The sequence below is a fragment of the Anticarsia gemmatalis genome, chromosome 28 (assembly GCF_050436995.1).
Source record: "Anticarsia gemmatalis isolate Benzon Research Colony breed Stoneville strain chromosome 28, ilAntGemm2 primary, whole genome shotgun sequence".
Classification (NCBI taxonomy): domain Eukaryota; kingdom Metazoa; phylum Arthropoda; class Insecta; order Lepidoptera; family Erebidae; genus Anticarsia; species Anticarsia gemmatalis.
The window spans coordinates 5,074,504-5,194,370 of record NC_134772.1 but is presented as its reverse complement, the minus strand read 5'-3'; the positions used below and the strand labels follow the sequence as shown (position 1 = coordinate 5,194,370).

The 119,867-nt window shown below is 37.0% G+C and overlaps 2 protein-coding genes across 6 annotated transcripts; one reads left to right on the top strand and one right to left on the bottom strand.

Moving 5' to 3' along the window:
- Positions 1–28,382: 28,382 nt before the first annotated feature.
- On the top strand, positions 28,383–103,242 carry LOC142984745 (putative fatty acyl-CoA reductase CG5065). Of its 2 annotated transcripts, none has more exons than XM_076132503.1 (13): positions 28,383–28,570; positions 76,216–76,453; positions 76,991–77,107; positions 80,229–80,351; positions 81,025–81,150; positions 82,788–82,941; positions 83,616–83,717; positions 88,602–88,794; positions 89,366–89,472; positions 90,065–90,197; positions 97,039–97,167; positions 97,889–98,017; positions 98,405–103,242. In XM_076132503.1, exons 2-13 carry the CDS (start codon positions 76,334–76,336, stop codon positions 98,550–98,552), a joined length of 1,581 nt encoding a protein of 526 aa, XP_075988618.1. In that variant the 5' UTR covers positions 28,383–28,570; positions 76,216–76,333; the 3' UTR covers positions 98,553–103,242. The 2 variants fall into 2 exon arrangements, with proteins under 2 accessions (XP_075988618.1, XP_075988619.1); XM_076132504.1 differs by lacking the exon at positions 28,383–28,570 and adding an exon at positions 45,748–45,981.
- A 1,123-nt stretch (positions 103,243–104,365) lies between these two features.
- LOC142984809 (uncharacterized) lies at positions 104,366–119,226 on the bottom strand. Of its 4 annotated transcripts, XM_076132639.1 has the most exons (16): positions 119,135–119,226; positions 118,435–118,547; positions 117,995–118,158; positions 115,816–115,986; positions 114,851–115,007; positions 114,404–114,480; positions 113,661–113,856; positions 113,145–113,173; positions 112,500–112,569; positions 110,458–110,559; positions 109,480–109,607; positions 108,559–108,658; positions 107,718–107,848; positions 107,156–107,275; positions 106,189–106,343; positions 104,366–105,354 (listed from the first exon to the last, which is right to left on the bottom strand). In XM_076132639.1, exons 2-16 carry the CDS (start codon positions 118,520–118,522, stop codon positions 105,243–105,245), a joined length of 1,800 nt encoding a protein of 599 aa, XP_075988754.1. In that variant the 5' UTR covers positions 118,523–118,547; positions 119,135–119,226; the 3' UTR covers positions 104,366–105,242. The 4 variants fall into 4 exon arrangements, with proteins under 4 accessions (XP_075988754.1, XP_075988756.1, XP_075988755.1 ...); XM_076132641.1 differs by lacking the exons at positions 108,559–108,658; positions 109,480–109,607; XM_076132640.1 differs by lacking the exons at positions 113,145–113,173; positions 113,661–113,856.
- Between the last annotated feature and the right edge of the window lie 641 nt (positions 119,227–119,867).

Here is a 119,867-nt window from a genome sequence, read left to right as displayed (position 1 = left end):
GAACTACTGGTCCGATTTGAAAAAATATTTCAGTGTTAGATAACGCATTTATTGAGGAAGGCTATAGGCTATATATCATCACGCTACGACCAATAGGAGCAGAGTACCAGTAAAAATGTTACAAAAACGAGGAAAATTTTGACCCATTCTCTCTTATCTGATGCAAGCGAAGTAGCACGAGCAACCCTCGGTTTCTGAGGTACATTTAACGGGAGTTTATCTATTCGATAGCTTTTTTATATGAGTTCAATCGCTATTGAATAGAGAAACTACCGTTAAATGTACCTCAGAAACCGAGGGTCAGCTAGTTAGTTATACAGTGTTTTGTCACTTATAATTAATTTTGAAACTGTATATGAGTGAAAAATACTAAGCATTGTATTACCATAGTGTAACTACTTAGTAAAGAGCCTTAACGAGCACAATTTATCTAGATTACAATTAATTATTCTGTATATATTAGCCTTTTTTCCAAACTATGTTGGATTCGGCTTCCAGTCTCACCGGATGCAGCTGAATATCAGTATTTTATACGACGCGACTGTCTATCTGACCTCCACAATCCAGTTACCTGGGTTATAACACGATGTCCTTCGGTAAGACTGGTTGTCAGACTTTCAAGCTTCTGACTACTGTTAACGACCGTCAAAGATCTCGAAATTGACAGCCGGGACCCACAGTTTAACGTGCCTTCCGAAACACGGAAGAACTTGAATTGTGTAAGATGGTCACTCATCCCTAGTACAACCTCGGCAAGCGTGGTTTAACCTCAGAGACCGATCCACGCGGCTGTTGTTAACTAAGCCACGAGCTCCTCATCATTCTTATTTGATGAAGAAAATGGTCGTTTTTAAATTAATTAGGTACTTTTTCTTCATGTCACGTGTTTGTAAAATCACGTGGAATAATAAATAATGTTTGTCAGCAATAATTATGCCATCAATAATATAATTGATATGTCTTCTTCGTACTAATAGTAAAAAAAATTGTAATAAATTTAACCCATTAATGTCCCATTGCTGGGCAAGGATCTCCCGTAATGAGGGAGGGGTAAGGCCTTGAGTTCACCACGCTGGCCAAGTGCGGGTTGGGGACTTTGTATACCTTCAAGAACCGTTCTAAAGAACTCTCAGGCATGCAAGGTTGCATCACGATGTTTTCTTTTACCGTTGGAACAATTTAATTCACGTCTTCTACCTATAGGGATAGGCAGAGACCAAAGAAGTCCACTTGGTCTGATACTTACAAGCTCCCTTCCCTCATTCAAATACAAACATCTTGTCATACAGGACCGCCGAATATTTATAATAACTATTGGTCGCCCAGTAGTCGAAATTCGACTATAAGTTATTCAATACAAAAATGTATGACATTCAGTAAGACCTGAGTAAACATATAAGACGGTAGACTATGTCAGTGCCCTATGTATATAGACAAATGTCAAATGCATGTTAGTGTGTGTAATGTTTTATTTATTGATTTTAATGTACTTTATTAACATAATTATTATAAAAAGAAATTGCGTCCTGTACCTACTCCTCCTACACATAAACTGAAAGTGTGCCAACTTTCATACTTCTGCGTCCGCACGTTTTTTGTAAAAAGGGGTCCAAAGTTTTTGCTACACGTATTAATATATAAATATTGATAAATATTGTGTGCTAAGGCACTCTACTAAGTTGTCAAACTATTGGGTAAAGTGTGATTTTAAGTGTAACCTTGAGAATCGCGTGTTAAGTTTAATAAAGAAGTATTTATAATTTTGAGTGCACACTCATTAATGTTATGAGGTAATAGTCTTATACGTGGAGTGAAATAAACATACATACATAATATCACGCCTGTTATACCCGAAGATGTATGTAGAAGTGAAATACACCCACGTTTCGCCATTAACAATGTTAACAGTCCCATGTAATAGAGCGAGCACGTTACCTAACTCCGGGCTACTATTGAGAAATATTCATAAATAAATTACAAAAGACCACTAATACTTTGGCCAACCCGGGAATCAATCCTGAAACCTCATGACCAGCAGTCGTGTATTACTACTGACTGCGCTATGGGCGTCTCAAGACCTCCGGCTACAGTTTACGCGAATATCCATCTATTAAAAGTTTGCGTTAATGTTACTTATCCCACTGACCGTTTACCGACCGGTGAGCACCTTAAATAGTCTCTGCGGCTACCCAACTAACAAAAATCCGCCCTAAGATTGCTTAACCCTCTGATCGTTTACTAACCAGTTTGCACCTAAAATCCTCTATGTGGCTACCCATCTATTAAAATTCCTCGTTGATATTGCTTTACCCACTGATCGTTTACCAACCGATTTGCACCTCAAATCCTATCTGCATCAACCCATCCATTAAAAAACCGTGCTTAGATTGCTTAACCCACTATTCTACAGGCAGACAATCCTGCCTACCCTTCTATTGTACCACCGTGAAGCCGTGTAACACGCGATGAGATAATTCAGCAAAAATACCAACATGTCTGCTTGTCGCGTGTGTTATGTCATCCAATTAAAGGTATAATACAGTACACTGCCGGCCGTGGAGTTATACCACACTTATTGAGGCCGATATTCGGTTACAGTGGCCAGTTTTTATCAAACCAGCCAACTGTGCAAGAGATTTACACACAATAACTGCCCGGTATATGGCAATAGGCTCGCCCCCTATTACATGGGAGTTGGGACTAACTTTGTCCATGGCTAAACGTGAGTGGGTGGAGTGTGTGAGCCCATACCCAGTTGCGCTCACCAGTCGGTAATCGAACCGTTGGTTAAGCAACCCTTGGCGCGGTCATTCAATTGATAGATAACCGCATAGTGGTATTTGAGCTGGGCGTCTCCGCGCTTCGGAGGGCACGCCTCAAGTCGGTCCCGGTTGTTGTCTACTAAGATAAGTCGTTAAGCCACGTCAAAGGACTCTCCGGGCGGCTTGAACTACTTTGACACTAGGTTGACCACTAACCATACGACAAACAAACAAGAAATACACCTCTTTCTACACTTTTGGGTATAAAAGACGTGATATGCTGTATGTATGTAGAAATATTGTTTAGACTGTTTGTTCAAAGGAATTGAAAAGGATGACTGTCTACAACATTAGGTCATCCACTTAAAAAATGATCCAAAATTATGTCCACTTTGACCTCTACTAATAAGACGTGATTACCATTTAGAACTTTTCATTTGTTAATTTGTAGTTTTAATTTGAAACTTTGCATCCTTTGATACAGTACGAGCTATATATTTTTGTGTGTCTGAATATAGCAACAAGCCGCTGCATAAGGCGAAACATAGGCACAGCGTACCCTTCTACTAAACTTCCTACTACCTACTACCCAGAAAGTAGAAAACAACTCTGTCTGTCAATCTCTGTCCATTGCAACGATTTGGATGTTTTTTTTACACAAAAATAGATCAAGATCCAAGAAATGTAGGACGGTTTTTATCTCCAAAATTCTGCGGAAACGGGAACTATGCGAGCCATTCATCTATACTAATATTATAAAGCTGAAGAGTTTGTTTGTTTGTTTGTTTGTTTGAACGCGCTAATCTCGGGAACTACTGGTCCGATTTGAAAAATTCTTTCAGTGTTAGATAGTCCATTTATCGAGGAAGGCTATAGGCTATATATCATTACGCTACAACCAATAGGAGCAGAGTACCAGTGAAAAATGTACGGGGAAAATTATGATTCTCTTATGTGATGCAAGCGAAGTTGCACGGGTCAGCTAGTATATAATAACCTTTAAAGACATTATTGTACACCAATAATAATTTGACTTGTTTTGAATGCTCATGTATAATAATTAACTACAAGTTAAAACCGCAGGCTCAAACCAATGACTATTTAAACTAAATAAAAATAACCAGCTCGCCGAATAATAACGCACTACACTGTACATATAAATATAGAACGGCACATTAGCGTGGTTAGTAACGTTAAATTATACGTTAACACTTCACGACTATTGTCATATAGGGTATAAGCAGAGCAACTGACACTTTATACATGGTCAGTGACCATAGCGCTGTGGTTGTAGCGTGATGATATATAGCCTTTAGCCTTCCTCAATAAATAGGCTATCTAACACTGAAAGAATTTTTCAAATCGGATCAGTACTTCCTGAGATTAGTGCCTTCAAACAAACAAACAAACAAACAAACATACAAACAAACAAACAAACTCTTCAGCTTTATAATATTAAGTATAGATTAATTAATTAGTATAGATAAGCAGTGCAACTGGTACTTCATACATGGTCAGTGACCATAGCGCAGTGGTTTAGATGGTCACTGCTTCTGTGCGTGAATGTCGTGGGTTTGGTTCCCACAGGGAATAATTATTTGTGCGACCCATAAATAGTTAATTCGGGTCTAGTTGTACTTTGTGTTCGTTGTTTGTATGTTTGTAAAAGTCCCCGCGACACAAGAGCAAGTCTTAGAGCGGGGGTTGTCTTAAAATCTGGCACCTTATACAGGCCAGTGATCATAGCGCAGTGGTTTAGATATGGTCACTGCTTCTGTGCGTGAGTGTTGTTAGTTTGGTTTCCATTTTGTTAGTGTGTATATGGTATATGAATGTTGGCAAGGTCATTCTATAGATGGGTGACCGCATATTGGTTTTCTGAGGAATTTCTACGCCTGACCTCCCACAGGTTGTATCGGTTATCCGTCTCACCAGACTATGAGAGTGATGGAACAGAGAGTGTACCTGTGTATTGTGCACACACTTGGACACTATAAACAAAGTCCTGAACAGTTGGCTGGTATCCTTTTATTTAAAACCCATTACATATTATCTGTACAAGTCACAAGAGTTTAAAATCGTCAGTTGGCTGGTTTAATTGAAACTGGCCGCTGGCGAATATTGGCCAGAAGGACATTGCGTGTATGTATATATGTAAGTATGTATTTAGTAGGCCTACAAAGCACAGCGTCAAAGGGTTCATTTAACCTAAAATAGCTGTGGTCAATTTAGGTTCAATATCATTAAGATTGGTTACAAGCAATTGGTCAATAAAAGAACTATCATAATAGTGCAACGACCCAATGACATGAATATTTGGGGGACCGATAGCATAAACACGTCTTATATACTCTTTATGATATAAGTATGTATGAATCTATATAAGTACTAGCTGACCCGGCAAATGTTGTATTGCTATACAACCTGTAAAATAATTAACGCACATCCTGAAATTAGTTAGTTCAGAATCGGTAGCTGAATCCATCCCACTTCGTTCCAAAAAAAATTTTTTTTTGTTTAGAAATACTTGAAAGTTAGTTAATTGTAGACATTGTCTTCATAAATCACGTTTAAGTCATGTTTAGGTAGATACCTAGGTAGGTACGCCAGCGCTACTCGTGTGCGCCTGTGCGTGAGTGCGTAGGTTTATTGTGACCATAGAATTTGCGGGATATTTTAAAAACAATATGTTCCATAAACAAAATCTTCAATAATCAAATTATTATACGAGTACTGATGCATTAATTGTGAATGAAAAAGGATTTTCTTGTTGGGGTGTCTGAGGATGTGCGTTGTTTCCGTTACACGTTGTATATATAAAAAAAAAGTTTCACTGAGGTGTATGAAAAATATATGTTGGCCGATTCTCAGAACTATTCAATATGCTCGCAAAATTTCATGAAAATCGGTCAAGCCGTTTCGGAGGAGTATGGCAACGAAAGCTGACTCGCGCAACTTCGCTTGCGTCACATAAGAGAGAATGGGTCAAAATTTTCCCCGTTTTTGTAACATTTTTTACTGGTACTCTGCTCCTATTGGTCGTAGCGTGATGATATATAGCCTATAGCCTTTCTCGATAAATGGGCTACCTAACACTGAAAGAATTTTTAAAATCGGTAGTTCCTGAGATTAGCGCGTTCAAACAAACAAACTCTTCAGCTTTATAATATTAGTGTAGATGATGTCAAAAATGACACGTCTTTTGTTTTCATCAAATAGGAACATTAAATTCCAGTAATTTAAGGAATTTCACAGTTATTTAAATATAAGAGTAATGTCATTATTAAAACAAATAAACGTAATAACTATTGTGCATTGATTCATTGATTTGATAATGTAAATATATTTCAAATATTTTATATAAGATACTGGAATTTATATCCCACATGCGTAAACAACATCACGCTTGTTAATCCTTTAGGTGTAGTCAGAATTACATCCACATACTTACATGTATCCATAATATCACGCTTTTTTCCCATAAAGGTAGGCAAAGACCAAAGAACGCCACTTGGTACGATCCTTACAAACTTCCCTTGCTTCATTCACATACATACATGTTGTCATACAGGACCGCCGGTTACGAGTACTACGCACCTGACTTTTTTTAAGACATCGCCGATAGGATCTGTGTATTTCATTCTTTTTAAATACACCCACGTTTCGCCATTAACAATGTTAGTTCCATGTAATAGGGGGCGAGGCTATTGCTATATACCGGGCACGTAACTCCAGGCTACTATTGGGAATATAATAATCCGCGTGGTTTGTGACTTTCATCCTCTATTTTATCCCCTTGGGGGTAGAATTGATCAAAATCCTTTCTTAGCGGATGCCAACGTTATAACATCTACCTGCATGCCAAATTTCAGCCCGATCCGTCCAGTGGTTTGGGCTGTGCGTTGATAGATCACTAACCTCCGGTTTCTGAGTACATTTAGCGGTAGTTTATCTATTCAATAGAGTAAAAACTCATACAAAAAAAACGTTATTGAATAGATAAACTACCGCTAAATGTACTCAGAAACCGGTGGTAAGTCAGTCAGTCGCCTTTGAGTTGTATATAATATATTTAGATAGATTTACTAGCTGTTATTTCTTTTTGTCAACCATACACAATAGTCCCTATATATTATGATATAAATTGAGGATATCCTGCGCTAGGGCATAAGTACGTAATCGTTCAGGCCCTTATTTATTCTATTATAGGTCAGCTATTGATAATAGAGTATACTCACCTTAGTATTTGACGTATGAACGAAACTATATTCCGACCATTTCAAACGTGCGAACTAAGTCATGTCATTATATCGGAGACTCTCGCTCCCACTTACACATTGTCACATTACTATGATTCTTTTGATTATGACGTAGTGAGCATGTTTGTAACGACCGGAGTATAGTCACGTGAACCGTTAAATATGCGTTTTATTTCACCAAAGCGGCTCCTTTATTATTTACACTAGCTGACCAGCGCAACTTCGCTTGCGTCACATAAAAGAAAATAGGTCATAATTTTCCCCGTTTTTGTAACATTTTTACTGGTACTCTGCTCCTATTGGTCGTAGCGTGATGATATATAGCCTATAACCTTCCTCGATAAATGGACTATCTAACACTGAAAGAATTTTTCAAATCGGACCAGTAGTTCCTGAGATTAGCGCGTTCAAACAAACAAACAAACAAACAATCAAACAAACAAACAAACTCTTCAGCTTTATAATATTAGTATAGATTAGTATAGATAGCCATATTCTCCACTTCTGAATGACTATAAGCCATTGTGGCACAGTGGTTAAGTAGTCACACCTTTACAAGCAAGTCGAAAGGTCTCATCAGGGGTCTCTTTTCGAATTGAGCGAATGGCCTAGCTAGCTCTAATATGAGCATATTATTATTTCTAATATACACATAGCTTTGAAAAATCATTGGTGTGTTACCTCGGGTTTAAACCGTTGACTTCGAAATGAAATAGAATCCACAACCCCAGCACGATGAAGAATGGCAGCCCGGCTTTTGACGTGGCTTTACGACCGTTACCTTATTGACGAGATCCTGGGCGAACTTTCTACGTGCCATCCGAAGCACGGCGACGCTCGGTTCAAATGGCACTATGCTGTCACCCATCTATAGAATGTCCGCACCAAGGTTGCTTAACCCACTGATCGATTACTGGCCGATGAGCGCATCTAGCAAGTCGATCACCTCAACCACTGTGACAAAATATCACTTTTTGTCATACTGTCATTACATATAAAGAATTCAATAATAATGTGTTGTAAAATAAAAATGAAGGCTTTTAAAAAAATATATGTGACAATAAAATTGTTGGGAATTTACAATTACAACTTTATTTTATGACTAACTTCTGCCCGCGACTTCGTCTACGTGAAAAGATTTTTCAGTTTACCAATTTTATTAAAATCCCATTCAGTAGTTTTTGCATGAAATTAGGCCATCTCCTATTTTCCAAAATGGCGGGAGCCGATTTCCAAAATCCTCTCTTTATGCTCCTCTACACTTTCTAAGGAATGTTCATAGCAAATTTCAAGTTTCTACGCTTAGTAGTTTTGGCTGTGCGTTGTCCATCAGCCAGTCAGTAATGGAAGAGTTTTAATGCACGTTTGGCGCAGTGGTTAAAGTAAGTTAAAGTGGCGTTTGGTGTAGAGAGTTCGAATCCCACGTGTGACAAATCTTTAGAAGTATGTTAGTATGTTTATCAGTTATTTGGTTACCATAGTACAAGCTCTGCTTAGTTTGGAGTCAAATGACCGTGTGTGAGTTGTCCAATGATATTAAAAAAAGTTCTATATGTATATATTTTGATAGTGAAGATGGTATGATAATAATCGTTAATTATTATGTTCGTATTAAAGATGTAATTATACCGCGGTTTGGTTTAAAAGCATCAATGTCAACTTGTAATAAAATTTACAACGTTTTTTTGTGAAGAACATGTAATTATCAACTTCTCGTATTGAGTAGTGATGTATGACTGTCCATTAAAAGGTCGGGAGTTTGATTTCGGGGTCAAATGGTTGGGATGTTTTTATAAACGGTACTTTGTGTGTATATGTATATTATTGTATATAGATTATCAAGCTTGTTATACCCGAAGACTTAGGTAGAGGTGTACGAAATACACACACGTTTCGCCATTAACAATGTTAGTCCCATGTAATAGGGGGCGAGCCTATTGCCATAGACTGAGCACGATTTTTTTTCTTAAAAAGGACAACTCCCGCACTAAGAATTGCTCTTGTGTCGCGGGGACTTTTACAAACATACAAACAACGGACACAAAGTACAACCAGACCTGAAACTACTATTTCTGGATCGCACATATAAATAATTGCACCGCGTGTGAATCGAACCCACGTATTGAGAATAATCTATACTTCTATACTATCTATACTATACTAATATTATAAAGCTGAAGAGTTTGTTTGTTTGTTTGAACGCGCTAATCTAAGAAACTATTGGTCCGATTTAAAAAAAATTCAGTGTTAGATAGACCATTTATCGAGGAAGGCTATAGGCTATATATCATCACGCTACGACCAATAGGAGCAGAGTACCAGTAAAAAATGTTACAAAAACGGGGATTTTTTTTTCACTCTTTTGTTACGCTAACGAAGTTGCGCGGGTCTGCTAGTTTACCCATAAAAGTCTTTTCACGCGCTAGAAGATTTATAGAAGGCCTAGATTTTAGTGTTTAATAAATATCGTCTCGTGACCGATCATACAATCAACGAGAGGGGTCAACGGGGACCCCTGTTTACAAACTGTACCCATTCAAAACATACTCGTATAAAACTAGGCCGATTTTTTATGACTTCATTTTTTTAAAGTCATCCTGACCGTTTTCGTATGCGGCAGCCAGTTTTATTGAAACCAGTCAACTGTGCAGGACTTTGTTTATAGTGTCCAAGTGTGTGCACAATACACAGGTACACTCTCTGTTCTTTTACTCTCATAGTCTGCTGGAAAGACTAAACCGACACTACGACGACCGACTAGTGAGAGTTCTAGTGCAGGACTGACAGCTTTACGTGCTCTCCGAGGCACGGTCTACCACCTTAGCGTCCTAACTCCGGGCAATCTCTGATCTTTGAACAGAAATATCGGAGAACACCCTTTTGCCCGACCCGGGATTCAAACCCGAGATCTCTTGCGTCGCATACACTACCGAAAGCGCCGAACCGAATATGAGCGTAGCAAGCTTTGCCATACTCAGTAATACTATCACTAAGTACATAGTATAGAACAAAGTCGCTTTCCGCGGTTTGTCCCTTATGCTTAGCTCTTAAAAACTACGCAACGGATTTAGGCACGACTTTTTAATTTATAAAGTAATTCAAGAGAAAAGTTGATTTGCAGAAATTTTAAAGAACTTTTGTAAAATTACTTTGCGTTAAGCATAATTATATATAATACGGGATTCAAATCTGATACCTCAAAGGATATGTAAGTGGGGTTTTCCAAGTTATGTACATAATATAACTTGCCGTGAAGGAAAACATCTCAATCAGTCTTGCATATCTGAGAGTTCTTTAAACAATTGTTGAAGGGGTAAATAATAATAATGTCCTCTTAGCCGGTATCCGGCTACAGCGGCTAAGTTCATTAAAACCTACCGACATTGTTTATTTTGTCCAAGTGGGTGTAGAATACACAGGTACTCTTTATTTCTTCACTCTCATAGTCCGATGGAATGGACACGACCAATAAGCCCAGTAGCTCTCTAAAGAATGGAGGTCTATTTTCTCCGGGCGATTAGAAAATACTTTTTCCTTGTAGTTACTCCGTGTTTCGGAAGGCACACAAAATTGTGTTATGCTGGGGCTACATTAGCGGGCTATGGCGAATATTCGTGTTAACGCGATGAATGTGGCCGGGTTCATCGTGTCATCGCGTAGTATTCGGGCGAAGACGATGTAGTATCGAGGAGCTGTCGGTAAACTGGCGCGAATCAAAGGGATTTGTCGCGCCAATATTCGCTTAGGTGGCTACATCTACGTCAATTCAGTGTCGTCCAGACTTTGAAGCGAGACGGACGTGCATTTAATTTTTAAATATAATGCAAAGCCACTATTTCCTCCATTTTTAATTTACCGCTCACGTCTCCGCACAACAAACTGAACAGCACAAGGCACGATGCATCGCGTCAACTCGACACGAATCTTCGCCCGCCTTAATGTAGACAAGAACATCGCCCATACCCGAACACGATGTTTTTGTCGCGCCAACACCATACGAATCTTCGCTCGCTAATGTAGCCCCAGCATTACGGAGGGCTATCGTGTTATAACCCAGGTACCTATTTGGGTTGGTTTAAACTGCCTCTGTGGCGCGGTTGGTAGTATATGCGACTGCGGTGCGAGAGGTCTCGGGTTCGAATCCTGGGTCGGGCCAAAAAGTCTTTTCTGAGATTTTCTGTTAAGAATTTCTTAGAGATTGCCCGGAGTTAGGAAGTTGAGGTCGAAGACCTCCGTGCCTCGGAGAGCACGTAAAGCCGTCGGTCCTGCGCCTGACCTCTCACTGGTCGTGTCGGTTATCCGTACCACCAAACTATGAGAGTGATGGAATAGAGAGTGTACCTGTGTATTGTGCACACACTTGGACACTATAAACAAAGTCCTGCACAGATGGCCAGTTTCAATGAAACTGACCGCCGTAGCCGTATATCGGCTAGGTTGACATTATTATTATTTTGGTTATGAAGGTCCGATAGACAGTTGCTTCTTGTAAAATACTGGTATTCAGCTGCATCCAGTGAGACTAGAGGCCGACTCTAATATAGTTGGAAAAAGGCTAGGCTGATGATGTGATTAAAACCTGAGATACGTGGATATAATAGTTCCAAGTCCATTATCTTAACTTACATACATACCTACATAGAAACAAACAAACAAACATACATACATAAAATCACGTCTTCTGTCCATAGCGCTAGCCACTTGGTACGATTAACATAAGATAATGATATTATTTTGCAAATATGGGTACAAAATATTTTACAGGCTCTTTACAAACTTCCCTCGCCTCATTCACATCCATACATCTTGTCTTACTACAATAAATATTAACATAATTAAGTGTTGTTTTAACTATAAATACACATAAGTATTTCCTTCCATGTAAAGTGCAAGCAATGCCAACGGCGACGTCCTTTCATTGTCGACATATTGTCATTTTAATAACTAGTATTGTTTTAGTATTACTTTGTGTGTACAACAAATGGATTTATGTAGGTCTAGCTAGCTTAAACACGCGGCTTGCTACGTGTTGTTTCGACTTTATATACATACTAGCGGACCGACAGACGTTGTCCTGTCTACACGTTACAAATAAATTAAAAATTAATTAAAAGACATTGTCCAGCGGACAAAATTGTGAATCTAAACCATTCTCAGATCCCCTTGAACATACACAAAAAATTTCGTGAAAATCGGTCCAGTCGTTTAAGAGAAGTTCAGTGACATACACACTTACAGAAGAATTATATATATAAAGATGAATAATATCATAAGTAACTATTTTAGAATGTTTACCTATCAGTTAATTGGTTACCGTTGCACAAGCTCTGCTTAGTTTGGAATCAGATGAATACGAGACACATGTACAATAAACTTTTTTTTCCAAACCGGGATTCGAACCCGGCCTTTTCTAAAACACCCTGGTTTTCGCGTACAAACAGACATACATATTTTTAGTAAAATTTATGTAAAGATACAAAATGACCTCATTTCAAGTGTGTAACGACCTCTATGGTATTGTATTACTAGTGAAGACATTTACATGAAAAGCGAGAACTAAGGTCTCAGGTTCGAATCCCAGGCGAAGACATTAGGCCTTACATCTGTGGTACTACTGAACTCGCTGGTTTAAATCCTGAGTCATGAAATTGTCAGGTGTCTCAATAGCTCCATTAAAATTACCGATGTCAATTTACTATCGGAATAGACTAGCCCTATTTCTTAATTAATTTTGAGCAATTCTTAGTGCGAGAGTTGTCTTTTAAAAGGAAATTATGTATGTATGTATGTATGTATAAAAATGTCATCCACACAAAACTCGGAAGTAGAATGCCTATCTATACACTGGGTCAATGTCAGCTATAAAACAGATTACAAGGTTACTATGCAAAATATTAAATAATATTCTAACTGTATAATAAATAGTTAAAATTTAAACAATATATTTACGCTATTAAACGGTGCCAGTGTTAATTTATTCAGTGCAATCATATAACCTTTATGTGTTGAGTTTGTGAACAATATCATCCGTTTTTCATGATATATCGTTTAGTATTCTAACAAATGAATAGGTCTAAGTGTTATAAATCATACAACGGTCTTCGCTGCACACGTAAGTAGATTATAGAACATTTTTTAGTCCAGTTAGGTTTAGTTTGTGTGACCTAAAATCTGTCTAATGCAGTTAGTAACAGTACTGGTGGGTAATAGCCTAACAGGCGCACCACCTATGTGTTATAGAATAAAAAAGAAAATTATACGTTAAAAATGACAGTTTAAAATTTTAATTTTGAAATGATTTTGACAATTTTTTTTTTCATAAATGTTAAAATTGTTTCCAAATTAAAATTTTATGTGTGTGTTCTAAATTTTGAATTTAAAAATGGAATAGCAAGAATGACATAACGTTAATGAGTAATATGTAATGTTCGGCAGCCGAAGCGGTTTCCCCTGAATTTTGGGAATCCTATACCCGTCTCTGTCTTTCTTATATGTCCGTCCTTTTCGCACGTCGTTCCTGAATGGGTTTTAAGCATGCGCGCTTTGAACGTCTGGACGAAAATTTGCGAGATTTTTTTTAACATATTTCGCTGGTTTTTCGGCAATGACACGATTGACATACTTTTAGTGATAATGTAAGTAAGAATTATGCTAAGGTTAATCCTATTACTGGGTGTTGGAACTTATAATCTTATTACATGTAATTTTATGAACACAAAAATTTTTCGATCGATTTTTTTAGGTTAGGTTAAGTTTTTACAGAATGTGACCTTGTGACAACCCTTATGTCTAAATTGACCCTAGTGGGGGTTTAAAATTGACCCCACTGAGGTCCATTCTTGACTGTTTAGTACATAATGCCAATTTTGTAGCAATTTTAAACATGTATGTCTGTCAAAAAGATTCGAAAGCTTTTGACAGTTTATGCGTATGTATATGGGTCATCTCGAAAACTGCTGAAAGAGTTTGAAAAATAATTTCAGTTTGAAAGATACGTTGTATAATATGTATGTTGAAATTACTAAATATGTTTTCGTTTAATGTAACAGAAAAAAAAATATTTGTAATATTTTCTATTAAGTAAATCTTTTTATTTATGACTATTGTCTACAATAATAATGCCACTTTTATTTTGCACATAACATCACACTTTAAACTCAAAGGTATAGGTAAAAGTGTATGAAAATGCTAGTACGAAAAAAATCGGTAATCAAATATTCATGTGAGAATCAAACCCACGATTCGCGCGCATACATTGCGTCATGATGACTAACTTAACCACTGCGCCACGGTAACCATGTAAGTAAAAAAGTTAGTAAGATAGACTGCTACCGCCAAGTCTACGACTGCTGATCACGAGGACTCGGGTACGATCCCCAGGTCGGACAAAACGCTATTAGTCTTTAATTTTGTATTAGAATACTAGCTGACTCGCGCAACTTCGCTTGCGTCACACAATGGGTCAAAATTTTCCCCGTTTTTGTAACATTTTTTTTGGTACTCTGCTCTTATTGGTCGTAGCGTGATGATGTATAGCCTATAGCCTTCCTCGACAAATGGGCTATCTAATACTGAAAGAATTTTTCAAATCGGACCAGTAGTTTCTGAGATTAACGCGTTCAAACAAACAAACAAACTCTTCAGCTTTATAATATTAGCATAGATTAGTATATAATGGATTTTTCAATAGTACCCAGGTACCTATATGGCAATAGTCTCGCCTCCTATTACATGGGACTAACATTGTTAATAGCGAAACGTGGGTGTACTTTATACCTCTGCGTTTCCATACTCCATGTTAGTTTCTTGTTCTTCTTCATATGGAAACGGCTGCACCGAATATGATAAACTTTGGTATAAAGATAGCTCATGTTTTAGGAAATAATTTTAGATACTTATTATATCCACTGAACTATTCTATGGGTTAAATGTATTTCCTGAATCATGGTGACCTCGCCGTTGCACCGCATGTGGCGGGTTCGAATACCATTCGTAACAAATATTTGAGTGATGAGTACGAGTATATGATCTGAGTCTATTTGTTAATGTATCTATTATCATCATCAGTATTTGCGTGAAAGAGTAACAAACATCCATACATACATACATACATTCTCACAAACTTTTGCATTTATAATATTAGTAGGATATAGTAGTATGTTTATCAGTTAATTGGTTACAGTACAAGCTCTGCTTAGTTTGCAATCAAATGACCGTGTGTGAGTTGTCCAATGATATTTATATTCCGTACATACAATTAAAAGTACAAAGTACATATTTCATATTTTAATCACTCACTAACGATTGTAAGGAATAATAATTATTGTTCATCTTACTAATAAACATCTTTTAAGTTCTGATCTATACTAATATTATAAAGCTGAAGAGTTTGTTTGTTTGACCACGCTAATGTCAGGAACTACTGGTCCGATTTGAAAAAATATTTCAGTGTTAGATAACGCATTTATTGAGGAAGGCTATAGGCTATATATCATCACGCTACGACCAATAGGAGCAGAGTACCAGTAAAAATGTTACAAAAACGAGGAAAATTTTGACCCATTCTCTCTTATCTGATGCAAGCGAAGTAGCACGAGCAACCCTCGGTTTCTGAGGTACATTTAACGGGAGTTTATCTATTCGATAGCTTTTTTATATGAGTTCAATCGCTATTGAATAGAGAAACTACCGTTAAATGTACCTCAGAAACCGAGGGTCAGCTAGTTAGTTATACAGTGTTTTGTCACTTATAATTAATTTTGAAACTGTATATGAGTGAAAAATACTAAGCATTGTATTACCATAGTGTAACTACTTAGTAAAGAGCCTTAACGAGCACAATTTATCTAGATTACAATTAATTATTCTGTATATATTAGCCTTTTTTCCAAACTATGTTGGATTCGGCTTCCAGTCTCACCGGATGCAGCTGAATATCAGTATTTTATACGACGCGACTGTCTATCTGACCTCCACAATCCAGTTACCTGGGTTATAACACGATGTCCTTCGGTAAGACTGGTTGTCAGACTTTCAAGCTTCTGACTACTGTTAACGACCGTCAAAGATCTCGAAATTGACAGCCGGGACCCACAGTTTAACGTGCCTTCCGAAACACGGAAGAACTTGAATTGTGTAAGATGGTCACTCATCCCTAGTACAACCTCGGCAAGCGTGGTTTAACCTCAGAGACCGATCCACGCGGCTGTTGTTAACTAAGCCACGAGCTCCTCATCATTCTTATTTGATGAAGAAAATGGTCGTTTTTAAATTAATTAGGTACTTTTTCTTCATGTCACGTGTTTGTAAAATCACGTGGAATAATAAATAATGTTTGTCAGCAATAATTATGCCATCAATAATATAATTGATATGTCTTCTTCGTACTAATAGTAAAAAAAATTGTAATAAATTTAACCCATTAATGTCCCATTGCTGGGCAAGGATCTCCCGTAATGAGGGAGGGGTAAGGCCTTGAGTTCACCACGCTGGCCAAGTGCGGGTTGGGGACTTTGTATACCTTCAAGAACCGTTCTAAAGAACTCTCAGGCATGCAAGGTTGCATCACGATGTTTTCTTTTACCGTTGGAACAATTTAATTCACGTCTTCTACCTATAGGGATAGGCAGAGACCAAAGAAGTCCACTTGGTCTGATACTTACAAGCTCCCTTCCCTCATTCAAATACAAACATCTTGTCATACAGGACCGCCGAATATTTATAATAACTATTGGTCGCCCAGTAGTCGAAATTCGACTATAAGTTATTCAATACAAAAATGTATGACATTCAGTAAGACCTGAGTAAACATATAAGACGGTAGACTATGTCAGTGCCCTATGTATATAGACAAATGTCAAATGCATGTTAGTGTGTGTAATGTTTTATTTATTGATTTTAATGTACTTTATTAACATAATTATTATAAAAAGAAATTGCGTCCTGTACCTACTCCTCCTACACATAAACTGAAAGTGTGCCAACTTTCATACTTCTGCGTCCGCACGTTTTTTGTAAAAAGGGGTCCAAAGTTTTTGCTACACGTATTAATATATAAATATTGATAAATATTGTGTGCTAAGGCACTCTACTAAGTTGTCAAACTATTGGGTAAAGTGTGATTTTAAGTGTAACCTTGAGAATCGCGTGTTAAGTTTAATAAAGAAGTATTTATAATTTTGAGTGCACACTCATTAATGTTATGAGGTAATAGTCTTATACGTGGAGTGAAATAAACATACATACATAATATCACGCCTGTTATACCCGAAGATGTATGTAGAAGTGAAATACACCCACGTTTCGCCATTAACAATGTTAACAGTCCCATGTAATAGAGCGAGCACGTTACCTAACTCCGGGCTACTATTGAGAAATATTCATAAATAAATTACAAAAGACCACTAATACTTTGGCCAACCCGGGAATCAATCCTGAAACCTCATGACCAGCAGTCGTGTATTACTACTGACTGCGCTATGGGCGTCTCAAGACCTCCGGCTACAGTTTACGCGAATATCCATCTATTAAAAGTTTGCGTTAATGTTACTTATCCCACTGACCGTTTACCGACCGGTGAGCACCTTAAATAGTCTCTGCGGCTACCCAACTAACAAAAATCCGCCCTAAGATTGCTTAACCCTCTGATCGTTTACTAACCAGTTTGCACCTAAAATCCTCTATGTGGCTACCCATCTATTAAAATTCCTCGTTGATATTGCTTTACCCACTGATCGTTTACCAACCGATTTGCACCTCAAATCCTATCTGCATCAACCCATCCATTAAAAAACCGTGCTTAGATTGCTTAACCCACTATTCTACAGGCAGACAATCCTGCCTACCCTTCTATTGTACCACCGTGAAGCCGTGTAACACGCGATGAGATAATTCAGCAAAAATACCAACATGTCTGCTTGTCGCGTGTGTTATGTCATCCAATTAAAGGTATAATACAGTACACTGCCGGCCGTGGAGTTATACCACACTTATTGAGGCCGATATTCGGTTACAGTGGCCAGTTTTTATCAAACCAGCCAACTGTGCAAGAGATTTACACACAATAACTGCCCGGTATATGGCAATAGGCTCGCCCCCTATTACATGGGAGTTGGGACTAACTTTGTCCATGGCTAAACGTGAGTGGGTGGAGTGTGTGAGCCCATACCCAGTTGCGCTCACCAGTCGGTAATCGAACCGTTGGTTAAGCAACCCTTGGCGCGGTCATTCAATTGATAGATAACCGCATAGTGGTATTTGAGCTGGGCGTCTCCGCGCTTCGGAGGGCACGCCTCAAGTCGGTCCCGGTTGTTGTCTACTAAGATAAGTCGTTAAGCCACGTCAAAGGACTCTCCGGGCGGCTTGAACTACTTTGACACTAGGTTGACCACTAACCATACGACAAACAAACAAGAAATACACCTCTTTCTACACTTTTGGGTATAAAAGACGTGATATGCTGTATGTATGTAGAAATATTGTTTAGACTGTTTGTTCAAAGGAATTGAAAAGGATGACTGTCTACAACATTAGGTCATCCACTTAAAAAATGATCCAAAATTATGTCCACTTTGACCTCTACTAATAAGACGTGATTACCATTTAGAACTTTTCATTTGTTAATTTGTAGTTTTAATTTGAAACTTTGCATCCTTTGATACAGTACGAGCTATATATTTTTGTGTGTCTGAATATAGCAACAAGCCGCTGCATAAGGCGAAACATAGGCACAGCGTACCCTTCTACTAAACTTCCTACTACCTACTACCCAGAAAGTAGAAAACAACTCTGTCTGTCAATCTCTGTCCATTGCAACGATTTGGATGTTTTTTTTACACAAAAATAGATCAAGATCCAAGAAATGTAGGACGGTTTTTATCTCCAAAATTCTGCGGAAACGGGAACTATGCGAGCCATTCATCTATACTAATATTATAAAGCTGAAGAGTTTGTTTGTTTGTTTGTTTGTTTGAACGCGCTAATCTCGGGAACTACTGGTCCGATTTGAAAAATTCTTTCAGTGTTAGATAGTCCATTTATCGAGGAAGGCTATAGGCTATATATCATTACGCTACAACCAATAGGAGCAGAGTACCAGTGAAAAATGTACGGGGAAAATTATGATTCTCTTATGTGATGCAAGCGAAGTTGCACGGGTCAGCTAGTATATAATAACCTTTAAAGACATTATTGTACACCAATAATAATTTGACTTGTTTTGAATGCTCATGTATAATAATTAACTACAAGTTAAAACCGCAGGCTCAAACCAATGACTATTTAAACTAAATAAAAATAACCAGCTCGCCGAATAATAACGCACTACACTGTACATATAAATATAGAACGGCACATTAGCGTGGTTAGTAACGTTAAATTATACGTTAACACTTCACGACTATTGTCATATAGGGTATAAGCAGAGCAACTGACACTTTATACATGGTCAGTGACCATAGCGCTGTGGTTGTAGCGTGATGATATATAGCCTTTAGCCTTCCTCAATAAATAGGCTATCTAACACTGAAAGAATTTTTCAAATCGGATCAGTACTTCCTGAGATTAGTGCCTTCAAACAAACAAACAAACAAACAAACATACAAACAAACAAACAAACTCTTCAGCTTTATAATATTAAGTATAGATTAATTAATTAGTATAGATAAGCAGTGCAACTGGTACTTCATACATGGTCAGTGACCATAGCGCAGTGGTTTAGATGGTCACTGCTTCTGTGCGTGAATGTCGTGGGTTTGGTTCCCACAGGGAATAATTATTTGTGCGACCCATAAATAGTTAATTCGGGTCTAGTTGTACTTTGTGTTCGTTGTTTGTATGTTTGTAAAAGTCCCCGCGACACAAGAGCAAGTCTTAGAGCGGGGGTTGTCTTAAAATCTGGCACCTTATACAGGCCAGTGATCATAGCGCAGTGGTTTAGATATGGTCACTGCTTCTGTGCGTGAGTGTTGTTAGTTTGGTTTCCATTTTGTTAGTGTGTATATGGTATATGAATGTTGGCAAGGTCATTCTATAGATGGGTGACCGCATATTGGTTTTCTGAGGAATTTCTACGCCTGACCTCCCACAGGTTGTATCGGTTATCCGTCTCACCAGACTATGAGAGTGATGGAACAGAGAGTGTACCTGTGTATTGTGCACACACTTGGACACTATAAACAAAGTCCTGAACAGTTGGCTGGTATCCTTTTATTTAAAACCCATTACATATTATCTGTACAAGTCACAAGAGTTTAAAATCGTCAGTTGGCTGGTTTAATTGAAACTGGCCGCTGGCGAATATTGGCCAGAAGGACATTGCGTGTATGTATATATGTAAGTATGTATTTAGTAGGCCTACAAAGCACAGCGTCAAAGGGTTCATTTAACCTAAAATAGCTGTGGTCAATTTAGGTTCAATATCATTAAGATTGGTTACAAGCAATTGGTCAATAAAAGAACTATCATAATAGTGCAACGACCCAATGACATGAATATTTGGGGGACCGATAGCATAAACACGTCTTATATACTCTTTATGATATAAGTATGTATGAATCTATATAAGTACTAGCTGACCCGGCAAATGTTGTATTGCTATACAACCTGTAAAATAATTAACGCACATCCTGAAATTAGTTAGTTCAGAATCGGTAGCTGAATCCATCCCACTTCGTTCCAAAAAAAATTTTTTTTTGTTTAGAAATACTTGAAAGTTAGTTAATTGTAGACATTGTCTTCATAAATCACGTTTAAGTCATGTTTAGGTAGATACCTAGGTAGGTACGCCAGCGCTACTCGTGTGCGCCTGTGCGTGAGTGCGTAGGTTTATTGTGACCATAGAATTTGCGGGATATTTTAAAAACAATATGTTCCATAAACAAAATCTTCAATAATCAAATTATTATACGAGTACTGATGCATTAATTGTGAATGAAAAAGGATTTTCTTGTTGGGGTGTCTGAGGATGTGCGTTGTTTCCGTTACACGTTGTATATATAAAAAAAAAGTTTCACTGAGGTGTATGAAAAATATATGTTGGCCGATTCTCAGAACTATTCAATATGCTCGCAAAATTTCATGAAAATCGGTCAAGCCGTTTCGGAGGAGTATGGCAACGAAAGCTGACTCGCGCAACTTCGCTTGCGTCACATAAGAGAGAATGGGTCAAAATTTTCCCCGTTTTTGTAACATTTTTTACTGGTACTCTGCTCCTATTGGTCGTAGCGTGATGATATATAGCCTATAGCCTTTCTCGATAAATGGGCTACCTAACACTGAAAGAATTTTTAAAATCGGTAGTTCCTGAGATTAGCGCGTTCAAACAAACAAACTCTTCAGCTTTATAATATTAGTGTAGATGATGTCAAAAATGACACGTCTTTTGTTTTCATCAAATAGGAACATTAAATTCCAGTAATTTAAGGAATTTCACAGTTATTTAAATATAAGAGTAATGTCATTATTAAAACAAATAAACGTAATAACTATTGTGCATTGATTCATTGATTTGATAATGTAAATATATTTCAAATATTTTATATAAGATACTGGAATTTATATCCCACATGCGTAAACAACATCACGCTTGTTAATCCTTTAGGTGTAGTCAGAATTACATCCACATACTTACATGTATCCATAATATCACGCTTTTTTCCCATAAAGGTAGGCAAAGACCAAAGAACGCCACTTGGTACGATCCTTACAAACTTCCCTTGCTTCATTCACATACATACATGTTGTCATACAGGACCGCCGGTTACGAGTACTACGCACCTGACTTTTTTTAAGACATCGCCGATAGGATCTGTGTATTTCATTCTTTTTAAATACACCCACGTTTCGCCATTAACAATGTTAGTTCCATGTAATAGGGGGCGAGGCTATTGCTATATACCGGGCACGTAACTCCAGGCTACTATTGGGAATATAATAATCCGCGTGGTTTGTGACTTTCATCCTCTATTTTATCCCCTTGGGGGTAGAATTGATCAAAATCCTTTCTTAGCGGATGCCAACGTTATAACATCTACCTGCATGCCAAATTTCAGCCCGATCCGTCCAGTGGTTTGGGCTGTGCGTTGATAGATCACTAACCTCCGGTTTCTGAGTACATTTAGCGGTAGTTTATCTATTCAATAGAGTAAAAACTCATACAAAAAAAACGTTATTGAATAGATAAACTACCGCTAAATGTACTCAGAAACCGGTGGTAAGTCAGTCAGTCGCCTTTGAGTTGTATATAATATATTTAGATAGATTTACTAGCTGTTATTTCTTTTTGTCAACCATACACAATAGTCCCTATATATTATGATATAAATTGAGGATATCCTGCGCTAGGGCATAAGTACGTAATCGTTCAGGCCCTTATTTATTCTATTATAGGTCAGCTATTGATAATAGAGTATACTCACCTTAGTATTTGACGTATGAACGAAACTATATTCCGACCATTTCAAACGTGCGAACTAAGTCATGTCATTATATCGGAGACTCTCGCTCCCACTTACACATTGTCACATTACTATGATTCTTTTGATTATGACGTAGTGAGCATGTTTGTAACGACCGGAGTATAGTCACGTGAACCGTTAAATATGCGTTTTATTTCACCAAAGCGGCTCCTTTATTATTTACACTAGCTGACCAGCGCAACTTCGCTTGCGTCACATAAAAGAAAATAGGTCATAATTTTCCCCGTTTTTGTAACATTTTTACTGGTACTCTGCTCCTATTGGTCGTAGCGTGATGATATATAGCCTATAACCTTCCTCGATAAATGGACTATCTAACACTGAAAGAATTTTTCAAATCGGACCAGTAGTTCCTGAGATTAGCGCGTTCAAACAAACAAACAAACAAACAATCAAACAAACAAACAAACTCTTCAGCTTTATAATATTAGTATAGATTAGTATAGATAGCCATATTCTCCACTTCTGAATGACTATAAGCCATTGTGGCACAGTGGTTAAGTAGTCACACCTTTACAAGCAAGTCGAAAGGTCTCATCAGGGGTCTCTTTTCGAATTGAGCGAATGGCCTAGCTAGCTCTAATATGAGCATATTATTATTTCTAATATACACATAGCTTTGAAAAATCATTGGTGTGTTACCTCGGGTTTAAACCGTTGACTTCGAAATGAAATAGAATCCACAACCCCAGCACGATGAAGAATGGCAGCCCGGCTTTTGACGTGGCTTTACGACCGTTACCTTATTGACGAGATCCTGGGCGAACTTTCTACGTGCCATCCGAAGCACGGCGACGCTCGGTTCAAATGGCACTATGCTGTCACCCATCTATAGAATGTCCGCACCAAGGTTGCTTAACCCACTGATCGATTACTGGCCGATGAGCGCATCTAGCAAGTCGATCACCTCAACCACTGTGACAAAATATCACTTTTTGTCATACTGTCATTACATATAAAGAATTCAATAATAATGTGTTGTAAAATAAAAATGAAGGCTTTTAAAAAAATATATGTGACAATAAAATTGTTGGGAATTTACAATTACAACTTTATTTTATGACTAACTTCTGCCCGCGACTTCGTCTACGTGAAAAGATTTTTCAGTTTACCAATTTTATTAAAATCCCATTCAGTAGTTTTTGCATGAAATTAGGCCATCTCCTATTTTCCAAAATGGCGGGAGCCGATTTCCAAAATCCTCTCTTTATGCTCCTCTACACTTTCTAAGGAATGTTCATAGCAAATTTCAAGTTTCTACGCTTAGTAGTTTTGGCTGTGCGTTGTCCATCAGCCAGTCAGTAATGGAAGAGTTTTAATGCACGTTTGGCGCAGTGGTTAAAGTAAGTTAAAGTGGCGTTTGGTGTAGAGAGTTCGAATCCCACGTGTGACAAATCTTTAGAAGTATGTTAGTATGTTTATCAGTTATTTGGTTACCATAGTACAAGCTCTGCTTAGTTTGGAGTCAAATGACCGTGTGTGAGTTGTCCAATGATATTAAAAAAAGTTCTATATGTATATATTTTGATAGTGAAGATGGTATGATAATAATCGTTAATTATTATGTTCGTATTAAAGATGTAATTATACCGCGGTTTGGTTTAAAAGCATCAATGTCAACTTGTAATAAAATTTACAACGTTTTTTTGTGAAGAACATGTAATTATCAACTTCTCGTATTGAGTAGTGATGTATGACTGTCCATTAAAAGGTCGGGAGTTTGATTTCGGGGTCAAATGGTTGGGATGTTTTTATAAACGGTACTTTGTGTGTATATGTATATTATTGTATATAGATTATCAAGCTTGTTATACCCGAAGACTTAGGTAGAGGTGTACGAAATACACACACGTTTCGCCATTAACAATGTTAGTCCCATGTAATAGGGGGCGAGCCTATTGCCATAGACTGAGCACGATTTTTTTTCTTAAAAAGGACAACTCCCGCACTAAGAATTGCTCTTGTGTCGCGGGGACTTTTACAAACATACAAACAACGGACACAAAGTACAACCAGACCTGAAACTACTATTTCTGGATCGCACATATAAATAATTGCACCGCGTGTGAATCGAACCCACGTATTGAGAATAATCTATACTTCTATACTATCTATACTATACTAATATTATAAAGCTGAAGAGTTTGTTTGTTTGTTTGAACGCGCTAATCTAAGAAACTATTGGTCCGATTTAAAAAAAATTCAGTGTTAGATAGACCATTTATCGAGGAAGGCTATAGGCTATATATCATCACGCTACGACCAATAGGAGCAGAGTACCAGTAAAAAATGTTACAAAAACGGGGATTTTTTTTTCACTCTTTTGTTACGCTAACGAAGTTGCGCGGGTCTGCTAGTTTACCCATAAAAGTCTTTTCACGCGCTAGAAGATTTATAGAAGGCCTAGATTTTAGTGTTTAATAAATATCGTCTCGTGACCGATCATACAATCAACGAGAGGGGTCAACGGGGACCCCTGTTTACAAACTGTACCCATTCAAAACATACTCGTATAAAACTAGGCCGATTTTTTATGACTTCATTTTTTTAAAGTCATCCTGACCGTTTTCGTATGCGGCAGCCAGTTTTATTGAAACCAGTCAACTGTGCAGGACTTTGTTTATAGTGTCCAAGTGTGTGCACAATACACAGGTACACTCTCTGTTCTTTTACTCTCATAGTCTGCTGGAAAGACTAAACCGACACTACGACGACCGACTAGTGAGAGTTCTAGTGCAGGACTGACAGCTTTACGTGCTCTCCGAGGCACGGTCTACCACCTTAGCGTCCTAACTCCGGGCAATCTCTGATCTTTGAACAGAAATATCGGAGAACACCCTTTTGCCCGACCCGGGATTCAAACCCGAGATCTCTTGCGTCGCATACACTACCGAAAGCGCCGAACCGAATATGAGCGTAGCAAGCTTTGCCATACTCAGTAATACTATCACTAAGTACATAGTATAGAACAAAGTCGCTTTCCGCGGTTTGTCCCTTATGCTTAGCTCTTAAAAACTACGCAACGGATTTAGGCACGACTTTTTAATTTATAAAGTAATTCAAGAGAAAAGTTGATTTGCAGAAATTTTAAAGAACTTTTGTAAAATTACTTTGCGTTAAGCATAATTATATATAATACGGGATTCAAATCTGATACCTCAAAGGATATGTAAGTGGGGTTTTCCAAGTTATGTACATAATATAACTTGCCGTGAAGGAAAACATCTCAATCAGTCTTGCATATCTGAGAGTTCTTTAAACAATTGTTGAAGGGGTAAATAATAATAATGTCCTCTTAGCCGGTATCCGGCTACAGCGGCTAAGTTCATTAAAACCTACCGACATTGTTTATTTTGTCCAAGTGGGTGTAGAATACACAGGTACTCTTTATTTCTTCACTCTCATAGTCCGATGGAATGGACACGACCAATAAGCCCAGTAGCTCTCTAAAGAATGGAGGTCTATTTTCTCCGGGCGATTAGAAAATACTTTTTCCTTGTAGTTACTCCGTGTTTCGGAAGGCACACAAAATTGTGTTATGCTGGGGCTACATTAGCGGGCTATGGCGAATATTCGTGTTAACGCGATGAATGTGGCCGGGTTCATCGTGTCATCGCGTAGTATTCGGGCGAAGACGATGTAGTATCGAGGAGCTGTCGGTAAACTGGCGCGAATCAAAGGGATTTGTCGCGCCAATATTCGCTTAGGTGGCTACATCTACGTCAATTCAGTGTCGTCCAGACTTTGAAGCGAGACGGACGTGCATTTAATTTTTAAATATAATGCAAAGCCACTATTTCCTCCATTTTTAATTTACCGCTCACGTCTCCGCACAACAAACTGAACAGCACAAGGCACGATGCATCGCGTCAACTCGACACGAATCTTCGCCCGCCTTAATGTAGACAAGAACATCGCCCATACCCGAACACGATGTTTTTGTCGCGCCAACACCATACGAATCTTCGCTCGCTAATGTAGCCCCAGCATTACGGAGGGCTATCGTGTTATAACCCAGGTACCTATTTGGGTTGGTTTAAACTGCCTCTGTGGCGCGGTTGGTAGTATATGCGACTGCGGTGCGAGAGGTCTCGGGTTCGAATCCTGGGTCGGGCCAAAAAGTCTTTTCTGAGATTTTCTGTTAAGAATTTCTTAGAGATTGCCCGGAGTTAGGAAGTTGAGGTCGAAGACCTCCGTGCCTCGGAGAGCACGTAAAGCCGTCGGTCCTGCGCCTGACCTCTCACTGGTCGTGTCGGTTATCCGTACCACCAAACTATGAGAGTGATGGAATAGAGAGTGTACCTGTGTATTGTGCACACACTTGGACACTATAAACAAAGTCCTGCACAGATGGCCAGTTTCAATGAAACTGACCGCCGTAGCCGTATATCGGCTAGGTTGACATTATTATTATTTTGGTTATGAAGGTCCGATAGACAGTTGCTTCTTGTAAAATACTGGTATTCAGCTGCATCCAGTGAGACTAGAGGCCGACTCTAATATAGTTGGAAAAAGGCTAGGCTGATGATGTGATTAAAACCTGAGATACGTGGATATAATAGTTCCAAGTCCATTATCTTAACTTACATACATACCTACATAGAAACAAACAAACAAACATACATACATAAAATCACGTCTTCTGTCCATAGCGCTAGCCACTTGGTACGATTAACATAAGATAATGATATTATTTTGCAAATATGGGTACAAAATATTTTACAGGCTCTTTACAAACTTCCCTCGCCTCATTCACATCCATACATCTTGTCTTACTACAATAAATATTAACATAATTAAGTGTTGTTTTAACTATAAATACACATAAGTATTTCCTTCCATGTAAAGTGCAAGCAATGCCAACGGCGACGTCCTTTCATTGTCGACATATTGTCATTTTAATAACTAGTATTGTTTTAGTATTACTTTGTGTGTACAACAAATGGATTTATGTAGGTCTAGCTAGCTTAAACACGCGGCTTGCTACGTGTTGTTTCGACTTTATATACATACTAGCGGACCGACAGACGTTGTCCTGTCTACACGTTACAAATAAATTAAAAATTAATTAAAAGACATTGTCCAGCGGACAAAATTGTGAATCTAAACCATTCTCAGATCCCCTTGAACATACACAAAAAATTTCGTGAAAATCGGTCCAGTCGTTTAAGAGAAGTTCAGTGACATACACACTTACAGAAGAATTATATATATAAAGATGAATAATATCATAAGTAACTATTTTAGAATGTTTACCTATCAGTTAATTGGTTACCGTTGCACAAGCTCTGCTTAGTTTGGAATCAGATGAATACGAGACACATGTACAATAAACTTTTTTTTCCAAACCGGGATTCGAACCCGGCCTTTTCTAAAACACCCTGGTTTTCGCGTACAAACAGACATACATATTTTTAGTAAAATTTATGTAAAGATACAAAATGACCTCATTTCAAGTGTGTAACGACCTCTATGGTATTGTATTACTAGTGAAGACATTTACATGAAAAGCGAGAACTAAGGTCTCAGGTTCGAATCCCAGGCGAAGACATTAGGCCTTACATCTGTGGTACTACTGAACTCGCTGGTTTAAATCCTGAGTCATGAAATTGTCAGGTGTCTCAATAGCTCCATTAAAATTACCGATGTCAATTTACTATCGGAATAGACTAGCCCTATTTCTTAATTAATTTTGAGCAATTCTTAGTGCGAGAGTTGTCTTTTAAAAGGAAATTATGTATGTATGTATGTATGTATAAAAATGTCATCCACACAAAACTCGGAAGTAGAATGCCTATCTATACACTGGGTCAATGTCAGCTATAAAACAGATTACAAGGTTACTATGCAAAATATTAAATAATATTCTAACTGTATAATAAATAGTTAAAATTTAAACAATATATTTACGCTATTAAACGGTGCCAGTGTTAATTTATTCAGTGCAATCATATAACCTTTATGTGTTGAGTTTGTGAACAATATCATCCGTTTTTCATGATATATCGTTTAGTATTCTAACAAATGAATAGGTCTAAGTGTTATAAATCATACAACGGTCTTCGCTGCACACGTAAGTAGATTATAGAACATTTTTTAGTCCAGTTAGGTTTAGTTTGTGTGACCTAAAATCTGTCTAATGCAGTTAGTAACAGTACTGGTGGGTAATAGCCTAACAGGCGCACCACCTATGTGTTATAGAATAAAAAAGAAAATTATACGTTAAAAATGACAGTTTAAAATTTTAATTTTGAAATGATTTTGACAATTTTTTTTTTCATAAATGTTAAAATTGTTTCCAAATTAAAATTTTATGTGTGTGTTCTAAATTTTGAATTTAAAAATGGAATAGCAAGAATGACATAACGTTAATGAGTAATATGTAATGTTCGGCAGCCGAAGCGGTTTCCCCTGAATTTTGGGAATCCTATACCCGTCTCTGTCTTTCTTATATGTCCGTCCTTTTCGCACGTCGTTCCTGAATGGGTTTTAAGCATGCGCGCTTTGAACGTCTGGACGAAAATTTGCGAGATTTTTTTTAACATATTTCGCTGGTTTTTCGGCAATGACACGATTGACATACTTTTAGTGATAATGTAAGTAAGAATTATGCTAAGGTTAATCCTATTACTGGGTGTTGGAACTTATAATCTTATTACATGTAATTTTATGAACACAAAAATTTTTCGATCGATTTTTTTAGGTTAGGTTAAGTTTTTACAGAATGTGACCTTGTGACAACCCTTATGTCTAAATTGACCCTAGTGGGGGTTTAAAATTGACCCCACTGAGGTCCATTCTTGACTGTTTAGTACATAATGCCAATTTTGTAGCAATTTTAAACATGTATGTCTGTCAAAAAGATTCGAAAGCTTTTGACAGTTTATGCGTATGTATATGGGTCATCTCGAAAACTGCTGAAAGAGTTTGAAAAATAATTTCAGTTTGAAAGATACGTTGTATAATATGTATGTTGAAATTACTAAATATGTTTTCGTTTAATGTAACAGAAAAAAAAATATTTGTAATATTTTCTATTAAGTAAATCTTTTTATTTATGACTATTGTCTACAATAATAATGCCACTTTTATTTTGCACATAACATCACACTTTAAACTCAAAGGTATAGGTAAAAGTGTATGAAAATGCTAGTACGAAAAAAATCGGTAATCAAATATTCATGTGAGAATCAAACCCACGATTCGCGCGCATACATTGCGTCATGATGACTAACTTAACCACTGCGCCACGGTAACCATGTAAGTAAAAAAGTTAGTAAGATAGACTGCTACCGCCAAGTCTACGACTGCTGATCACGAGGACTCGGGTACGATCCCCAGGTCGGACAAAACGCTATTAGTCTTTAATTTTGTATTAGAATACTAGCTGACTCGCGCAACTTCGCTTGCGTCACACAATGGGTCAAAATTTTCCCCGTTTTTGTAACATTTTTTTTGGTACTCTGCTCTTATTGGTCGTAGCGTGATGATGTATAGCCTATAGCCTTCCTCGACAAATGGGCTATCTAATACTGAAAGAATTTTTCAAATCGGACCAGTAGTTTCTGAGATTAACGCGTTCAAACAAACAAACAAACTCTTCAGCTTTATAATATTAGCATAGATTAGTATATAATGGATTTTTCAATAGTACCCAGGTACCTATATGGCAATAGTCTCGCCTCCTATTACATGGGACTAACATTGTTAATAGCGAAACGTGGGTGTACTTTATACCTCTGCGTTTCCATACTCCATGTTAGTTTCTTGTTCTTCTTCATATGGAAACGGCTGCACCGAATATGATAAACTTTGGTATAAAGATAGCTCATGTTTTAGGAAATAATTTTAGATACTTATTATATCCACTGAACTATTCTATGGGTTAAATGTATTTCCTGAATCATGGTGACCTCGCCGTTGCACCGCATGTGGCGGGTTCGAATACCATTCGTAACAAATATTTGAGTGATGAGTACGAGTATATGATCTGAGTCTATTTGTTAATGTATCTATTATCATCATCAGTATTTGCGTGAAAGAGTAACAAACATCCATACATACATACATACATTCTCACAAACTTTTGCATTTATAATATTAGTAGGATATAGTAGTATGTTTATCAGTTAATTGGTTACAGTACAAGCTCTGCTTAGTTTGCAATCAAATGACCGTGTGTGAGTTGTCCAATGATATTTATATTCCGTACATACAATTAAAAGTACAAAGTACATATTTCATATTTTAATCACTCACTAACGATTGTAAGGAATAATAATTATTGTTCATCTTACTAATAAACATCTTTTAAGTTCTGATCTATACTAATATTATAAAGCTGAAGAGTTTGTTTGTTTGACCACGCTAATGTCAGGAACTACTGGTCCGATTTGAAAAAATATTTCAGTGTTAGATAACGCATTTATTGAGGAAGGCTATAGGCTATATATCATCACGCTACGACCAATAGGAGCAGAGTACCAGTAAAAATGTTACAAAAACGAGGAAAATTTTGACCCATTCTCTCTTATCTGATGCAAGCGAAGTAGCACGAGCAACCCTCGGTTTCTGAGGTACATTTAACGGGAGTTTATCTATTCGATAGCTTTTTTATATGAGTTCAATCGCTATTGAATAGAGAAACTACCGTTAAATGTACCTCAGAAACCGAGGGTCAGCTAGTTAGTTATACAGTGTTTTGTCACTTATAATTAATTTTGAAACTGTATATGAGTGAAAAATACTAAGCATTGTATTACCATAGTGTAACTACTTAGTAAAGAGCCTTAACGAGCACAATTTATCTAGATTACAATTAATTATTCTGTATATATTAGCCTTTTTTCCAAACTATGTTGGATTCGGCTTCCAGTCTCACCGGATGCAGCTGAATATCAGTATTTTATACGACGCGACTGTCTATCTGACCTCCACAATCCAGTTACCTGGGTTATAACACGATGTCCTTCGGTAAGACTGGTTGTCAGACTTTCAAGCTTCTGACTACTGTTAACGACCGTCAAAGATCTCGAAATTGACAGCCGGGACCCACAGTTTAACGTGCCTTCCGAAACACGGAAGAACTTGAATTGTGTAAGATGGTCACTCATCCCTAGTACAACCTCGGCAAGCGTGGTTTAACCTCAGAGACCGATCCACGCGGCTGTTGTTAACTAAGCCACGAGCTCCTCATCATTCTTATTTGATGAAGAAAATGGTCGTTTTTAAATTAATTAGGTACTTTTTCTTCATGTCACGTGTTTGTAAAATCACGTGGAATAATAAATAATGTTTGTCAGCAATAATTATGCCATCAATAATATAATTGATATGTCTTCTTCGTACTAATAGTAAAAAAAATTGTAATAAATTTAACCCATTAATGTCCCATTGCTGGGCAAGGATCTCCCGTAATGAGGGAGGGGTAAGGCCTTGAGTTCACCACGCTGGCCAAGTGCGGGTTGGGGACTTTGTATACCTTCAAGAACCGTTCTAAAGAACTCTCAGGCATGCAAGGTTGCATCACGATGTTTTCTTTTACCGTTGGAACAATTTAATTCACGTCTTCTACCTATAGGGATAGGCAGAGACCAAAGAAGTCCACTTGGTCTGATACTTACAAGCTCCCTTCCCTCATTCAAATACAAACATCTTGTCATACAGGACCGCCGAATATTTATAATAACTATTGGTCGCCCAGTAGTCGAAATTCGACTATAAGTTATTCAATACAAAAATGTATGACATTCAGTAAGACCTGAGTAAACATATAAGACGGTAGACTATGTCAGTGCCCTATGTATATAGACAAATGTCAAATGCATGTTAGTGTGTGTAATGTTTTATTTATTGATTTTAATGTACTTTATTAACATAATTATTATAAAAAGAAATTGCGTCCTGTACCTACTCCTCCTACACATAAACTGAAAGTGTGCCAACTTTCATACTTCTGCGTCCGCACGTTTTTTGTAAAAAGGGGTCCAAAGTTTTTGCTACACGTATTAATATATAAATATTGATAAATATTGTGTGCTAAGGCACTCTACTAAGTTGTCAAACTATTGGGTAAAGTGTGATTTTAAGTGTAACCTTGAGAATCGCGTGTTAAGTTTAATAAAGAAGTATTTATAATTTTGAGTGCACACTCATTAATGTTATGAGGTAATAGTCTTATACGTGGAGTGAAATAAACATACATACATAATATCACGCCTGTTATACCCGAAGATGTATGTAGAAGTGAAATACACCCACGTTTCGCCATTAACAATGTTAACAGTCCCATGTAATAGAGCGAGCACGTTACCTAACTCCGGGCTACTATTGAGAAATATTCATAAATAAATTACAAAAGACCACTAATACTTTGGCCAACCCGGGAATCAATCCTGAAACCTCATGACCAGCAGTCGTGTATTACTACTGACTGCGCTATGGGCGTCTCAAGACCTCCGGCTACAGTTTACGCGAATATCCATCTATTAAAAGTTTGCGTTAATGTTACTTATCCCACTGACCGTTTACCGACCGGTGAGCACCTTAAATAGTCTCTGCGGCTACCCAACTAACAAAAATCCGCCCTAAGATTGCTTAACCCTCTGATCGTTTACTAACCAGTTTGCACCTAAAATCCTCTATGTGGCTACCCATCTATTAAAATTCCTCGTTGATATTGCTTTACCCACTGATCGTTTACCAACCGATTTGCACCTCAAATCCTATCTGCATCAACCCATCCATTAAAAAACCGTGCTTAGATTGCTTAACCCACTATTCTACAGGCAGACAATCCTGCCTACCCTTCTATTGTACCACCGTGAAGCCGTGTAACACGCGATGAGATAATTCAGCAAAAATACCAACATGTCTGCTTGTCGCGTGTGTTATGTCATCCAATTAAAGGTATAATACAGTACACTGCCGGCCGTGGAGTTATACCACACTTATTGAGGCCGATATTCGGTTACAGTGGCCAGTTTTTATCAAACCAGCCAACTGTGCAAGAGATTTACACACAATAACTGCCCGGTATATGGCAATAGGCTCGCCCCCTATTACATGGGAGTTGGGACTAACTTTGTCCATGGCTAAACGTGAGTGGGTGGAGTGTGTGAGCCCATACCCAGTTGCGCTCACCAGTCGGTAATCGAACCGTTGGTTAAGCAACCCTTGGCGCGGTCATTCAATTGATAGATAACCGCATAGTGGTATTTGAGCTGGGCGTCTCCGCGCTTCGGAGGGCACGCCTCAAGTCGGTCCCGGTTGTTGTCTACTAAGATAAGTCGTTAAGCCACGTCAAAGGACTCTCCGGGCGGCTTGAACTACTTTGACACTAGGTTGACCACTAACCATACGACAAACAAACAAGAAATACACCTCTTTCTACACTTTTGGGTATAAAAGACGTGATATGCTGTATGTATGTAGAAATATTGTTTAGACTGTTTGTTCAAAGGAATTGAAAAGGATGACTGTCTACAACATTAGGTCATCCACTTAAAAAATGATCCAAAATTATGTCCACTTTGACCTCTACTAATAAGACGTGATTACCATTTAGAACTTTTCATTTGTTAATTTGTAGTTTTAATTTGAAACTTTGCATCCTTTGATACAGTACGAGCTATATATTTTTGTGTGTCTGAATATAGCAACAAGCCGCTGCATAAGGCGAAACATAGGCACAGCGTACCCTTCTACTAAACTTCCTACTACCTACTACCCAGAAAGTAGAAAACAACTCTGTCTGTCAATCTCTGTCCATTGCAACGATTTGGATGTTTTTTTTACACAAAAATAGATCAAGATCCAAGAAATGTAGGACGGTTTTTATCTCCAAAATTCTGCGGAAACGGGAACTATGCGAGCCATTCATCTATACTAATATTATAAAGCTGAAGAGTTTGTTTGTTTGTTTGTTTGTTTGAACGCGCTAATCTCGGGAACTACTGGTCCGATTTGAAAAATTCTTTCAGTGTTAGATAGTCCATTTATCGAGGAAGGCTATAGGCTATATATCATTACGCTACAACCAATAGGAGCAGAGTACCAGTGAAAAATGTACGGGGAAAATTATGATTCTCTTATGTGATGCAAGCGAAGTTGCACGGGTCAGCTAGTATATAATAACCTTTAAAGACATTATTGTACACCAATAATAATTTGACTTGTTTTGAATGCTCATGTATAATAATTAACTACAAGTTAAAACCGCAGGCTCAAACCAATGACTATTTAAACTAAATAAAAATAACCAGCTCGCCGAATAATAACGCACTACACTGTACATATAAATATAGAACGGCACATTAGCGTGGTTAGTAACGTTAAATTATACGTTAACACTTCACGACTATTGTCATATAGGGTATAAGCAGAGCAACTGACACTTTATACATGGTCAGTGACCATAGCGCTGTGGTTGTAGCGTGATGATATATAGCCTTTAGCCTTCCTCAATAAATAGGCTATCTAACACTGAAAGAATTTTTCAAATCGGATCAGTACTTCCTGAGATTAGTGCCTTCAAACAAACAAACAAACAAACAAACATACAAACAAACAAACAAACTCTTCAGCTTTATAATATTAAGTATAGATTAATTAATTAGTATAGATAAGCAGTGCAACTGGTACTTCATACATGGTCAGTGACCATAGCGCAGTGGTTTAGATGGTCACTGCTTCTGTGCGTGAATGTCGTGGGTTTGGTTCCCACAGGGAATAATTATTTGTGCGACCCATAAATAGTTAATTCGGGTCTAGTTGTACTTTGTGTTCGTTGTTTGTATGTTTGTAAAAGTCCCCGCGACACAAGAGCAAGTCTTAGAGCGGGGGTTGTCTTAAAATCTGGCACCTTATACAGGCCAGTGATCATAGCGCAGTGGTTTAGATATGGTCACTGCTTCTGTGCGTGAGTGTTGTTAGTTTGGTTTCCATTTTGTTAGTGTGTATATGGTATATGAATGTTGGCAAGGTCATTCTATAGATGGGTGACCGCATATTGGTTTTCTGAGGAATTTCTACGCCTGACCTCCCACAGGTTGTATCGGTTATCCGTCTCACCAGACTATGAGAGTGATGGAACAGAGAGTGTACCTGTGTATTGTGCACACACTTGGACACTATAAACAAAGTCCTGAACAGTTGGCTGGTATCCTTTTATTTAAAACCCATTACATATTATCTGTACAAGTCACAAGAGTTTAAAATCGTCAGTTGGCTGGTTTAATTGAAACTGGCCGCTGGCGAATATTGGCCAGAAGGACATTGCGTGTATGTATATATGTAAGTATGTATTTAGTAGGCCTACAAAGCACAGCGTCAAAGGGTTCATTTAACCTAAAATAGCTGTGGTCAATTTAGGTTCAATATCATTAAGATTGGTTACAAGCAATTGGTCAATAAAAGAACTATCATAATAGTGCAACGACCCAATGACATGAATATTTGGGGGACCGATAGCATAAACACGTCTTATATACTCTTTATGATATAAGTATGTATGAATCTATATAAGTACTAGCTGACCCGGCAAATGTTGTATTGCTATACAACCTGTAAAATAATTAACGCACATCCTGAAATTAGTTAGTTCAGAATCGGTAGCTGAATCCATCCCACTTCGTTCCAAAAAAAATTTTTTTTTGTTTAGAAATACTTGAAAGTTAGTTAATTGTAGACATTGTCTTCATAAATCACGTTTAAGTCATGTTTAGGTAGATACCTAGGTAGGTACGCCAGCGCTACTCGTGTGCGCCTGTGCGTGAGTGCGTAGGTTTATTGTGACCATAGAATTTGCGGGATATTTTAAAAACAATATGTTCCATAAACAAAATCTTCAATAATCAAATTATTATACGAGTACTGATGCATTAATTGTGAATGAAAAAGGATTTTCTTGTTGGGGTGTCTGAGGATGTGCGTTGTTTCCGTTACACGTTGTATATATAAAAAAAAAGTTTCACTGAGGTGTATGAAAAATATATGTTGGCCGATTCTCAGAACTATTCAATATGCTCGCAAAATTTCATGAAAATCGGTCAAGCCGTTTCGGAGGAGTATGGCAACGAAAGCTGACTCGCGCAACTTCGCTTGCGTCACATAAGAGAGAATGGGTCAAAATTTTCCCCGTTTTTGTAACATTTTTTACTGGTACTCTGCTCCTATTGGTCGTAGCGTGATGATATATAGCCTATAGCCTTTCTCGATAAATGGGCTACCTAACACTGAAAGAATTTTTAAAATCGGTAGTTCCTGAGATTAGCGCGTTCAAACAAACAAACTCTTCAGCTTTATAATATTAGTGTAGATGATGTCAAAAATGACACGTCTTTTGTTTTCATCAAATAGGAACATTAAATTCCAGTAATTTAAGGAATTTCACAGTTATTTAAATATAAGAGTAATGTCATTATTAAAACAAATAAACGTAATAACTATTGTGCATTGATTCATTGATTTGATAATGTAAATATATTTCAAATATTTTATATAAGATACTGGAATTTATATCCCACATGCGTAAACAACATCACGCTTGTTAATCCTTTAGGTGTAGTCAGAATTACATCCACATACTTACATGTATCCATAATATCACGCTTTTTTCCCATAAAGGTAGGCAAAGACCAAAGAACGCCACTTGGTACGATCCTTACAAACTTCCCTTGCTTCATTCACATACATACATGTTGTCATACAGGACCGCCGGTTACGAGTACTACGCACCTGACTTTTTTTAAGACATCGCCGATAGGATCTGTGTATTTCATTCTTTTTAAATACACCCACGTTTCGCCATTAACAATGTTAGTTCCATGTAATAGGGGGCGAGGCTATTGCTATATACCGGGCACGTAACTCCAGGCTACTATTGGGAATATAATAATCCGCGTGGTTTGTGACTTTCATCCTCTATTTTATCCCCTTGGGGGTAGAATTGATCAAAATCCTTTCTTAGCGGATGCCAACGTTATAACATCTACCTGCATGCCAAATTTCAGCCCGATCCGTCCAGTGGTTTGGGCTGTGCGTTGATAGATCACTAACCTCCGGTTTCTGAGTACATTTAGCGGTAGTTTATCTATTCAATAGAGTAAAAACTCATACAAAAAAAACGTTATTGAATAGATAAACTACCGCTAAATGTACTCAGAAACCGGTGGTAAGTCAGTCAGTCGCCTTTGAGTTGTATATAATATATTTAGATAGATTTACTAGCTGTTATTTCTTTTTGTCAACCATACACAATAGTCCCTATATATTATGATATAAATTGAGGATATCCTGCGCTAGGGCATAAGTACGTAATCGTTCAGGCCCTTATTTATTCTATTATAGGTCAGCTATTGATAATAGAGTATACTCACCTTAGTATTTGACGTATGAACGAAACTATATTCCGACCATTTCAAACGTGCGAACTAAGTCATGTCATTATATCGGAGACTCTCGCTCCCACTTACACATTGTCACATTACTATGATTCTTTTGATTATGACGTAGTGAGCATGTTTGTAACGACCGGAGTATAGTCACGTGAACCGTTAAATATGCGTTTTATTTCACCAAAGCGGCTCCTTTATTATTTACACTAGCTGACCAGCGCAACTTCGCTTGCGTCACATAAAAGAAAATAGGTCATAATTTTCCCCGTTTTTGTAACATTTTTACTGGTACTCTGCTCCTATTGGTCGTAGCGTGATGATATATAGCCTATAACCTTCCTCGATAAATGGACTATCTAACACTGAAAGAATTTTTCAAATCGGACCAGTAGTTCCTGAGATTAGCGCGTTCAAACAAACAAACAAACAAACAATCAAACAAACAAACAAACTCTTCAGCTTTATAATATTAGTATAGATTAGTATAGATAGCCATATTCTCCACTTCTGAATGACTATAAGCCATTGTGGCACAGTGGTTAAGTAGTCACACCTTTACAAGCAAGTCGAAAGGTCTCATCAGGGGTCTCTTTTCGAATTGAGCGAATGGCCTAGCTAGCTCTAATATGAGCATATTATTATTTCTAATATACACATAGCTTTGAAAAATCATTGGTGTGTTACCTCGGGTTTAAACCGTTGACTTCGAAATGAAATAGAATCCACAACCCCAGCACGATGAAGAATGGCAGCCCGGCTTTTGACGTGGCTTTACGACCGTTACCTTATTGACGAGATCCTGGGCGAACTTTCTACGTGCCATCCGAAGCACGGCGACGCTCGGTTCAAATGGCACTATGCTGTCACCCATCTATAGAATGTCCGCACCAAGGTTGCTTAACCCACTGATCGATTACTGGCCGATGAGCGCATCTAGCAAGTCGATCACCTCAACCACTGTGACAAAATATCACTTTTTGTCATACTGTCATTACATATAAAGAATTCAATAATAATGTGTTGTAAAATAAAAATGAAGGCTTTTAAAAAAATATATGTGACAATAAAATTGTTGGGAATTTACAATTACAACTTTATTTTATGACTAACTTCTGCCCGCGACTTCGTCTACGTGAAAAGATTTTTCAGTTTACCAATTTTATTAAAATCCCATTCAGTAGTTTTTGCATGAAATTAGGCCATCTCCTATTTTCCAAAATGGCGGGAGCCGATTTCCAAAATCCTCTCTTTATGCTCCTCTACACTTTCTAAGGAATGTTCATAGCAAATTTCAAGTTTCTACGCTTAGTAGTTTTGGCTGTGCGTTGTCCATCAGCCAGTCAGTAATGGAAGAGTTTTAATGCACGTTTGGCGCAGTGGTTAAAGTAAGTTAAAGTGGCGTTTGGTGTAGAGAGTTCGAATCCCACGTGTGACAAATCTTTAGAAGTATGTTAGTATGTTTATCAGTTATTTGGTTACCATAGTACAAGCTCTGCTTAGTTTGGAGTCAAATGACCGTGTGTGAGTTGTCCAATGATATTAAAAAAAGTTCTATATGTATATATTTTGATAGTGAAGATGGTATGATAATAATCGTTAATTATTATGTTCGTATTAAAGATGTAATTATACCGCGGTTTGGTTTAAAAGCATCAATGTCAACTTGTAATAAAATTTACAACGTTTTTTTGTGAAGAACATGTAATTATCAACTTCTCGTATTGAGTAGTGATGTATGACTGTCCATTAAAAGGTCGGGAGTTTGATTTCGGGGTCAAATGGTTGGGATGTTTTTATAAACGGTACTTTGTGTGTATATGTATATTATTGTATATAGATTATCAAGCTTGTTATACCCGAAGACTTAGGTAGAGGTGTACGAAATACACACACGTTTCGCCATTAACAATGTTAGTCCCATGTAATAGGGGGCGAGCCTATTGCCATAGACTGAGCACGATTTTTTTTCTTAAAAAGGACAACTCCCGCACTAAGAATTGCTCTTGTGTCGCGGGGACTTTTACAAACATACAAACAACGGACACAAAGTACAACCAGACCTGAAACTACTATTTCTGGATCGCACATATAAATAATTGCACCGCGTGTGAATCGAACCCACGTATTGAGAATAATCTATACTTCTATACTATCTATACTATACTAATATTATAAAGCTGAAGAGTTTGTTTGTTTGTTTGAACGCGCTAATCTAAGAAACTATTGGTCCGATTTAAAAAAAATTCAGTGTTAGATAGACCATTTATCGAGGAAGGCTATAGGCTATATATCATCACGCTACGACCAATAGGAGCAGAGTACCAGTAAAAAATGTTACAAAAACGGGGATTTTTTTTTCACTCTTTTGTTACGCTAACGAAGTTGCGCGGGTCTGCTAGTTTACCCATAAAAGTCTTTTCACGCGCTAGAAGATTTATAGAAGGCCTAGATTTTAGTGTTTAATAAATATCGTCTCGTGACCGATCATACAATCAACGAGAGGGGTCAACGGGGACCCCTGTTTACAAACTGTACCCATTCAAAACATACTCGTATAAAACTAGGCCGATTTTTTATGACTTCATTTTTTTAAAGTCATCCTGACCGTTTTCGTATGCGGCAGCCAGTTTTATTGAAACCAGTCAACTGTGCAGGACTTTGTTTATAGTGTCCAAGTGTGTGCACAATACACAGGTACACTCTCTGTTCTTTTACTCTCATAGTCTGCTGGAAAGACTAAACCGACACTACGACGACCGACTAGTGAGAGTTCTAGTGCAGGACTGACAGCTTTACGTGCTCTCCGAGGCACGGTCTACCACCTTAGCGTCCTAACTCCGGGCAATCTCTGATCTTTGAACAGAAATATCGGAGAACACCCTTTTGCCCGACCCGGGATTCAAACCCGAGATCTCTTGCGTCGCATACACTACCGAAAGCGCCGAACCGAATATGAGCGTAGCAAGCTTTGCCATACTCAGTAATACTATCACTAAGTACATAGTATAGAACAAAGTCGCTTTCCGCGGTTTGTCCCTTATGCTTAGCTCTTAAAAACTACGCAACGGATTTAGGCACGACTTTTTAATTTATAAAGTAATTCAAGAGAAAAGTTGATTTGCAGAAATTTTAAAGAACTTTTGTAAAATTACTTTGCGTTAAGCATAATTATATATAATACGGGATTCAAATCTGATACCTCAAAGGATATGTAAGTGGGGTTTTCCAAGTTATGTACATAATATAACTTGCCGTGAAGGAAAACATCTCAATCAGTCTTGCATATCTGAGAGTTCTTTAAACAATTGTTGAAGGGGTAAATAATAATAATGTCCTCTTAGCCGGTATCCGGCTACAGCGGCTAAGTTCATTAAAACCTACCGACATTGTTTATTTTGTCCAAGTGGGTGTAGAATACACAGGTACTCTTTATTTCTTCACTCTCATAGTCCGATGGAATGGACACGACCAATAAGCCCAGTAGCTCTCTAAAGAATGGAGGTCTATTTTCTCCGGGCGATTAGAAAATACTTTTTCCTTGTAGTTACTCCGTGTTTCGGAAGGCACACAAAATTGTGTTATGCTGGGGCTACATTAGCGGGCTATGGCGAATATTCGTGTTAACGCGATGAATGTGGCCGGGTTCATCGTGTCATCGCGTAGTATTCGGGCGAAGACGATGTAGTATCGAGGAGCTGTCGGTAAACTGGCGCGAATCAAAGGGATTTGTCGCGCCAATATTCGCTTAGGTGGCTACATCTACGTCAATTCAGTGTCGTCCAGACTTTGAAGCGAGACGGACGTGCATTTAATTTTTAAATATAATGCAAAGCCACTATTTCCTCCATTTTTAATTTACCGCTCACGTCTCCGCACAACAAACTGAACAGCACAAGGCACGATGCATCGCGTCAACTCGACACGAATCTTCGCCCGCCTTAATGTAGACAAGAACATCGCCCATACCCGAACACGATGTTTTTGTCGCGCCAACACCATACGAATCTTCGCTCGCTAATGTAGCCCCAGCATTACGGAGGGCTATCGTGTTATAACCCAGGTACCTATTTGGGTTGGTTTAAACTGCCTCTGTGGCGCGGTTGGTAGTATATGCGACTGCGGTGCGAGAGGTCTCGGGTTCGAATCCTGGGTCGGGCCAAAAAGTCTTTTCTGAGATTTTCTGTTAAGAATTTCTTAGAGATTGCCCGGAGTTAGGAAGTTGAGGTCGAAGACCTCCGTGCCTCGGAGAGCACGTAAAGCCGTCGGTCCTGCGCCTGACCTCTCACTGGTCGTGTCGGTTATCCGTACCACCAAACTATGAGAGTGATGGAATAGAGAGTGTACCTGTGTATTGTGCACACACTTGGACACTATAAACAAAGTCCTGCACAGATGGCCAGTTTCAATGAAACTGACCGCCGTAGCCGTATATCGGCTAGGTTGACATTATTATTATTTTGGTTATGAAGGTCCGATAGACAGTTGCTTCTTGTAAAATACTGGTATTCAGCTGCATCCAGTGAGACTAGAGGCCGACTCTAATATAGTTGGAAAAAGGCTAGGCTGATGATGTGATTAAAACCTGAGATACGTGGATATAATAGTTCCAAGTCCATTATCTTAACTTACATACATACCTACATAGAAACAAACAAACAAACATACATACATAAAATCACGTCTTCTGTCCATAGCGCTAGCCACTTGGTACGATTAACATAAGATAATGATATTATTTTGCAAATATGGGTACAAAATATTTTACAGGCTCTTTACAAACTTCCCTCGCCTCATTCACATCCATACATCTTGTCTTACTACAATAAATATTAACATAATTAAGTGTTGTTTTAACTATAAATACACATAAGTATTTCCTTCCATGTAAAGTGCAAGCAATGCCAACGGCGACGTCCTTTCATTGTCGACATATTGTCATTTTAATAACTAGTATTGTTTTAGTATTACTTTGTGTGTACAACAAATGGATTTATGTAGGTCTAGCTAGCTTAAACACGCGGCTTGCTACGTGTTGTTTCGACTTTATATACATACTAGCGGACCGACAGACGTTGTCCTGTCTACACGTTACAAATAAATTAAAAATTAATTAAAAGACATTGTCCAGCGGACAAAATTGTGAATCTAAACCATTCTCAGATCCCCTTGAACATACACAAAAAATTTCGTGAAAATCGGTCCAGTCGTTTAAGAGAAGTTCAGTGACATACACACTTACAGAAGAATTATATATATAAAGATGAATAATATCATAAGTAACTATTTTAGAATGTTTACCTATCAGTTAATTGGTTACCGTTGCACAAGCTCTGCTTAGTTTGGAATCAGATGAATACGAGACACATGTACAATAAACTTTTTTTTCCAAACCGGGATTCGAACCCGGCCTTTTCTAAAACACCCTGGTTTTCGCGTACAAACAGACATACATATTTTTAGTAAAATTTATGTAAAGATACAAAATGACCTCATTTCAAGTGTGTAACGACCTCTATGGTATTGTATTACTAGTGAAGACATTTACATGAAAAGCGAGAACTAAGGTCTCAGGTTCGAATCCCAGGCGAAGACATTAGGCCTTACATCTGTGGTACTACTGAACTCGCTGGTTTAAATCCTGAGTCATGAAATTGTCAGGTGTCTCAATAGCTCCATTAAAATTACCGATGTCAATTTACTATCGGAATAGACTAGCCCTATTTCTTAATTAATTTTGAGCAATTCTTAGTGCGAGAGTTGTCTTTTAAAAGGAAATTATGTATGTATGTATGTATGTATAAAAATGTCATCCACACAAAACTCGGAAGTAGAATGCCTATCTATACACTGGGTCAATGTCAGCTATAAAACAGATTACAAGGTTACTATGCAAAATATTAAATAATATTCTAACTGTATATTAATTGTGAATTAATCTATACTAATATTATAAAGCTGAAGAGTTTGTTTGTTTGTTTGTTTGAACGCGGTAATCTTAGGAACTAGTAGTCCGATTTAAAAAAAGTGTTCAGTGTTACATAGTCCATTTATCGAGGAAGGCTATAGGCTATATAACATCACGCTACGACTATAAGGAGCGAAGCAGCAACGAAAAATGTTACAAAAACGGAGAAAATTATGACCCATTCTCTCTTAAGTGATACAAGCTAAGTTACGCGGCTCAGCTAGGATTAAATAATATTCGAACTGTATATTATTAAATTTACTACGAATAGTGAATTAATTATAACATATAAGCGGACTTAGAATAACAGATTCTATCTATTTAATCTATCTATCGTATGGTTAGTGGTCAATCTAGTGTCAAAGTTCTTCAAGCCGCCAAGCCTCTGACATGACTAATGACTGTTATCTTAATTGACAACCACCGGGACCGAGTTTTTACGTGCCCTCCGAAGCACGAAAACGCTCAGTTCAAATACCACTATGCGGTCACCCATCTATGGAATAATGCCAACGGTTGCTTAATCCACATGAATAAAAGATCCACAAATAATTGTTTCGGGAAAAAAGCAGAAAGCTTTTTCGCCAGACCCAGGATTCGAACCTCAGACTTCTTCGCAGCATTCGTATACACTACCGGATGCGCGACAGAGGCAGTCAATACTTCATATTATTCCATTTATAACACACAACTATCATAATTTTTAAAATAACAAAAACTATATTAAGATCTTTAAAAACCAAAAAAATAAAAACAATTGAACAAAATGTGAGAAAACGCGAATTCAGTAAAATAAAAATTAAATTATTTTTGTAAAAAAGGACATAATTTAAAATAATTACTGAAATAATAAAGATAATTTTCGCATTAATTATTTCAGTTTAAAATTGAAGATGATTTTTGAAAAATTATATCCTACTCATATTGTAAATGCGAAAGTTTGTGAGAATGGATGTATGCATATTTGTTACTCTCTCACGAAAAAACTACTAAACGGATTGGAAAGAAATGTTGTACACAGATAGTTTATAACCTAGACAACACATAGGATACTTTTTACTCTAGGAAATGCATTCACGCGGACGAAGTCGCGAGTCGAAACTAGTTATTCATAATTACATTTTGAGATTAAGATATATTCGTATTTAAAATAAATGTAAAATTCCTGCCTCACTGTTAGTCACATGTCATCTTGTACGAGTACAATGAGAGAGCCTTAAGTATTCTTGCGTTGCGATCCTTTAATAACTGTTTAAAGAACTCTCATGCAAGGTTTCATCTCGATGTTTTCTTCACCGTTAAAACAAGTGATTAGTTATTTATATATCTAACAAGAGGCCGCCCACCACTTCGTCTGCGTGGAATCCCCTCTTGTGTGAATCCCAATCCCTCGGGAACTCCAGGATAAAAAGTAGCCTATGTGTTATTCTGGGTCTTCAGCTACCTACATACCAAATTTCGTTGTAATCGATTTAGTAGTATTTGCGTGAAAGAGTAAACTATACATACTTACAAACTTTCGCATTCATAATATTAGTAGGATACATAATAAATATTTCTGATATTTCTAATTTTAACTACCATACCATACATACGTACATAAATAAATAAATATATAAATATCATTGGACAACTCACACACGGTCATTTGATTCCAAACTAAGCAGAGCTTGTACTACGGTAACCAAATAACTGATAAACATACTTATATACTTCTAAATACATACTTATATAGATAAATTGACATAAATAGAAACACACGAAATCAAGCCCATTTTCTCATAAGTTTACCCAAAGACTAAAGAAATAATACAAACCACACAACAGCTCAAATATGCTAAAGTTTGTGATTCCATTTGATAATGCTTAAAAGAGGACAAATCGTTTCAACGCTTTCAGTCGTGTGACGGACACGCCAGCGCATGGACGTCCATTCGTTCTTAAAATACCGTGGTTATAGTGTACGTGTTGTATAGTGTTTCAAAATATAAAATAATTAAAATAAGTTTTTCAAAAAACAAAAATATTTTTTCTGAAATATAATTTTTTTTTTTGGTGATTTTTGGGATTACATTTTTGAAATTGGATTATTTTTGTGTGTTCGGTGGTTTTTTTTAATTTAAGGTTGGTATTTTTTTTTGTTTTTGGTGTATTAGTGTCTGAAATATAAATATTAAGTCTAAAAATAATTATGTTGGTTCTGGTTATAATTAGTTTAAAAAATACGCTTAAATAAATATTATAGGGATTTAAAATATAGTATATATAGTATAATAATATATTATATCAATGATAATATACTTGAATTATCTTTGAATGACATAACATAGTTACCTAATGCATAAGCTGATAAGGACTTTCAATTGAAAATTGAAGTAATTCCCTTAAATAATATATATCATATTTATAGTAAAAAAGTAAATTATATTTTCAAATCAATAGTTCATCTAGTAGATGACATAATAATATAAATATTTCTGCCAAAAAAATGTATTCTTTTCTTTACCGATGAGTGATAGAACAAATTGCATTAAAAAAATATGTATATTTAACATTTTTTGTAAATGGTCAATAATATTTTGAAATTAATAATAATTCATCTAGTAGATGACATAAAAATAATTTTGCCAAAAAATAAAAATTTAATATTTTTATTTATTTTTCCCTTCGGTTTCCCCACTGCTGGGCGTCCCAAACGATTAATAAAAGAAAAAAACTACTAGTATTAAAGAACAATATTTTATAATATTTCTTTATAATTTTCTTCTTATCGTATGGTCAGTGGTCAACCTAGTGTCAAAGTTGTTATAGTATGTAGGTAATAAAAATTAGACCAAAATTGTATTTGAAGTTAATTACTTATTTACAATAATAATTATGATATCGTAAACTGGTAAAGTACCCGTAATTAGAGGTTATCGTTACTTAAGCGAAAGTTCCAATCATTCTAATAATATAAACTAGCGGCCCACTCCAGCATCGCTCGGTTTGAAAAGTTATTTTTCTCATATTATAAACTTTCCTCTAAATCACTCTATGTATTTTTATATCGTATGGCTAGTGGTAACATGATTTTTAACCGACTTCAAAAAAGGAGGCGGTTCGCAATTCGTCGCGATGTTTTTTTATGCTGAACACGTCCTGTGCTAATGTGCTAGCGAACTTATCGCTCCAACAACGAAAAATTCTTCTTCTTATCGTATGGTTAGTGGTCAACTTAGTGTCAAAGTTGTTCAAGCCGCCCGAAGGCCTTTGACATGGCTTAACGACTGTTATCTTAATTGACAACAAAGACCGATTTTTAACGTGCCTTCCAAAGCACGGAGACGCTTAGTGGATGCCTACGTTATAACATCTAAACTAGTCCCAAAAATTAAGGGATATAAAAAAAGAATCCAAATTTTTGGGTGATTTTCAACAAGCTGTAACTCCGAGGAAAATGGTCGTACAGAAAAAATAAAATAAACAAATTGTAGCTTCAAGTGTCTAATTTTTAGATATGACCATGAAAATTTTTTGTCACGGCCAGGTCTGGAGAAATCCAACGAAAACTACCAAAAAAAATTTTTTCAAAATTTTTTCCCTCCTAAAAAAAGGTCCACGGGCTTCAAAAATTTTTTTTTGATTCTTTCGTTCTAAATTTCTTTTAGAAAATTTAATCCTCTTTAATTTGCCGTATTCAAAAAGCCTGTACGACGATTTGCCACGGAGTTATCGTCAATCAAAGCAAAAAAGTTATTTTTGACTTTGATATTCAATAACTCCGGAAATAATGATCGTACAGGAAATCAAAGGAGGGTTTTGAAAACTGCACAATATTCTCTATAAGAAAATGTAAACATCTTCTAAGAAAAAAAAAATTTTTGAATTGAAACCTCGGACTGAAAAAAAGACAAAAATTCGCGAAATTAAGGATATTTGGATAACTTGGTATAACTTTGGATAAAATCGATGAACGAAGAATATAATCGGTAATTTTTCAACCTCAAAGTGTCCCCTAATATCCCTCAAAAATTCAAAGCGCTGCGATTTTTTTTTCATTGTGCCCCGAAGCTTCAAATTCTTTGTTGTTGCAAAAATCACCATTGTGAGCAATTTTGTGATTTTTATTCATTTTTTTAATAAACATTTTTTTTCTCTCTAAAATCTTTATTTTTTCGATTAAAAATCAAATCGCGTGCCTATGCTCACTCCACGACATCGTCGAGCCCGATTGGCTTATGCGCATGACCATCACGATTGGGGTCGTAGACAGTGGACCAGTGTCTTATGGACTGACGAATCTCGATTTTGACTTCATGGCAGCGATAGACGATCTCTCGTTTTGCGATTTGCTTTTTAATCGAAAAAATAAAGATTTTAGAGAGAAAAAAAAATGTTCATTAAAAAAATGAATAAAAATCACAAAATTGCTCACAAAGGTGATTTTTGCAACAACAAAGAATTTGAAGCTTCGGGGCACAATGAAAAAAAAATCGCAGCGCTTTGAATTTTTGAGGGATATTAGGGGACACTTTGAGGTTGAAAAATTACCGATTATATTCTTCGTTCATCGATTTTATCCAAAGTTATACCAAGTTATCCAAATATCCTTAATTTCGCGAATTTTTGTCTTTTTTTCAGTCCGAGGTTTCAATTCAAAATTTTTTTTTTCTTAGAAGATGTTTACATTTTCTTATAGAGAATATTGTGCAGTTTTCAAAACCCTCCTTTGATTTCCTGTACGATCATTATTTCCGGAGTTATTGAATATCAAAGTCAAAAATAACTTTTTTGCTTTGATTGACGATAACTCCGTGGCAAATCGTCGTACAGGCTTTTTGAATACGGCAAATTAAAGAGGATTAAATTTTCTAAAAGAAATTTAGAACGAAAGAATCAAAAAAAAATTTTTGAAGCCCGTGGACCTTTTTTTAGGAGGGAAAAAATTTTGAAAAAATTTTTTTTGGTAGTTTTCGTTGGATTTCTCCAGACCTGGCCGTGACAAAAAATTTTCATGGTCATATCTAAAAATTAGACACTTGAAGCTACAATTTGTTTATTTTATTTTTTCTGTACGACCATTTTCCTCGGAGTTACAGCTTGTTGAAAATCACCCAAAAATTTGGATTCTTTTTTTATATCCCTTAATTTTTGGGACTAGTGTACCTGCATGCCAAATTTCATTCCGATCTGTCCAGTGGTTTGTGCTGTGCGTTGACAAATCACTATGTCAGTCAGTCAGCTTTGAGTTATATATATTTAGATATTGATTATTGATGTAGTAGATAGTATATAGGTGAATAAATGAGTACATACTCTTGAAAGTTACATAAAAATTATAAAAATCTGTGTGTAGTATTTTCGTAAGTGCTTCAACTTTATTTATCAATGTATGTTACGCTTATCAGGCTTATCTATGGTATTTTGATGATAACTGCGGTATTACCCGGTGATACTGGACTTTGTGTTGCATACTGGAGGTCTAGGTTTTACACCCGGGTGAAAAAAATAACGAAATTATTTTAACCGACTTTAAAAAAGTAATTAATTCGTTGCATTAAATCAATTTAGAAGTTTCTTTTTTAATGTTTTTTCACGGATTTGAGTGCTATAATAGTTCGGATTCCAGGTAAATAATCCAGAAATTAGTTCTATAGAAATTATCAGTGGTTGTATTTAAAATCCTTTTATAAGTATTAATATGAAAGTTTGTTATTACAGACAGATGTATAGTATATTACAATTGTATCCCGTGGGAATTTTGATCCCATCGATGCCATACAAACTTTGTCCCAGCAATTACAAACATACTAGAAAAATAATTATCCAATTTAATTTATTTAAAAAAATGGTTTATATTTTTTTTATTTATAGTAGTAATAAATACGTAAATCTCCACACAGTCTTTACCTGACTCAGGAATAAAAACAATAGTCATCATACATCATTTTCCGCACTGAATCATAAAACAATGAGATCTTATCATAATTTTTTTGTAGTTTATGATGCATATTTATTAGAATATCGGCATACAATCATGATTATTACAAAAATCATGATTTTTGTCATACATTTTATGACTAACTTTATATTTATTTAATCATATCTTCGAAATAACCCAGGTAACTGTGTAGTGGAGGTCAGATAGACAGTCGCTCCATGTAAAACATTGGTATTCAGCTGCATCCGGTGATACTGGAAGCCGACTCCAACTTAGTTGGAAGAAAGGCAAAGCTGATGATGATAATTTTTGATAAGAAAGTAATGTTTCATAAACTTATCATCAGTGTCTTGATAGTGCATACGACTGCTAATTACAAGTTCCTGGATTTGATTCTCTCCGGATTTTCCTAATTTCTCTTGAAATGTTCTCAATAGTCGCTCGGAATTTGATAGTAATATAATACTATAGACTCGCTTTCTTTTACATGGGAGTAATACTGAAAATAGCAAAACGTTGATGTATTTCATATACACCTCTGCTTACACCTTCGGGTAACACACGTATGTTGTTACAGAATAAAATATTTTCATAAATTTTAATTCTTTATTTTTATAAGAATTCGCGGCCCTAAGCGCTGTATAAGCAATATAGTGATTACCTTAACTACTATGCCAAGGATCTTCTTTTATAAACCGAGTTAATAAGGTTAATCAATAAAACTAACAACAAGCGGTTGAAAACTGGTTGCGAACTAGTTTCAAACCAGTTGCTAACCAGTTTCAAAGGATGTAAACTATTATTACTTGCAATTATTATAATTTCCCGACTGACGCATTGTCGGAGATTCTTTTATAAAGTACTCTAGTTCACTCGTGCGGTTTACCTCACACACTTTACCCCTGGTTTCTGAGTACATTTAGCGGTAGTTTATCTATTCAATAGCGTTTTTTTAACTTTATTTTTAACAATGTTAGTCCCATGTAATAGGAGGCGAGACTATTGTCATATACCGGGCACGTTACCAAACTCCGGGTTACTATTGAAAATGTTCTACTAATAATAATATGTAGCATTTTGCTCAGCGCGAAAATCGAACCCACGACTTAATATTACTATAGAAAATGCAGTCTAGTGGTGAGAATACTGGCATTCACTGGGCTTAAATCGACAATGTTCAGTGGTTTAACTATTACAATTAATATCGCAATTAACTCTTCCATTAATGACGACTATTTAAGTATATGCATCCGTGGATGGGTGACCATCCTATACATATCGAGTACCTCCGTGTTTCGGAAGTGAAATTGTGGGACCCGGCTGCCATTTTCGAAGATTTTTGACACTCGTTAACGTCGTCAGAAGCTCGATTAAAAATACTATGCCAGTTTAAAATAATTGAAATCTATATAGGTATATAAAAATGAATTGCTGTTCGTTAGTCTCGCTAAAACGCGTGAACGGCTGGACCGATTAGGCTAATTTTGAAAATGCGCGGTATTAAATAAAAACAAGAAAGCGTGAGCGGAGCTGCAGGACAGTAGTATAGGATAATATTTTGACTTAATTTCACGTGACTTATGTGACGTAAATAGGTAAATATATTGTCAATTTTATCTATACTTATAATAAATCTGTAGAGAGGTAAATTCTGTACATTGAATATATTTAAAAAAAAACCAATGGGGGATGTTTAGTAACGGATACTGATACCGAATCTGCAATTTATAATTTTCTTTTCTGTCTGTCTGTCTGTCTGTCTGTCCTCCGTCTGTATGTGTCGCTATCACGTAAAAACTACCGGATAGAATGCACTGAAATTTGGTATATGCATAGAATAAGTAGTGGAGCAATTTTATTACTTTTTATCGCATAAAATTGTTTAATTTTCTAGAAAATTGCAAATATGTAGTAAAAATCGTAAACAGGTAACATAAAAATATAGGCGATAATTTTGACATGTTTATTAAGTGTTGCTGTGGCGCATTGGTTTATTGTTCCGCTAGCAATCATTTTGGTGTGGGATCGAACCTCATCGGAGACAATACTTTTTGTGACTGTTTTACGTTTCAAAGTACTTTTTAAACATTTTCTATGGATTTTGTTTAGATTTTTGTGGAAATTGATATAAATTTTATTTCATAGTGCATTATTTTATTTGGGATCAAACCTCATCGGATACAATGACTTTTTGTGACTGTTTTACGATTCAAAATACTTTTTTAGTATTTTTTAAACATTTTGGGTAGATTTTTGTATAAGTTAATATTAATTTTATTTCATAGTGCATTATTTCATATGAACCTGAGTTTACATATAGGTACACATAATAGATGGCGTTGCAATCCATTTTATTTCAAAGTGCATTATTTCATATGAACCTGAGTTTACACATACACGTCATAGATGGCGTTGCAATCCATTTTACAACATGCACCAAACTTATTTGTTTTTGTTTTATTTATTTTTTTAAATTATGTCAATCATAAATTTTATGCATTATGTATTATATGACGACAGGTAAAATTAAATTACTTACAATGTCTTATGAATATAAAATTATGGTTAACGCGGCGCTCGCGCCGGCCGCATCTTCGTAGATACCTACATGATTTTTCGCGGGTGAAGAACTTTAGCGCGGTTCCATACGCGTACGCTACATAGCAGGTAGGTACGCGGGCGCCGACAGGAACATGAGAGAAGACGGGTACGGACAGAAGGATAGGTCAAAGCGAAAAAGTTGTTAAAGCATTTTCATGTAGGTAGGTATATTATTTTGAAAGTATCTAGGTCTAAGTGAGCTGCAACGAATGCAACAGCACGGCATTCACGCGCGCGGAGCCGCACGGGTCAGCTAGTTTTAAATAATATTAAGAAATGTTAATAAGTAGGCAATGTAAATATTTAATTCCATTGTTTTGGTCATTGATATATTGTTTAACATGTTATTTAAACGACATACGGTAAATAGACGTGTATATTTAAATTTATCTAATATTATAAATGCGGAAATTTGTTTTTCGGCCTGTGCTATTTTTGCGGCTTAATGCTTAACCGATTTTCATAAATATTGCATGAATATGTATTGAAAACCTAAAGGCAAGTACTAGTATTGATATTGAGTTTTTAGTTTTCGTTTAATCACGCAAAAAATAGCAAGAATCACATAGTTTGGTAATCAAAACTCAGTATGGGATGGACGGTATGTTTAATATGGTCACCCATCCACAAATCAACCTCGGTAAACCTAGCTTAACCTCAGAGATTGTTTCGCGCGGCTCTTATTAATTAAGCCACAAGCTATTATATGTACAAGACAGACTGAAAGTGATTATTTCCGCTTTTATTTTCTTATCGCCTAACTTGTGACCCCGACCCCGCTCGCATGATAGTGTAAAGTAAAAAATATAATCAATCGGTATTTCCCAAAATATGATTTATCTATCTGGGAAAATCCATTTAAAATAACTTACTTAGTCATTTCAGAACGTTCGTTAGTTAGCTTTCGTGTTTATAAAAAAATACTTATTGACTGCCTCCTTGGCGCCGTGGTTAAGGTCACCACGCCGCTACTTTTGCGTCGGGAGTCGTAGGTTCGATTTCCATACGGAGCAAATAATTACTCCAATAAGTGCAAGACAAAAAAAGTTGTTTTGTGACCGTTGTTTGTATGTTTGTAAAAGTCCCCGCGACACCAGAGCCATTCTTAGTGCGGGAGTTGTCTTTTAACAGAGAAAAAAAATATTTTCATTACGATATGCGATACTATAAATTTCAAATTGTGTTGTTTACCCAAGAATCGAATCCACTATTCAAGACCATGACAAGACCATCTCAGTCCAATTATAATATAATCCGAATAGTCATTGAACTTATTAATTTATGAATAGCTCACGTGAAGGTCTCAGTTCGATTCTAGATTTGTGCAAATGTTAAGAATCAAGGCGGACTACTAAATTTGCATTTTGTTATGAATAATATTATTTATTTGTTGATGAATTCTGTATTACATAATAATATTAGATAACTGTAATATATAAATTTAGACTATGGCCCACTGCTGGGCAAAGACGAAGGCGTAAATTATGTATGTATGTACGTATGTATGTATGTATGTATGTATGCGGAATATAACGTATATTTCACTACTATAAGTATGTATTTAGAAGTATATAAGCATGTTTATCAGTTATTTGGTTACAGTACAAGCTCTGCTTAGTTTGGAATCAAATGACCGTGTGTGAATTCTATACTAATATTATAAAGCTGAAAAGTTTTTTTGTTTGAACACGCTAATCTCAGGAACTACTGGTCCGATTTGAAAAAATCTTTCAGTGTTAGATATTCGATTTATTGAGGAAGGCAATATATCATCACGCTGCGACTAAAAGGAGCAGAGTACCAGTAAAAAATGTAACAAAAACGGGGAAAATTATGACCCATTCTCTCTTATGTGACGCAAGCGAAGTTGCGCGAGTCAGCTAGTGAATGATAATCAATACTAATATTATAAAGCTGAAGAGTTTGTTTGTTTGTTTGTTTGTTTGAACGCGCTAATCTCAGGAACTACTGGTCCGATTTGAAAAAATCTTTCAGTGTTAGATAGTCCATTTATCGAGGAAGGCTATAGGCTATATATCATCACGCTACTACCAATAAGAGCAGAGTACGGGTGAAAAATGTTACAAAAACGGGGACAATTTTGACCCTTTCTCTCTTATGTGACGCAAGCGAAGTTGCGCGGGTCAGCTAGTATATGATAAATCGTTGGACTAATAGCACTACACGACTCGGTAATCGAACCGCTAAGATCTCTATCGCCCAGACAACAGCGGCAGTTAAAATTAAACAGTTTTCTAAATAAAATAATAGTTAGCAAATACAAAGTTTATTTTAGTAAACCAATCGGTATTGAGTATTGATGAAAAACATATGTGTTCTTAAAATAGCGTATTTGTAGATTTTAAACTACTAAGAATTAATGTTGAATATAAAGTTTTTAGTAAAAGAAACTACTGTTTTTTTTACTTATACATATACTTTTGCGTTTTGACTCCATCAATGAAATTTTTTAATTTTATTTTAATTGGGCTATCACGCATCTCAGTTGACAACTATTGCAAAGCCATTACGCTGTACATTGTTTTCTTCCTTAGATGATTGTGATTAACAAGTAACGTCAAAGCAGCAATGTACTGAATAGTGACCATCAATTTGACGTACACTAGTTGTCAACTGAGATACGCATTTTGGTCACCTCGTCTTAACGTTAAAGTTCTGTATTTTGTTATCAGATGACCGTTAGTTAAATCTATACTAATATTATAAAGCTGAAGAGTTTGTTTGTTTGAACGCGCTAATCTCAGGAACTACTGGTACGATTTGAAAAATTCTTTCAGTGTTAGATAGCCCATTTATCGAGGAAGGCTATAGGCTATATATCATCACGCTACGACCAATAGGAGCAGAGTAGCGATGAGAAATGTTAAATTTTGACATTCTATCTTATGTGACGCAAGCGAAGTTGCGCGGGTCAGCTAGTAAAGATATAAAAAAACCTCCGACTGTCGATACACACAGCAAAAACCTCATGTTTACATCGAATAAAATGGAGTGAACGTCCCGACATTCCGATGTTACTTTCTACTACATACATACATACATACATAATATGATTGTACATCACTATCGCGCCTATTCACTCGTGGATGCAACTTCTTGTGATTGTCCAACTATTTCCCATACTTCAAACAAAAATAAACATATTAGGTCGGGGAAAAAGTCTTTTCGCATTATAGCATGTATGAAGTTGTAATAAAATCTCTTTGGCTTCAAGAATCACAAATGAGTACACGGTTTATTAGGTTTCTTTCAGTGAGCTAGTGAGGTACCCAAATATCGAGCTTTTTTGTGTAGAGAAAAGATTTTATTACAAGTTCATACATACTATAATGCGAAAAGACTTTTTCACCGACCTAATATTCGGTCCTGTATAAAGGAACTCGTGGCTTAGTTAACAACAGCCGCGCCCTTCTGAGGTTAAGCCACACTTGCCGAGGTTATTCTTTGGATGGGTGACCATCTTATACGTATCGAGTTCTTCCGTGTTTCGGAAAGCAGGTTAAATTATGGGTCCCGGCTGTCATTTTCAAAGATCTGTGACAGTCGTTAACAGTAGTCAGAAGCTTGAAAGTCTGACAACCAGTCTTACCGAAGGATATCGTGTTATAACTTAGGTACTGGGTTGTGGAGTTGTATTTTGACAAACATGTGCTTACACTTTCGGATATAACAGGTTGTTATCTTATGTATGTATGTTTATAAATATAGTGTATAGTTATTTAAACGTACTATAAAACTTCCCATCGATAGTTAAGTTTGTATCAAACGCTTACTCACAAACTTTCACTGCATCATTACTTGAAAGAAAGGCGGACATTTCGATAATATTAGTCATGGTGTGTGACTGTATTGATGGGGTCTGAGACCCATTTTAAGACTTGTACCCCATAAGAACTGATTCACGGCTTCAATAGCCGCAAATGTATAAAAATAACTAAAATTTCATGTAAGATCCTATATCTTTGCTACCTGACCCGCGCAACTTCGCTTGCATCACATAAGAGAGAATGAGTCATAATTTTCCCCGTTTTTGTAACATTTTTTACTGATACTCGGTCGTAGCGTGATGATATATAGCCTATAGCCTTCCTCGATAAATGGGCTATCTCACACTGAAATATTTTTTCAAATCGGACCAGTAGTCCCTGAGATTAGCGCCCTCAAACAAATAAACTCTTCAGCTTTATAATATTAGTATAGACGAACCTATAATTTCTAACGACTGAGCAAAGGCTTTCCCCGTGGCTTTTTACTGTAAATAATCTACGGCGATCTGTATACATTCTGGGTTGTATGAGACAAGCTCGACTCTCCATCTTTTACGGAATCTCCATTAAAATATGTAGAGGAACATTTCTGTTTTTGCTTATTGCAACTACCCCCAAGCAAATAAGTTTTATAAATTTTTCTCCTTATCTCATTATCTTATTCATCAGAATCTTTCTATGCTATAAATGCAAAATGAACTGCCTAGTTGTCTGTTAGCTATTTAACTTCAGAATTTTGAAAAAAAACTATATTGAATTGCGTACCTAATATACAATTTTCAGATCTGCTATAAACACCGAATACATTAATGCTTTTACTGCAAATATCATACAAAATATCAATTCTTGTCCCTATGGTCTATGGGGATAGCTAGCTCTACATATTTTCTACACACATACTACTCGTCCCAAGAATCAAACCCAACATCCTAATGACACATTTAGACCACCAACTAGTCTCTTTGTCTTTAGTTAAACAGTTAGTCGTATCGACTATAGACTAGCGACTAGTCTATACATATAAATGGCTCAGTCGGTTACTCACGTTTAAGTGGGACGAGTATAGTCGCACGCAGAAGAGTTTGGGAGTGAAAGTAAATCCCTACTAATATTATAAATACAAGTCTGTTAGTCTGTCTCTTCTATATGGCTAAACTACTGAACAAATTTTGATGAAATTTTGTAAAAAGATAGTTTGAGACCCGAGAGAACAAATAGGATAATATAGATAGTACCCCGGAGTATATAACAGAAGGCTTAATGTTGGTGCTCGACTGCCTCCGTGGCGCAGTGGTTAAGGTCACCACGCCGCTACTATTGCGTCGGGAGGTCGTGGGTTCGATACCCTCACGGAACAATGGTTAGTGTTGTTGTAATTTCGGGTCTAGTTGAGCTGTGTCCGTTGTTTGTATGTTTGTAAAAGTCCCCGCGATAGAAGAACAATTCTTAGTGCGGGAGTTGTCTTTTCAAAAAGAAAGTAAAGATAGGAATGTTAGTCTCATGTAATAGCAAGCCTATTGCCATTCCGCGGGCACGAGACATATTAAATGATTTTTAATTTTAGTAATGTCTTAAGTCCTAATTTTAGTTCTTTGTATGGTTATTTTAAACATTTGTCTTTTAAGAGTTATAGGGTCATCAAAAATAGATTTTCCGAGTGGAGGTTGAATTTATTATGATCTATTTAAGTAATTTTATTTAATATTTATAATTTCATTCTTCCGTCGTCTATGTATTTAGAAGTATATAAGTATGTTTATCAGTTGTCTGGTTACAAGCTCTACTTATTTTGAAACCAGATAACCGTGTACGAGTGGTACAAAATACGTATAAGCCAGGATTTCATAATAATGAAATATACTTAAATTAACATAATCCATGTCGAAAACAAACATTCTTATGCATAACGAAATGAAGAGATTTAATAGAGATTGGTGTAAACTTTTCCTGTAAAAAATTTAAACTTTTTTACGATTGCTGAAAATTGTACAGATTTTTCTATTGTATATTTACGTAAATATAATTACAGTAATACTTATTATTTTCTTTCAAATATTACTTTACTCGTCTGTATTTATGCAAAATTAACCACACTGCAAATACGTACCTTTGAGATATCAAAGGTTTTACAAAAACATGTTTATACTATCTGTTGCAGTTGGTTTTTTTCTGCTTTTTGTAAACCCTATTTCTGAGGAGAAAATAGTTCCATTCTTTTGGTATAAGGTTTTAAACAACTCATATATTGGTACTCCGCTAAAATTGAAAATTGTCGTGTGGTTCCATTTTGCATAAATACGGAAATTTATCAGTCTTATAAAGTGGAACTTATCATCATTACTGAAAACCATCGTCAACAAAATAAGACTGCTTAAATGACATTCGATTAGGCTAATACTTTATTCTAGACTTTAATCAATTCAGTAAGTTCGAGGCGCCCACAGCCAGTTGTGCTCACCGGTCAGTAAACGATCTGTGGGTAAAGCAAACCTTGGCGCGGTCATTCCATAGATGGATGACCGCATGGTGGCAATTGAACTGAGCTTCTCCGTGCTGATCGCCCCATACGATAAAAAAGCAATAAGTTTTTATACCACTTTTATTCAAGGTTTAATTAACCCACGTTTATCAAACGGTGAGTGCAAGTGGCTATGGGCCAATAACACTTTGTCCGAGCCCTTAAAACCCGCGCCACAGAGGCAGTCTACTAAATAAATAACTGACAAACCACTTGTGTACTCGACAGTACCTGCGCGTGAGCACTTTCACCGCAAGTTCAATGACAGAACGTATTAAGAATAGATGGTACAGTCACGCACGAATTCACCATCGCATGCCGAAACTAATTGTGCGCGTGAACTAGTTCTCTGTTTTTGATTTGTGTACATTGTAGATCTGATTATGTGTCTAAACACAAATACTTTTCTCTTGAACTATAAGGTTAAGCTACGTATATCGAGGTTTTACTGAGGATGGGTAACCTGTTTTTTAGTATTTGTTGTAACTTTCACGGTTCATAAGATACAGCCTGGTGATAGACGTATACAGCGAAATATCAGTAATAGGGTCCCGTTTTGTAACTTAAAACGCCACTTGCTACCATCCCAAGAAATATTCCTTTGCTTCATTCACATACATACATGTTATCATACAGGACCGCCGGTTACAAGTAGCACCTGACCTTTTTGCAAGACATCACCGATATGATCTGTGAATGTCTAGGACGTCCCCTCCCGGCGTTTCCATTTACTTTCGTATTTGTTTACCGATCACCCATCCTTAACCTGACATGAATGAACGTTGCTTAACCTGTTTAAAACATCTGTTTTTAAACAACAATATTATAATTATATTTTGATGACACATCGAGGTGACATCGTTTTGTCAAACACATTAGAAAGCCCACTTGTAATTGTACAGTCGTGAACATTACTATGTTTATGAAAATATTTATAAAACACTCACACCAAAGACTTTTCAAAGTTATGTGTGTATTATAAATAACTAGAGGCCGCCCGCGATTTCCGCGTGGAAACCCTTCCTGTGTAAATCTCGATCCCATGGGAACTCCGTAATAAAAAGTAGCCTATGTGTTATTCTGGGTCTTTAGCTACCTATATACCAAATTTCATTGTAATCGGTTTCGTAATATTTGCGTGAAAGAGTAACAAACATCCATACATACATGCTCATAAACTTTCGCATTTAATAATAGGATTATCACTTGTATCAACGGTGAAGGAAAACATCGTGATGCAATATTGCATGCCTAAGAGTTCTTTAGAACAGTTCTTGAAAGTATGCAAAGTCCCCTACCCGAAATTGGCCAGCGTGGTGGACTCAAGGACTAACCCCTCCCTTATTACGGGAGGAGACTCTTGCCCAGCAGTGGGACATTATGAGGTTAATTTTTTTATATTATTATTATCACTGCTTCTATAGCGCTGATATGGTATTTGATAAAGTCTTTTAAACCGTTCATTGAATAAATGTAGGTAAGTATCAATATCAAAAAACATTATTTTTCCTTAATAAAACTAGTCGTTTTACTAAGGAAAAGTTATATTTATGCTAATTCTAACAATAGTAGTTGTATTTAATCATACTATTATTTCATTTATCGTATAGTTGGTAGTTACCTAGTATCAAATTATCATTATATTTTCATTCATTCTTTCTTTAAAAGACAACCTCTGCACTAAGAATTACTCTTGTGTCACTTTTCACAAACATACAATCAACGGACACAAAGTACAACCAGACCCGAAACAACTATTTGTGGATCGCACAAACAATTGTGCCATGTGGGAATCGAACACACGACGTTTTGGTGCAATGGCAGTGGTGAGGTGACCACCTTAACCATTGCGCCACGGAGGCCGTTATTTGAACCGAAGGTCTGTCGAACCTGAGACCTCATGATCATTTGGCTACATTACCCACTGCGCCACAGAGGCAGTCAATATAATATTTAGCACAGATTTCCCTTTCTCCACATACTGTATTCACGACATGACAATATGACAATAGATCAATGCTTTTGTTAAGTTCCCATATGAAGGAACTGTACGGAATACTAATAACTTTGTGTGGGTCATACGGGATGTGTACAACGGTAAAAACGCAAAACCTATTGAACTGATTTTGATGAAATTTGGCACAGAGATAGTTTATAATCTGTTTTAACGTATAACTAGTGATCCCGGCTTCCCCGGGGTCAAAATTCTTGCTCGGAAATCAATGTCTTTTGGTGAAAACGGTATGAAAATCTGTTCAGTAATTTTGGGTTATTCGCGAACAGACAGACGAAGCGAATGGATTTTGTTAGGGTTTCGAATCCAAAGAGTAAAACGGGAACCCTATTCTTACTTTTAATATGCAGTGAATTTACATAACATCACACCCGTTGCACCTGAAAGCGTAGGCAGAGATATCTGCAAAACTTCCACGTTTCATGACATTTTTTTTTGTACAAATGAACATTACAATTATTGTTTATATCAAGTAAACTCGCCAAACTCTAACGTTTGATGGCGAGAAGCGCACTTTTACACAAATAATAACGTAACAATAATCTATACTATACTAATATTATAAAGCTGACGAGTTTGTTTGTTTGTTTGTTTGTTTGAACGCGCTAATCTCAGGAACTACTGGTCCGATTTGAAAAATTCTTTCAGTGTTTGATAGACCATTTATCAAGGAAGGTTTAAGGCTATATAACATCACGCTACGGCTATTAGGAGCGGAGTAGCAACGAAAAATGTTACAAAAACGGGGATTTTTTTTTTCATTCTTTCTTATGTGACGCAAGCGAAGTTGCGCGGGTCAGCTAGTAAACTATATATAGAAAACAATATCACATCCATCAATAGGTACTATTTAAATTATACATAGTTGTTATTATAAGGCCTTCGGGCGGCTTGAACAACTTTGACACTAGGTTGACCACTAACCAAACGACGCGACGAATGAATGAATGAGTTATCCAGTTACAATACAAGCTTTATTTCAATCCCATATGACTGTCGAAAGATATTATTTTCAAAAACTAATTACGTGAGGTTTCTCGTAACATTGAGAAACAGAAAAATATTTTCGTGCGTTTCAGTTACGCAAACAAGTGAACATCGTGCCAAATCATAGGAAACTTGGCATAAAGGCTCGGTTACAAAAAATGCAGTGGTTTTTATATATTCCTATGTAAATTTGGTAATGTTAAGATAAGATTCTTTGGTATCTGCTATGGGGATAAGGTGTGATTTTATGTATGTATAGCTGACCCGCGCAACTTCGCTTGCTTCACATAAGAGAATCATAATTTCCCCGTTTTTGTAACATTTTTCACTGGTACTCTGCTCCTATTGGTCGTAGCGTGATGATATATAGCCTATAGCCTTCCTCGATAAATGGGCTATCTAAAACTGAAACAATTTTTCAAATTGGACCAGTAGTTCCCGAGATTAGCGCGTTCAAACAAACAAACAAACTCTTTAGCTTTATAATATTAGTATACTGCCGTCGTAAATCTAAACACAGTAACTTCAAAATATGCGTTTTGAGAAAAACGCGGTTGAAGTTTAATGGTTAATTTTTGCTCTCATGAAGATACTAATTATTGTATAATATTTCATGCAACTTTTAATGTTAGTATATAGTTAAATCTTTGATTCTGTATATATATATCTAGTATATTATTATTGTTTAAATAATAAAATTAGATAATGTGTTTTAAGCTACGGTAATAATATAATATTTTTTTCTTTTTTAAGTTACAACACGGTAACTCAACGGTTACTGTGTTGTAACCAAGTTTTACCTATTACTGTGTTGTAACTTTGTAAAGATATTAACATTAGGGGAATTACGACACAGTAAGTATGTACATACTGTGTTATAGCTATGTTTCTTCGAAATACGTATAAAATCAGTAATACAGTAAATGAGATACTGTGATTTATTCAAGTATTTGTTGTTTATCTTTGAACAATATTTTATACGCAATCACAGTAACTGAAGAAGCCGTGTTATAATCAAGCAAAAAAAAAAAAGTTAATCTATTCACGTTAAAAAAAACACAGTTAGTAGTGGAGATACTGTTATTTAATTTAAAATAACACAGATACTGTATTCTTTATTAAAAAAAATGTTTTTTTTGTAAAAATACTGTGTTTTTATTTAATGTATTTCGGTAACTATCCATCGTACAAACAAACCGAAAACTTTTTCAAATAGCCCGCGGTCTCCTGATTCCAAAGAACTAAACAAACTATAAACACAGTAACTTAAGTTACTGTGTTTACATTTACGACGGCAGTATAGATGTATGGGTGTTTTGTAGGAAAATTATGATTCCATATTATAATGATGGCAAAACGTCTTTGTTTGTCCTTCTTTTACGTGATAATAGCAAAATCGATTTGAATGAAAAACGGTGTAGAGTCATTTTATAAGATAAATTTCGGGCTAGGACATAAGTTTTCGCAAGGATAGCTGTTATGTTAGTATAGAGATTAAGATCAAAATGAATCGTTTAGATTAAAAATTGACACTTTTGATCGTCAAAGTTATAGTAAGTGAATTAGCCGCAGGTTCCGTTGGAAGAGCCAATGACAAACAGATGACAACAAACTCTAAGGAATTCTTTTCTTAATTGCAGTCAACAGTATCCGTAATTTACGTTTAGTTGTAAAACAACTTTTTAAAACTATATTTGTCTTACCCTACTGTTATAATTGCGAAATATTGTAAAAAATATTCATACATCCAATGTTTCTTACTGTTTCACGCAAAACATTAGAAACCGAAATCAAAATCAAAATCAAATCATTTATTCATTTAGGTCAAGTGCTGACACTTATGATAGTCAATGATACAGAGAGTGAATTTACCGCTGCTGATGGATACTGGCACAAATAGTTTATAACCTAAATCACGGGTAAATTTAATCTCCATCAAAAATCTCCCGAAAATCTCTACGACACATAACTATATAATACTTCTTACCCATCAAACATCATCATGGGTTGTTTGTTTGTCGTATGGTTAGTGGTCAACCTAGTGTCAAAGTTGTTCAAGCCACCCGAAGGCCTTTGGCATGGTTTAACGACTGTTATCTTAGCAGACAACAACCGGGACTTTTTACGTGCCCTCCGAAGCACGAAGACGCCCAGCTCAAATACCACTATGCGATCACCCATCTATAGAATGACCGCGCCAACGGTTGCTTAACCCACAGATCGTTTACCGACCGGTGAGCGCAACTGGCTATGATATCATTATGGGTGAAAGTTACTCTCCAAAAAAACAAATTTCATCTCTCTCAAATACCGGGACATAAGACGTAGCGTCCTATTTGTCCCAGTGAACTAACTAGCGTGATGTACCGTTACAGCGAATCAATAGGGCCAAGGCCGGTCATTGCCCCCTCTCCCTCTGACGGCAGACCTTTGTAACTAAATCTCCCTAGGAGCGAAAGGGATGGAGCATATTTTGGAGGTTACAATGAAATATAGAATTTTATGATTCAAAGCATGGTTTTTTTTCCTTTATGGTGCGAGTATGTGTGTGTAATATGTAGCCCCGAGTTCGATTTCCCGTTTGTTTGTTTAATTAGAAGTTTTTAATTATTCCTGATGATGTAGTCTAAGGTTCGGTTCTCTGCTTGATTGGATTGCTTAATTCATTGTTTTAATTTTTCACAAACATGCCTGTTTATAATATTTTGTCCGAGCGGAGCGGGATCGTATAAAGTATCAGCTGAACACGTGGTCTGTTTAATTCTCTAGCCGGGTAAAATGCAAATTTTTCTTGTATTTATTGAAATTTCTCAATAATTATAGTAGGGTTCGTAAAAAAAAACCTTGTAAGACATATAATACGAAAGTTTTTATTTCAAAACTAGCTGACCCGCGCAGCTCCGCTCACGCTTTCATGTTTTTATTTAATACCGCGCATTTTCAAATTTATTTACCTTTTAAACCTCTGGTCTTCCACAAATAATTCAAGACCAAAATTAGCCAAATCGGTCCAGCCGTTCACGAGTTTTAGCGAAACTAACGAACAGCAATTAATTTTTATATAATACTAGCGGACCCGACAGACGTTGTCCTGTCTACACGTCAAAAAATCATTGACCAGCGGACAAAATTGTGAATCTAAACCATTCTCAGATCCCCTTGAACACACACAAATAAATTTCATCAAAATCGGTCCAGTCGTTTAAGAGAAGTTCAGTGACATACACACTTACAGAAGAATTATATATATAAAGATAGATAGATGTATTTTTTATTCTATAATTTAGTCTAAACAGCCAAAACTGCACATCTGTAACACAAACACTAAATGTTTAGTCTAGATCTAACGGTTGAATCTAGGTCTTGAATGGGTGGCATCCTCTAAGCAGTGTCGTAGGAGGGGACTATGTTAAGTGCTCATCTATCCGGGATATTGAAACACTTTCTTTGTGCTCCATTATCTGTTGTTTCAACCATATTGCACACGACGTAAATAATAGCATGAATTAACTAAGGTTAAGCAATGTTGCAGAGGTATAGAAATGGATGGGTGACCGTAATAAAAAATAGAATGAATCTTCTTATCTAACAAACTAAGGTTAAGCAATGTTGCAGAGGTATAGAAAATGATGGGTGACCGTAAATTAAATGTTTATCATAGTTATCCAATCTTCTTCTTGTCGTATGGTTAGTGGTCAACCTAGTGTCAAAGTCGTTCAAGCCGCCCGAAGGCTTCTGACGTGGCTTAACGACTGTTTCTTACCGACTTTTTACGTGCCCTCCGAAGCACGGAGACGCCCAGCTCAAGCTCAAGCTTAGTCTAGATCTAACGGTTGAATCTAGGTCTTGAATGGGTGGCATCCTCTAAGCAGTGTCGTAGGAGGGGACTATGTTAAGTGCTCATCTATCCGGGATATTGAAACACTTTCTTTGTGCTCCATTATCTGTTGTTTCAACCATATTGCACACGACGTAAAAAATAGAATGAATTAACTAAGGTTAAGCAATATTGCAGAGGTATAGAAATGGATGGGTGACCGTAATAAAAAATAGAATGAATCTTCTTATCTAACAAACTAAGGTTAAGCAATGTTGCAGAGGTATAGAAAATGATGGGTGACCGTAAATTAAATGTTTATCATAGTTATCCAATCTTCTTCTTGTCGTATGGTTAGTGGTCAACCTAGTGTCAAAGTTGTTTAAGCCCGAAGGCTTCTGACGTGGCTTAACGACTGTTTCTTATTAGACACCGGGACCGACTTTTTACGTGCCCTCCGAAGCACGGAGACGCCCAGCTCGAGCTCAAGCTTAGTCTAGATCTGACGGTTGAATCTAGGTCTTGAATGGGTGGCATCCTCTAAGCAGTGTCGTAGGAGGGGACTGGGTTAAGTGCTCATCTATCCGGGATATTGAAACACTTTCTTTGTACTCCATTATCTGTTGTTTCGACCATATTGCGACGTAAAAAATAGAATGAATTAACTAAGGTTAAGCAATGTTGCAGAGGTATAGAAATTGATGGGTGACCGTAGATGAAATGTTTATGATAGTTGTCCAATCTTCTTCTTGTCGTATGGTTAGTGGTCAACCTAGTGTCAAAGTCGTTCAAGCCGCCCGAAGGCTTCTGACGTGGCTTAACGACTGTTTCTTACCGACTTTTTACGTGCCCTCCGAAGCACGGAGACGCCCAGCTCAAGTTCAAGCTTAGTGTAGATATAACGGTTGAATCTAGGTCTTGAATGGGTGGCATCCTCTAAGCAGTGTCGTAGGAGGGGACTATGTTAAGTGCTCATCTCGCCGGGATATTGAAACACTTTCTTTGTGCTCCATTATCTGTTGTTTCAACCATATTGCGACGTAAAGAATGAACTAACTAAGGTTAAGCAATGTTGCAGAGGTATAGAAATAGATGGGTGACCGTAAATGAAATGTTTATGATAGTTATCCAATCTTCTTCTTGTCGTATGGTTAGTGGTCAACCTAGTGTCAAAGTCGTTCAAGCCGCCCGAAGGCTTCTGACGTGGCTTAACGACTGTTTCTTACCGACTTTTTACGTGCCCTCCGAAGCACGGAGACGCCCAGCTCAAGTTCAAGCTTAGTGTAGATATAACGGTTGAATCTAGGTCTTGAATGGGTGGCATCCTCTGAGCAGTGTCGTAGGAGGGGACTATGTTAAGTGCTCATCTATCCGGGATATTGAAACACTTTCTTTGTGCTCCATTATCTGTTGTTTCAACCATATTGCACACGACGCGACGTAAAAAATAGAATGAATTTCTTTCTATAATATTTTTATCTTATTTTCTTTCCCGGCTGTCATTTTCTAAGATCTTTGACAGTCGTGAACAGTAGACAGAAGCTTGAAATTCTGACTGGTTGTCAGAATTTCTTACCGAAGGGTAGGTATCGTGTTATCCCAGATAACTGGGTTGCGGAGGTCAGATAGGCAGTCGCTCCATGTAAAACACTGGTATCCAGCTGCATCCGGTGAGACTGGAAGCCGACTCCAACATAGCTTGGAAGAAAGGCTAAGCTGATAAAATCATTCTATAATCTTCTTATCTTCTGTGGTTAGTGGTCAACCTAGTGTCAAAGTTGTTTAAGCCCGATGGCTTTTGACGTGGCTTAACGACTGTTTCTTATTAGACACCGGGACCGACTTTTTACGTGCCCTCCGAAGCATGAAGACGCCCAGTTCAAATACCACTATGCGGTCACCCATCTATAGAATGACCGCGCCAACGTTTGCTTAACCAACAGATCGTTTATTGACCGGTGAATGCAACTGGTTATATAATCGGTTCGACGTATAAGACCGACAATAGTGTAAGAGAAAATGAGGCCTTAGCATGTCTACCTTCAGCCTAACCTTATCAATATGATTGATAACTAAGAATTGGGGCGGAATAATTCCCGTGACACTATCATATTATATAAATATATTTAACACGGCCGATGGTCTTATCACTTGATTACTGATAAGCCGCTCCACTGAGCAACAGTTCACCGATTTTGAAAATTGTTTTTGTAGCCCATTACGTGAACTACTATCAATTTAAAGGTGTGTTTATTTGTCTTTCTTTTGCGTTAAAACGGCTTAACCGATTTTGGTAAAATTTTATTGAATGATAGATAATATTCCGGGAGTTGAATCACGGTTAAAGGCTAGTTGTTGTTTTAGATTCAATGTAAAAGTAACTGTGTCCGTCTGTTTGTTTCGTTTTAGGTCGAAACTGCTGGATAACTAATGACATGATTCTTCCTAATAAGGTGCCAAAAATATGTCAAAATATAAAGACAGTTATTGTCATAGGTGTTGACAGAAACGTCTTAAACGCAATATTTCGTGTAAAACGAGAGTACGTTACGCAACTTCCGGTTGACGATAATTTTGTTTTTGAATAACTGGAAAACTATTTTTGCGAACCCTAAATCGAACCCGCGTCGATCCTTCTAAGAAGAGATAACAAGAAGCTCACGGCCACTCTTTTCAATCATACACTAATGTGTTATAAGACATGATTGTCTTATGCGCCCTCCCGGCGTTTTCAGTTGCGTCCGCACAGTAAATTTTATATAATACTAGCTGACCCGGCAAACGTGGTTTTGCCATGTAAATAAAAAAATGGGGTATGAAAAATAGATGTTGGCCGATTCTCAGACCTACTCAATATGCTCACAAAATTTCATCAAAATCGGTCAAGCTGATTCGGAGGAGTATGGCAACGAAAACTGCGACGCGAGAATTTTATATATCAGATATTATGATAGTATGTATCTAAAAAAACTTTATTTTAACGATCCTTACAAACTTCCCTTGCCTCTTTCAAAACGAAAATTCATTTGTTCTGAGCCTAGTTGTTAATTTATCTATATAAGTATGTATTTAGAAGTATATAAGTATGTTTATCAGTTATTTGGTTACCATAGTACAAGATCTGCTTAGTTTGGAATCAAATGACCGTGTGTGAGTTGTCCCACAATATTTGTTTATTTATTTGTACCATGTAGGAGTCGAAGCCACACCCGCCTAAGAGTCACAATGACCATATTAACAACTGCGTCATTTGACCTTACTTTTAGCATAAATTGTATCGAGAATAATCTTAATATTTATATCATAATAGATGTCCGGAACTACACATACTAGGCCAGGGCCAATAACTTAATTCACAATCTTTTATTAATCAGTCTTGTATAATTTAAATATTTGCATAATAGTTATCACATAATAATAAATTATCACAAATGATATCGGTGATGTAAAAAAGGTCAGGTGCGTAGTACTCGTAACCGGCGGTCCTGTATGACAACATGTATGTATGTGAATGAAGCAAGGGAAGTTTGTAAGGATCGTACCAAGTGACGTTCTCTGGGCTCACTCTCCCCCCGTGGGATGATGGCGATAATTTATGTACGTATGAATCAGCTATCGTATTGTGCAGATATTATCTTAATCGGTTTAGTAGTTTAGAAGTGAAAATGTAATAAATAGCCTTCACCATTTACTATTTATAAGATTAAATGTAACAATTAAAAGTTTTGTCTCAATCAGCACTCAAACCTGTGCGACCACAATATAAGACTGCTCTATTTTAACAAGAAATGCTATTCTACAGCCATTAACAAGCATATAGGTTTAAGGAAAGAGAATGATTTTAAAAACGTCATTCAAAAATTATTATTAGTAATACGAACCAACCTTTTTAGTTCAACCGGTAAGCTTTATAGATAACGAAAAAAACACATAAAAATGTCTGAAGATAAATGTCAAAATGATGACATAGATCGTGTCTGTAACTAACCGATAAAATAAAAGTATATTACATAGAAAACTTTTATATAAATGTCTATATAACGCCTCGGAATATACCTGAAATATATATCGAAAATGGGATACCAAAGTTTGATGTGTATACTTTAAATCTGTGGACTGACTTTTAATTGCGAAAGTGTGGATTTTTTTATATATATTTTTGGTAAGAACATTTTTGTTTTACGTAGTATCTTGTTAACAACTTACTCTCGTTCACTACTTGGTTTCAATTCAATGATTTCTCACGATTTTCTACTAATAATCGAGATAAAAAGTATCGTATGATACGGTGGGATAATGTATCTTTTTATTAGTGAAAGAATTTTTCAAATCGGTTGTTTAGTTTCAGAGATATACTCCTATAAAAATGCAATCAGATTTTATTTACCTTTTTGTATGCAACAATAAATTGAGTAATCCAGAGGGTATCGCCCACGTGGACGTTTATGACTGTAACTTTATAATTACTTGACCTATTTAAATAAAAATTATAGTTATTTGTAGGCTAAAATATAAGCTTTTAAGCAGTCAAAGTTTTATAAAAATTGATAGAGTAGTTTTTAAACTGTGACAGCAAATATACTTACAAAAAATTCTTGTTGTCGGTGTAACTTTCGCAAGTTGTCTGACCAGACTGTTTTCTAAAAATAAATACTGCTGTGAGACCTTTAAATAGTTAACCTCAATTAATTTTAAAAATAACTTTTAACTGTAACTAAAAATAACATAAACTCGTTTTACTGTTGTTTTTTAAACTGCTAAATATATTTATGTAATCTTTGTCAATGAGTTCGTGACCGTGGAAAGTGTGACCTGCGCTAAAACTTCGATATAATTTATGATTAAAATAATTTCCATATTATGTAAGGCAATACTATAAAGTCTTGTAGTAAGGTCAGGTGCTACTCGTAACCGGCGGTTCTGTATGACAACATGTATGTATGTGAATGAAGCAAGGGAAGTTTGTAAGGATCGTGTCAAGTGACGTTCTCTGATCTCTGCCTATGGGAAGAAGACGTCGTTATTTTATGTATGTATGTAGGTACAAAACACATATAGTAGTTTTGTGTGGTCATTTTATTGCTTCTTTTGTATGCAGGGGTCATTGGTCCGGTTCCCAAATCAAAAAAATAATTGTGTGAACCGCGATTAATTAGACTTGTTGTAGTGTTTTGTTCGTACTATCAATGGCTTTTATAAATCCACTGTTAAGCGATTGAAAAGTATGGCCAAGAGTTTGTTGTCAGCGCGTTAAAGAACTGTTTAAAGAACTTTCAGGCATGCAAGGTTTCATCACGATGTTTTCCTTTACCGTTAGAACAAGTGTACATTATTTCTATTACACACAAGAATATAATAAAATATCTGAAAATTTCTCCATGGTATCCCGGAGTTTGGTAACCGGTATATAGCAATAGGCTCGCCCCCTATTACATGGGATTAACATTGGTAATGGTGAAACGTAGGTGTACTTTATACACCTATGCCTACACCTGCTAACATATGAAGTAAAATTATGTATCCTACTTATATATAATACTATATTATAAATGCATGCGAAAGTTTGTGAGTATGTATGTATGGATGTTTGTTACTCTTTCACGCAAATACTACTGAACTAAGTACTATGAAATTTAGTATATAGGTAGTTGAAGACCCAGAATAACATAGGCTACTTTTTATCCCGGAGTTCCCGAGGGATCGGGATTTACACGGGAAGGGTTTCAACGCGGACGAAGTCGCGGGCGGCCTCTAGTGCATGTATAAATTGGAAAAATATGTTTGTGTTAGGTTTTAACTCGTGACCATTTACGTGGGAAACGAAAGATTAAACCACTCGGTTATCACTGCTATTGTTATATTTATTACTAGCTGACCCGCGCGGCTCCGCTCACACTTTCTTGTTTTTATTAAATACCGCACATTTTCAAACTTATTCACCTTAACACCTTCTCTGGACTTCCACAAATAATTCAAGACCAAAATTAACCAAATCGAGACGTTCTCGAATTTTAGCGAGGCTAACGACTGGACATAAATAAAAATACATATATGTTTAGACTAGTGGACTAGCACGGCTTCGCTCGCGTAAAAGTTAGGAAAAACAAAAGTTGACTTCCATCCTCTATTTTAACTCGTTAGAAAACGATTTTCTAAAATACTGATATACGTAACTATTTATAGCAAATTAAAGTCCTAAATATATAGTTTTATACTTCTAGCTCAAAGAATGAAAGTACTTTCATATTAAATTTAATTCCCTAATTAACCACTTAAGGGATGATTTTCCAAAAACACTGAAATACGTGTTTATTTATTTTAAACAAAAATCCCAAAAATAGAGTGTTATGCTTTTAGCTCCAAAAGATACAAACTTCCATCCCCTATTTAACTCCCTTAGGGGTGGATTAATAAAAAATCCTTCCTTACCGAGTCTTTCTTTCTAACTTCTACGTTTTAGGCTGTGCGATGATTATCAGTCAGTCAATCAGTCAGTCAGAACAAATCATTTTATATGTATAGATGTACTTTTAACTACGTATTTAATTATTTTGGTTTAAAACAAAAACTTTATTAATTTAAAAATATAATTCTTGATAATTATATACAGTTAATTATTATAGTTAATTTTACTCGTATTCTAGAAATAGTTTTAAACTTAAACTACCGAACTTATAATAATATGACATTAAATATAACAATGATATATTTTTTTTACGTTCATAAATACTAATGCTTTATGTGATTGTACATTTGTCTGTCATGCTTTCAAGGCTAAACTAATGGACCGATTTGGATTAAATTTTTCATAGAGATTTGTTTAAGTCTAAATCATTGGTAGATATTGTTATATATAGGGTGGTAGTAGTATACACTAATATAAGATTGCTTATTACGAAGTCTTGAGTTTGATTTCCGGGTCGGGCAAAGTGCTATTGGTCTTTGCTAATTTATATTAAAATATTTGTTATTAGTATCTCTAAGTTTGGTAACGTGCCCGGTATATGGCAATAGGCTCGCCCTTTATTACATGGGACTAACACTGTTAATGGCTTGATAGGCAAGACTTGCATCACGATGTTTTCATTCACCGTAGGAACAAGTGATAATTATTTCTAATACACACATCACTTGGAAAAGTTATAGGTGTATTGCCTCGGGTTCAAACCGTCGACCACTTGCATGGATGCCAACTTATACCACTCGGCAATCAGGCCTGCTACACATATTCGGTTCGACAAAATTACCAAACGACAAAACCGACTCGACTCACTTGTTCGGCTAGTGCCGATCGGGTTCATCTGCTCATGTTGGGGTTTACCACCCGGCTAGAACGATTAATGCCGAATCGAATATATGTGTAGCAGGCCTCACTACTAAAACAAATTAGGTCGGGGAAAAAGTCTTTTCGCATTATAGTATGTATGAACTTGTAATTAAAATCTTTTCTCTACACAAAAAAGCTCGATATTTGGGTACCTCACGAGCTCACTGAAAGAAACCTAATGAATCGTGTACTCATTTGTGATTCTTGAAGCCAAAGAGACTTTATTACAAGTTCATACCTACATACTATAATGCGAAAAGACTTTTTCCCCGACCTAATAGTTTTGAGATTTTATTTTAGCACATAGCCTCAATTATATATGCTATATAGGAAGGAATATATGTGTTGATTATGTATGTGACCTACAGCGGATATGTACGACCTAGGTTGTTACCTTAAACTTGGATCATCCTTGGCATTATCTAAATATACATAACACAAAGGTGACTAACTGACTGACTGACATACCCCCGGTTTCTGAGGTACATTTAACGGTTTGTTTGTTTGTTTGTCGTATGGTTAGTGGCCAACCTAGTGTCAAAGTTGTTCAAGCCGCCCGAGAGGCCTTTGACATGGCTTAACGACTGTTATCTTAGTAGACGACAGCCGGGACCGACTTTTTACGTGCCCTCCGAAGCACGGAGACGCCCAGTTCAAATACCACTATGCGGTCACCCATCTATAGAATGACCGCGCCAAGGGTTGCTTAACCCACAGATCGTTTACCGACCGGTGCTACAACTACATCTAGTTGTATGAAGTACATTTAGTTGTAGTTTATCTATTCTGTAGCGTTTTTTTTATATGAGTTATAACGCTATTGAATAGATAAACTACCGCTAAATGTACCTCAGAAACCGGGGGTAGTGATCTATCAACGCACAGTCCAAACCACTGGACGGTGTGGGCTAAAATTTGGCATGCAGGTAGATGTTATAACGTAGGCATTCGCTAAGAAAAGATTTTGATCAATTCTACCCCCAAAGGGATAAAATAGGGGACGAGCGTGGTTTCCCTCGCGTAGAACAGAATAAAAGATATAAGGTTTTTTTTTACTTTTGTATGTTTGTAAAAGTCCCCGCAATACTAGACTTGCCCGCTTATTCATAAACACACTATAAACTTATTTAAATAAAACACTACTATAATATGTTTTCTCTTTTTCATTTCGCTAAGGAGTGAAAGAAACAAAACACTTTATAAGCCTAAACTTCATATATTTTTGTAAATAAGAGGGTAGGACTTTATGCAGGTTTGATGAAAGGCTGATGAAAGAGTTGACAAGGGGTTAACAGACTTTACACACGTCATAATCAGCCGTTATCAATGATAGGAAATATACATGAGATATCGGTAATCAGATGTCGAGAACATGAAACGCTCTGATAACAACCATTTCCTTACCCGAATTTCTAATTTACGAACATATTTTTTGTACTTTAGGCTTGTACTAGCTGACCCGCGCAACTTCGCTTGCGTCCAATTAGAGAGAATGGGTGAAATTTTTCCCCGTTTTTGTAACATTTTTTACTGGAACTCTGCTCCTTTTGGTCGTAGCGTGATGATATATAGCCTATGTCCTTTCTCGGGTATCAAAGTATCTCCATACCAAATTTCATGCAAATTAGTTCAGTAGTTTAGGCGTGATTGAATAGCAGACAGACAGACAGACAGAGTTACTTTCGCATTTACAATATTAGTATGGATTTATCCAAGATTTTGTGATTGATTTTAAAATATTTAATGATAGCTTATGCCTGTGATGCCGAACGGTATTTATAATTAAATTTTAACCTATTAATGCCCCACTGCTGGGCAAGGGTCTCCTCCCGTAATGAGGAAGGGGTTAGGCCTTGAGTCCACCACGCTGGCCAATTGGGGATCGGTATATATATGTTTGTATAAATATGGTAGATTTTCTTTTTTAGTACAAGTTATCACTAATCTAAGTATTTCGGACTTTAAGGGATGGATTATGTGCAAAGTTTTTAAACCCTACCACCCCAGAACGAAAAACAATCAAGAATCATGACACAAATAACGACCTTTCAGTAATAACAACACAGAACTCTTCCCCTAACTAGCCACTATAATTGTAAGGGGACACATATAAGTTAGGCAGGCCCCTAACTTAGAAGACGATCATGAAACCTCTTATCTAATAATATTATAATAACACATCACGATACATATAAAATATGCGATCAATTAAAAACTTCGTATCAAGACGGCCTCTAAATATTAATAAATAGTGTTCGTATAAAAATCATGGTTATTCGCTAATCGCGTCGAGGTTGAAGATTCACTTCCGAATTTGTATAATCTTCAAATAAAATTCTTTGTGATTCTTTAAAATTCTGACAAAGACAAGGTTTGAAGCTCAGTTTGAGAAACAAGAATACGTTCTACCTCTGTGGTCATAGAAGCTCGTGGCTAATTAGGAACATCCGATGCGGACACGTCTCTAACTCTCTTTCGTGGATAGGTGATCATATAATACAAACCGAGTTCCTCCGTCTTCCGGAAGGCACGTTGAATTGTGGGTTCCGGCTGCCACTTTAAAAGATCTTTGACAGTGTTGCTAGTAGTAAGAAGTTTGAAAGTCTGACCACCAGTCTTACCGAGGGATATCGTGTTATTATCGTTGTCAGTCGCTCCATGTAAAATACTGATATTCAACTGCATACGATGAAACTGGAAGCCGACTCCAACAGACTTACTTGACTCTAAGGAAGAATAATGTAGAACAACTTTATTTTACTTGATAAGTATTGCGGAAGGACAAAAAAAAGGAAAAAATGTATTAAGCTATAATGTTTTCGAGGGCATTCAAAGTGCCAACCTGCACTGTGCAAACGATATGATCTAAAGCTTAACTCCTCCCTCATTCCGGGAGGAGACCCCTACGTTACAGACTTGCTTAATTTTGCCTTTTTTTATTAATTTATTGGATCACCAACAGTAGACATATTATTACATTTTGTTAAAAGGCACAGTAACTTAAAAAGGCATTCCTAATATTTTCATTCCTGTGACAGGTGAACACATCATTCACCAAAACTACTATGACATATTATTATAGTTTACAATATAATTAGTACACTAGCTGACTCACGCAACTTCGCTTGCGTCACATATGAGAGAATGGGTCAAAATTTTCCGTTTTTGTAACATTTTTTACTGGTACGCTGCTCCTATTGGTTGTAGCGGGATGATATATAGCCTATAACCTTCCTCGATAAATGGACTATCTAACACTGAACGAATATTTCATATCGGACCCGTAGTTCCTGAGATTAGCGCGTTCAATCAAACAAACTCTTCAGCTTTGTAATATTAGTATAGATTTACTTTATTAATATTTTCTCTCTCTTTGTCCCCAGGAGTAAACAAACAACCATGTTAAACCTACACCCTGATTGTTGACGAGTGTACCCAGCGCGTTCAAATCTTCATGTCAACGACTCTTTGTATCTAAACGTTCACATATATACATACAAGATGGCGTCTTGTCTCTCCGGTGGTCACTACGTGCCCGGCAGTCAGGAGTACGTGCCAGTAGCTGAGTTTTACGCCGACAAGACCGTTTTTGTTACCGGTGGTACTGGTTTTATGGGCAAGGTGAGTGAAACCTTTTAAAACATTACTTAAAACTAATTATGGAACCTATTTGAAAAGTTGCTTCAAACTAATAAGAGCTGTGATAGCCGAGTGGTATAAGCTGGTATCTCCCACGCGAGTGGTCGATGGTTCGAACCCGAGGCAACACACCAATGACTTTTCGGAGTTGTGTGTGTATTAGAAATAATTATCATTTGTTCCAACGGTGAAGGAAAACATCGTGATGCAACCTTGCATCCCTGAATGTTCTTGAAGATATGCGAAGTCCCCAACTTGGTACTCCCGTACTTGGCGTTGGCGTTAGCGTAGTCTTCTCAAGTCCTAACCCCTCCCTCATTACGGAAGGAGACCCTTGTCCAGCAGTGGGACATTAATGGGTTAAATTTAAAGTGAAATCATCAAATATTTTTAATCTACCACCGTTTCGGAATAGTTGTTACTCGTGAGAAAAAACTGCGAGAAACTCACTGCGCAACCTAAACTGCAATTAATTTCAAAAGATTTTTAAATAAAATGCTAATGTTTGTTTCCTTTCAGGTTTTGGTCGAAAAGCTGTTAAGAAGTTGTCCAAAAATTAAGAAGATCTATTTGTTGATGAGGCCGAAACGTGGTCAGGATGTCGCTTCTCGTCTCACTGAGCTCACACAGTCACCTGTAAGTTTATCTTATAGTTTTTCACTTGTAGATAAGTTTCGGATAGCCTAACCGATTGATAAGGTGGCAAAATATGAAAGCAACTGTATTTATTTCACATATTAAGTTCAAAATTCCACCTGATTTAGTTCGGAAATTTGCGAAAAAGTGTTCAACAAAATTGCGTGATTTTATTTATCAGTTACAATGAGCAGTGAAACCACAATCCAGCAGCAACGTAAGTGCTCACGCGCATTTTTCATAAAAGATGATTTATTGTGATTGTGATTTACACGTGCATTTTATGAACAACTAGAGGCCGCCAGCGACTTCGTCCGCATGGAAATCCTTTCCGTGTAAATCCCGATCCTTTGGGAACTCCGGAATAAAAGGCCTATGTGTTATTCTAGGCCTTCAGCTACCTACATACCAAATTTCATCGTAATCGATTCAGTAGTATTTGCGTGAAAGAGTAACAAACATCCATACATACATTTTCACAAACTTACGCATTTATAATGTTAGTAGGATAGGATAAGATATAATTTGCAAAGTGATGATCAATTTGATTGTGCAAACTGTTTGCGCAATTTTTGCAGGTCTTTTAATAAACTATCGTGCTCAATGTCAATGCCCATTGTATCGTAATACCTAGTAATACTAAATTGCAACAGAATTTCCTCTACCAAGTTATTTATATTGTATTATCCTTATTTCATTATTATTATCAATGTTTCTGTTATAATTATCAACCTCGTGTGGATTAAATTTACCTTGTTTTAAAGTGCGTATTCACGCAATACAATTTACAATGCATTTGACGTCTAAATGACAGAAATACATGTATAATATCACGCCTGTTATACCCGAAGGTGTGAGCAGAGGTGTATGTAATACATCCACGTTTCGCCATTAACAATGTTAGTCCCATGTAATAGGGGGCGAGCCTATTGCCATATACCGGGCAAGTTACCAAACTCTGGACTACTTTTGAGAAATATTTTATTGATATTACAAATGCAAAGTTCAGATGAATATTTATTATTCCATCACACCAAAACTACAGGACGAATTTTGATGAAATTTAGTACACAGATAGTTCATAACCTAGATTAACACATAGGATACTTTTTATCCCAGAAATCTTTTCTCGTGAACGAAGTAACGGGCAAAAGCTTATATAATACAATAATAATACAAAAAAAGCTAAATTGAAATCACTGCATCCGTTCGGGAGTAATGATGCCACAGACAGACAGACAGACAGACAGACAGACAGACAGACACGTCAAGATAAGATAATGTTTTATTTTGCAAATATGGGTACAAAATATGTTACAGGGGTACTTAAATATTTTACATCTCAAACTTATAACACCCTCATTTTGTGTCCGGGGTTAAAAAAGACCTCAAATCACTGTAAAGCTTACCTTATATAAATTTTAAAAAGACCAATAGCTCTTTACTCAACCCGGGAATGAAACCTAAGACTACTTGAGCCTGTATTATACACTACTATCTACACAGTCGAAGCGCTACAAGCGTGAAATTAAAATTAATTTTCTTCAGACGTGAGGAGAAAATCCTAGACTCGCGTGTTTCAATGAATGTTAAGCAAAAGTGTTTTATTAGAATGTATGTACATATCATTACATACATACATACATACATACATATAGTCTGACAACTTAGTATAGAGTATTGGCATGCAAGATTCATCTTGATTAAATCAGCCTAGCTTGTCAACTATTTTGGAAACGGCTTCCAGTCTCACCGGATGCCGCTGAATATCAGTATTTTACATGGAGCGACTGCCTTTCGGATCTCCACAACCTAGTTACCTGGGTTATAACTCGATACCGGTAAGACTGATTGTCAGACTTTCAAGCTACGGAGTACTGTTACCGACTGTCAAAGATCTTAAACGTGCCTTCCGAAACACGGAGGAACTCGATATGTATAAGATGGTATCTAATCCGCAGAACACCCTTGGCAAGCGTAGCTTAACCTCAGGGATCGATCCGCGCGGCTGTTGTTAACTAAGCCACGAGCTCCTCCTTTTAAAAAAAGAACAAGCTCTAAAATTCTATAAAATTAGTATAAATATATTTAAAAAATGTAACGTCTTTATCCAAAATAGTAGCTCTATCAAACAGGCCACTGTCAGCTGTACAAGCCTGAAGCTTATGTTCTGAAATTGCAAAGCTTATACACAAGTCCATAGCCAGTTGCGCTCACCGGTCGGTAAACGATCTGTGGGTTAAGCAACCCTTGGCGCGGTCATTCCATAGATGGGTGACCGCATAGTGGTATTTGAACTGGGCGTCTCCGTGCTTCGGAGGGCACGTTAAAAGTCGGTCCCGGTTGTTATCTACTACGATAACAGTCGTTAAGCCATGTCAAAGGCCTTCGGGCGGCTTGAACAACTTTGACACTAGGTTGACCACTAACCATACGATAAGAAGAAGAAGTCTCTCTACAAAGTTGTAACACTATACATACATTTCGTTATCTTTTATTCATGCGTCGTAATAGTATGGTAATAGAAACCTATTGGTATTATTTCATTGTATCAAATTAATGGCATTTTGTTTATGAATCTGTTATTGATCGTGTGCATTGAATAGGGATTAGGTTCGATGCTTGTCTAGTGTATTTTGGACTTTGGATATTAATTAAATTTGAGTTTTCTTTATTTTTGATAATAAGGTAATTAAATTCGTCTTTGTGATGTGTGTTTGACAACTATTATGCTGTTTTTTTATAGCATCACGACTGTTATACTCAAAAGCGTAAGCAGGGGTAATGGTTTAAACACATTTATATTTTGCAGGGCACGTTAGCAAATACGGACCGATTTATTATTTAAAATTTCTTGTATTTTTTTTTATATGAGCTGCTAAGAAAACCTGTGACTGTGACTTTACTGTCGACTTTACTAATGACATTTTTACCAATGCGGTAATCGAACCTAGCACCTTAATATCGGCAGTACAGTCGATCACCAATAAAGCAAGTTTATAAACTTTATAGTTTTTACAAAGCACAACCAGACCCGAAACAACTATTTGTGGATCGCACAAATAATTGTTTCATATAGCGACTTATAATAAAAATTATATTTGTCTGTTTGTCTATACAGTTATTCGAAACCCTACGGAGAGAGAGTCCCCAGGCGTTGAACAAGATAGTCCCAATAGTGGGGGACATCACCGAGCCAGAGCTGGGCATCAGCACCGCAGATCAGACCATGCTATGTCAGAAGGTAAGAGTCTATCATAGTATTAGGTCGGAGAAAAAGCCTTTTCGCATTATAGTATGTATGAACTTGTAATAAAATCTTTTTGGCTTCAAGAATCACAAATGAGTACACGGTTCATTAGGTTTCTTTCAGTGAGCTCGTGAGGTACCCAATTATCAAGCTTTTTTGTGTAGTGATTTTATTACAAGTTTATACCTACTATAATGCGAAAAGACTTTTTCCCCGACCTAATATTTAGCTGAAAAATTCTTGGAGTTTAATTGAGTAAAGACGTCGCTTCGGCGCCTGACTTTTGCTGGTCGGGTCGTTTCCCATCTATGAGACTATGACTATGAGAGGCTATCTTCTTTGTGTACACACTTCGATAATACAAACAAAGTAACGCACACACTCAAGTGGTCGACGGTTCGAACCCGAGGCAACCCACTAATGACTTTTTGAAGTTATGTGTGTATTAGAAATAATTATTATCACTTGTTCCAACGGTGAAGGAAAACATTATGATGCAACCTTGCATGCCTGAGAGTTCTTTGGAACAGTTCTTGAAGATATGCAAAGTCCCCAACCCGAATTTGGTGGACTCAAGGCCTCACCCCTCACTCATATTGGAAAGTAGACACTTGCCCAGCAGTGGGACAGTAATAAATTGTGTATTTATGTACTTGTTTTTGTCCAGGTGTCAGTGGTATTCCATTCCGCGGCGACGGTGAAGTTCGACGAGAAACTGAAGCTGTCCGTCACCATCAACATGCTGGGCACGCAGCAGCTGGTGCAGCTGTGCCATCGCATGCTGAACCTTGAGGTCAGTCCTTTACCCTGTGTCAGGATACATGCTTACTGAAACAAAGGAAAACTGTGCCAAAGGAATTGCGAAAACTCCGCTTGGATAAATGGGACAGATCCTTGATCAACTACGGCGAAGAAAGCAATTCTTGTCATATAAAATATTTTTTAAAAGGTCCCGACACTAAATGACAGTTTGTTTCGTGAAACGCCTATCATATTTGTATGTATGTTTCGTCATTAGTGTGGTCAGACCCATATAACAGGGAGCGGTTCTATTGCAATGAACCGGGCACGTTACCAAACTCCGGACTACTGTTAAGAAAATTCTATTAAAAAAAATTAAAACTCAAGCACCTTGCCCCATCTGGGAAACAAACCCGAAACCTTGTACTCATCAGTCACTTACACTACAAAACCACAGAGGCACTCAAGTTAAGTATCGTTTTTTACAGCATCTAAACGGCATACCCACTCTTTTTTGAAAAAAACTACAAAACATAGTTAGCGGTGTCTCAGTAATCAGTTTCACGATTCTCGGTCACAGCACGCGGTCTACAGTCGTGCGACAAAAAGTCGTGCGACAAAAAAATCGTGCGTTTTTTGTCAGCCACCTGCTGCTTGTCAAATTGACCATTACATGGCCGATTTGATTCGCACGAGCTGTGAGCGTATAAACATGGAATTGGGCTTTCTAGATGAGTTGTACTACCTAACTGCTACTGTCTATCAAATTAGCACTGTTTAACTACGACTACAATAAAGCCCTTCTCCCATTACGATACGCCCGCGCGACTCTAGTCTCGGAGACTAGTCGCCACGAAGTATCTCACATACATTTGTATGGAGACTCTCACATTACGATACTGGTAGTCTCCATACAAATGTATGTGAGATACTTCGTGGCGACTAGTCTCCGAGACTAGAGTCGCGCGGGCGTATCGTAATGGGAGAAGGGCTTTAGTAATTTTTTTCATAGTAAATATTTAAATAAACAATGCAATGATTAAAGTTTTGTATTGGCTGTCCTAAACCTTAAATCTAGTTTTTATGGGGAGTAAGAGGTAGGTACTATCTTATTTATTACATGTTGTTAAAATTAGAAATTAATTATTTTAGGTTAAGAATTTAGACTAGCAAGAGATTCACAGCTACTGTTTCCATCAGCTACATTCAGAAAGAAGAGAAGGCTATCGCCAACATTTTTGGGACTTATTCTATGTATTTAACGAACAGACAGCCTGCCAGTTCCGACTGCAGTTATCTGTTCAAAACATAATATTGGCTTTGCTAGCCATCAAAGAGCTCACGCCAGGCAACAAACATAGAGTCGCTATCATTAAATATGGCGCAGGTCTATATATTATACTATACTAGCTGACCCGGCAAACGTTATTTTGCCATATGAATAAAAAAAATGTCACTTAGGGGTATGAAAAATAGATGTTACTCAATATGCTCACAAAATTTCATTAGAATCGATCAAGCCGTTTCGGAGGAGTATGGCAACGAAAACTGTGTCGCGAGAATTATATTATACTATATAATATTTACCACTAGTCCCTAAAAACTGGATCCTAAACTGCTTGTGACAAATTTTCGTTTTTATTTCAACCAAAATACAATGTTTTTTAAACATCTTCTTGTCACTTTCAGGCGTTAGTCCACGTATCGACCGCGTACTGCAACTGTGAGCGGGAACGCGTCGAGGAGACGGTGTACGCGCCGCCCGCGCACCCCGAGCACGTGGTCACCCTCGTGCAGACCCTGCCTGATGACCTGGTCGATAGAATCACGCCGGATTTAGTCGGTACGTGCAATAGTACAATTGAGCAAAAACTCTAGCCATGTTATATAAATGACAAATTCAACATTTTAATTTCGGGAGTTATGGCTGCTACACACAAGCCGCGCGGGCTAGCAATACCCAGCAATACCGTTCGAATGCTAGAAACAAATGACGCCGGCAAGTCGTGTAACCCGCCAGCACTGTGTGTAGCCATTAGAGAGTTTCTCGTTTTGGATTAATGGATTTTATTACACCTGGGACTGTCCCAAGTATTACCGGTGAATGGTGACCAGCTCCGCCTTTCCGTTGGAATCCTATCCACAGCTGTCACTCAGTCTATTAATCACACTCCTGAACCAAGCATGATTTTAAATCTTAGCTTTATGGTATAATCTAAAATGCAAAATTAAACCCTACGGTTTGCTACACATTATTATTATATTCGGTTCGGCATCAATCGGTCTAACTCGATCGGCATGTAGATGGAGGCAGATGGAGGCAGATGCAGGTTTTATTCTTCGGTAAATGTTGCCGAACCGAATGTGCCGAACAGAATATACGGGTAGCAAGCCTAACTATTAATTTTTTAGCAAATTACTCCCCAAAATTCTTTTGGTAACTATTAGTTAGTTCACGACATAATATATCCTGCTAAAAAAATGGTTCATTAATAACTTTGTTGTTATATTTTTCAGGTGACAGGCCCAACACGTACACGTTCACAAAGGCGCTGGCAGAAGACATGCTTATAAAGGAGTGCGGGAACCTCCCCGTTTCTATAGTACGGCCTTCCATTGGTGAGTGACTGAGTGACGTCATTTACTCCTAGTTGTAGACAAGTAAGACTGTGTTGTTGACAGCTGCGCTAAGGTTGCGGGTTTGGATCCAGGGTTAGACAAAAACAATTTCTAAAATATGAAGTACTAGAGGCCGCGACTTCGTCCGCGTGGAAACCCTTCCCGTGTATATTCCGATCCCTCGGGAATTCCGGGATATAAAGTAGCCTGTGTGTTATTCCGGGTCTTCAACTACATTTATATCAAATTTCATCCTTAGCAGTTAAGTAGTATTTACGTGAAAGAGTAACAAACATCGTATTACACTCACAAACTTTCGCATTTATAATATTAGTAGGACATTTTTTTTTAAGACAGAAGTTAAGGCTAGTTTTAATAAAACTGGCCGCCGTGGATTTATTTTAAATAAACCAGCAGCACATTGTTTGTCAAATAGCTATTTAGTCATTTTAAAATAAATTTACATAGGTGATCAGTTTCAATAAAACTGGCCACCATGACAATAAATCATTCAGTTATTTTATCCTTATAAGTAAGTATACGTCAAATAGTACTATATCAATCTATAACAAAAACGTTTCTTTTGATATATCTTATCAAATTAATATGTATATTGACGTATTTCTTAGATCTTTATCAAAAACGCACGCGACCGAATTGTATTATATCGTCTAATCTATCATCTGTAAATTATAAACTAGCTGACCCGCGCAACTTCGCTTGCGTCACATAAATTTTTTCCCCGTTTTTGTATCATTTTTCACTGGTACTCTGCTCCTATTGGTCGTAGCGTGATGATATATAGCCTATAACCTTCCTCGATAAATGGACTATCTAACACTGAAAGAATTTTTCAAATCGGACCAGTAGTTCCTGAGATTAGCGCGTTCAAACAAACAATCAAACAAACAAACTCTTCAGCTTTATGATATTAGTATAGATAAGGTAATTTTATAGGGGTTTATCATAAACAACGCCCGCGACGTTGTCCACATGGGTTTTAGTTCTGCTCCTCTACTGTTAGTCATAGCTTGATGTTAGCCGGTAGCCTTTCTCAGTAAATGGTCTACTCAACACAAATTCTATATTGTCCCACTGCTGGGCAAAGGCCTCCCCCGTTTTCTTCCAATCCTCCTTTTCTCCTGCAAGGCGTATTCAACACAAATACATAATTATATTTTTTTAGATAGCGCGATGTGATTAGCGCGTTATAACAAACAAACTCTTCATATTATGGTTTATGTTATTTCATGGACAAAACCACGGCCAAAAACTGGGATTTACATCGCTTATGTGTTGTTTTAATATATAAAGCTGCATCAAACTCCGTTCAGTAGTTTTGGAGTAATTAAGTTACTAAATATCAAAACTATCACATTTAGATTATAAGTATAGATACGGGAAATAACATGCATTTTACTTAGAAATGCTTGATGATGCATGTTCTCGTTAATTACCGTATCATCGTATGATACTATTCTTTTTTAATTAAAGTATCGTTATCCTTAGTTATTTCGGGAAATGAAAACAAAATTCAAAATTAAATCGTGACATATGCTTTTCCTCGTACAATCTATCGCAGTGCTAAATTACAGCTTAATTGGTCGAGCCAATTGAAGTCGCGATACAATCAGAGACACTTGCATTCCTAAAATTATTATACACTTAAGGCCGCCCGCGATTTCGTCCGCGTGGAAACCCGTCTAAATCCCGATCCCTCGGGAACTCCGAGATAAAAAGTAGCCTATGTGTTATTCTAGATTTTCAGCTACCTACATACCAAATTTCATCGTAATCGGTTCATTAGTATTTGCGTGAAAGAGTAACAAACATCCATACATACATACATACTCACAAATTTTCGCATTTATAATATTAGTAGGATAGTATGGTATTTTAAATGACATGGGATGACAGCCTCTTTGGCGCGGTCGATAGTGTATCGAACTACTAACCATAAAGTCCCGGATTCGATTCTCGGGTTGAACACAGTGCTATTGGTTCTTTCCTTACTTACATTTGATTACTCTCAATAGTAGCTTGGAGTTTGGTAACATGCTCGGTATATGGCAATAGACTCGCCCCCTATTACATGGGACTAACATTGTTAATGGCGAAACGTGTGTGTATTTCATACACCTCTGCCTACACCTTCGGGTATAACAGGCGTCTTCTTCTTATCGTATGGTTAGTGGTCAACCTAGTGTCAAAGTTGTTCAAGCCGCCCGAAGGCCTTTGACATGGCTTAACGACTGTTACCTTAGTAGATAACAGCCGGGACCGACTTTTTACGTGCCCTCCGAAGCACGGAGACACCCAGTTCAAATACCACTATGCGGTCACCCATCTATGGAATGACCGCGCCAACGGTTGCTTAACCCATAGATCGTTTACCGACCGGTGAGCACAACTGGCTATGGGTGCCTCATAACAGGCGTGATATTTTGTTTGTATGAGTTTTACCTCTCGTCCAAATATCCATGTCCAAAGGTTTATAAAAATATTATGTAATATGACTAAAACTACAGGCTCACGTTAAAACCATTTATCATTATTTATCGACGATAAGGAATAATACTATGATAACATCGTGACATACATATTCGATTTAAAACTGTGACCAAAAGGATAATGCAGTAATAATCGGTTCTTTTGCGATATGAATATAGCTGCACCTAAAAAAATATTTTGATTTTAATGATAAAATCAAAATTTTGTAAAAATATTTACACATATGAATTTTTCCTTGATTAAATTTTTAAAGAGACAACTCCCCGACTAAGAATTGTGTTTGTGTCGCGGGAATTTTTACAAACATACAAACAACGAGCAGACCCGTACCAATTATTTGTGGATCGCACAAATAATTGTCCCGTGTGGGAATCGAACCCACGACCTCCCGACGCAATGGAAGCGGAGGTAGTCAAACTTGTTCTAACGGCAAAACATCGTGATGAAACCTTTCATGCCTAAAATTTGTTTAAAACATTTATTGAGGGCCTACGTTGGCCGACTGGCCAGCGTTCCTCAAGGCCTAACCCCTCCCTCGGGACGAGACCTTTGCCCAACAGTGGGAGAGCGATGGTTGAAAAAAAGGACGTAAGCCGTCAAAAGTTCCCCTTCAAATAATAGTTTCGTCAATTCCACGAATTATCAATCATTTTATCACGAGAACTTTAATCGTTAGTACCGATTAGATCAGTGATTAATGACGTTATACGGCACGTCATTTTACAAGTAATTCGATTAGAAATATATTTATCACGGTTTGAATCACCACCTGCATTAATTGAAGTGGTTGTCATTTCCAATAACAATATTATTAGTATGTATATCTAAAAACTAGCTGACTCGCGCAACTTCGCTTGCGTCACCTAAGAGAATGGGTCAAAATTTTCCCCGTTTTTGTAACATTTTTCGTTGCTACTCCGCTCCTAATGACCGTAGCGTGATTTTATATTCCTCAATAAATGGGCTATCTAACACTGATTAGCGCGTTCAAACAAACAAACAAACAAACAAACAAACAATCAAACAATCAAACAAACAAACAATCAAACAAACAAACAAACTTCAGCTTTATTATATTAGTATAGATAACGTTTGCTATTACCGACTGCCTCTGTGGCGCGGTCGGGAGTGTATAAGACTACTAAACGGGAGGTTCTGGGTTCGATTTCCAGGTCGGACAAAGTGCTATGGTGTCCGGATATATAGCAAGTATCGTGTTCGGTATATAGCAAGCTCCCTATTACATGGGACTAACATTGTTAATGGCGAAATGCGGGAGTGTTTCATTAACCATTGCCCATATCTACTGTATGTACCGATTATTAGGTAGGGAGTTATAATAATATGTTAGATCTATGATATATCTCAATACACACACTCTATCGCACGTTCTTAGGAGCGTACAGGATTACGCGCGGGAAAGCAGCGCGATCTGAGAGAGCGATTTTCTTCGCGGACTTGACAGATGACCGCGGCGCGTGGTCTTTCCTTTCCCCTTACACGCGCGCTCTTTCACGAGCGATTGTTGTTTCATGCGCGATAGAGAGTGTGTAAAGAGGGCTAATATTTTTGATGAAATACATGCATATCTCAACCAATATATTTTATATCACTAGACAGCCTTGAAAAATGTGATATAACGACATATTTCAAATAATCGTGTGAAATAATTAACTGTTTATTACGTATGCCTATTGATAAGTGTTAGTTATCAGTTATCAGACCCTTATCAGTCCCTTATCAATGATATCTACCGGATATATAGGTGCAACGATACTTAATAGGTATGTTACATGCTTGAAACAGGAAAAAATACGATTTTATTGACAAAGTTCGCGTTTAGTTGCACTCAATGAGCAATGAATGAGTTAAGCAACGTTAGCGCGGACATTACATAGATGGATAGTATGGATACATAATGATATTTAAGCTGAGTGCTGAGCTATTGTTATCTATTAAGTTAAAACTGATAACAGTCGTTAAGACACGTCTTTAGGCGGCCGTCGAAATTGTTTAAGCTTTGACCACAAAGTTTATTATATTTATATACATTTATTCATTTAGGTCTACACTTATGATAGTCGTTACAATTACTGAATCTACCACTAGCTCGGAAAGGGGGTAGAGCCCTATGAGAAGAGCTAGCAAGAAACTCACGGCCACTCTTTTCAATCGCCAAAAGTTTTACAATGTGGTTGATACAATAATTGATCATGCGAGGAGCTGCCAACAGTCAGTGATATAGACTAAACGTCAATTCAAATCACTGCTGAAACAATGTTGATGAAAAGAAAATCTATCCTTGAAAGCCTTCAAAAGGGTTTCCTGTAGTACCATAAAATGTACTCAAAATCCATTTTTTCTTTTTTCCAGTGCTCTCATCCCTTCGAGAGCCGGTGAAAGGTTGGGTGGACAACTGGAACGGGCCCAACGGCATCATCGCGGCGGTGGGCAAGGGCATCTTCCGGACCATGCTGGGCAACGGCACCAAGGTGGCGGACCTGGTGCCCGTGGACACAGTCATCAATCTAATGATCGTGTGCGCGTGGCGGACGCATTTGAGACGGTAAGTCTTAAATTTAACCCATTAATGTCACACTGCTGGGCAAGGGTCTGCTCCCAAACGAAGGGGAGGGGTTAGGCCTTCAGTCTACCACGCTGGCCAATTTGGCTTTGCATGCCCTCAATAAATGTATTAAACAAATTTTAGGCATGCAAGGTTTCCTCACGATGTTTTTCTTCACCAGGAGCATGTGATTATGATTTCTAATACACACATCATTTCGAAAAGTCATTGGTGTGTTGCCACGGGTTCGAAACTGCGACCACTTGCGTGGGAGGTATCAACTTGAAGTTAATGTCAAAACATGGGTGACTATCATACACCTTCAAATATATCAGTGTGGGCGAAATCTAGATAAACAGAAAGAGTTTTAAGTACATATATGCCTTAGAATATGGTAGGCATCTTGAGTTACAAATTTTCTGTAATTTCATTATTATAAAAAACATACATTCTTACGTTGTGATGAATTACCTATTATTATTGTCTGTGCAAAATGTACATTCAATGAGAAGAACATAAGTGTATTTTTATTACTTTAGTCGTATTCTTAATATGTTGGTGTATGTTACAGAGGCGAGGGTGTGGTGGTGTACAACTGCTGCACCGGACAACAGAACCCGATCACGTGGCAGCGCTTCGTCAAGACCAGCTTCAAGTACATGCGGAAACATCCCTTCAGTCAGTATTACCATACATATCTTAAGAAAGCTGTCTCTTCAGCCATAGCCATCTCCATTTATTTTAACTGTCCACCGGTCAATCATAACTTTAAACTCTCGCGTTGCATGTTCAATCTATAATAGAATACGGAAATTAACACGCATTTTAACGTAAAATGCGCGTTCGCGTTAATTCCCGTATTGTATTATGCACCGGTCAATAGGTGGCTTTACACACACGCTCTTTCGCGCGTGAAACAACAAAGGAAAGAATTTTCCTAATGTTTCTTTTTTGATGCGCCATCAATCCCATGAATATTCTAAAGGGATGTCTCTAAAGCCTTTTTGTCAACTATCAAAAAGGTTGTTTTAAATTAATCTAAATTCGTTTGGGCGGTGTTATACATTTGAGTGTTATTGCGACTCCACTACTGCCGTGAATTTTTACCGGTACGTGACCACACTTGCTGAATTGCGTCCATTCTCCATATTTTTACGACCGTCTGCATAACTTGAACCCTCCCTTGGAGCATATAATTAAGAGTTTTTAAAAAACATTTTTGAAACGCATTGTCCTTACAAATGTCAAAACTAATCGGTACCTCCTCTAGGCGAGGTGGTGTGGTACCCCGGCGGAGACATCACCAGCAACCGTCTGAAGCACGGCACGCTGTCGCTGCTGCAGCACCGCGCGCCCGCCGCCGTCATGGACCTCGTCGCCACCGCCACTGGGAAGAAACCCATGTGAGTATCAACCATTAACCCTTTGACCGACACGGTCGGCTATACTTGACAAATCAGAACGTGCTCACGACACTATATTTTTGTCGACATTTGTAAGCGACGAAAGCCTCTTGAACACTTTCTGATTTGTCGAGTATAGCCGACGTCTATAGTCAAAGTCTTTATAGTCAACGTCTTTCGATGAACTGCTGTTCAAAGGTGATCAATTCCACATTTGGACATAGGAAAAAGTCTAAGTTATTTAGTGTTTTCTCCTACTCTAAGAAAAGGTTTTAAGTTTATAGTTACCGCGCAAGTTTCCGGGTCCCAATTTCGGGTCACCTATAATGTTAGTCCTGACTTTTTCTGTTGAAAAAATCTCAGTGATTTCCTGGATTCAAGAAGTTGTGGTTGCTTGACTTCCACTTGAACACTTGAAGCATCAAAGAGCACTTAAAATCGTCGGTCCTTCGCTTGACCTTTTTTTGGTTATGTCAGAAACATCCGGCCGGGTTATGAGAGTGATGGAATCGAGAGCATCTATGTAGGGTGCACATACTTGGCCATTATATACAAACTGCTACACAATTTGTTGGTTTCAAATATTCGGATTCCAGTCCCATCCGGGGCAAATATAATTGTGTAGATTTCGATGTTCTACTGGGTATATTGTGTTCTCTTAACATATCTCCATCGGTGGTTGACTGGTTTCGTAGTTACCTGTATGGGCGCCGGCAACGTATTAACATTGAAAACAATGTCTCTGAATGGAGTGCATTATCCGCTGGCGTACCGCAGGGCGGCGTTTTATCTCCTTTACTTTTCGCTGTTTTTATCAATACAATTTCCAATAACATAACTTCTTCCTACCACCTCTATGCAGATGACTTACAAATTTATTATTGTGCTCCCCCGGACAGGTTGACGGAAGCTGTGGAAACAATTAATAGCGATCTGGTTCGCATTTGTGAATGGAGTAGAATGTATGGACTTGACGTCAATCCTAACAAAACTCAAGCCATTACCATCGGTAGCCCCAGGATGATCTCGAGAGTGGATTGGTCACTAGTACCCAACGTGATCTTTGATGGCACTGCCATCCCTTTTGGTGACAAAATCAAAAACCTGGGGCTATGGTTTGATAAGACTTTGTCCTGGAGTCCTCAACTCCTGGAACTCAGCCGTAAAACATTTTCTTCGGCGGGGTCCTTGCGCAGGCTACGCAATTATCTCCCCATCAACACTAAAATTGCGCTTGTACAATCCCTTCTCTTCCCCATTCTTGATTATGCCGATGTCAGCTATCCCGATTTAACCGAGAACCAACTTAATAAGCTTGAGCGCCTTCAAAACTTCTTTATCAGGTTCATATTTGGATTACGCAAATATGACCATGTCTCCGAGTATCGAAACAAGCTCAAGTGGTTACCTATACGTTCACGCCGGAATGCTCACATTCTCTATCTTCTGTACAATATCTTGTTTAATCCCTCGACTCCCTTCTATCTCAAACAACGTTTTGTTTTTCTACATGACACGCATTCAAGGTTTTTACGATCATCAGAAAACTTGAGACTTAAGATGCCTGTGCACTCCAGTAAGTTTTTAGACCACTCGTTTACTGTGCAAGCTGTGCGGTTATGGAATGCGCTGCCGCTATCCATTAGGCAAGTGCAAAGCTTGCCAATTTTCAAAAATCGGGTTAAGGAGCACTATCTATCACTGCAAAACACCTTGCCTTGAATACCTCCTTGTAACTTTTTTCTTTTCCAATGACTGTCTAAACTCCTCTTGCTATCTCTGTATGAATATAAATATATATTTATATATATATATATATATATATGTATTTATTTATATATTATGTCTATTTTATTTATACAATTTCTATAAATTCTCTATTTATGTAATAATCAGTGTATGTTTTTATGACCTGCCTTTATTTATGTTACTCATGTATTTAGTTTATGTTACTTGTACACAATTCTACCCTTTTCTACATCTACACTTCTCTCTCCATCCCATGGTTGCCTGGAAGAGATTGCCTTGTGCGATAAGGCCGCCGATTGTTCATCAGTATCTTATTTATATTTAAGGTTTCTCTATTTTTATTTAATGTATTTTTATTGTGGACAATAAAGAGTTTATATTATTATTATTATTTGTATTTGATTTTTATTTTTCTCGGCGTACTGCCGGGCAAACCAATGCTACGGGCCTAAGCCAAGTGAACATCAGTAGAAATATATAAGGTTGAGTTAGGGATATTTGACTGAACCGTGTTGTGTGGGAGATCGGTTTCGGTTTGAAGAAATTTTCTCACTATTCGGCAAGTATTTAATATAGCAGCTTTTTGCATGAGATGGTATGTGTTCGTTGGTAGGTTGAGGGTGTTTATGGACTGATGAAGTTGTTTTGGTATTACTCCTGTTGTGGATATGACTATAGGGACTATTGTAACTTTTTGTAGATTCCAGAGCCGGGTTATTTCATCTTTGAGTTCTGTGTATTTGGAAAGCTTTTCTGCTATTGTATTTTGTAAGTTATGAGTGTTTGGTATTGCTATATCTATTAGGTAACCTGTTCTTGTTGTTTTGTTAATTAATGTGACGTCGGGTCTGTTGTAGTGAATCGTTCGGTCGGTGAGGATGGCGCGATCAAAGTATAATTTAGTTGTGGTGTTCTCTAGGATAGTTTGTGGCGTATACTTGTAGTAAGGCGTGATGGAGTCAATCAGGTTGTACCGGTGTGCAAGTTTCTGGTGTATTATGTTAGCTACTTGGTCGTGCCTGTGTTTATAATCATTTTGGGCTAATGTCTTGCATGCACCAGTTATATGCTGAATGGTTTCAGGAGAGCTATTACATTTTCTACATGTGTCTACGTTTAGGTTTTTGATGATATATTTTCTGTAGTTTTTAGTTTCAACAACTTGATCCTGTATGGCAATCATGAACCCTTCTGTCTCTGGAAAGAGTTCGCCACGATTGAGCCAAGCGTTCGACGCCTCTTTGTCGACATTTTGTTGACACAAATCATGGCGATGTCTCCCATGCAGAGACTTTTGGGTCCATTCTCTAACTTTAGTCTGAATGTCTATTATTTTTTCATTGGGCTGTTCTGCTGTATCTTTGAGGTTGAGGGGGGTTAGTTTATGATCTGCTTGGACTATAGATTTGTGTAGTGTAGATTGGGTTGCCTTAGCAAAGAAGTAATTGCGAAGAGAAGTAATTTGTTTGTTGTGTAGGTTACTGATATCTATGATTCCTCTGCCTCCTTCTTTTCTCGGTAGCGTCAAACGTTGTAGACAAGATCTTGGGTGATTTTTGCGGAACTTTGTCATGGTTGTATTTATTTTTCGTTGTAGTGTTCTTAGTTCGGTTTTAGTCCACGCTATGATGCCAAATGAATATGTAAGTAAGGGGATGACAAAGGTGTTTATTGCTTTTATGGTATTTCTTGAATTAAGCTGTGTTTTTAATATAGTGTTAAGTCGATGTTGAAATTGTGTTGTAAGTTTTTGTTTTGTTTGTTTGTGGTGTATTTGTAAAAGTTGATTGTATCCCAAATATTTGTAGGCGTCCTGTTCACTAAGTGCCTCTATATGTTCTCCTGTGCTGAGGGTGTAGTTATGTTGATGATTTTGTCCTGCTCTGACTGAGTTAATTTTACATTTATCAATGCCGAATTCCATCTGTATGTCCTTTGTAAACTGTTCTGTAATGTTAGCGAGCTCAGTAAGTTGATTTTCAGTTTCAGCGTATAATTTGATGTCATCCATGTAGAGTAAGTGATTTAATAAGTTTCTCTGGCCGTCTGTCTGTCCGTCAGTTATTGTGTCATTCAAAGGGTATCCTAATGTAGTAGCGTTCAAAATATTTGATAATGGATTTAGGGCAAGGCAGAACCATAATGGACTAAGAGCATCACCTTGAAAGATGCCTCTCTGTATGTGAATAGGCTGAGTTTCTATTGATTCATTGGATGTAGTGAGTTTAAGAACAGTAGACCATTGTGTCATAATAGTTTTCAAAAATGTGACTATTGTTGGATGAATTTTGTAAATCTCAAGTACCTGTACTAACCAAGTATGGGGGACGGAATCATATGCCTTTTTGTAATCAATATACATGCTGAAGAGATTGGATTTCGTTTTCTGTACTTGTTTTAGAACTACAGAGTCGATGATTAGTTGTTCTTTACAGCCCTGACTAAATCTTCGACACCCTTTTTGTTGCTCAGCCAAGATGTTGTTGGAGTCGATGTGTTGGTAAATGACTTCTGATACACAGGAAGTAATGATTTTGTATAGGGTCTGTAGGCATGTGATAGGTCGATATTTAGCAGGGTTGGACAGGTCATCGAGGTCTTTTGGTATCATGAATGTTTTACCTAAAGTCAGGTATGACGGCATTGTGTTGGGGTTCTGGATGAAGGTATTAATAAAATTGTGCAAGTATGGCTGTACTGTTGTGAATTTCTTGTACCAATAACTGTGGATGTTATCAGAACCTGGGGACTTCCAGTTGTGTACATGACGGAGAACATTGTCAAGAATACTAGGGGAGATGTACTCAAAATTCATAGTCTGGACCTCAGCACAATTGGCTGTGATTTCAGTTTGGATCCAGCTAGCTTCAGCATTGTGTTGTACTGGGTTTTGCCATATTTGTGCCCAGAAACTGTGTAATAAATCTGGAGTGAGAGTGTTGACCATTTCACTGGGGCGTCTATTGTCTTGAGTGTTGGATGTAGCCTGTCGGATGTTGCGATAGAAAAGTTTCTCGTTGTGTGTGAACTGTGAATTTTGTTGCTTCCTTAGATCGCACGCTTTGTATCTTTTTAGTCTACCTGTTACTACTGACAATTTTTGTTTAAGTGTGTCTAGGGTGTGTGCGGCTTGTGTGTTAGGTTCTTCATGAATGGTGTGTGTTTTGTACTGTTTCATTATATTCTGAACTTGTTTTACTATATACCTACTTCTATTACCATTTATGTATTGGGTTACTCTTCCTATTTTCATTCTTAAGTCCTCTAATCTTCTTTCTAATCTTTTCTGCCAACTTGGTTTATATTCTTGTTTAGTGTGGTGTGTGTTGTTGTCTCCAGACTGTAGTAAAATCTTCGCTCCATTTAATTTTGCAGCCGTCCACGCTGCACAGTAAATAAGTGTCTGTAAGGTGTGGAAATCAGTGTCGTTGTTAGTGTTTTCGTTAAGTGTGATAACGTTTAAGTAATTTATTATGTGAGCAAGTTTTCTGGATGGTTTTTGTTTAGGTATGTATGTTCTGTTAGTTGGTTCAGTGTCTTTATAAAATGTATATGCTTGTTGAAATGTCTCGTCTATGTGTGGTTCCCTAGATAAAATAGTCTGTGCTTCTATTATACTCGTACTTGTTTGTATGTTCAATGGTAATTCTTCAAATAGGTCTAATTGTTCTGTGTTTATGTGTGGTTGTTGTGTGTTTTCAATATTATATTCATTACAGAATAAATTATGATCCGTAGAAGTTACAGCTGAATTACGGTTTTGTGATTGGAGTTCTTCTGCTATTTCTTGTTTTAGTATATTTAACCTATCCTTTTTAATATAGTTATTATTCACTATTGCACGTCTCTGATCAGCAATTCTTTGCTCACTTAGGTGGGCTAGTGAAGGGAATCGGGAAATGAAATCCTCGTGCAGCTGTTGACGATATGCCGTTTCATTAGTGCCTAGATTGGTGATACGGTAATAGGATCTCATGATAGCTTCGTTTTGCTCATTAGTCCATCTCATTCGTGTCTGTGTTGTGTTTTGGGATTGTGACCGTAAGCTTACCGTTTGTACTGTGTTTTGGGTAGGTACATTTTGTTGATTGTATGGATTTTGTACGTGTTGTGTTTGTAGTGTTATTTGTAGCTGGTTCAATTCCTCTTTAACTTCTCTGTATATTTCGTCTATTATTTTTTGCGGCAATAATTTATTACGTACTATGGCTCTACGCTGATCGCCTAATCGCTGTCGGCTAACTTGAATGTCTGGGTACTTCTCTATGAATTTAAGATGCAGGGGTTCTAAATAAGTTTTTGTATCGGTTTCTAATGCGGTTAATTGGAGATAGGTGCGCAGTATGAACTTATTTATTTCAGGTGTCCATCGTCTGCGCGTTTGGCCCGAGGTGGGTGCAAGCTCATAGTCGAGATTGACTTCTTGCACAACACTGTCGGGCGTACTAATGGTGGACAAGGTAGATGTACTTCTTGTCATGTATGAAGGGCGAGTCGAAGGGATGGAAGAAAATAATGAATTAGTCTCATCGCCTGAGTCATCGGCTGTCACTTCTACGCCAAGAGCCCGCCTGTTCAGCCCCCGACGATCGGCTGTCATAGATTTATCGATGGGAGCCCGCCTGCTCGACTCCTGATCGCCGACGGTTCGCATGCTGCTACACCCAGCACCGGCTCCAGATGTGCCCCGGCGACCCCCGGGCAGCGACCGTAAATTGTATACTTTTTTACTCATCTCCATAAAGGGTTTACCTTTATCCTCGTTAGCCGCATAAGTTTCTATAGTATGCGTGTCCGCCCCCCACGTGGCCTGATGTTCGGCACGGACGTAAGGTAGGAATTTAGGGGGCTTATTATTATTATTATTAAATATTTGTGCTTGTAAATATATCTATATAAGTATATGTTTAGAAGTACATATATGTAAGTATCAACAGTTATCTGGTTACAGTACAAGCTCTGCTTAGTTTGGAATCAGATGACCGTGTGTGAGTTGTCCAATCAATCGAATTGACTAAGAAGACATAAGTTAAACCTCGCCCAAAGCCTTTGGTAAGCAGTTCCATGATAATCATCTCCATTTTGTCCCCAGGATGGTCCGCGTTCAGAACAAGCTGGAGAAGGCGGCCGCGTGCCTGGAGTACTTCACGACGCGCCAGTGGGCCTTCGCCGACGACAACGTGCAGGCTCTGTGTGCCTCACTCTCGCCTGACGACCGCAGGTAACTACTGAATATAATGACACTTTGATAACTCTGAGCTTGGGAGTTTCAGATTCAAGTATGAATTCAACTTTGTCATAAACGTTAAGTTGTCAGTGTTTCACTTTTGGGTGTGGATCGGTATGATTCTTCGATGTCTGAGTGGTTAACCCTCTCAAGAGGTATTGGAGATTTTTTCCAAAATTTTACCTGAGACCAATTGAAACGATAATATTTTTAAACATCGACAAAAACTTAGTAGACCAAAGGATATAAATCATAGTCTATATTAAATTGTATTAAGTAAATAATAGATATCTGATTTATAAGCCCCATATAGGTGTCTTTACAAAAGAATTTATCTTCTCCCGTTACTACATGTATTGTGTTTGAAAATCAAAATCGAATCATTTATTCATTTTGGTCAAATGCTGTCACCGCCAGTTCGGAAGATAGGGCCAATGAGAAGTGCTACCAAAAATTCCTGTTTAGTTTAAGCATCTTCGCGTTTTAATAGGCCAGTTATAATACAGTTTTGGTTGCTGTTACTATTATGAGCGAATATGAGAGAGATGAGAGAGAAAGAGCGTACGACTCTTTGAAAAGAAGAATTTTAAGGTAAAATGCGTGTTCGCGTTAATTCCCGTATTCTATTATACATTAAACATGCAACGCGAGAGTTTATCAGTTATGATATCTTTGAAAAGAGCTCACGTTTATTCACACTATCTCTCGTATCCAGGACTTTCGACTTCAACGTGCGGAACATCGACTGGGACGCGTACATCGAGTCGTACGTGCTCGGCATCAGGAGGTTCTTGTTCAAGGAGAGCCCCGACACCTTGCCCAAGTCCAGGGCTGTGCTTAACAGGTATATACGCTCAAAACATTACCTGTATATACCCACACTCTCGTCACACACTCATACATAACAAACAGGGCGGTGAGAGAGTGAGGATTTTGGTAGAGATATTTTAACTATCAGTTGTTGATGTGTCAGTACCTTATAGATTGGTGTATGTAGGTCTTCACTCAACAAACTTTGGGCTAGATTAATAGTAGTTGAAGATAAAGAGGGCAATCACATATGAAATATAGCTAGACTCAATGCATGCGTTGCATAAACTCTTAATGAAAGTGACAGATGTTTTAATTTCCCGAATAATTCAATATCCTACTGTAGATCCAAAAATCTGAATTTTAAACGTTGCTGAATTCTATCCTGGACTGAAACTGATACTCAATCTTATATTTTCAGATTACACATAGTCCACGTACTAACGCAAGTGGCGACCGTGTTCTTCCTATGGAGATTTTTATTTTCACGCTCGAACGCACTACGCAGCATCTGGCGGCGTGTTCTCGAGCTGTTAACGCGGGCAGCCCGGCTCCTGGCCATCGCCTGATGGCGCTACACCAACACCTTGTTGACGCCCCTTCGTTCCAAGCTTAAAAACACGCCACGATAAAAAAAAAACTTGACGTTCGACATTTTGACATTTGTTTGACGTTTGTTTGACATTTGTTTCAATATGGCGGTCGCCGCCTATAACATTGACACCAATAGATTGTTAAGTACACAGGCAAAATAATTTAGGTAATATATTTTTCTCTTTAAATAAGCTTTTACGGGGCTGTTATATTCGCTTCGGGATTGATACTGTGTTATTGGGGATCGTTGAACTCCTTATAAATGCTAGTATTAGTGTTAATAACCGCTTTGTTTGCGTTGGTGGAAGACGGTAGTCGGTACGACGGATAGTTATGTTGCGTCCCTTGTATATTCTTGAGATTGTTGACCATATAGTTGCAGTAACTCTCGATGACACAGTATAGTCCACATACCTACTTCCCAAGCGCTAGGCTGTTAGTTACGAATCGTTATAAGTAATAGTGATTCCAATAATTTTGTACCTTTAACAGCTCAATATCTAAAGAGTTCAAAATCTGTTATTGCATAGTTTTAAATACAATAGCGAACATATATTAAATGTACGAGTAAACAAACAATTATTTGTGCAATGTGATGCTAAAGTATGTCAGTTATAGTGCCAATATGTATTGAGTCTTCTATGTTTTGATGGCGTTCATATAATGCTATATCTTGCTTTAAAAGGTTGATCTTTATCAGTCTACTGTCATTCATTAATTCATGGTACATTGTTAATTGAGAGACATGAATGTGTTCGAAGACCAATTCGAAAGCACAAATAACTGACGCAAAAAAAACATTGTTCTTTAAGAAATTCAAGGCGTTTGCCCAAATTTTTACTTTCGATGCATTTTTCTTGCTGAAAGCTGCTAGTTTGTTTATTACTTTCGGCGTTAAATATATTTTTGAAAACGCAATTAGAATTTCTGAAGCTCAATAATAGAAATTTATGAACTAGTCGAATATTTTATTCGGAAGGACAACTCTTTGTTTGTTATCGCATCGTCAAAGCAGTTTTCACGTGCCTGCTATATTAAACACTGAATACACGTTACATAGAGTTGTTCTTTATGAATACTTTATGAGCACCCATGTAAAATAAAACATCCCAAAAAAAGTTGTTAAACAAACGATTATTAGCGAAATTATATATGAAATAATGTTGCATCTGCTGGTAGATTATTGTGTGAGATTTAGACCCCTTTTTGATCCTATTTAGATATGAAGGGTAGCTATCAAAGTTTCTTTGGCGATTCGAGAAATTCATCTTCAGACAATTCAGTTGTAAACTTGTTCTGAGTCTGTTGTTCATTGAAATTATAAAGCCAAGTTTCACGACTAATTAATAAGTTTTGGATTATGGTGGATAAAAGAAAAAAAAAACTGTCGAAATTTCAATGGATTAGCTAATCGGAACTTATTTAAAAGTAGTGAAAATAAAGTTTAACATCTAAAATTTTCAACAGATAGAAAAACGTTTGATGCTGAATTTGAATCTGTTATTGGACTTACCATCGAAGAGAGAATAGCTCGTGATCGCTTTAATATAGTAGAGTTTCTTACGATTGTAGAACATCACATCAGTAATCTATTAGAAGATGTGACTATAATAATAATGTTTATTAAAAGATCGCGTGGTTTGATAGCGGCTAGGAGCGTAGAGTTTGATTCGTGGTAATGTAAGGATATGTAGAAACATACAAACCATTGCGGTGTCACTCTCCTGTGATTTTAATGGTTTACCGCTTTACCGAAGCTATATGAAGCAGTTTTTCCATTCCCCATTACGACAATGTTCGATAACGTTGTCTTATCCGAGATTTTTTTGTTGGTGAAAATTTGTGATTTTGGTGGAGCCGGTGTGCAGTGAGGACGATGAGTGATTGAACTTTCGCTTGATATAATTTGGCTCCAATTCCTTTATTTGGCTGTAAAGAAGCTCAATTTCATATACTTCCTTCACGTGCTGTTTTGAATGGCTTTACATGATGGTGTGTATCGACCACAGTGTCTATTTATACGTAACAAATTAAAACGTTTTTGCGAAGTTCCCATGTCATTGAATTATATGTAGAAATTTTACGTAATTACGTGGGAATTTGGGAATTAAATAGTGGGATTGTTAACGTCAAAGGCCTATAAACCATTATGAAATAGACAAAATACATTTATACATTTTCACTATTTCAATCTATAGATCTAGCATCGGGTTTCTATCAAGTCCCAATACTTTATTACTATTACTGTTTATCTAGTTATTAACATTCTAAAAGGCATAATAACACGTAACATTGTCGATAATGTGCTTAAAAATCTTTGATTATTTGTAGAACGATTGTAAAATAATATATTACACCGACACTGGGGTGTGACTATTATTTTGTATCTAGACGACGTTCTCATGTTGTCTTGTAAATTTATTTTACATTATGAACATGTTACTCGTTTGATTCGTAAACGATGTGACGTATTGCGGTTTTATAGTTCATTCAACAATATAAGAAGGAGTCAATATTAATGTGAAATGAAACACTAGCGAAAATTCTAGTAACTTTTATAATTTCCATTCTGGAATCGATAGTTCTGAAATGGAAAGTTTTTTCACGGGTAGCAACTAGAGCAGTCGGCTAGTCGTATTTATTATAATAAATAAATAAAAAACATGACATGGGTCCTTCTAAGCTTAGTTAAAACGCAAGCAACATTTTTTAAAAATAAAATTTAAAAAATTCGTTCCAAAATGACGCTTCCTTAGTGATAATTAAACGTAGGTATTTATTGATTTTTTATATAATAAATTGTTTTTCAGTTCGTTGTATCTATGCTAGGATACCTTTAGAGGACAGGTCTTTTGGATTTTGCCCCTTTCCAATGCGTACTTATAAACTTGACTGTCCGACGGCCAAATGTCCGAGCGCCATTGACGGAAGCGAAACTCGCAGATTGTGAGCCGCTTAAACTGACGTTAGCATTCGGCCGTTTGTCTACAAACAAACGCAAATACTGTCTTCTTAGTCCCACAATAATCGGTGTAAGCTGTACTTGTTAAGTAATGCCTAAGTTTATACGACATGTTATTTAAGTGTTAGCATTTTTATTGTATAAGTCTAACGCAAGACACTTTGGCTCTCACGATTTTTTCCACACGTCACAGTGATTGTTAGTAACGCGGTGCGCATGCGCAAAGTTGACGTTTACAATCGTTTATTAAGACTAATCGATAATTTTTAACTGTTGTTATCCTCCGCTAGCTTAATTAGAAGAATATCTAATATATCAACATTTTTGCTACGACGTTTAACGATGTCGCTTTAGTATTGTTATTTGCTTCCTTTCAAATAGTTCTTCCTGCAGTCTTCTGTTACATCTAAGTGATTAGCTCCAATATTATAGTTTTATAACCTAAAATGTCAACTTTGCGTTCGCCATTCCAATTTCTTCTTCCAGTGTCGAAATAATTTAAGTTTTCTTAGTGTAAATTTGAAACTTATCGATTCCTAAAAGGGAAATGAATTGTTGGTGCGATCTATCCGAGTACCTCGATTTCTCGTTCGATTACAAATCCAGGTACTTGGACAGATGGAATCCAGTGCGTACGTAAATATTTATTTTTTGCCTGTAAGTATATTATATGTACATTTTGAAAAGGTAATACTTGAGTCACGTTTATTGTTTTCAAAAGCTTGTATACTTTTCTGTTTAGTATTTTTTGTATTTAATTAAGGTAAGGAGATATTGTTCGGCAAACTTTCCGGTGAAAATGTTCGTGCGGAGTCTGTTATAATTGTGTATATAGAATTTAGTTGTCCCAAAGTTAAATCCAAATATATACATGCGGGAACTATGTTTCATTTTTTCGCTGTATCTTAAATAATGTAGACATGTTTTGGAGTGGAGTAAGGTTTCGGCGGTTTTCGAACGAATAAAAAACAAAATGGCGGATGTTCGTGTAGTTAAAATATATAAAACATTAGTAAAAATTTTAATTATTAAAAATGTATTGAAAATTTCTTTGAAAATGTCATCGGTAGACTTTCTACCGTGTTAACGTAGTACCTGATAACTTTTATCGATTGCAACGAATTGGGATTGTTCCATAATATTCCAAAAACATTGTTAAATTAAGTGACAGTTGACGGGCGTCTTTTTCCCGCCGAATTTTGACAGTTCAGGATGGCGTCGTGTCGTTCGAAAACCGCATAATAATGCTTTAAATTTGTTTTGCTTAGACGCCAGCGGTTTATGGCTATGATAAATCCGTAAACATTGATGGGATGATTATAATACAGCGCCGGTTGAAATATGCTCAATGTTTGATAGTCTCCGTCTTAACTGGCTGGGCCATGCTTGTTTAATTAATATTCCATTATAATTTAACTAAAAAATACTTTAAATTTAATAAAAAAACAATATTAAATCATCTTTATAAATAACCTAAATTATTTTCTAAAACATAAACGAACAGTATTTGGTAAAAAATAAAATTACTCTTTTGAATCAACCTGTAACTTTCGGTCAGAGCGAGAGCGAGATACAAGCAAGTGCCCAGCTAGAAAGGGACGGCGATAGTCCGCAGGCAGCGAAACGTGTCTCGGTGATAGGTCGGTATATACATGGGGGGGTTTATTTATTATTCCATAATGTAATAAAACGAATGTAAAGTTTATTATGTTTCATTGGAAACACCTTTGAGAGTTCCTGTTCCAAGACTTGTATACCTTTATTCCTTTATTCCTTTACAAATAAGAATTTTATCTTTTCCTATTTTCATAAGTCCCTATTTTGAAGATACTTTTCAGATCACAGACTGGATCAGTAGACCTTCAAGTGCCAGTGACCTACTAGTGACAGCCTAAAATAACGTTGACAAAATGTATTTAGATAGGTACCACTAGGACTTGAACTGAAAAACACTAGAATCCAAGGGCGAAACGAGAAAGGCAAACGGCAGGTTTGTATGAAGAATTCGTACAGCTTATAAAATGTCATGTTTAGGTTTACTTTTTGTTTTAATTGGTAGCTAATATGATAGACAAGCTTATTTTAAAATTCTGATATTTTTAAAAGTTGGGAGGTAAAAGTTATGTCCATTTTTAGAAGCCCCGATAGTTCGCTAAATTGCTCAGATGCTGTCAAAACCACAATCCAAAGCAACAGCAAATTAGCGGATGCGTAGACGTCAGACGAAAAGTGACGTCTCATGAGATTTTCTTTTTCTTTAGTTGTCAACAAATATAAGCCAAAGACCAAAAATTATTATTTAAATAAACAAATACTTTCTTATTAATCCGGACTTCTAAAAATAATACTCCCAAATAAAAATAAGTGACTTAGTCCCCTTAATAAGTGGTACAAATTCTGTTACGAAACAACACAAATATTAAGCTGTACGAAATCTGCCGATCTCCTTTACAATCATACAAATAATTGTTTCGATTGTATTAGGTTGGGGAAAAGGTCTTTTCGCATTATAGTTTGTATACTTGTAATAAAATCTCTTTGGCTTCAAGAATCCCAAATGAGTACCTACACGGTTCATTAGGTTTCTTTCAGTGAGCTCGTGAGGAACCCAAATATCGAGCTTTTTTATGTAGAGAAAAGAGTTTATTACAAGTTTATTATTTTATTACTTTAATGCGAAAAGACTTTTTACTCGTCCTAATATATTGACCGAGTTACTTAGCTTGCTATGAAAGACCGTTTGTAAGACCTTGTAATACCAGATGCAGCACTCACCGTTAAATACTTTCATCGACATTGAAGAAAATTAATGACACGAAATTCTTTCAATTTTCATTTTATTACATTTACAACAATAAGAATTAATTACAAATATCTACGAATCTGATCAGCAAAGACAATATCAAAATGGATCCTGGAGTTTGTTGTGTAAGTACATAGACTTAGTTCAAAGAATTAACTGTTCCATACAAGATCAACTGTCTGTCTGTCACTCTTATACAAAGTGCTGAACAGTTTCAGATGAAATAAGACAGAGTAATACATTATATTTTAGTTAAGAGAAGAATTGGTTACATTCTAAGAAATGACATAAGATTAATTTTTAATTCGAAACGCAAGAAATCCATTTTTTTTAATTCGTCGCTGAACAGATTTTACACATCAAGAAATGGAAGAACGGACATCAAATACAAGCAGCTACTTTTAAATCTAACAACGGCGATAAACAATTAAACTAGAAACATTATGAAACAAGTATGTACATGTATAAATAACTAGTTCCCAGAGTACGCAAAAGCTTAGGCAGACGGTTGTCCAAACGATATAGCCAAAGTACAGTGAAAAGATCACTTAGTCCACACGTATATCACATTGCTGCTTTAACATAACGTGTTAATTACTATAATCTAAGGGAGAAACCAATGTACAGCATAGTGGCTTTCAAATAGTTGTCGTTCTGAAAATTGAGCTCAGTTCTTCTAAGCCGGGTGGAACAAATAAGGATTTTTTACATACTTGTTCAAAATGTTATAGTGCATATGATACATCATTTCAAAGAATAAGAACTTTAGAAGTTTTTAAGAAAGTAAAAGAACTCTCGCAATAGGGAGACAGTGCCCATAAAACTCTGGGAATCGGATCTACAATAATTATTATAATGAATTAAATACAAACACTAGTAAAGATTATCTAAGATATAATTTCAATCTGTCATGGCGCCCCCGACAGCCGCCTCTTCTTTCTTGACGCCCAGTTTGATGTGCGTCGCGGTCCCAGGTTCAATTACTTTGTTGTCGTATGAGTATTCTATGTACCTGTGGATAGAAAACAAATTAAAGCTATTACTCTCCTACTGCTGGACAAAGGTCTCTTCCAGGAATGAGGAGAGATACTATTTAATTTCTCTGTGAAGGTTTAGCTAGCATATAAAGAATATTAATATTATATAGATACGTTCACTCTTAATTAAAAATTAAAACGTTCTAAGCTTTACTTTTGAGGAATGTCAGTTAATTCTCAGTTAATGAAGATTATAATTATTTTTTACGAAAATAATCATTGACGATTCCTTTAGCCCGCGTTCCCGAAAAAAAATACCTGGAGTAGAAAGTTCTGTGTTAATCCAGATTATAAACAACCGGTGCACAGAATATTTATCAAAAATCAAAATTAAATCATTCAATTCAATATTTACATAGCTTGACCTATGTGAACTATTTACTGACACTTATGATAGTCAAAAAAAACAGCAACGCTATTGAATAGATAAACTGCCGCTAAATGTACTAAGAAACCGGGGGTAAGTGAATTTACCACCAGTTCGAAAGCGGTTCTACCAGTCTTCTTCTTCTTCTGTCGTGTCGTGACTCACCATGGTATTACCTACACAATTGTTGACCAGAACCTGGCAACCTCAGCTGCTTTATCCGTCGCCAAGCTAAGGTCCTCAATTGTGCAGGTTGTGGGACAGAGAGGGCATTGGAGCACATGTGCCATGGTTTGTGATGGGGCACCTCAAACACAGCCACCTTGATTGGTTAAACCCCACTTGCGCATACGGGCGCATACGGGCGCATACGGGCGCCTGAGCATTGTCATTGAAAAGAATTGACAAGAAAAATCTAAATTCGATCAGAAGTTTGACTTACTTCTCCAGCGGTGGACAGAGGAAGTGCCTCAGGTTCCTGGGCATGATGACGTAGGCTTGAACCTTGCTGACGTTCAGCGCGTAGTCCTCAAAGTCCGCTATGATGTCCGGTTCTACTGGAGGTCCTATCCCGGGCACTGCGTATACCACGGTGATCTGTGAAAGACAATTACACAATAGAAATTTATTATCCACTGGAGGCCGCCCGCAACTTCGTCCGCGTGGAAACCCTTCCCGTGTAAATCCCGATCCCTCGGAACCTCTAGCCTATGTGTTGTTCTGGGTCTTCAGCTACCTACATAGCAAATTTCATCGTAATTTGATCAGTAGTATTTGCGTGAAAGAGTAACAAACATTCATACATACGTACATTCTCACAAACTTTCGCATTTATAATTTTAGTTGGATTGTCGGCTCCTAAATGCTTGTGTCGATTTGTATGATATTTTATATAGGTTTTTGGATGGTTTGAAAACACAATTAGATCTGTTGATGCTGCTATCAGTATGTCATTAATTTGTTGTGATGGACATGACATTTTGGGCAAGACGTGGAATAGTTGATAATGATAATAAACGTATTTTGAACCTCAATAACATCAAAAGTTGTAACAACGTTCTTTTTTAGCGTCAATATTAAAAACATGATATACCTATATGATTATATGATAAAAGTTCACAACACTTGCAGCAAGATACATTTATTTTTCATTTATTTATTTTTCACGTAGAGGCATACAGACCGCCTGCCTCTACGTTTAACACGTTTTTTCATGAATAAAAATGGCAGTGATTCTATGAATATATAAAATTGAGATCATAGATTTCCATGCCTCTATAATCACGTAATTTTGTGATATCTCACCAGATTGCTACTTAAGACTACTGGACTAGTCTATCAGTCATTTAAAAGTCAACTGTCAAAAATGTATCTTCAGATGCCGTACAGCATGAGATGGAACATCATACCTCTGGTAAAGGCTGCTCCTCTTCCTCAACCTCCTCAACTTCAGGCACGATGATGTCCATGTTCTCATCCAGGAAGGTCTCCAGGATATCTCGCACCATTGCTACTTCCTCTGGCTTTGCCTGGCCACATTCAAAACCTTTATAGTGTATGCAGTTACAAAAGTCGAAATATTGGATATAAACTTAAATAATAAACATTCTACAACCCTTTTGCGTGACATTACAAAATCAACTAAGTTATATTTACCGAACTATAAAAAATACACTTTTATTACAAGTAAAAACTTTTTTCCCTCCCAAAAAGTCTCCGCTCTGGCTAATCCCCATGAATTTTGTTATTACGATTGGGTCAGTTTGGTGTCAGTGAGTAGATATTAAGGTATTATTTATTCTGATATTGTAACATTTTGGCCAATAAATAAAAAAAATGTGCTTTTCTCACGTAAATATTGGGTAATTCATCCTAGGTAGAATTCAGACAAACACGCTTTCGTTTACCAAATTCTTATATTTTTAGTGGTTAAAACTGACAAAAGATGCTCAAACTGCTACAGATATTTACCTTCTTCTTCTTCAAGTCAGGATCGGGCAGTATTCCGATCTGCTCATCAATATAATCCATGATCTCCTTCTCAATATGCTGGACTATGAACTCACCACTCGTGGTGGACATTTGACGACCGGCCACCATGCCTGGGAAGAAATTACTGATAAAGTTTATGATACAACAATGAAAACAGAGAATCTGTTACAAAATTCGCGTTTTAAAGATTTTTCGCTTCAGAAATTAGATTAGATGTTTAAGGATTTTTTTGTAATTAACAAAATTGTATACAAAATCCATACGCAAGTGTCTCAGTATCGTGACCAGTCTAAGTTTAATGACCCTAAAATTATGTTGAATTAATGGGACTTAAAATGATACTTTATTGAAAGTTGTCTTCAGAATTTAGGACGTCATGACACTACCGATGATTTCAGAGTTAATTTTATGAAAATCCAAGTACTGCAAAGTAGGGTTGTAACGGAACTTTGATCTGCATTAGTGTAACTGCGCCTTTTCCCCAATAACTTACGTTTCTGGGTTCGAATAACTTAACACGAGTTAATGAGGAATGTGCAAAAGTGTGCATATGTAAGGACACACGATAAAGCTAAACGAAAAAGCTAATTTTCACAGATTTGAAAAATAATGTGGGTGTTAACAGGCTCTCTAAAAGGCGCTCTATATTTATACAGATCTTTAAAATAACTCTTTAAGTCCCGGTTTCTGAGTACATTTAGCGGTAGTTTATATATTCAATAGCGCCTTTTTGTATGACTTTTGACACTGTTGAATAGATAAACTACCGCTAAATGTACCTCAGAAACCGGGCGTAAGTGAAGGAAGAAGTAAATCTAACCAAGATCATAGTTAGCAGAATTGAACTTTTTCACAAGTGCCGCTATGTCTTCGAAGGTTTCCTGCAAGTCTTGTACTCGCTCCTCTCTGATTCTATACATCTGGGATATGAGATAGATGAGTAAATGTTTATTAAAAGCAAATCTATTATTGTGCTAAGTACTAAAACTAATTTACAAAGTCTTTATGATATTTTACGTCAAAAGGGGCATTGTCTTTTGTCCTTTAACAGGGAGAGATTTAAAGATCAGATTTGGGACGACTATTACTACATACAGTTCTACGATTACTCTAACAATTTCAGAGGTATAGATAAATGCGTTGCGTTCTCAGGGGCTATGAATGACTATGTGCCTCTCCGTTTATATACTTCATCAAAATAAATATCCCTAATTATGTACCTTTCGTACCAACTTTTGTGAGATTTTGACACATGTTTATTACAACATGACGCGTTCGTCATTCAAATGGAACTCTACAAGGCGCAAGTAAACCAAAGCTTTTAAATTCAACTACTATCGACTTATATCTGGTAAATATAGAAATACCTATTACGGCCTTTTAAATTACTACAGCATACTATTATTACAACCACTACCGCATCATACGCTGTGCTGAAAACAAGCTTCTCATTAACTACTTATTTTCTAAAGTTACACTTAACGTCTACCCAAGAACTACCCGTAACACACTACATGTTCCCTCAAAACGTCATGCTTATAAACACATATTCGGTTCGGCAATATTTACCAACCAAGAAACCGACTCGACTCAATTGTTCGGGTTGTCCCATCCGTTTTACCTACATATTAAGTTTTCCTAATAGCTAGGCGGATAAATGGCAAAACCGAAATTGTGTGTAGCAAGCTCCACTTTTTTCTTTTACAATATCACCACTATCTACAAAACCAATAATTTTTACTTCCGCAACGAATAAGGCAATTTTCTCAGCCTGTGTCATTTCAGCTGGTGTCTCCGGCTTGGCTGGTTTGAACTCTGCATCCTCACCGGCTTCATCTTCCTCGACAAATTCAGGGATTTCAGGCTCTCCTGAATATGGGATATGGGATAAGGATAGGGGTTTGGATAGGATAGGATTACTATAATACTAATACGACTAGTGATCTAGACTAGGTAACATTTTAAATCAAGGCTGGTCGTTTGTTGAAAAAATGGTTCTTTTTCTAACGTGACTCTAAGATACAAGCCTCAAAATACTCTGAAGGAAGCAGTTAATTAATAAGACTAAAGTAATCTACAATTAATATTTTCTAGAAAAGATAATTAAGCACTCTTTAAAAAAAAGATAATATGTTTTTTTTTTAAATGTCTATAATCATTACAAGAACTACTTAAATAAGACTAACATTTCTAGTTATTATCATAACTATTATTCTAGCATTTCACTTGAATGTTGGTCTATATTTTTTATAATTACTGCCATATCTACACTACTGACGAAATAACAAACATTTTATTCTAATCATTAGTCACATGTGCTACTTTAAGCCTAGTACTGTACATAATTTTACTGAATCGCGGATATTAAGCATATCTTGAGCGTGGCGCTTACCAAACGTGCAGACCATAAGCGAAATCACAAACACAGCTTAAACTCGATGTTTACTCAAATCATTAGCCACCTTTACACACACACTGTATCGCACGTTCTTAGGAGCGTACAGGATTAAGTGCGGGAAAGCAGCGCGCTCTTCGAGAGCGATTTTCTTCGCGGACTTGACAAATGAGCGCGGCGCGTGGTCTTTCCTTTCCCCTTACACGCGCGCTCTTTCACGTGCGATTGTTGTTTCATGCGCGATAGAGTGTCTGTGTGAAGGTGGCTATTGTCAAAAGCATTTTCTAAGTGATAATGAATATTTACAAATGATAATGTAATAACCGTATATCTCATATTCCACGGGATTCTCGTCTTCATCGTACACTAATATGTCCACGCGATTGTCTTTCTTGCCGTCCTTGTCTTTCTCACCATCTTTACCTTCTAAGAAAGCGAAATTATTCATTTAATTACTTCCATTCTATCGTATGGTTAGTGGTCAACCTAGTGTCAAAGTTGTTGAAGCCGTCAAGCCTTTAATGTGGCTTAACGACTGTTATCTTAATTGACGACAAGCGGGACCGACTTTTTACGTGCCCTCCGAAGCACGGAGACGCACAGTTCCAATATACATATATATATATATATGTATATGGTCAACCATCTATGGAATAACCATATATTTGAACTGTATGGTCAACCATCTATGGAATGTCCGCGCCAACGGTTGCTTAACCCACAGGTCGCTTACCGAACGGTTAGCGCAACTGGCTATGAGGGCTAAAGTTGACTGAGTTAACGAAAAATTATTAGACTTGTACTCGTATAAAAATCATTTCAAATGTTCAGGCTATGTAACTTTATTCGTACTTAAATAATGTTGAAACTGTAATTATTACAGACTGAAACATTTTAATAGACACTCATTTGATACCAGCGAAACTGTGACGTCACTACACCGTATTGCTATACTAATAATATGTATTTTTGACATTTCATAAAGAGTAGAGTGATTTGACTGGTACCCAATTTTAAATAGTGAAGAGTAACCCCCGGTTTCTGAGTACATTTAGCGGTCGTTTATATGAGTTTAAACGCTATTGAATAGATAAACTACCGCTTAATGTACCTCAGAAACCGGGGATAAGTGAGGGTAGTTGTATAAACTCGTGCTTCAAGGAGACGACGTTTAGCAGCCACATCAGTCAGCCCAGTGACCACGGTCGATGCGGTTCTATCGAAACGTCTGGCAGTAAATAAGGTAATGTAACCTTTAAATTATTTATTTACCTTTTCGTAAAGATACTGGTATAGGCATTTTTTTTCTTTAACTTAAATGCAACTATTCTTTATTTTTTATTGAATTTGGCTAATAAGTGTTAGATATTTCATAATAATTACGTTTTAAAAGTTCTAAGACTAAATCATTGATTGCTCACTAAGTTTTGTGTGAGTACAACAATTATGTATAAAGGAGGTCTTAAAACGTGACATCTTAGTAGCCTTTTACAGGCATTACCGTAGGGTATAATGGGTCAACAGAATATTAACAAAATTTGTTATAGTAAAAGATTCATCGAAAATGCTAGTTCTGTGTAATTTTTTTCCCATATAGTGTTGCAGTTAAATTTATTATGAACTGAAAAGGCTGTGGGTAAAGATTTGATGCCAACGAATGTATGGCATAGTGACTTCGCTATGTCGTATTTTCTATACAAAATGTGTTTTTGACGTTTAACAAAGATTAGCTGATTTGATTATTCATAAACGACTAACCCCCGGTTTCTGAGTACATTTAGCGGTAGTTTATCTATTCAATAACGTTTTTTCATATGAGTTTAAGCGCTATTGAATAGATAAACTACCGCTAAATGTACCTCAGAAAACGAGCGTAAGTTATAAGTGACCCTCACCTATGTTTCGATAGTTTTATGATAAGAAACAATCAGATATTTACGGGAAATTTAACCCCACACATGAAATCGTGAAAGTGTTTTACATAACACTGTTACTTGCCTTAGGTGCAACGCAGACGACAGACTATCCTTGACGCACTTTTTAGTCTGTGAAAATAGAACTTATGCAATTATATGTAGTATAACGCGCCGGACTTTTTGCGCGTGTGTGCGTTACTGCATATAATGGCATAAGTTCTATTTTCACAAACTAAAAAGTGCGTCACGGATAGTCTGTCGTCTGCGCTGCACCTTAATCAGACAATGAAAGTGCGCACAAAACATGTAACATTTTGATAAAATCGTTCTCTCTATAGGTGTAAAGTGCACTATGAAGTATTTTTGCTGAAATCTAAAGAACAAGAGAGATTATAGAAGGAATAATTGTATTTACAAAGTGCGAGAGTTGTAAAATATAGTGTAAGTTACCTGGTTTCCCCGGTTTAGTGCCTTCCGCGTCCTGGGCTACGTGTTGCGAACTGAGTTGTTTCAGCTTTTTCTATAAAGATAGAATACAATCATTAAACTATTACAGGCTGACCCGGCTAACGTTGTTTTGCCATATAAATAAAAAAAAAAGTGTCACTTTGGGGTAAGAAAAATAGATGTTGGCCGATTCTCATACTTACTCAATATGCTCACAAAATTTCATGAGAATCGGTCAAGTCGTTTCGGAGGAGTACGGTCACTAATATTGTGACATTTTACATATAAGATAAATTGTTCTAAGATACCAAGAGGCGCTTACGGATCGTTCTTCAAAATGTATTTACTACCAGGTTTCTGTTACTTCGAAAACAGGCAAACCTGAACTACACACACACATACATACAGGGGTACACAGAAACTGTAGGTACTGATTCTCATAGTTGGGAGGTTTTTAGTGCTCTTGAAAACTGCACAAGACTTTAGTTAGCTTCGCTTTCTTTGCCTTCGCAATTATAATATGAGGTATCATTTAAAATAGAAAAGAATTAACCGAGAAATTAAAATAACCTTAAAGGTATTCTGATAAAATAACATGGTCTATGACATCATACAATAACTACAAATAAACTGACAATTTCAACTAACTTCCACTTCTTCACTTGGCAATGGTCTACCTGAAATCGAAATAGTTAAAATGTTTTCATTACTGATTTAGATAGTTAACTAAACAGTTATAGTAACTTGCAAATTAAATCTGAAATGATAGTTGTAATGAAAGGACTTTGGTTCATTAAGTGTCTAGATTTTTAACAAAAGGTAAAGTTATATCGCTTGAGTGACAGTCAGAGACAAGATATATAAATTATTTAATAGTTAAACAGTTTGAATTGAAGTTATTAATTGAAAAAAGGTTAGTAAATCTTACATGTCAAATATTACTTAACTTCGAATACGAATTACGTTAAACATGTACAGACGCTAGCAACGTACCTAGGTCTTCGACCTATGTCTGCATCTACCCTGCCCTATACAATCTGTACCATGCTATTTTGGGCTTACCTACGTTTGCTTAGATCCTCTTACTTTCCTTGGAAACTATCCTAGATAAGGAAAACCTGTTCCCTCTCTCCCTCTAAAGCCCAACAGTTTTTTAAGTAGAACCTTTCCTATCCCTCATATAATTCTCCCTCTCGATCTGCTGCTCCCTCTCAACGGAGGGCGACCTCTGGATCCTGCCAATGATGGGCTTGGTCATCTTGGTGCTGATCCTCGTACTGGTGGACACGTGGTCATCTATCAGAGATAGACGCTGCACGTGGACCGTGTCTTCAATGGACTCTTCGGAAGATATGGCTGTCTGGAGAGGAAGGGAAAAGGATGGGGAATAAGGGTAAAGTTGAAGAGTGTTTCGTTTTTTTTTTTAATGGTTTCTACTGTAACAAGGTTTGTGGTGGAATTTCAAAAATACCTGCACCTTTGGCTCAGTGGTTTAAGCGGTCACCTCGCTGCAATAACCGTAGCGCCGCGTGTGGTGAGTACGAATCCTAACCGGGACAAATCTTTGTGTGATGAGCACGAGTATTTGTACTGAGCCTGGTTGTGAATTATCTATATAAGTATGTATTTAGAAGTATATAAGTATGTTTATCAGTTATTTGGTTACCATCGAACCGTAATCAAATGACCGTGTTTGTGTGAGTTGTCTAATAATTAAATTTATTTCTTGTTGTCGTGTTTCGTTTTGGTTCGGAAAATAGATCGATCTAGGGTAAAGGAAAGACAGTTAAATTGTGGATAGGGTTTTGGTAGTAGGGAAGGAAAGCCTGTGTATGTTTTCAACCTCTATTGTTGTACAAAAAGTAGAGGCATTGTATAGTAAGTTATTAAGTTAGATAATCTCTCACCAAATCTTGTGCCTCTTCGTCTTTCGATTCCTCCGTGACTTCTTCCTCCGCTGGTTCTTCGGGCTCAGGTAGTTGTCCTGGAAAATTAACGAATAATTTTATATTTTTTATTCTAAAGTGGGATGATTATTGAGTTTTAAGGCCGTAACCTGGGAAAATACTAAACCGTATTTTAACAAGTAAAAACCTTTTGTCAGTTTTTGCGTCTGAATATAACAAGTTGATGTACAGAAGATGAAACATTCACGAGAGAAAAGAATGCATTAAGATTTAAAAGGGCGGGGTGCAAATTATCAATATAAAACCTCTCTTTTTTACTAGTAATTACTTGTTCAGTATAAAATTATTTACCTGTCTGGAGTCGCCCTCACTAAATCCCATAATGATCATAAAAACTAGGACATCTTTTAAACGAAATAATATTACCAAAAGATATTAATGCCTTACCTCTAAAACCGTTGTAATACTTGACATCCTTGGACGCATCGATCTTGGCGAGAAAGTTGTACATGACGAGGAAGTTGTCCAGGCTGATGGCGGCTGAACCACCGTCCGGCTCCTTCGTCAGAGACTCACAGAGCAAGATCATTGTGTGGGTCAGGCACTGGAAGGAAAAGTTTGATGATGACGAAGTGTGTAATAAAGGAGTGAAAATCTATCTATCTATCGTATGGTTAGTGGTCAACCTAGTGTCAAAGTTGATCCATCCGCCCTAAAACCTTTGACGTGGCTTAACGACTGTTATCTTAATTGACAACAACTGGGACCGACTTTTTACGTGCCCTCCGAAGCACGGAGACGCTCAATTCAAGTAACACTATGCGGTCACTCATGCATAAAATGACCGCGCCAACGATTGCTTGATCCAAAGATCGTTTACCGACCGGTGAGCGCAACTGGCTACGGGTGGAAATGAATTAGATGTAAATACTTACTGATAGATGAGACAAGTGCAGAATCGTAAAAATTGGCGTACTGTGGGGACGGCCTATCTTCAAAGTGGGTAGAAATGGGCTGAATAGATAGATAGATACTTACTTACTAAAGGAAAGCGTAGGAAAACGTCATAATGAAACCTTGCATGCCTTATTTATCACATCTATTAAGAGCATGCAAATTTCCAACCCGTCTGTACGTGACCAACGTAATCACTCAAGGTGTAACCCTTCCTTTATTTCAGGAGGAAACCCTTGCCCAGCAGCGCAACAGTGACGGGTTAAATAAAAATAGAATTCAAACCTGTGACATGTCGATCTTAACTTAATTATAACTTTAATTGTTTACCCGACGTTTCGATCAAATTACAGCAACCACGGTCGATGCAAACCTTTAATATTCAATCGAGTTTTACCCATTACATTATAATACATATTAATTATAAATATACCTATATTTCACAGATACCATCGTACCTTAGTAAGCAGTCCTCCGGCAACCGCTATGAAGTGCAAGAAGGGCACAGTATTAGCTCGTCGGTACACCTCACACAGGCACAGCACGCGCTGTAACTCGCAGGGGTCTAAGCAGAAGCCTCGCCACGCGTTCTTCACCAGCGGGATCGGGAGCTCCACTTGACTGGACAACTGGACAGAATATAGGTATGTTTTATTTTAGTTTCGTAAGGAAAAAACGCTCAAAATGCGCCTGCGGAGTCTGCGGACACTCATCTTTATCCCATCTTTGTCTTTCGAATCTTAACTACTTAGGTATAATAGATAAGGTATATTTTTTACAAGATCTTGCTTTATGAGAAAATAGACCTAAGTAAGATCTACCTAAAATAAATAAATGAATGAAAACCAAGATTTCGTGTTTAGGTCAAAACAATACTGCTTTTTACTTATTTTAGATGCTAAAGTTACTCGAAAATCTTTGTGACACAATTCCTGTAGATAACACAAAAGAAATATAAAAATAAATATATTTAATGAGAATGATAAACAGAATCCCCAATAAACGCCATCTAGCAGCAACTTTGAGAACTAATGAGTGCCTAGTAGTTAGTAAATAATATAAATAATAGTCATATAGTGGCTGGGCGATGTTAAATATAAGGGTCAGCGCAGACCAAGAGGAGCGCAGCGGAGAGGATCTTTGTAACGCACTTGAAAATCAACTTTAAATTAATTAAAATAAAGTGCATAATCGCTTGAACCTGTCAAAAAATCATCACACGTCATTTTTATTCTTCTTCAGTCAAAAGAGCAATTATAATCATGGCCCAGTCTACCGTCGTTGACGAATTTTTACGAAAACTGGCCTGTTTAAGGGTCAGCGCAGACCAAGAGGAGCGCAGCGGAGAGGATTTTTTTAACGCACTTGAAAATCAACTTTAAATTAATTAAAATAAAGTGCATAATTGCTTGAACCTGACAAAAAATGCTCGCGCGTCCTCGAGGATGCGCGGGTATCCCCGCGCATACTCGAGGACGCGCGAGCATCGTACGAAAAATTTCAATGTTGTTACTGAGTTTAAAGAGAGAGAACGTCATTTTTATTCTTCTTCAGTCAAAAGAGCAATTATAATCATGGCCCAGTCTACCATCGTTGACGAATTTTCACGAAGACTGGCCTGTTTAATGAAGAATGGTAACCTAGAAAGTTTTCCTCGCGCAGGCTCGAGTAGTCGCGAGCATGCTCGAGCATCCGCGAGCCGTAAAGAAAATGCTCGAGACCGCGCGAGGATTATTCCGGTCTGTCTGCGCTGGGCCTAAGGGTCAGCGCAGACCAAGAGGAGCGCAGCGGAGAGGATTTTTTTAACGCACTTGAAAATCAACTTTAAAATCATTGAAATAAAGTGCATAATTGCTTGAACCTGACAAAAAATGCTCGCGCGTCCTCGAGGATGCGCGGGGATACCCGCACATCCTCGAGGACACGCGAGCATCGTACGAAAAATTTCAATGTTGTTACTGAGTTTAAAGAGAGAGAACGTCATTTTTATTCTTCTTCAGTCAAAAGAGCAATTATAATCATGGCCCAGTCTACCATCGTTGACGAATTTTCACGAAAACTGGCCTGTTTAATGAAGAATGGTAACCTAGAAAGTTTTCCTCGCGCAGGCTCGAGCAGTCGCGAGCATGCTCGAGCATCCGCGAGCCGTAAAGAAAATGCTCGAGATCGCGCGAGGATTATTCCGGTCTGTCTGCGCTGGGCCTATAAGTAACCCCTGTAACATATTTTGTACCCATATTTGCAAAATAAAACATTATCTTATCTTATTTTATTTAGCAGCAGCTTACAGAACTTGAATTATAAAATTTGCTAATTTATATACTAGTAATGGCATCTATTAGAGATTCTGTGAACTATCATATCACACAAATTTAATGTCCTTAGAAGTTCAAAAAGTGACTACTAGATGTCACTACTCAAATGAACACTCTCAGCAGTTCACTAATTCCTCACTAGGTGTCACTACTAGTACCATGACACTCAATAGTTCTACAATTTGCTACGAGATGTCACTGCTATCACTATAAAACTTAATAGTTCTAGAAGTTGTCACTAGATGTCACTTACCCCGCTTTGTGTTAAAATCAATTAAAGAAGTAGAGAAGTTTTTTTAAGTTAATGAAAACCGCTTCTTACCTGTTGAGCTAGTACTTTCAGACAACCCCTAGTCAGACCCCCCTCGGTGCTGTAAATGGGGTATTCAAGCCTCAGTTTTACAGGTGGTGGTCGGTGCTCTGCCAGTGCTTTGAAGTACTCGAATGACCAGCGGAGAAGATCGTAGGGTTGGGTTTTGATAGCCGCTGAGAAACAGGTTAGTATTTTATACAATTAACATACAATTAAAACTTCACTAGAGATAACATAGGCTATACTTAGTTGTTAAAAAAGTAATGCTATTATTTATTGAGACGAAAAATCTGACTGAAACTATAAAACCGTTATAAGAAAGCTTGATTTAAATTAATTAACACTTTTTATTAAATGAAATACCGCAAATTTTCTAAAATTGTAGCCACTTTGCTATTAAACAGCAGTAATTTTTTTTGTGGAAACTCTGTATTCCTCGAAAGGCTTACCTTTGCAGTATCTCTTGAGTACATAGGGAAACTTGGGTGGTATGACGATCTGCTGGGAGCAGTACATCTGCTCCACGAGCTCCGGCATGGTTGATGCTGGTTATATCTGTAACCTGTTATATGACAAGCCTTTTAGTGTGGTTACGCTAAGTTGTGTATTATAAGCTCAGTCTAAAGGAGACTAAAATTAAGCTTACTGGAGGATATTTTACAGATAAGGATAAATTAAAAAAACATGTAGTGCATTTTTGAAATCATAGATGGCGCTACTCGTCTATAGTTGGATTAAAGCACCTACATACTATAAATGTTTAATTTTTGTTTTGTATTTTTAATAGGAGTTCTAGTGCGATAAAACTAAATAAATTAGAAATAATGGAATGAAAGACATAAAGCAATGTTGTAAGATTTCATGTATTTACGACGCCGAAAATCTCAAAAGGACTCAGTGAGACAGAACTCATTAGGCATTGAACTTAACGTCTAATTTCACCGCAGAGAACGAAATCTTTTCAGAATTCCCATATTATAACAACTTTTAGTCTACAGATATCCCTTAAATAGTAATTCTATTAGGTAAATATTCCAAGTTAAGCAAGGTTGCATTGCGATGCTCACCTTTACAGTTGAAACAAGTGACAAGTAGATACAAACATAACTTATCGCAATTCTTGATTATAAAATGTAATAAACCACTCACCTTTTTTTCTATTAAACACTGAAAACCTTATAATTTTGTGTAAAACATCGCACAACAATTGATTGACTTCAGTTTACGCATTCGCGTTGTCATAGCAACTGTCAGCGAGGTTTTTTCGAAACAATCTGTACTTATCAGTACATAAATGTATAATCTATGATCTGTACTTTAAACAATAAAGCCTTATTTGTACATACAAACATATATAAAATCTAGCGTTTTTCCCATGTGGGTAGGCAGAGACCAAAGAACGCCACTTGGTACGATCCTTACAAACTTCCCTTGCTTCATTGGCATTCATATATCTTGTCATACAGGGCCACCGCACGTTTGGCGCAGTGGTTAACGTGGTCACTTCACCATCACCATAGGGCTGCGTGCATTGGTTTGAATCCCACTCAGGACAAATATTTGTGTTCTAAAGTAGGTATACCATCATCGGCCTAGTCTTTCTTCCACCTACATATTGAAGTCGGCTGCCATTCATTCTATGTATCGCATTTATAATGTTCCATTGCCCATGTGGCTATGGAATCCTAGTGATTCGAGCTTATTAAAATAAAAAATACCACATTAATGTTCCACCAGGTCATGTAACTACGGTCTTTTTATACTTAGGTCCCATGTCATATTATGTGCGGTTCTCTCCGATTCACCGAGTCGCATAAATAACAATAAAGTCTACAAGTTTTAAAATAAAAAAGTACCAAGTATGTGATAGTAATTAACTAAT

Coding starts and splice junctions, on each gene's coding strand:
- LOC142984745 (XM_076132503.1), top strand. CDS start 76,334: ATGGCGTCTTGTCTCTCCGGTGGTCACTACGTGCCCGGCAGTCAGGAG. Junction 81,151..82,787: donor ATCGCATGCTGAACCTTGAG/GTCAGTCCTTTA, acceptor TGTCACTTTCAG/GCGTTAGTCCACGTATCGAC. Junction 83,718..88,601: donor TATAGTACGGCCTTCCATTG/GTGAGTGACTGA, acceptor TCTTTTTTCCAG/TGCTCTCATCCCTTCGAGAG.
- LOC142984809 (XM_076132639.1), bottom strand. CDS start 118,522: ATGCCGGAGCTCGTGGAGCAGATGTACTGCTCCCAGCAGATCGTCATA. Junction 118,159..118,434: donor ACTCAAGAGATACTGCAAAG/GTAAGCCTTTCG, acceptor CCTGTTTCTCAG/CGGCTATCAAAACCCAACCC. Junction 105,355..106,188: donor CTCTGTCCACCGCTGGAGAA/GTAAGTCAAACT, acceptor TTCTATCCACAG/GTACATAGAATACTCATACG.